Source organism: Miniopterus natalensis, chromosome 4 (genome assembly GCF_054644295.1).
Source record: "Miniopterus natalensis isolate mMinNat1 chromosome 4, mMinNat1.hap1, whole genome shotgun sequence".
NCBI lineage: Eukaryota > Metazoa > Chordata > Mammalia > Chiroptera > Miniopteridae > Miniopterus > Miniopterus natalensis.
The window spans coordinates 97,548,650-97,663,747 of NC_142084.1; the positions used below are offsets into that span (position 1 = coordinate 97,548,650).

The 115,098-nt window shown below is 58.7% G+C and overlaps 2 protein-coding genes across 4 annotated transcripts; one reads left to right on the forward strand and one right to left on the reverse strand.

The window, feature by feature from the left end:
• The first annotated feature begins 20,575 nt into the window (after positions 1 to 20,575).
• On the forward strand, positions 20,576 to 95,347 carry TNRC18 (trinucleotide repeat containing 18). Of its 2 annotated transcripts, XM_087817018.1 has the most exons (30): positions 21,727 to 21,774; positions 21,967 to 22,019; positions 41,740 to 41,895; positions 43,956 to 44,081; positions 44,547 to 46,304; positions 51,193 to 51,295; positions 51,643 to 51,848; positions 52,101 to 52,247; positions 52,717 to 52,907; positions 54,199 to 54,631; positions 55,820 to 56,818; positions 60,784 to 60,959; positions 61,497 to 61,633; positions 61,810 to 61,938; positions 63,624 to 63,795; positions 65,179 to 65,539; positions 69,764 to 70,039; positions 74,369 to 74,650; positions 79,078 to 79,514; positions 82,852 to 83,004; positions 83,428 to 83,569; positions 83,931 to 84,048; positions 84,532 to 84,607; positions 84,707 to 84,815; positions 87,925 to 88,041; positions 88,346 to 88,510; positions 88,844 to 90,123; positions 93,048 to 93,284; positions 93,378 to 93,452; positions 93,868 to 95,347. In XM_087817018.1, exons 2-30 carry the CDS (start codon positions 21,989 to 21,991, stop codon positions 94,072 to 94,074), a joined length of 8,799 nt encoding a protein of 2,932 aa, XP_087673144.1. In that variant the 5' UTR covers positions 21,727 to 21,774; positions 21,967 to 21,988; the 3' UTR covers positions 94,075 to 95,347. The 2 variants fall into 2 exon arrangements, with proteins under 2 accessions (XP_087673143.1, XP_087673144.1); XM_087817017.1 differs by having other exon boundaries at positions 20,576 to 22,019.
• A 1,341-nt stretch (positions 95,348 to 96,688) lies between these two features.
• On the reverse strand, positions 96,689 to 106,911 carry SLC29A4 (solute carrier family 29 member 4). 2 transcript variants are annotated; one of them, XM_087817020.1, is made up of 10 exons: positions 105,877 to 106,911; positions 103,814 to 103,939; positions 103,432 to 103,545; positions 102,798 to 102,926; positions 101,871 to 101,945; positions 101,111 to 101,358; positions 100,188 to 100,329; positions 99,906 to 100,093; positions 98,809 to 99,049; positions 96,689 to 97,845 (listed from the first exon to the last, which is right to left on the reverse strand). In XM_087817020.1, the coding sequence occupies exons 1-10, from the start codon at positions 106,049 to 106,051 to the stop codon at positions 97,703 to 97,705; spliced, it is 1,581 nt and encodes a 526-aa protein (XP_087673146.1). In that variant the 5' UTR covers positions 106,052 to 106,911; the 3' UTR covers positions 96,689 to 97,702. The 2 variants fall into 2 exon arrangements, with proteins under 2 accessions (XP_087673146.1, XP_087673145.1); XM_087817019.1 differs by having other exon boundaries at positions 103,814 to 103,942; positions 105,877 to 106,910.
• Between the last annotated feature and the right edge of the window lie 8,187 nt (positions 106,912 to 115,098).

Here is a 115,098-nt window from a genome sequence, read left to right on the forward strand (position 1 = left end):
GAAACCTGTGTCAAGCCCTGGAGCTGGAAGTCTGGAATCCGGCGCCAGCGGCTCCGTCCTGCCTCTCCCAGCGGCGGCCGTGGCTGGCCATCCTCGGTGTCCTTGTTTGCAGCTACACCACTCCAGCCTCTGCCTCCACCACCACGTGGCCTTCTCTTCTGCTTCTCATAAGGACACAGTCATATGGATTGGGGTTCACCCTGATCACCTCATCTTAACTTGATTCCTCTGCAAAGACCCTATTTCCAAATCAGGTCCCACCCACAGGCACCGGGGTTAGGACCTCAACATGTCTTTTTGGGGGGACACGATTCGACCCACAGCATTGGCTATGGGCTGCCGTGGCTCTGGGGTGGAGGGTAGGGCTGTGAGGCTGTGTGACCTTGGCCAAGGGCAGTGTTTGGAGAAGGGGCAGCTGTGAGGCGTTAGCTGTAAGACCCACAGAAGCAGGAGAGGGTTCAGCTGCGGGCGAGGGCTCCTGTCCTCACAGCAGGGGGCTGAGTTGGCTCATGTTGCTGAGACTCAGAGAGGGGACCTTCTGAGAGGAAGAACACAGGCTACACCTGCCAACGAGTCAAGAACGTGGGGTGCAGAGCGGTGAGCTGGGCCGGGGCGGAGACACTGGGTGGTGTCGGGTGGGCAGCTGTGTGGAGCCGGGTGGTCCAGGGAGGCCCCTGGGGCAGGGTTCCAGACAGGCCCACCCACGTCCTTCCCTGCGCAGTTTCCTCTTCAGCGAAGCGGAGGGGCCACAGGCCTCAGCTCCGGGGACCTTCAGAAAGGAGAGCTCTGGGCCAGCCCGTGCTGGGCAGGCTGGTGCTCTGGAAAGGGGGTTTGCTTTTGGAAACTGCCAGAGAAATGGGGCCCCCATGATGTTCCCAGAACTCTCTGGGGGTAGGGGGCCCACGGTAGCTCCCGGGGAGGCCCCTGCACACCCCTCCCAGCCAGGTCCCCGGTGGGGAAAGGGGCACGGTGAGGTCTGGGAGGGGGCCCTGGGAAGGCCCAGACTCAGGGCCCCTCCTCACCCGGCCCTCCAAGCCCGGGGAACCTGCCGCCTTCCCTCCCGCCCCCTACCCCATCTCAGCACCCCTGGGGGTAGAAACCCACTCGCAGAGCCCATTGGCCCAAGTTCATTAGAGGAAATCAGGGGGGTCAGGTAACACCAGGAAAAAAAGAAAAAACCCTCAGCAAACCACAAAAGCCTCTCCTCCCCCAACACCCTCCGCCCCAAGCCTGGGCATTTGTTTTCTTCCAGACTCTTTCCTTGGGTGAGAAAAATGAAATTCAGTTCAAAACAGTGTTTATGGAAAACAGACTCTGTGCCCAGTACTGGCTGAGCCGGAGCTTAGCCCTGGGGAGCCCTGGGCTGGGGTGGGAGGCGGCGCTGGGACCCCTTCCCCGTGTCCCCCAGCTAGGGTCCCGGGGGGGCACCTGGGTCAGGCTGGAGATATGTCCTCTGTCAGCATGGGGCCCAAAAGGACGGGACCAAGGAGAGGTTCCTTCTAGAGGGTCTGAGGCAGAATCCAGTGGCAACCCTTGGCATCGCTGCAATATTTGCCTCTGTCTTCACACACTGTGTGTGTGTCTGTGTGTTGTGTGCATGTCTGTTTGTGTGCACATGAGTACACATGCATGTGTGCATGCGTGTGCATGTATGCAGATACGCAGATGTGTGCATGCATGTGTGTGCACGCACGTGGATGTGTGTGCATGTGTGCATGTGCGTGTGTGCGTGTGTTTAAGGACACCCATCATTGAGTTTAAGGCCCACCCTAATCCAGGATGGTCACTTCTCAAGATCCATATCTTAATTACATCTGCAAAGACCCTATTTCCAAACAGGGTCACATTGTGAGGTTCCAGGTGGACGTATCTTTTGGGGGGACACAACTCAACCCACTACACCACTTGCCTGTGGGTTGCAGGGTAGGGCTGCGAAGTTGCCAGGATGAGAGGTGCTAGGTGATGGCAGTGGGACAGTCTTGGGCCAGCCGGACCCACGGCCACAGCAGCATTGAGTGGACGCCTGGGTTTGGGGTGTGTAATCGGTGGTGGGTTCCTGCTGCCCAGCAGCCCTTCCAGGAGCCCCATGCCGCTCAGCTGCAGGGCCCGAGGGCACCCCATGCCCCGCCCGTGGAACGGGAGCCCGTGGCGACGTGGAGGCACAGAGATGGGGGATGGGAGCCCTGGCATCTGTCCATCATTCCTGTGGGCACCTCCTGCCCAGGCTAAAAATGCCCTTAATTAAAATGGAAAGCTGGCATGGCCTCAGGCAGGAGCTGGCCTCCTCCTTGGCAGGTGGCAGGCTTTCATCCCCAGGAGGGACCAGGTCTCCAGGGACAACCTGGGTCCAGGAGGGAAAGAACCAACTTAAACCCCACGGTGCCTTCCCAGGCTGCCGGATTCTGCAGGACCCACACCTGCCCCATCTCTACCCTGTGGAGCAGACCGGGGTGAGGGGCTCCCGGGGACAAACACGGGCCACCTGTGGAAGCCCTGCCCCCTTCCTGGGCAGGAGGTAGCTCATGGGGAGCCCTCAAGGCACAGGGCGGGGTTCAGGCCTCTGTGACCTGCAGACTGTGGCCCCGTTCAGGGAGGGATGTGGGTGTGCGGGACCGACCTCGGGACTTCCTTTATTCCTGGGGGTCTTCCCCCTCATCTCCACTTTACAGACAGGGCCACTGAGGCCCAGAGATGGAGAGAGACCTGTCCTAGGGGAGCCCATGAATCGAGCAGGACCCTCGCCCCTGCAGCCTTGGCACCAGGTGGCTCTTCCTTTGGCCGGAGCTTAGGCCCCGGGGTGGGGCTGCGGGTGGAATTCCAGGCATGAGGGGCGGTGGGAAGGCATGTGGAGGAGGGGATGGAGGGGAGGCGGGAGGAGGGGGGAGGCTGGTGCTGCCCCGACAGTCAGGTCCCTCCTCCCCCCAGCCCATCGTCAGTGCCTCTGGCACCCCGCTTACTTCAGAGCGGTGCCGGCTGCCACTCCCCGCCTGCTCCTCTGGGGGGGGGGTTGTCACACAGACCTGGGCCTGGCCAGCAAGGTGCTTCCTCCCTGCAGCCCGGTCCTTCGCCCCAGAGCTGGGCGGCCATGCAGGCTGGCGGGGGCTGGGGGGTATTCGATGAGCTCACGGGGTACACAGCCTGCCAGAGCAGCAATGCAGGACGCGCCCAGTGTGTGTCTGTTTCCTTCCTAGATCCCCCCCTCTTAAATTCTCACTGCCCCCCAATTCCCAATACGCTCTCAGAGAGGAAGTGGGGGGAAGGAAGGACAGACCGCTGGCTCCTCGCACCCCCAGTCACTCCATTCTAGCCATATTTCCTGTGTGCTGCCCATGGGACATCACCTCCGACAGGTGGCATCTTCAGCCCGGTACAGGAATGGAAACCAAGCCCCGGGGCTCTGTGCAGGGCTGGGCTCATTCTCAGCGACAGCTGGGCCCCTGAGTTGTCCAAAGCCACAGCCACTGTCCAGTCAGGGGCTTAGCCAGGACCAGAGACTGTCATGAAGTCGCCTGTGCCGGGTGTACGGTAGCCCCGCCCCTTACACATTGTGGTCTGAGCTTGGGTTCCCCAGAGGCAGGCGCCCAGGTGACCACTGTGGGGAACCGGAGCTTAAGCCCACTGGGGCCCTCAGGGAGACAGGGAACTCTGCCACCCAAGGGCGACGCAGCGGGGGAACTGACCCACCCACGCCCGTGGGTTACAGGTGAGGGCTGCCCCTGGAGGGTGTTGATCCCCACCCACCTGGAGGGTGACATTCAGGCTCTGAGTGTAGAGAAGCCCTCAGATAAAGACGTGCCGATGCTGCCTGGCTGGCGCGGCTCAGCGGCTGAGCATCAGCCTAGGATCCAGGAGATTGGGGTTCGATTCCCGGTCAGAGCACATGCCCGGGTTGCAGGCTCCATCCCCAGTGGGGGCGTGTGGGAGGCAGCCGATCAATGACCCTCATCATTGATGTTTCTCTTCCTCCCCCTTCCTTGCTCTGAAATCCATAAAGACATTTAAAAAAATTAAAAGTGCTGATGCTGGCAGCTGGCAATTCAACTGGGCCAACGTACACTGAAATGAAGACAAAGGGATATGGGATGAAATGGCTGGAGCTTCAGCAGCAGTTTTATGACTGTGAGGCAGTGAAGAGTATTAAAGTCTGAAGTTCAGCCCTGGCTGGTGTGGCTCCGTGGTTAGAGCGTCAGCCCACAGACTGAAGGGTCCCGGGTTCGCTTTCGGCCAAGGGCACGTACGTGGGTGGCAGACACGATCCCCGGCCCCGGTCAGGATGCGTGGGGGAGGCAACCAATTGATGTGTCTCTCTCACATCTTGTTTCTAGCTCTCTCTCTCTCCCTTCCACTTTCTCTGGAAAAGCAATGGAAAAAAATACCGTGTGAGGGTTAAAATAAAGAAAAAGTCTGATGTTAATACGCTGCTGAGTTAACCTGCCTCAGTCCCTGACTTTGGCTTCTTGTCGTGTGAGGACATCAGTGCCTTTCTTGCTCAGGTCACTGTTAGTCGAGTTTTCTGTTACGTGGAGCTGAAAGCATCCCAAGGGATAAAGCAGCTCAGACAGAGCACGGCCCTGCTGTCACCTTGATCGCAGGCTTCTAGTCTCCAGACTGTGAGAGGACATGCCTGTTGTCTTAAGGCACCCAGTGTGTGGGACTTGGCTACAGCAGCCCCGGGACTCTAACCCAGGTGCGGCGGGTGGGTGTGGCCAGGGCCGGGGGCCACCTGTGCCGGCCTGGGGGAGGCAGGTGGGCGTGCGCACACGCAGGTGTGCAGGTGTGCAGGTGTGCGCTCCGGGGCTCTGCTGTGCTCTGGGAAGCTCAGGTCTTAGCACAGGCATTTAACTACCAACATCAGGGCAGCCTGAGAGGAGCCGGGGGCAGGGCTGCCCTGCAGACAAAATAAAGGCCTGGTGGCTGCTATTTTAAACCAGGGCCCCTGGCCAGCCTGTCTTGGCCCTTCCACCCTGCGTCTGAGACACTGTGGGCTGGGTGTGTATTTGGTGCAGCAGCAGTTGGCGTGGGTGTGGAGAGAGCCCAGAGGTGGGCACTTTGTCCACACTCCTCCCATCTCCACCTCCCATCTCTACCACTTCCACCAAGGCCCAGTGGGGGGTGTCTCCCCCAGAATCAGCAGCCACTGAGGCCCATGAGAGACGCTCCCAGGGGCTGTCAGCCTGAGGCTGGCTTTCTTTGCAGGGTGTCAGCAGGGTAGGAGCAAGTCAGATTGGCCTGGGTTTTCCCAGCTGGGTGGATGGGGGGTGAGGGGCACTCGGCCTGGCTTGGCGGCTGTCCACCCCGTTTTATGCATCCTCCCACGCTGGGCACAGTGGCCGTTTATAGTCAGATGTCCCCTGAGAGCTCCCAGGCCTGGGTCCAGGAAGCTCATGGGCTGCAGGTGATGCTGCAGCTTGTGGGGAGCTCACCAGGGCGCTGTCAGCCGGGCCAGCTCCTGTGGCCTCTTCACGTGGCTGGGCTGCCTCGCCGCGTGGTGGTCCCAGGCTACCTCGATTCCTCACCAGGGACCGGCCTGCCCCGAGCGAGTGAGGGGAGAACCCATGGAAGCTGGTTTTGAGAAATAGTCTAGGCCATTGGACATCTCCTGCGACATTTCCTTTCTCTGGGCCAAGCAGTCACAGGCTACCCTGGTCCAAAGGGAGGGGACTCAGATGCCACCTCTTGATGGGGGTGTGTAAAGAATGTGGGGGCACTTTTTAAAAACTGCTAGTGGCCAAGAAGGACGCCCACCCCATGTGTTGGTGGCCGTCTGTAACCCACCCGTCTCCGAGGGCCGTGTCCCCGCCTGCCTCCCGGCCAGACCCCGGACCCCTTCAGCGGGTGCTCCGTGGCCGAGGGAGGAGCGGCTGGGAACCTGGGACTAGGGGGCTGGTCCAGCTGGAGTCGTACAGCACTTGCTTCCCAGGGCGGCCTCGCAAACTCCCACAAAGTCGGTGGCTTAAGACAAGAGAAGTTTATTCTCTCCACAAGTTCGGAGGCCAGAAGTCTGAAATGGAGGCGCCGGCAGAGCCAGGCCCCTCCAAAGGGCCCAAGGGGGAATCTGTTCCAGGCCTCGCTCCCAGTTTGCAGCGGTGGCTGGCGATACTTGGCTTTTCCCGGCTCGCGGACCCGTCACTCCAGTCTCTGCCCCTGTCATCGCACGACTGTTGTCCTCAGCACGGGTGTCTGAGTGCAGATTTCCCAGTTCTGATGAGGACCCCGTCACTGGATCAAGGCCCACCCTAAAATGCGCTGTGACCTCATCTTAACTGCATCTTCACTGTAATCATCTTAGTGACAGCCACAGAGACCCTGCTTCAGAATAAAGTCACATTCTGGGGTTCCCAGACAGCAATTCTGGAGGGACACCACTCAGCCAAGGAGCGGAGGTGCCCCCGCCTCCGCTCCTTGGCCCCGGGACGCGGCCGAGCGGCCTCCCGAGCGGAGGTTTCGCGGGAGCCCCTGTCGCACCGGCATCTGGCCGGTCCCCGCCCCGCCCTCCCTGCCAAGTCAGCTCCCTCGAGAGTCCTGGGTTTCCTGGCTCCCGCCGGGGCCCCGGGAGATAAGTCTGGGGAGCACGTGAGAAGGTGATCAGGCCCCTGGACCTCTGCCCAGGCTGGGTCCTCGCCCAGGGCGCCCTCTGCCTGTCTTCTCTCTGCAGCCGCCTTCCAGTGCCCCTCACGCCCGGGTTCCAGGGATGTGACGGGCGGGGTGTGTCCCCTAAAGTGCACAGGCTGGAGCCCTAACCCCTGAGCCTCAGAATGTGACTGTACTGGGCCTTTAAAGAGGTGAGTAAAGTGAAATGAGAGCAATGGGGTGGTCCCCGATGCCACAGGCCTGGTGTCCCCATAAAAGAGCTTAGGACACAGGCACACAGAGGACAACCACATGAGGACACGGAGAAGACAGCCGTGGGCAAGCCAAGGAGAGAGGCCTCGGGAGAAACGCTTCTTCATCCCAAACTGGGAGAAAACACCCCAGCTGTTTAAGCCGCCTGGTCCGCGGTGGTGTTGCTGCAGCCCCAGCCGACTTGGGGTGCTGGGGAAGATGAGGGGCCCCTGCGCCTGCAGACCGGTAAACGGTCCTGCCGCTCTGGAGGCCCCACGGGTGTAGAACAAACCCACGGACAGTCCGTGGGTCGAGGCCAAGAGAAAGCAGCAAAGGGCCGCACTGTGGCCGGAGGAGCCCCGGGAGGCCCCCCCGTCCTGGCTCCTGCCCGAAGCTCTTACAGAAGCACGTTTGATGTCCCTAACTGAGGACAAACACAATTAAACACCCTCCATTCGCCTCCCCTCCGCTGGGACACTCTTGCTGTCCGCACCCAGGTTGTGTTTGGGGCCCCCCCTGACATCCCACAGACCGCTGGCCTCGGGTCCATCTCCCCCCAACCGGGGGCTCCCCCTGGGCAGGGACTAGGGTGTGCCCTGTGTCTCCAGTGGCCCTGGGCCAGGCATGTGGTCTGAGCTTGTCCGATCGAGGCTGGAGATGGGAAGGGCCAGGAGTGGCCCTGTCCTAGTCCCGGGTGAGGCAGCTGGGACCTTGAGACCCTCCACTCCCACATCCAAACAGGCAACAGCTGGGCCTTGGTCTTGGTGGCTCACAGAGGACCAGGCAGGGCTGGGCGAGGGCTCAGAAGCCCGGCAAAGCTCCTTGCCCTCCGGCAGCGGAGTCCCATGTCCCACGGCGCACCCTGGGAGCACTTGGCCTTGAGGAGGCTGGTGAGCAGGGCAGCTGGTGGAGGCCAACGCCGACGATGCGGGTGGCTGTCGGCAGGCACCAGGCCTAGAGGACAGTGCAGGGCCTGGCACATCCGGGAACGGAGAGCCCTGGAGAGCAGTCATGGGAGGGCAGCCTGGTGGGTGAGACACCAGTGGAAGGCGATGTGCGTGGTGCCCTGTGCTCAACACTCACATCAGCGCCCATTTCACAGATGAGAAGACCGAGCCTGAGCAGGTTCACAGAGGAGGAGAAAAGAACTGGGCTTTGTTTCCCAGTCACCCTCCTTGTATCCCAGTCCTGTCCCCTGTCCTTAGTGACTGTGGGGACCATGGCCCATTCAGGCCCCCGCCACCCCCAGCCAGGGGTGGCTTCAAGAGTATTCTGAGCCTCCGAGGCCGCCTCTGATTGACGGTGAATTGAGTCGACATGCAATTTGTACCTTGAGTACGAAGATACGGTCGCTGCCAGAAGAGAACCGAAACCAGCAATGAATAACTCCTGTGCTTTCAACAAAAACACCAATAAAATGAAAGTTTGAAAAAATACCACTCAACCCACCCAGGCGTGAAGGGGAGAAAGCATACCTACCGCAAGTTATCTGAGAGGGGCTCCTGCGGCAGAGGGGCTGGGCCTGCTCCTCGTGGGGCTGGGCCGGCGCCAGCTCACGGGTGGGAGACAGCAGGGCTGCAGTGGGTACACCAGGGGTGTCACCTGAGACAGGAGGCCTTGCCTGGCTCTCTCCCCTCCCTGGCCCAGCATGTCACCTATGAGCCAGGCAGGCCCTGCTGGGAGGCCTGCAGGCCCTCGCACAGGCTGTTCCTTTGGCTTGGAATGCCTGCCTCTGCCTTCCCTAGCAAACTTCTATTCATCCTTGAAAACCCCACCAAAGTGATGTCATTTCATTCATTCACCAGTGGACATTCCCTGAGGTCTGTTGGGCTGGGCCTGGTGGGGGGGACCTCAGGGTGGGCTGCATTACACAACTGAAGGTTTGTGTGCCCCCCCATTCATAGTCTGAGACCTTAGCCCGCAGTGTGATGGCATTAGGAGGTGGGCCTTTAGGAGGTGAGTAAGTCATGAGGTAGGAAGATCACGAATGGGATTAGTGTCCTGACAACAGAGATCCCAGGGGGCTCCCTCCTGCCTTCTGCTGTGAGGACACAGCCACACCAGAAGTGGGCCCGGCTGGTCACTGACTCTGCCTCAAGAGCCTTGACCTTGGACTCTGGCCTCCAGGACCGTGGGAAATAAATTTCTGATGTTTAAGCCACCCTGTCTTTGTTATGGTTGCCCGAGCTGACTGATACCCGTAGGAGACAATTCTAAGAGGGGCGATGGGGGCCACTGGGAGAGAGTAACAGCCAGAAGGATCTGAGTTCAAGTCCCTTCTCCATCACCACTCAGCTACGTGACCTTGGACAAGTCCCTTCCCCTGCCTGGGCCTCTGTTTCCACATCATAACAAGACCCCTCTCTTGGAGCCCCAGGTTCCAGCCACCCACTTGGAATGGAGAGGCAGCGACCTGGGCAGGGACGGAGAACTGAGTTCCAACCCCAGCTTGGCCACCCTGCGTGACCGGGGCTGTCACAGAGCCCGAGCCTCGCTCACGCAGCTGAGTGGGATCTTCTCTCTCCTGCACTCACGTGGCTGGCCTGGTGCTGGCTGAGGGCGGACCTCGCTGGGGCTGTCTGTCGGCTGGAACACCTGCAGTGGCCTGTGCAAGTGGCTGAGGGTCTTCAGAGCATGGTGTCCCCAGGCAGTCTGGCTTGTCAGCCAGGGGCTCAGGGTTCCTCATGTGAGGGTCCCAGTGTGTGGGGTGACGTCGTCTCCTTTCCTGACCCCGACTTGGAAGTCACAATGCCACTGCCCTGTGTCCGGTTATAAGATACAAGGTTCCAGCTCCAACGAGAGGAATGTCAAGGTCACATTGTAGAAGGGAAACGTTGTGTGGCCATCCTCAGAGGATACAATGTGTCATGACAACCGCTTGGGAGGCCAGGCCATGCCTACAATGTGGCAAGTTTATCTCCTGGAGTTGAAATTGTGACCTGGTGTGGGGGAGGCGGGGAGAGAGGGGGAGAGAGAGGAGGAGGGGGGAGGAGGGTTTGGAGAAGGTGCTCAAGGTCTGTGGCCGCCAGTCCTGAGTGGAGTTTTGCCTCTGGGGCAAGGCCGTGTGGTGAGGCTCGTCCCTCGGTCCCTCCTCAGGTCTGATGACCCTGCCCTTGGAGAAGCACTTGGGCAGAGCGCTCATCTGCGGTGCTTTCTGTCCAGCTTCGCCCCTTTTAGAGCCAGCTCTCCCCAGGGCCCTTTGGGGACCGGCCTCTATCTTGCTGCAGATCTGAGGTTGGCCATACCCCCCCCCCCCGAAAACTGATGTTCATTAGGAGAGGAAGGAAAATGAGAGGGAGGGGGAGGTGAGAGGGAGGGGGAGGGAGCCATGTCCTGTACCTGAAGGTGTCCACCTTTGGCTTCGTCCAGTGTTGTTGCTTAAGGCAGGTGAGTACCGACCACGGACATCTCCTTCCTCCTCTGGGTTGAGCCCTGTGCCGTCTGGCCCTCCCCTCGCTCCTGGCCCTGTCCTTACCCTGGGCGGTGTCCCCCTCACTTTGGTTCTTTGTTGATCCACTGTCCCACTGTCAGCTCCGGGGACAGGACTCTGGTCCCCTCTGTCACTTTTTCGTCAGGGCCTAGCACAGGGCCAGACCCAGTGGGTGTGTTAAACACGAGTGGGTGATGCAAGGAGGTGGGTGTGTGGCCTCAGGAAGACGCCACCACCAGGGGGTCTGAGCTGAGTGGGCAGCTGAGCAGAAGCTCCACGAGCTGCAAACTGGAGACCCGCGGGTGCCCTACCCAGGGGCTTTATTTTGGTCAGCATAGTGGGGATTTTAATCCTCAGCTGAGGATATTGTTTCCATTGTTTTTCAGAGAGTGGAAGGGGGGGGAGAGAGAGAGAGGGAATCGATTGGTTGCCTCCCACAGGCACTCAACGGCCTCCTGTATGCGCCCCAACCGGGACTGGGGATTGAGCCTGAAACCGAGGTACATGCCCTTGGCTGGAATCAAACCTGGGGCCCTTCAGTCCTCGGGCTGATGCTCTAACCACTGAGCCAAATTGGCTAGGGCTGTTTTTTTGTTTTGTTTTGTTTTTTAAATTGAGTTCAGAGAGAGGAAGGGAGAGGGAGAGAGGGAGAGAAACATCACTGATGAGAGAGTCATTGATCGGCTGCCTCCTGCACGCCCCCTACTGGGGACCTAGTGGGCAACCCGGGCAGGTGCCTTGACCAGGAATCGAACGGTGACCGCCTGGTTCATAGGTTGGTGTTCAACCACTGAGCCACGCTGGCTGGGCTGGCATAATTTTAAAAGTAGTGCCAAGGAGCCGCCACAGGAGGGTCGCCCAGGCTCAGAGCAGGCGTGCTGGAGAGAATACATTTTTATGTGTTGTGTGAGGGATTTTTGTCGCTGCAGCATCGCTTGGCTCATCCTGACTGATACACCAGCTTCCTATTAACAGCAGCAGACCCGGGCTTTCCTACTTCTGTTCATCTTCTTCCTGACTTTCGTGGGCGCTTAAGTTTGGGACAATGTGTTAATTTGCTAGGGTGGCCGTAACAAAGGACCACAGGGTGGGCGATGTAAACCGCAGACATGTATCGTCTAGCAGCTCTGAAGGCCAGGAGCTCAAGGTCAAGGTGTGGGCAGTGCTGGTTCCTTCTGGGCTGTGAGGGAGGGCCTGCTGGGGCCTCACCCTCTGCCTCGAAGATGGCTGTCTCCTTTCTGTCTTTCCACACGTCTTCCCTCAGTGTCTATGTCCCTTTTATTAAGGACACCAGTCACAGTGGCTTAGGGCCCACTCTACTCCAGGGTGACCTCGCCTTAACTAATTACACCTGCAATGACCCTATTTCCAAAGAAAGCGGTGCCCTGAGGTTCTGGGGGTTAGGACCCGAACATACCAATTCTGGGGGTACTCCATTCCTAACAGGTGACCCCCTAGAGGAGGGTGTGTGGGAGCTGGGCCAGGGGAGCAGGCTGGACAGGGGAGTATGAGGGAGAACTCAGACATTTCTTTTCCAGCAGGGCTGGTTCTAGAAGCTTCTTCAGAGACTCCGTGTGGCTACAGATGTGGGAGTGCATGTGTGCATGCGCTGGGGGTTGGGGGCTGCCTCCTGCTCATCTCCAAGTGGAGAAAGGGGGGGGGATGCGGGAAGGAGGTCTGTCAGGTTTGATCCTAGCCGGTTTGTTTGTGATTTGATGCCGTCTCTGGAAATGGATTGACGTGGGGGGAGGGGGCAAGAGAGGCAGAAAGGAGAGGGAAGCTTTCGAAGTTATAGCCATGGGAAATGTTTTTATTTTTTTATTTTCTGCTTGAAAGAAAATGCCAAAGAAACATTTTTTTTTTTTTTTTTTAAAGGGAAGGAGGTGAAGAGAGAGTGAGAAAGAGAGAAAGTGTGTATGTAAGAGAAAGTGAGAGAGAGACATCCTGGGAGCCTGTGGGTGTGGGATGCTTCCTGGAGATGCCACCATGGGCCATGGAGCACCAAAGGGGAGCATAGAGGTGGAGGTCTGGGCTTGCTTGCTGCCACCCCGGCCTGGTGACCTTAAGAGGGTCACCCACTTCTCTGGGTCCCAGGGACCATTTAGAGTAGTGTGTCTGCGACACGGGTGCAGATGCGTGGGATGGGCCGGTGTGCAAGTAACAGAAAGAATGCAGAAAGGGACACCTGGGGATTGTGTGTGTGTCAGAAACCAGGAGACCCCGGGAGATGGGAAATGGGAATCCCCAGGTGTGCCCTGAGGGGGCTGGAGCCCAGGAAGGGGAGCTCCTGAACTGACCACAGCCCCCTCAGGCCAGGGCCAGGAATGTGCCCTGGGTCGGCCTGACCTCACCCGGCCCCAGGCCAAATGGACTCCCACTAACCTCTGACCTGTCACCTCCCCCCCAGGCGAGGACAGGGGAGAGGCCCTAGTAGAAGGTAGAGGATTGATGGGAAAGGGCAGTAAAGGGGGTGGCAGGGTGGAGGGTGGGTTCTTGCCGGGCCATTTACCTTCTCTAAGCTAGTCTGGGGTGGGCCAGGGGCTCTCAGGGGTGCTGGGGTTCCAGGTCTGTATCCCCAGCCCCCCCACCTGGCCTAGCCGCTACTTCTGAGCTGTATGAATGTGTCACTTCTTTCTGCACCTCCGTTTCTCATCTGTGAAACTGCAGGACAGTATCAAAGTCAGAGGGTCGTCAAAGCCGGCTCAAAAGGGGCCAGTTTGCACAAAAGCAATTTTCAGACTATAAAAGAGGAAACGGGGAGGATTCTGCAGGGAGGGGGTGGAGCCGGCCTGGATTGGCAGGGGCCACGTGGGTCAGGGCAGTGGAAAGGGACCCGGCCCCTCTGGGAGCCAGGCTGGCGGTGGAATTTGCTCCAGAATTCTCAGCTTGCACAGGCCTGCCAGGGAGGGCTGCAGGGGCCCGGCCCCGCTGCGGCGGGAGGCCGCCCCTCCGGGGCCCCATCCCCACCTAGGTGCAGCGCCCCTCCCCCGCGGGCAGCGGCCCTTCCCCCACACACGTGCTGCCAAGCCCTCCATTAGTCACCCTGGCACCGACATAACATAAATCCCATTAGTCACACCCGCACAAACTCGCCTGCAGAACACACCCAGGCACACCCAGACAAAGGAGGCCCCCAAAGAGGCCTTGTTTGTCCCTCTGTCTTCCCTAGTGCCTAGAACAGTGCAGGCAGCCATGAGCACGTGGTCAGCCTCCCCCAAAGCAGCCAACTCCCACCATAAGTACCCCACAACCAGGCGCCCCGGGCTTGCCCAATAACAGCCCCCCCCCCCACTCCAAACCTCCCCCCACCCCGTCTAGGTACCACAACAGGCGCCCCCGAATGCCCTTGGCCATTCCCTCTCTGCCTCTTTCCGGAGGGGCGCGCCAGGCCTCGTGTCCCCCCCTCCCCACGCCTGTCCTCCCGACCGTCTAGCAGGAAAGCCATTCCCCAAGGTCAGCAGAGCGCTTCGGCAGGCGGCCGGGAGCTGATTTATTGGCGGTTTATTTGGAGAAATGCTATCGCTCTTGGATTCCGGGGGAGAAAATCGCACACGGTGGACTTTAACCTTGGGTTGAAACCGCAGCGCTTTGTTTTCGGAGGCGCTTCCTGGTGCGCAGCGGCGGGGCTGGGCCGAGGGGGGGCCGGCGGGAATGTGGCTCCGCAGCCTCTCCGCTCCCAGGCCGCGCGCGCGCCGCCCGCCGCCCTCAAATCTTCTGCGCCCAGGCTCCGTCCTTCCCAATGCGCTAGAAATTCTGAGCCGAAGCTCCCAGGGTGGGAGCCTTTGGAAGAGAGGTAACCCCCTGCCTCCGGCATCTGCCACCGACGGTTGGCAATTGTGTCACGCACGGGGAGGTCCTCAGGAGGCACCCAGGAGGTGGTGAATGCCTCCCTGTTGCGCGGCGGCCCCACCCGAAGCCCTGAGTGAGAGGTTGTTCCGAAGCGGCGGCCCCTGATCCGGGCATGGCCTGCTCCCCGGCTGCAGGTCACCACCGCTTGAGGGCTTGTTCCCGCCCCTCTGGCAAAGAGACAATGCTGGTGACATTAAGCATGGTTATTGCAAATGCACCCTCTCTGGGCACCCCTTGACTGTTGGGGTGGAAAGACTGCTTTCCCTACCAGGCTGCCACCAACGCCCCACGGATTCCTACTTTTTCGAAGGCTGGGCTATTTGCATCAAAGCGGGCGGCCGACACGGGCCCCCAAACCGAGTGGGCGGCGAAATGCCCAGGGTATACCGGGCATGGCGGGGAAGATGGGCTAGCGTGGGGTAGGGAACCGGATGAGCCCCCACCTCCAGGTGCAGCGCTGCAAACACCCTGCTTGGTCCACGCCGTGCAAAACAACAAAAACAAACCAACAAAAAGCCCTCTCTGTATGGCACGCACGCACGCACGCAGAGGGCTCTAAGGTCGAAACGATGGTGCGGGATTAAGCCAGGTCTTTGGAGAGGGGTGGCAAGCTGGGTTCTGGGAGGCCGCTCAGACCCTGGCCCGCCGTCACCCCTCTAGGGTGTGGGTGGCGTCAGAGTTGGGTGACCACGCGCCCATCCCGGCGTCACCGAGCCTTCATAGGAGTAAGAGCCCCGCCCGCGCGCCGCGACCCCAGGCAGCAATCCGGTGAGGCCCCAGCCGCCTAGAGGTCCGGCGACCGCGGGGACGGATGCAGTGGCGCCAAGTGGGCTAGGCCGTTCCCTCTATTTGGCGAAAAGGGAAGCTCCTGTCTTGACTCCCCTCGCAGTCTCGGTGTCCCCAGGCCGTGGCTGGGAAAGCTGGGCGCACGGCGCGGCCCGAGATGCGAGGCCGGCCGGGAGCCTCCGCGCGTGAGCAGCGAGGAGGAGGGCCCGCCGGAGATTTATGGCCACAGCCAGCCCCCTGCGCGCTGAGCGCGGCTCAGTCCTCTCGGAGCCAAACAGTGGAGTGGAAGATCCGACCCGGCCAGGGGGGAAAAAGCCAGGGCCGGAGGCGGAGCCGAGAGGCCCCGGGATCCGCTGGGGCCCGGCCTGGAACTTCAGCCCCCCCTCTGCCCTGGACCCGGCGGAGTGCGGGGCTCTGGCGCCGAGTCCCTGGCGTTCCTGGAGGACCGGGGTTGCTCTTGCTGAGCCTGGGGCCCCCGAGTCGTGGCTGGGCCACTAGCAGCACGGGGATGGCGAGCATGGCTTTCCGGGCGGGGCCTCTCCGGGTTTTAGCGGCGTCCGGGCCGGGAGCTCCCTGGTTGCTGGACCTGGGACCTGGACACTGACGGCCAGGTCTTCTCCGCCCGCAGCCTGGCAGAGCGCGGGGACTCCGGCCCCTACAGGGAAAGACAGCTCGGGGCTAAGGGTGGAGGTGGCTCGGCCGTCCTCGCCTGGGAAAGGATGATGTGGCTTTTTCTTTCTTTCCCCCTGGGGAAGGGATAAGGGAAGAACGTGTCCGCGCGGCCAGCAGTGCCGGGGTCCCGGGAAGTATCAGCTTCGGTCCTGAATAGGGGAGGGGGAGCGCCGAGCCGGCCCGACCCAGGCGCAGCCGGGGGAGAGCTGGGCGCAAGGCTGCCCGGTCCTTTGGCTTGAAAACAAAGGGGACACTTTGTCAGTCGGGTCGCCCCAGAGCCGATCCCGGCGGCCTGGGAATATACAAAAGGCCTCGGCTTCAGCGGCCCGTGGCGCAGGCCTGGGCGCGTTCTGCGGGAACTGAGGTTTGGGGTTGCAAGGCCCCCCCCTCCCCGCCCCCGCCCTCCAGCCGATTTTCCGCTCAGTCAGTACAAAACACACACATATACACACTGCGTCAACACTCTTTTTGGCCTTGGCTCCCTCCGGGTAGACAGAAATATGTGGGGGGAGGGGACAGAAGATGGCGGCCAGACTTCGGGCTGCGCGGCTGCCACCCCCGAAGGGCGCCCCGGCCTGATTTCTGCATTTCACTGTGGCCCACTGGCGCGGGAAGCGCGTCTCCCGACACTCGGAAGGCCAGTAAGGGGTGCCCCGGAGGCCCCCTGCACACGGCGAGGGTCCGCGGAGGAGCCCGGACAGCGCCCACTACCCGGCCGGGGACCGTCCCCCGCCCTAAGATGGCTCCCGGCCGCTGTTTATCCAGCGATTGCGGGGGCCGCCAGGACAGGGGGCCCAGGAGGGGGCAAAGATCTGGGCGCGCACGGGGCTGCCGGGGCGGGCGGCTCCTCCGCGGGGCACCTCGCGCCGGGACGCGCGCAGCAGCTCGGAGAACCGGCGCGGCCGGCGTCTGTCCTGCGGTCCCGCCCGGCGGCCGGGAATCGGGAGCCGCCCCCGCTTCCCCCAGGCCCTGCGCCCGAGCCGGGCTCCGCGGGCGCGCGTGGAAGTGTGTGCAGGGAGCGCGGCGCAAGGGGGCTGGGGTCCACAAAGGCCCAGGAAGAGGGGCTGGGGGAGGGGGCCTCGCCCGCCCCAACCACGGCCCTAATGAAATGCAGGCTCGGTTCGCCACGCCGACGAGGCGCACACTTGGAAAATGCAAACGCCATTGGCAAATCCAGGGCAAACAAGCAGAATTTTTATTAGCAACTAAATGATTTATGGCACACATACCCCGCCGTCACAATTACGGCGTCTTGGAGCATCCAGGGGTGAGAACATTAAACATTTATAAAAATAGGGTTTTGTTATTTTCCACCCTGCAAGCGCTTTGTATTCCCCACCCTAGCGCTCTCAAGATACATTTTTTTTTTTTCCTTGAGCTATATTAAAGGAAAACATTCCAGATCTAGGGCGGGGACACGAGGTGGGGGAAATCAGGGTCTGAGCTCCGAATATTGGAGGGCAACCAGGGGGGTGGGGAAGCGATGAGGGCCCCGGCGTGGGAGGGTTTACTAGGAACCCACAAAGGCCTCTGGCTAAGACTGGAGGGCGCTGGGCGCCCACCAGGGCTGCGCCCCCAGGCTCGGCCCCTTCCCCTGCCTTGGCTCCCAGCAGCCGCGCACAGCACAAGTGCGTTTATTTTATTTCTGCAGCCATCCCCCTTCCCCCAAGGAACACAGACACAATACCTCCTTTCTCTAACCCCCCCTCTCCTCTCCGTCTTTGCTCCTGGCTGTCCGGGGCTGCACCGGGAGCCTCCCGCTGCCGCAGCCGCCACTGAGACTTGTGCGCCCTGCTCCAAGCGCGGACACCGCCGCTGGTTCCCCTTGGATCCGGCTATTTTCGTTCCTTTCTTTCTTCTCCCTCCTCCCTCCTCCCCCCGCAGAGCTTCTGCTTCCAAAAGAGGGCAGCCTAGAAACCAGCGCTGGAGGCTTTGGGAAGGGCAACTTGAAACTGTCCTCAAGAGGCTGAACTTTTTTCCCCCAGATTTATTCTGGAATTAAATTAGACACCCCCAGTTATCTCTGGAAGTTTAACCTTTTTTTTTTCTTTCTTTCTAAAAATGGGTAAAAGAAAATAGAACGAATGGGGGCTAACTAGCTCATTTTTTCCCCTCCAGAAAAGTTGCCTTAAAAATGGATTTAAAAAAAGTAGAACGAGCGATGCCAAACGCTGAGTCCGCAGCGCGAGGCAAAAGAGCGGGCTCCTCTTGTTTTAATTAAAATCCAATAAAAAAATCCAATCACCGCGGTAGCTCTCCGAGGAAGGATCGGCAAGGATTTCTGCCCTTCCGAGCTTCCTATCGAGAGTACGTAATGCCTAGCAGGGCATGGGTCCCTGCCAGGCTGCGGAGAGGGTGCGGGCGGGGGGGGGGGGGGCTCCGACCGCGTCCCCACTCCTCTCGTCCGCAGCCAAGTAGGTTGCCTCGGGCAGCTCCGGGCGACTCAACCCAGAAAGGATTTTGCTGAAAGCGCAAAATAAAAGTACAAAGTCTGGGGGATTGAGTCTCCCCTCCCCCTCAGGCCACCCCGGCTAGCCAAGCACTTTTTGGGCTTGGCTGCTGCTTCCTCTGAGCTCAACAGATTTTTTTTCCCCCCGGTCTCGCCCTCCCTGGAGGGGACGCGGCGGATGGAAGGCGAGAGAGGCCCCCAGCCAAGAGGTTTTTAATATTACACTTTAATAGGTTTCAGAAGGCCCCGTGGAGAAATGCTAATAGGCTGAAATGTCAGAATCGAGAGGGAGTCAGTTAGCGCTCAGCCGATCTAATCCTTTTTTTCTGCTCTGATTTTTTTTTTTGGTGGGGGGAAGGGAAAGGGTGGGGAGTGCCCACGCAGAGAGGCTTTGGGGAGGGGCGCACCGTGCAAAGCACCGCAGCCCAGGCTGGGGCCGTGGGGGGGAGCGCGCCCGAGCCCGCGTTTCTATAGGAACCCCTTTTAGAAGATTAGAGACTCACCCGCTGCCGGCCGCCGCGGCCTCTCCAAAATATTAATCAGTAACCATCTGACACCGCATTTCAGGGAGGGACCCGCAGGCCGGGGCTAGGAAAACGGCCTTCTCGCCAGCCCATCCTACCCAACCGCGCTGCTGGGGGAGAGGGAATGAATCGCTGCTTTGTTTTAAAAGGGGGGGAAGGAGGAAAAAGCAGCTCTAGTCTGTTTTGGCGTCGCCACCGCGCGTTCTAGAAGGCGCGCCCCAGGGGAGATGGGGGGCCGGAGCCCGGGCACGGGGTGCAGCCAGCCGGGCCCCAGGCCCTTCCCGGCTCGCTCGGCTTGTCACCTCCTCCCGCGAGCAGGAAGCTGACAGGCGGCCCATTAAACCGCGCCTTGCAAAGCCCAGGATTGCGGCGACAACCATCTTCCTCTATTTTGATCACTAAGCCCAGACGCTGGGGGAGGGGGGAGGAAAAGGGAGGAGGAGGAGTAAGGGGGGGTGTCTGAGCTGGTGGAGGGGGAGGGCTGCCTAGAAACGGCCCGGAAAAATTCTCACCACCAGTTTTGATCATTCAGCCCCGCCGAGGGGAGCCTGGAAACTGCTGGAGCCCCTAGGTCCGTAATTGGTTTTATAGGAATGGCTGAGGGCCAATGTGTTTACATGCGCGTGATTGGCGGCGCGCGCGGCCAATGGGTGGCGGCCGGAGGCGGGCCTGCGGGGAGGCGGGCACCTGGGAACAATGCGTGTTTCTTCCGCGAAGAGTGCTCCCCTCCCCCCGCCGCCCCTTACCCCCCCCTTGTTTTTTTTTTTTTTTTTTTTTTTTAGATCCAGCGAGAGGAACTTGAAAGGGGGGTTGTGTAATGTACCTTTTCCAATCCCGGGCTGTATATGGAGATTTGGGATTCTTTAAACCGGCGCTACCTGGATTTTATTAAAAAGCGGGGAGCTCGGCGGGAGGAAAGCTGGCTTTTCCGGGGGCTGCGGGAGCCCGGCCGCGGGAGGGCGGAGGAGTTGGCGCGCCGAGCTCTCGGCCCGGGGAGCGGTTTTCAACCAAAAAAAGGAAAGGCGGGCAAAAAGTGTGAGGAGGCTGCGGGTGGCGAAGGGGAGCAGCGGCCGTGGGATGGCGGGCAGCACGGGCGCCTAGCCGCGCCGGGCAGCGGGGCCGCCAGCGGAGTCGCCGTCGCCAGACCCGGGAGCCGGGAGCCCCACCGCGCCAGGTACGCCGCCGGGTCGCACGCCTGCCCCTGGCCGGGCGCGATGGTCTCCAAACTTCTCCAGCTTGTCCTCCACCCCACCGCACCATCGGGGGGTGCCGAGGGATCCCCGCAGTTTTCCGGCCCCCGAGAATGGAATCGGGGACCGGGGCCGGCGAGGCGGGGGCGCCCCGGGAGGGGTGGGGATGGGGGTGAAGCCGCTTCTTCCCGAGCTCCCCACTTGAGCCCCCAGCCCGTCCAGCCGGGCCCAGGGGCGTCGGTTACCTTCTCGGTTCCCGGCGGGCGGCGGGGGAGCCGGGGACGCCGAGACGTTTTCTATTATAGGCTGTTTTTAATTAAAAGCCGGAATTCAGCCATTTTAACTACATTTAAGAGGGGGAGAAAGTAGGGAGAACGCAGCGCAGCCCGCAGATGGCCGAGCCAGCTTCTCTACCAGAGCGAGGGTGGTCCCGGGGGCTTCACCTCGACTTCCCCAAAGTGGGGCGCCGGGGCATCCCCTGAAGCGCTGGCTTTTAAGAGAAAGCTACACAAAGAACATTTAAAAAAAAAAAAAATCACGGGAAGCTCCTCGCCTCCTTAAGACATGTATCCTCGGATGTGGCGATCTTAGATTTTTCCAAAGTAAACGCGGATCTGGTAACCAGAGCCTGATGGGAGGGAGCGAGGGAGGGAAGGGGTTGGTTGTAACCTAAACCGGGTTAAAATAAGCACCTTTAGCGAAGTTGCGGAGGAAACCTGGAGGAGGTGGCCGGGGGCTTGGCGGACAAGGGGTCTGCAGCGCCCGGCCTGGGAGGGCACCCGGGAGCCGGTGGCTTTCGCGTGATCGGCGGCTCGAGGAGCGCCCGGGCCTCCGGGATCGGGAATCCGAGCTGCTGCGGGCAGAAGAGAGCCGAGGGCAGGATTGGCCCCGAGACCCCCCTCCCGCCCCCACGGGAATCGTCAACCGACAAATCTTTTAAACAAACAGCTTTAAACTGGAACTACAGGGGGATTTACCCAACGCCGGGGGAGACGCCCCTCGGTGCGAAGGCTTCCTTTGTAGGTTATTTTTGGGGGTAGGGGGAAGCTAGGGTAGGAGCGAGACCCTTGAGACCCTTCCATCCCCCCTGACGCCCCCCAAGTCCCCCGCGCCAGGCCACGTCCTCGGGCCGCAGGATTCCCAGGCCAGGGCGTTGGAAAATGAAACCAAAGCTTGTTTGGAAGGATTCTTTTCAGTCCTCGGGCAAGAATGCCACGTCTCGGGTCCTCGGACTCGGAGTCCGCAACCCACAGTGGCCCGAGGGGGGCGGCGAGTCTCTTTAAACATAATAAACCGGCTTTGCAACCTCTCTCCCTAAAAATCCACGAGTTCGGCGCCTGGGGACGAGCTCAGGGAAACCAAACTCAGAAAAGGAAGGCGAGGGCCTCCAAAGGTTAAATATTAAACTTTCCGGATCAGATAGTGACACAGTGTTAGACATTTCGAACTGCTCTTGGAAAGGTTTCACGGTTTGAAACCCCGGGAGCATGTGACGCCCAGGAATCAAACACTCCGGAGGTTTGTATTTGCGCGGCCGGGGCGCGGCGGAGGGACCTTCCCCGGTTTAGGGAGGACCCGGGAACCGCCGAGGCAGAGCCGGGCTGGTGCGCAGCGTGCCACCCGCTACTCTCCGAGTCGGGGGCCCCAGCAGCCCGAAGCTGCCCGAGGAAGGAGCATGGATTTTTACTTTTTATGCAGAAGGGGCTACTCCCGTTTTCATTTCTGGTTACTACATCGGCAGCCCCCGACCCCAAACGGCAAAACGACTTTCTGAAACTTGTTTTTGTGTTTTGTTTTTTTTCTTCCCTTTTTTTTCTTTTCTCCCTTCTGTTTCTTCCGTGGCCTGTCTCCTCTCCCCGCCAAGACGCCGAGTGCGCCGCCTCGCGCAGCTCTGCCTGGCCGCCGGGAGGGGCCCTACCGCCGGCTGCCCGTGCGCCCCGGGCCGCGGGCCCGCCGCTGAGCGCAAGCCCCGCGGGCCGCCGCCGCCATGCACTCCGCGGAGCCCCCGCCGCCCGAGGACTCTGGAACTACGCCGAGGCCGAACTTTTAGGTCCCGCTGAGCGAGGCCCGCGGGCCCGGTGGGGGGCTGGCTGCGGCACTCCCGCGGAGGATGGATGGCCGAGACTTCGGGCCCCCGCGGTCCGTGCACGGCCCCCCGCCGCCGCTGCTGTCCGGCCTGGCGATGGACAGCCACCGCGTGGGCGCGGCCACCGCAGGACGCTTGCCCGCTTCGGGCTTGCCGGGCCCGCTGCCGCCCGGGAAGTACATGGCCGGCCTCAACCTCCACCCGCACCCGGGTAAGTGCCTCGCGCCGCGCTCGCATTCGGGATCCAGGGGAGGGAGGCCCGGGGAATACTGTTGTGCTTTCCGTAGTTCCCGACGGGGGTGCCGCGCCTCCCTCTATCTCGGCGGGCCCGTGAGGGTGCGGGGAGACCCTGGGACCGGGGCAGAGGCCAGTCCGGAGGCGCCGGCGGAGAGGGGTGCGTGGCGCTGCTGCCGCCTCCGTGCCGGCACGCCGGGTTCTCCCAAGGCGCACTCCTCTGCCGAGATGGGAGCCACCAGGGACGATTCCAACTCCCGAGTCCCTGCGGCTGAGGCTGGGCTGGAGTTTTCAAAATCTGGGCGAGAAAAAGACAAACCAGCCCCACATCCTTTCGGACATCGGCTCCCAGAGCTCGCATGCATTTCTTGGCAAACGCCGTCACCGGCGCCCGTGGACCCCGGGTTCGGTTTCTAGCTCCTGCACTCGCGCGGTGCGGGGCCTCGGGCCAGCCCCAAGCACCTGGGGGTGCGGGGAGGATGCAGACCCCACTCCTGGGGCCTTAGCCTCCGGCGGGTGGGTGTCCGCCCTCGGGAGACCCCTCGCCCTCCAGAAGGAGAACGGCAGTTTTAGGACCCACACCCCGGTAGGAGAGCAGTGACCCCGGCTCCGTGGACCCTTGTACTCCGGTGGGGAGGCGCGCGCAGCGGGAACGCAGACACTGGGCGGCCGCCGCCCCGAAGCTGGGGCCAGGAAGCAGTGCGGGAGCGGATCGGGCCGGGCTCGAGCGCTGGAGGGAAAAGCCTTCGAATCTGACACTTAACTGCGGCAGGAGGTGGCCGAGAAGACCCGGCGGCCTTCGCCGGTCCCCGAGAGGGGCTGCCCGGGCTCGGTGGGGACGGTGCCGGGGAGGGAGCGTGTTGCCCTGGCGCGCCGCGGCCGCTCCAGCGGGGCGCGGCGGAGAGGGAGCCGCGGAGCCCTGCAGACCCGCCACCGGCCTCCGCATGGGACCGGGTCCCTCCTCCCGGGCTGCCTCCGGCCTCTGTGCCTGAAGTCCCACGGGCTTCGACTTATGGACCCCCTCCCCCACTTCAAAGTGTAGTCTAGGGCACTTGTGAATTCCCAGGGAGCCCCCGGCGCTCCCCCTCGGCCTTGGGGTCCTGGAGGGGACACCTCGGGCCGCCGCGCCGCCTTGGCCCTGCCCCGCTGACCCTGCCCGCGCCGCCGCGCTCGCCGTTTTCGCCTGTCTCTTCGGTGTTTCTCCTGGAACTTTTCAGGAACCGGAGTCCCGGGACTCGGCAGGACAAAGGGCCTTTGTGAAGCGCAGGGCGGGGGAGGGGCGGCGCGGGGGCCGGGGCGCGGAGATCCCGGCCAGCGGGGGTGCGAGCACCGCGTCGCGCCCCGGGCCACGAGTGTTCCCCCGAGAGTTGGGGGCTGCATTCTGCCTGGGGGACCGCAAGGATGACGAGGGGAGGGCCCAGAGACTTTAGAGGAAGGAGTGGGGGCAGCCCTGGGGTACAAAGGGCCGAGCGGGCCATCCTCTTTTGTGCCCCCGCAGAGGCCGCGGTCATTTGGGTTTGTGCGTCTTTAGAGCGCGTTAGGCTTCCTAGCCCAGCCCAGGGTGGTAGCAGGGGGAGGGGGGGCCCGAGGCCTGGGGATCGGACCCAGGGTCTCCCCGGCTGGCAGGGCCTTCGCAGGCTTTCCGAAAGTCAGGGAGCGAGAGGGCGCTGCGGACACCCCGTCTGGGATGGGGCCCGTGCGCGCAGAGGCCAAGAGCTCTAAGCCGAGGCACTGAAAACAGCCACCACTCCTGGGGCGCCCGGCCGGGTAACCACCGCCGTCAGCCGGCCCGGCGCCCGCCCATTAGGTAGATGGGGAGGTTGAGGCGGGAGAGGGGAAGCGGGCAGGACGAGGAAGTCCGGCGGGAGGTGGCCGCAGAGGCCTGTCCCGGCGCCTCCCGCCGGAGGAGCAGCCTTACTTCTGCGTGCTCGGAGGCTGAGGTCATGGAGGAAATCGCAGGCGGGCTTGGAACCGCTGCCAGGGCTCCGAGGCTGCCCCTTGGGCCCGAACTCACCCAGGAGGCAAGGGCAGGGGGCCGGCCGCCGCTGCCCCCACCTTGAATGGCCTCACTGAGACCTCCGACCCCAGGCCAAAACCTAGAGCGGCGCCCTGTGCTAATCCCATTAGCCTGGAGGTGGGGAGCTGCGCCCCCATTCACTGCTTGGGTGTGGCCGGATTACAAATTCTTCAATCCATCTCCCCTGCCCCCCCCTTTTTATTGGGTGCAGGTGCTAAATTTTCTCTTTCAACGCCCTCACCCTCTTGGCTGTCAGCTCCTTAGATCTGGCCAGCGTTATCAGCCCCATCTTTGTTTATTTTTGTACTGGGAAGCCCGGAGAGGCTGAGCCATTTGCCCGGGGTCACACAGCAAGGGAGTGAAAGGCCATCCCTGTTACCTCTGGACTCCAATCCACTCTGGACTCCAGCGTGGGTGGGGTCCCGGTTGATCCATGGAGCCTCCTAGGCAGAGGGAGCTGCCCTGGGAGCCAGTGCACCAAGCCTCAGGGGACCCTGGCTGCCAGGGTGCTGGCACCCCATCCTGGTGGGTATTGACAGGAGGGTTGCTGTGAGTGAGGGTCTCCAGGAAGATTTGCCTTCTGCATCGTGGGTTTCGGTCAAGGAATTTGGCTTTCTCCTCTGCGGAGGAAGGGGAGGTGAAATCCAGAATAAATGGGATTTGAGATGAAGGGTGGAGGTTACCTTTCCGGTATCCTTGAGTATTGATTTGTATGTGAGCCTTAAATGTTCACAGCCCTCGGTGAAATGGACAGGTACATGACAGTCACCCGGTAGGCTTGCCCCTCTGCCCTTCGGTTAGGAGGCTGGGACTCAGCCCTTCCAAGTTGCGGTTCAAGAGCTATTAGAGTTTTGTACTTGGATGTTGAGTCTCCCTGTCCCCAGGAGGCTATGTGAATGGGGGGTGGGAACCCGGGGTCAGGATGGGAGGCCTTGCACTTTGGACTGGGCGGTGGACAATAGGGGGCCACAGCCTTCTCCAGGGCCCACCAGCTCTATCTGTGGAATTCAGCCCCGCAGCCTGCTGGGATTGATTTAAAAAGGTTAATCAGTGTGGGCTGGCTGGTGGAGTGATGTGATCCCGAAGATAAGGGAGGTTTGCTGGGTGCTTCCTCCTCTGGCCTTGGGGGAGGCTCTGGAATCTGGAAGAGCCTCCTGGTTCTTTAGCACTTTCTCTCCTGGCTTGTTCATTTACTCAGCAAATCATTTCCAAGTGCCTCCTGCGTGCCAGGCACTGCTCTGGCCCTGGGAATCCAGCAACGACCAAACAGACAGAAATCTTTGCCTCCATTGGAGCTCAAGTCCTAGCGTGGGGCCAGGCAGTAAACACAGATGGGGGAAGGAAATAATTTTCAATAGAGATACAGGCTGTGAAGGACAGAGAAGACCAGGGTCTGTTTTGGCGGGAGTGGTGAGGGGCTGCAGGCTGGGGAATTGCTGGCTGGGGTGGGGTGGGGGGGCTGGGATGGAGCTGGGAGGAGGGTGGGACCTATAATGAGGTCTTGGAATTTCAAGCTGTGAGACATAAGGCAGTGGAGGGTTTTAAATGGAGTGACTCAGATTGAGGGACATTTTACAGAACTGGTCTGGACTCTTAAAAAATGTCAGTGGCATGCAAGACAAAGGAAGGCCAAGAACTGGTCCTGATTACAAGAGACTAAAAAAATGTGACAGCAAATGTCAATGTATGGCCCTCGATTGCATCTTGGATCAGGGAAAAAAAAATTGCTCTAAAGGATATCATTGGGGCATTTGATGAAATTGGAATATGGACTGTAGATTAGCCGATACGATCAAATCAATATTATGTTTGGTGAAGTTGATAACTGTACCGTGGTTATGTAAGGGAACGTCCTTGCTCTTAGGAAGTGAGAACATTGACATGTTTAGGGGCAGGGGATGTGATGTCTACAGCTTGCTCAGGAATGGCTCAGGAAGAGTAAAAAACAATAGCTATAATTCACGTACTCTATGGGAGACAATGAAACATCAGACGACATCAAGTAACACTCAGGGCGAGACAGCTGCTCACAATTGCCGGACCTGGGGAAGGTCATCTGGAAGTTCACTGTACTATTTCAAACTTTCCTCTGAGTTTGAAATTATTTCACAATGAGCATTTCACAAAATGAGTGTGGATTGCTGGCTAAAGACTTATCTGGTAGATGGGGAGAGAGGCAGGTGACCAGTCCGTGGCTCAGGGAGGTGACAGCACCAGGGAGGGAGGGTGCAGGTGGCTAGGGTTTGGTTCCTTGTTGGGGCTGTGTTGCTAAGAGATGTGGAAGGGCAGAGAAGGGGGACAACACCTGGATTTTTTTTTCGTTGTTTTTTAATTACCTGAGGATATTTTTTTCCATTGTTTTTTTTTTTAGAGAGAGTGGAGGGGGCGGGGAGGAAAACATCCATGTGAGAGAGATACATCGATTAGTTGCCTCCCTCAGGTGCCCCAACCGGGGCTGGATCGAGCCTGCAACCGAGGTACATGCCCTTGACAGGGAATCGAACCCGAGACCCTGGCCAGGGTAACACCTGGATTTTTGGGAAGTGCTACTTGTGGAGCAGTGGGGAGGGCCAGATTTGGAGAGAGGATGGTGATTGGGTGTTCTTGGTTTGGAGGTGGCCAGCTTGGGATGCTCTTGGCTTCTGGCATGGACCTGTCTGTGGTCTGATCTGATCTAACTCCCCCCTGGTCACGTGTGGCCCTGTCTTCCACCCAGACTGCAGCCCATCACTGTGACACTCCTGTCCTTTACGTCTCAGTCTGGCTTTTGAGAGGCCCGGTGGGAGCTGCTGTCAGGACAGGGCTTGGGGCTCCCCAGGGACTGCTGGGAGTCCTGGCCACCAGTCAGTCTTGGCCCCCAGGGCTAGGGTCCTTACCATACCAACTGTCCACAGAATCCTGGCTTCTAACTTTGGAGGAAGTCAGAGCCATGAGGTAGGAACCACTAGAGCTCCTTGCCACCTTTGCAGGCCACAGATGCACCCTCTGTCTGCATCTGAGCTTCCTTCCTGATGAACTTTGAAAGTGATGGATCCCCAGCCTGGAACAAAAACCCAGTTCACACACTCCACTCCAGCAATTTTGCACATTCTGGGCTTTCGTGAGTCAGCTGAGGTTCCCATCCCGCAGTCTCCAGATAAAGAACTTGACTTCTGACGAGGCAGGATGGCCTGAGGCTGAGGTCAGAATGCTGGGGTTTAGACCTGGCTCCTCCACTTCCTGGCTGTGTGATGGTTCTCTACACTTCGATGTTCTCATCTGTAAAATGGGTGCATGAGTGGTACGGAATTCATTTGATTGTTGTGAAGTTTGAATGAACGGGTGTGGGCCAGGTGCCTAACATAGTTAGAGCCTTCGCAGAAATTACGGCGAAAGTGGTTGCTGTTATTACAATGATCATTATTAACTCATGACTCAAGGATGCCTTACTTCCGTCCAGACCTTGCTCAGGGCCTCTAGAATTGGATGGTCCATGGGCCCCTTAGACTCCAGGGTCCCAACTTCAGTTCATTTTTATTTTTTTTTCTTCTTCTGCGATGTAGCAGCTATACTGTAAAATGCTTCAATCTTGAGTGTTTGGTTCATTGAATTTTTACAAAATGAACCCACCCATGTAACTACCAGCCAGCTCAAGATCGGGACGTTTCCAGCATCCAGAGGGCTCCCTGACTTTCTCCTCTAGTCACTGTCCACCCCACCCCCACCATCATCTTATTCCTGTTACCTTAGGTCAGGGGTGGGGAACTTTTTTCCTGCCAAAGGCCATTTGGATATTTATAACATCATTCGTAGGCCATACAGAATTGTCAACCTAAAAGTTAGCTATGAAAAAAAACTCCTGGATTTATTGAATTTCGAGTCTCGTCTGCAGTTGCCTTGGCAGGGCCAGACCAAATACGGCCCGCAGGCTGGACATTCCCCACCCCTGCCTTAGATGGTTTTGCTTGTCTGTGAACTCTCTGTAAGTGGAATCTACAGCATGCCCTCTTTTATTTCTGCTGCTTTCACGCAACATAATGTTTGTGAGATTGACCCACACTGCGGCGTGTGGCAGTGGGTTATCTCTTGTTGCTGTTTAGTATTTGACCTTGTGCATACAGCACATTTGTCCACTGCTGTGGATGGACATTTGGGCTGTTTCCAGTGTTTGCTACGTAGAGTGCTATGAACGTGGCCTTTCGGCGCACTCGTGCACACATTTCTCAGGGTATATGTCTGGTACCTGAGAGTGGAATTGCTCAGTCATAGGTTACGTGCAGGTGTTCAGCTTTACGACTGCAAGTTTTCCATGGTGGTACCTTCCTCCCCGCAGCATTCCAGTGGCTTCGCATCTTCACCAACACGTGATGTCGTCAGGTTCTTTAAATTCTGTTCACTCTCGCAGGTTTGTAGTAGTATCTAATTGTGTGTGCATTTTATTTATATTTTTATTTTTTTTAAACATACCTTTATTGATTTCAGAGAGAGGAAAGGAGGGGGAGAGAGAGAGATAGAAACGTCAATGATGAGAGAGTCATTGGTCGGCTGCCCAGCCCACAACCCGGGCATGTGCCCTGACCGGGACTCAAACCTCGATCTCCTGGATCCTAGGCCAATGCTCAACCACTGAGCCACGCCCAGCCGGGCTGTGTGTGCATTTTAAAACGTTTTCCACCATTTATTTTTTTAAGCTTTATTGAGGGATACTTTGCATACCATTAAATCCATCCATTGAAAGTGTACAGTTCTGCTTTGTGCTTAATATAAACTTTAGAAGAAAAATCACATATCATTTAAAAAGTCAAGTACTGTTAGAAGGGTTCTAAAGAAAACCAGCAATTCCCTGCTTCATGTCTCCAATTTCTGATTTCTACTTTTAAAAAGTTAGGAGAGGAAGGGAGAGAGAGAGAAACATGGAGGCACAGCCCCAGCTGGGGATTGAACCCACAAACTGGGTATGTGCCCTAATCAGGTTGGGAACCAATCCCATGATCCTTCGGTACACGGGATGATGCTCTAACCAACTGAGCTACACTGGCCAGGGCTGATTCCCACTTAAACTCTTTTTGGCTCTTTCTTTTGGATTTTTCATCCATATTTCTAAGGAATAACCTGCTTCTACTGTTACTGATGTTTCGGTTTTTGAGATTTTCTGTTGACTTTTGTGGAAGGTGAGAATTTTGCATGGACTGTCAGTCTGAATCGTGACTCTCCTGTTTATTAGTGGGAGACTGAGGGCAAGTTTCTTTACCTCTTGTACCTTGGTTTTCTCATCTGTAAAATGGGGATAAAATAGTACCTACTTCATGAGATTGTTGGGAGAGTTAAATATTTATACACGGAAAGCATTTAGAATAGTATTAAATATAGTAAATAGTACATGATTATTATTATTACACCTCCCCCCTTACCTTCCCCTGAGTTTACTTCCCCTGTCTTCTGAATATATGTGAAATATAGTGTAGTTTTACTTTTATAGCTCTAGCTTTGTGAATATCACTTACATTTGAGCCAAGCGGTACAATAAAGTTTATTTCCTGCAGTTATTAATTGCCTCTTTTTTTCCCCATTTGCTAGTATTTCTTAGAATCCCTTTCTTCCAATCTTGGTATACTTTTCATTTGGTCAAAGCTACCTCTCTCTTTTCTTGGAGATTTCTTTCCTGGAATTTTCCATCTTCCTGTTCTAGCCTGGTTTGCCTGGTGCTTGGGCCTGTGGTAGGGTCATCCTTCACACCCCCTTTGCCTCTGTGTTGTGTTAGATCTCCTGTTTCCCCCTTCCCATGCCTTCCTTTTTCCTGCCTTTTTTTGTTTTGTTTTGATGAAGCACATCCTGCAGTAGCTTTCTGTGAAAGAGTATACAGAAGTTCAGAATTTTTCAAGGCCTACGTAGTATGCATGAAATACCCTTATTCTACCGTCACACTTGACTGGCATTTTGGAAATAATTTCCCCCTACTGTTTTGAAAGACTTGCGACATCACCTTGTAAATTCCAGTGTAACTTTTGAGGAGTGTTGATGCTATTTTGATTCTTGATCTTTGTATGTGAACTTTCTTTTCACCTTTTCCAAGTGCTTAAAATCTTTTAGAACCATGTCATAGTTAAGAGCATGGGCTCTGAAATTTATATACAAATAATGCAAATATATGAGTAACCATGTGGCCTTGGACATGTCACCTAACCCTCTGTGCTCTGGTTTTCTCTTTTGTAAAATGAATAATGATAGGCCTTTCCTTTTATGGTTTGTGTGATGACTAAATGAGTTTACGTACATAAACGCCTAGAACATTGCTTGGCGCAAAGTAAGCCTCATGGATGTTATTACTGTTGTTACTCTTTTATTACTGGTGTTACAAAATTTCATGTTGACTGGTTCCCTCTGGTTCCTTCTGAATCTGGAAGTGAAACCTTCTGTGTCTGAAATGTTTTTGAATCACTATTAATTTTATGAGTGTATTTTATAATTTTCTTCCCAGCATTTTTGCCATTCTCTCTAGTGCTATTGGATATTGGCTCTCCTGAACTGATCATCTACTTTTCTTTCTTTCCATTTCTTTTTGCTTCTGCTTCCTAGGAGCTGTTCTCAACTGAATCTACCAACCCTTCAGGGTGATTTTTAGTTAGGTGTCATATTTTTAATTTCTAGGTGCTGTTTCTTATAGTCTGGGTGTTTCTCTTTTTCTTTTTTAACAGCATCCTGTTCTTGTTTCGTAGATACATTCTTGCTCATCACTTGGAGGATATTAATTGCATTTCCCCCCTGGAGTTTTCTTCTCATGCATTGTTTTTCTTCCTCTGGATCTTTTTCCTGTTTGTCACCTAGGAAACTCCCCGGGTGTCTGGTGATTGATTCTGTGCTGTCTCTTCATATTCAAGAAATGAATTAATTAGCAAGCTGATGGGACTCAGATACAGTGTTGGGACTTGGTGGCCATGCGGAGCTCCCTGAATGCATCTGTAGGTCTTTCCTTTCTGACTTTGTCCGTCTCCTGTCTCCTGGGCAGTTTAAACCTGGCTGCTCCTCTTCCAAGAGCTGAGTAAAGATGAAGATTTACACTCAGATCCTGTGTTCTTTTGGTCCCACCCCAGCCCTGAGAATCCAGCCTAAGACCCTCAGCATGTCCACTGGGCCCACAGTTTCCCTAACAAGGCTTGTGGGGCGGCTCTCCATTCACCCTCTTGCTCCCCGTTGCACCCTGGCGTTTAGGGGTGCGGGGTCTCAGGAATGCTTGTTTGTTGATGGCTCCCCCCTCCAAGCTAAGGTTTCACACCCCACCCTGCCAAGTTGAGCATTGCGCACCTCTTGTTACCCTGCTTTTCCAGCTTCCTAAATGTGGAGGTTGTCTCCTTTTCATTCTTCTTGTTTTGTTTACTTTTAAAATCCCATTACTGTCATTTTTGTGAGATTCTGGCTTCTGGGAAAGGATTTGTCCTGCTAGGGCTCTGGGCCACCTCTTCTGGGGTCAGCTCACTCTTCCTCCCGGGCCTGTGCCTGGGAGACCGACCTCCTCCGCTTGTCTTCCCCACTCGGTGGCCTCCTCACTTTACCTGGAGCTGGAGTTCCTAGAAGGCCTGCCCTCCATCCCAGCCTCTTCCTCTAGGCCCAGATCCCCACTAAGGGGAAAAAAAATCTATGGGGAAATCCTCCGTAATTGCTTTAGAATTGAGACCGTCTGGAGCCCTGGGGCGAGGCTGGGGTGGATCCATTTGCATATCACTGTCCGGGCGCTAAAGACGCCTGCTGGGTTCTGACTGCCTCGGGGGAGTCAGGGCGGGCTCCCAGCTGGAGGGGACAGCACTCAGCTGAGGGAGGGAGCTGGAGGAGCAGCCCAGTGCTGGGGCAGGGTGGGGTGGGGAGTTGGGCTGGCTTCCCACCTCCCTCAGGCCAGCCCCCAGACCTGGCCGGACCCCTCCCCTCCTGACAGGGTGCGGCCTGGCGGGTTGATGTGGCCTAGTGGCTCCGGTAGCTCCTGAAGCTCCTGGGCGTCTGCTTGTCTTAGAAGAGCCTCTGCTTTTCTGGCCGCTCAGCTACCTCTGCCGCACCGGTGGGACCGTGGGGACTGTGGCAGCAGCCATAGGTCCTGCAGCCAAATCACAGCACCAAGATTGTGCAGGGTAAGCACCCCCTCGCCCCCTCCTCCGCTACCCCAGCCCCCTCCTCAGCTGTGCTGCCCTCTGGGAGAAGGGATTGGCACGAAGCAGAGGGCACAGACATGACCCCAGTCTCAGCTTCTTTCCTTTCTTGCTGCCTTCGTTTTACTTCAAGGGAAAGTAAGGCACAGAGAGATTGTGTTATTTTCCCAAAGCCACACAGCGGGGAAGCGAAGGATCTAGGAGCATGCCTGAAAAAAAGCCAGGGGCCAGGGAGAGGTGGGGCATTGATAGGAATTTTTCTTTCTCTTTCCTTTTTCCTTTCTTGGCTCATTTTAATTTATTTACTAGTTTCTGTTTTTACAACTTTTGTCAATGGAGATTTCCATGAAAATTACTCTAAATGTAACATTTACTGTGCTTGTGTTTAGATCGACCCTCCCCCATCCATGATCTCTTTTTAAAGGATATTTTTCGGGAGGGTTTTAAGATACACAGGGAAATGAGCGCAGATCTTAAATGTGTACAACTCAATTATTTTTTTTTTCACCAACAAACCACCCATGTAACCATCAACCAGGTTAAAAAAGAAACCCAGACGCCCGTGGGTCACTTACTCGTCCCTGTCCCAAGGTGACCCCTGTCCCCACCTGTTTGCACACCTCACGTTGGTGGAAGCACGTGGCGTGTTCTTTTGTGCGGTCCTGAGATCGATCATGGTGTGTTCTGGGTGGTTGTAATCTTTCTTGCTGAAGGTGTTCCATTGCATGGTCATGTCCCGGTCTGTTTATCCAGCTGGTGATGGACATTTGGGTTGTTTTCCAATGTTGGCCATTATTGGTGGGAAGATTCTGCACATACCTGCGAGGGCGAGGCTGGGTCAGAGGGTTGGTGGATTCTGCAGCGCTCTGAGAGCGGTTGTCCTAATTTACGCTCCCTCTGGCCCTTCTCTCCTTTCTGGCATTTTAACCCTTCTGGTGGTGGGTGTGCAGTAGTTTTAATCCACATTTCCTCCATGGTTTAGGAGCCTGAGTACCTTGTGGTGGGTTTACTGGCCATTGGGGCATTTTGACTTGTGACCCTCCGTTTGCCATTTTTACACCGAGTTGTCTGTCGTTTTCTTATTGACTTGCAGGAATTCTTTATTTATTCTGGATACAAGCTGCAGAGGGGACATACTGGTGACATATCACAGAGGTCTTTTCCCAGGTGGCGGGTCACCTTTTCTCTCTCCTAATGGTGTCGTGTGATGAGTAGGAGTTTATTTTCATGGAACCCGGTGTGTCAGTCTTGTCTTCGTGGTTCGTGCGTTTGCATGGTCTTTAGGGACCTTCGGCTGCCTGCGCTCAGGCCCTGACGGTATTTTCCAGCGTCCCTTGCAGGAGCTTTCTCAGTTTGCCTCTCACACCAGCCCTGCTGCCCGCCTGCGGCCGATTTCTGTGTGTGCTGTGACGTAAGGGGTCAAGTTCACGGCTTCTCCCAGGTGGAGATCCAAGCTGACCAGCAGCGTTTATTACAGAAGCAGCCTGGCCCGCCGCGTGCACCTGCGGGCCTGTTTCAGGATGTGCCGCCCCACGTCCCAGTCTGCTCACGGCCCTGCCGGCGCCCAGCAGCTTCCTTTTTGGAGGTGCAGGCGGGGTGCTGTTTGATAGCGTGAGTCCTCACACCCTGTTCTTCACCTCCCAGGTTGTCTTGGCTGTTCTTTATTTTTTTAATTCTCACCTCATTTTTTCTTTTTTAAAAATATGTCTTTATTGATTTCAGAGAGAGGAAGGGAGGGGGAGAGAGAGAGAAACATCAATGATGAGAGTCATTGATCAGCTGCCTCCTGCATGCCCCCGGCTGGGGATCGAGCCCGCAACCTGGGCACGTGCCCTGACCGGGAATCGAACCGCGATCTCCTGTAATAAAGGTCGATGCTTAACTGCTGAGCCCCGCCTGGCCAGGCTATATAACTTTTTCTTAACTGGTAAAATACACATAACATAAATTTACTGTTTTAACTGTTTCTATAGGTGTACAATTCAGCCGCATGTAGTACATTCACATTGACATGTCATCATCACTGACATCCATCCTCAGGAGGGTTCCATCTTCCCAAGCTGAAACCCTGTCCCCATGAAATGACTACTCCCCACCCCCTCCTCCAGGCCCTGGCACTCCCCCCTTCTACTTTCTGTCTTCATGAACTTGAGTCCTCTAGGTCCTCATGTAAGAGGAATCTCACGGTGCCCATCCCTCTGGGGTCTGACTGGGATTGAATTAAATTTGCAGATGACTTTGGCTGCCCTGAGCATCCTAGTGAGTACATCTCTGCCCGCAAGCCTGGCGACTTCCTTGGGAAGGACCCCCCAGACGGGGGTCTGCGCCTTCCCGGGCCTTGATCAGCTCTGCTCATTTGCTTTCCAAAAGCTGCGGATGGGTTGGCCCTGCCCTGGTCCTCCCTGCCTCCCATCCTGCTCTCCTACAACCAAACTGCACATGTGCCAATTGGATGGATGCAAATGACATCACCCTGTTTTGACAGTTTCTTGTAATACTAACAGCGGTTAACTTTTTACTGAATTCAGCCATTTCCCATAGTTCTTTTTTTGTTTGTAACGTGGTTGGGAGTCTGGCTGAGTGATAAGATTCTTTATACAGTGAGGGCTTTAACTCATCCTCTGGCTTAGAGAGTACAGAAATCTCCAAATGGAATTGGATCATCGGGAGCCTGAAGGTCATTTTATTCAGAGGGTCCTCGCTGTTTGCAGCGGCTGCCATAGAAACGCCCGAGTCACATGCTCTGGGCTGGAATGAGCTCTTTTGTGGGTGATAACCCTGATTTGATCTTGCCGACCAGATGCTCTGATAGACATCTTAACAGATGTGGTCCCTTGCTTGCGAGGCCCGAATGTTTTAAAGGAGAAATGGAAGATATATTTGTTCTGTGTTTGGCTAGGGAGGGGTATTTGGGAGTGAAAATAAGAAAATAGGGTCTAGTGTCTGGGTGGTGTGACTGAGTGTGAAAGTGTAGATTTTGGAATCAGAGCCTCAGTTTCCTTATCTGTAAAAGGGACAGGAATCCTCCCTTCCAGAGTTGAGGGGAGATGGGAGATACTGAAGCAAAAGCTTAAAGCCCTTTTTTTAAAAAAAAATTAATCAAAAATTTGTAAAAATTAGCCCTAGCCAGTTAGAGCACTGGCCTGTGGAATGAAAGGGTCCCAGGTTCAATTCCAGCCAAAAGCACATACCTTGGTTGCAGGCTTAATTCCCGACCCTGGGAGGCAACTAATCAATGTGTGTCTCTCTCTCTCTGTCTCCCTCCCCACTCTCTCTGAAAAGCAATGGAAAAAATATCCTTGGCCCAGCTGGTCTGGCTCAGCAGCTGAGCATCAACCTAGGATCCAGGAGATCGCTGTTCAGTTCCCGGTCAGGGCACATGCCTGGGTTGCGGGCTCGATCCCCAGCAGGCGGTGTGCAGGAGGCAGCCGATCAATGACTCTCATCATGGATGTTTCTATCTCTCCCTCCCTCTCCCTTCTTCTCTCTGAAATCAATTAAAAAAAGAAAAGGAAAAAATGTCCTCAGATGTGTGACACCATATGTAGTTATTACATCACCGACTATATTCCCTGTGGAAGCCCTGAAGCCTTGAGCAAGCCCTGCGCTGGCTGGGAGGTAGGGCCCCACGAAAGGGCCCCCCTTCCTTAGCCCAGCTGATCCTGACCTTGCCCATCCCCCACCATAAATATGAATTGAGAACCTACTATGTACATTGTGTGGAGCACCAGGGATGGAGGAAACCCACATTGTAATGCAGGCGTCTGCAAACTAGGGCCCAATCTGACCCACCTCCCATTTTTGTAAATAAAGTTTTATTGGAACCAAGCCCAGTCGATTAAGTATTGTCTAGGGCTGCTTATGCCGCAGCAGGCAGAATAGGCCTGCAAAGCCTAAAGTATTTATTACCTGGCCCCTGCAAGACAAAGCTTGCCGCGGCCTGTTCCAGTGGGTGGAGAGGGACAATAAACACGGAAACACAATGAAGAAGGAACTAACGTGTGTGGTATCGTAAAGGGTGATAAGCACCGAGGAGAAAATAATCCCGGGAAGGAAGGGCGTGGGGGTGGGGTGGTTAGGGAGGCCACTTCATCCAGCGTCACCTGAGCTGCAAGAGAAGGGAGCGAGATGTTTACAGATCATCTGTGGGATCTGGAGGGAGGAACGGAGTCCAGGCCGTTCCATATTCCTGTCCAGCCCCTGGTCGTGATAAGGCCCTTGACTGTTGACCAAACCTTTGTACCCATCATCATCTCATCAAGTCCACCTCTCGCTCCCACCAGCCAGGACTTCAGGTGCCCATTGTATAGTTGGCTTCCAGAAAGGTCACCAGCGACTCCCTGCATTGCAGAGGCGAGTTTCCGCTGGCTGGCGAGGCGGCCTCACCGTCACCTTCTGTGGGGACCTGCCAGCAGATTGCATAGCATGCCCCTTATGGAGGGCACCTGGGTGGCTCGCACCCCCCAGCCTCTAACGGGCAGGAGCCCTGCGCAAGTGTTGAGGGAGGGCGGGCCCACCCGGGCGTGGCTCAGTGGTTGAGCATCGACCCAGGATCCAGAAGATCTCAGTTTGAGTCCCTGTCAGGGCACATGCCTGGATTGTGAGATCGATCCCCAGAGGGGTGCTTGCAGGAGGCAGCCGATCCATGACTCTCTCATCATTGAGGTTTCTCTCTCCCTTCCTCTCTCTGAAATCAATAAAAATATATTTTAAAAAGAAGGAAGGGAGGGGAAGGGCCTTTGGATTTCAGTTCTGCTTTCTGGCGACCCTGGCCATTGGCCAGCGTCCGAGTCTGCAGACCCCGTGTTCTGGATGTTGGTGAGGGGGGTGGCAATGGCACAGACAGGCTGGCCTGCAACTTCAAGCTCATGGTCCCTGCTGGTTTCCCAGGGAGCTTGCTCATGGCTGTTGGCATGTGAGATGGGAGGGGCTGGGATGTTGGTGGGTACCAGCCAGGGGAGGGCCTGTCAGCTCAGTGCAGAGGGGGTGGGGGGGTCTGACATGTCTTATCCCAGCTCCCTGCTGCTTATGCTCCAAGAGGGACCCTGGATCCCTCCTCCAGGCAATGGCAGGTGGGCGACACATTCCCCTCATAGCCGGCCTTGGTGTCTCCTTTCTTGCCCCTGGGTGACCATTCCCTCTCACTGGGCACCTAGGACCAGAGAAAGAGAAGACCATTCTCTAAGCACGTCCAAGGGCCAGGCCCTGTGCTGGGTGGGTGGGAGTGCGGCTTCCTTTGCTCAGGGTCCGAGGTACCATGCCCCACTGGACCAAAGTCCGGGCTCCGTGTGGCCAATCCCTTGTAGCGCTGGCTGAGCAACTTGGTCACCTTGGCTCAGTAATGTGGGCAGCCTCTCTGAGCCTCAGTTTTCTAGTGTGTAAAATGGAGTAACCAGACTCCTTCCCTCCCAGGACTGTGGGAGGGTGAGCCAGGGTGGGGAGGTGCCAGCCTGGGAACTGCTGTGCCTCTGGGACCTGCTTTGCCCTGGGGCCTGGGCAGTGCTGCCGGAGTTCTAGGTGAGAGCAGATCTGACGCGTTGCTTTTTATTTTTTCACTTATTTCCTAACCCTCACCTGAGGATATTTTTTCCATTGCTTCTCAGAGAGAGTGGAAGGGGGGGAGAGGGAGGGAAACACCGATGTGAGAGAGACACATCGATTGGTTGCCTCCCACACATGTTCCGATGGGCTGGGGTTCAAGCCCGCAACTGAGGTAGGTACCCGTGGCCAGAATCAAACCCGGGACCCTTCAGTCCTCAGGCTGATGCTCTAACCACTGAACCAAACTGGCTAGGGCTTACCTGTTGCTTTTTAAAAAAAAATCGAGGTGAAATTCACATAACGTGCATTAAGCATTTGAAAGCGGGCATTTCACTGGTATTTAGTGTACCCGTCATGGGTCACCACCAGCTCTCTGGTTTCAAAGCTAATGTTTTATTTTAAGGCAGGAACTGGGGTAGAGGAAGTGGTCCCGCTCGGACCCTGACCTTGAGCATTTGAGCAGTGGCTCGGCTTCTCGAACCCCAGGGTTTGTAACTATAAATAGTGAGAACGACAGTAATAGCGGCAGCCGGCCTTGCATGGCACTTCATGAAAGCCTTTTAGAAATATGAAGACGGCCACCTGCAGGGGCAGATGTCACTGTGTCGTCCATTCCCCGCAGCCTGGGGAAATCAAGGCACTTGCCCAAAGTCACAGAACCAGTGGGCATCAGAGCCAGGGTTTGTGTCTTTGTTTCCCCCCAGGACCCTTCTGTCCAATCCTGCCCCACGGTGGCTGACTGGCCTGTTAGAGGCCCGGGCCCTGGCCCCACGCCCGTTTCCGACAGGGAGGAGCTTTCAGCCCAGACTGTGGCTAAATTAAGTCTGAATTAATGAAAATTTAATACAACTTGAGATGTGGTTCCTTGGTCTCACCAGCCACATTTCGAGTTGCCACAGTGGCCAGCGCCTGCTGCAGTGTCCAGGGCAGACGTAGCACAGGTGTTGGGCACCGCTGGTTATGGGGCCGGTGGGTGTCATTTGGCTGGACCCTGATCTGATGGGGATGGCGGGCAGGACAGCAGGAATGCTCTCCCGGGCCTTCTCCTGGTGTCCCGAGCATGACTGCCCCTGGGAGGGGTGCAGTGCTGGATTGCTGGGCGCCGGGGCTCACCCCAGCCGTGCCCTGAGCCCTGTGACTTGTGGCTGTCTGTGGTTGTCCATGGTCCTCTGTGCCCCTCGAAGGGCGGCGAGACTACCTGTGAGGTGGAGGTTGAGCGTGCACAGCGTGGGGACCGCTGTGGGCTGGGTTTCCCGTTATTACGATGAAGGGTGATAGTTGGTTACGGTTGCCCTCGCGTTTTAGGTTTCCGGTCACTGGTCTTTGCTTTGTTGAGTGAGTTACTTAGGTGGGTGAGCTGAGGGGCCTGTGGTCACCAAGGGGTGGCCTGGGACCCAGGGTGGGGGCCAGGCCTTCAGCTCAGCCAGTGGTGGGAGGAAGGAAATCCCTTCCACCCCAGGCTGTGCTGGAGGATTTGACACTGTCCCTGGAGCCTGGGAAGCCCACACCCTTCTTGGTGAACCCAGGTGGCCAGTGCTGGGTCCTTGGGGGTGGGGGTGAGGAGCTGGGGGGGTAAGGGGGCACACCTAGACCATGAGAAGAGTGCCAGGTATGCTGGTGGGGCTCAGAAAGCAGTCTGGAAATGCTGGTGACATGGGGTGGGGTCAGCTGTCTGTGCCCCACCCCAGGGAGACCAGCCAGGAGGGCCCCAGGGTGGCATGCGGTGTCCTTGGGGGTCGGGCTGGGCTTGCCTTCTCTCCTAATGCTGCCACCTGCTCTCGTCCTGTAACACTCAAATGCTCGGTCCAGAGCTGGCACCACCTGTGCCAGGACGTGGCTGGGAGTGAGGGCCCCCACCCTCACCCACATGGAGGGCTCCGCTGCCCGCTGGGACACAGATCCATACTTCCACTTGTCCTAGGTGGGGACAGTGATTGGGGCTGGGATCCCGTGGCCCGAGGACACAGGGAAGGCCCAAGCAGATTGAGCGAGGAGGGGACTTAGAAGGAGGCCTGGGGACTGGCACCAGAGGGCCAGGTGGAAGGGAGGTGGGCACCCGGCTTCCTGCAACCCCAGGTTTATCTAGTGTGTGCCTGAGGTCCGTCACTTGGCCATTTGCGGGGAGGGTAGTGTGGGGAGGGGGGAGGGCAGTGGGTTTGTGCAAATAGATGCCTCTGTCGTGCTTGCTGTTCGGGGGCGGGAGCTTGGGCACCGTTGAGCCCCAAACTGTGGTGGGCTTGAGCCGTTGGCAGCATCCGGGCCTGGGGTGCTGCTGGGCGGGTTTCACAAGCCTGGGCAGGGGCAGGTCCGGGCCACTGGGCTTCCGCGGCCCGGGGCAGGAAGAGCTGGCGGCTGATGTAAGCCCCGCGCAGACTTCTGGCTGCCGGCTTCCGGAGCCTTCCACCCCTGCCTGCCAAGGAGGAAGCCTGGGGCTTGGCAGGGCCTATAGGCCCCGATGCCAGGCCTGGACCACATGGGTGGACTGACTGGCCACCATGGCCCTGGGTCCCGAGGCCTCGGCGCTGGAGTCTGGTGAGGGGCCTGCACAGGGCTGGACTACAGGCTGGGGGCCCGGATGTGTGTGTGGGGGGTGACAGCGCCAGTGTCCTCCTGTCGTTCAGCCTGCTGCCGTCACCACCCCAGGGGACCGAGGCGGAGGCCCTGCTCCTTGCAGTCTCAGTTTCCCTATGAGTACCCGAAAGGACCGGGTGGATGTTTTGTGATCTTGGGACCCGAGGGGTGGTGAATAAGTACCTGTTGGAGGCAGGGCCTGCCTGTGGGGCTGCTGGGGACCCACAGGTTGGGTGGGGCTCTGGGAGCCAACGAGGGCCAGGTTGGGGCCTCCTGGGCCCCAGAATCACATGTCCTCTGCATGCCCCCTGCAGTTACTTTCCTCTGGGCCGTCACAGACAGTACCTGCCTCACAGGGACTTGGACAGGTCACCCCAGGGACACATGGGAAGCACAGCTAGGGGGGCTGGAGCTGGCCCCGCTGGGTGCTGGTGACAGCTCTGCATGGAGGCCTCTGTCCCTCCTGAGGGTGTTTCTGGAGGACTGACTCCCCCCCCCAGTGCTTCCAGTGGGGCATTGTCTCCATTTTGCTAATGAGCAAATTGAGGCCAGGGAAGGAAGCCCCTTGCCTAAGTCTTGCAGGCTCCCCTGGCCTGTGACTGAAGGCCTGCCAGGGTCTTCCCCTGGAAGGTGGGGTGCATGGGTCTTGAGGGGCAGCGCCCTGGGTGGTGGAAGTGAGGAGGCATCTCTTCAGGTGTGAGCCTGGCCAAATGGGGCGTGGCAGGAGCATGTGCGGTTTCCACCCTGGTCCCAGCCGACTGTCCTGACAAGCAGCGGTCACTACACCCCCATTTGGGGGGCCCTGGGTGGGGGATTCTGCTCTTTGGGCAGGGCTTCCTGGCACAGGCATAGGCTCTCATGCTTACGACTCTCATTCGTTCACTGATTTCATTCACTAAATCACCGTAGTTTGGGGACCCAGTGAGTTACTGCTCACTGGCTGTGGGATCAGGTACTTTCCATACCTGAGCCTCAGCTTGCTCATCTGTTAAATGGGTGCATGGGGCCTGCTGAGGACTTAGGGGATCTGGGCCTGTCCAGGGCTGCTGTGGGGTCCTTGGGGAGGTCATTCTCTGACTCGTGGTTGTCTTCCTGGTCCTGGAGCCCAGAACAGGGAGTAGGGGTTCAGGCCATGAGCCCCCCGCCACCTCCTTACTCAATGGCCTTGGGAGGTCGCTGCTCACCAGAGCCTCAGCGTGCCTCGTCTGTAGATAGGGAGAACTGTACTCCACCTTTGGGCCAAGAGCGCTGGGGCACTGCCCTTGGGGTGAGGGTCTGCTGCGATGATTTCCTTGCTCTGTCTGCTTGAGTTGACCCAGGCCCATCCTGAAGCCAAGGGGCAGGGGTGAGGCGGCCAATGTCAGCCTCGCAGTGGGGAGAGACAGGGATCCTGGGGCAGTGGGCCAGGCAGCGGTGGCCTGGTGGCTGCCTGACAGCCCCCCTTCTCTCTGCAGGCGAGGCCTTCTTGGGCAGCTTTGTGGCCAGCGGGATGGGGCCCTCGGCCTCGTCCCATGGGAGCCCGGTGCCCCTGCCCTCTGACCTCTCCTTCCGCTCCCCCACCCCCAGCAACCTGCCCATGGTGCAGCTGTGGGCCACCCATGCCCATGAAGGTAAGGAGTGTCCCGTGGGCGGGGTGAGGGCTGCTGTCCCCAGCACTTTCCAAGTCTGCCCACTCCCCTCCCTTTCCAGGGTCACCCCTCTGGGCTGTGGTGGGCTCAGCTTTGTCACTGGGCACCCCTGCTGTTTTTCAGTGCTCAGTGCTTCCTCTTGTTGCTGTCACAGGACCTTTGCATGAACTGTTTCCTTGCTTGCAGCCCCTCACCCCACCCCATCCCACTGGCTGTCTCCTGTTCATCCTTTAGGCCCCCCCTCCTGCCCCCCCATCACCTCTCACTGGGTCTGCGGATTTATCTGTGTGTTTATTTGTGAAATATCCATTTTGCTACCAGAGTGAGCTCTGAGGGCAGGGCCTGGTTTGTTCAGCTTGCCTGTCTCCCTGGCGCAGTCAGGTCGTTAATCATGGGAGCAGTGGGACCAGGGTCCACTGGGCTCTCCTGTTGCAGTTCTGCAGTGATGCCCCTAAATGTGGGGGGTCCATGGGTCTGGCTTCCTGCCGGCGCTGAGCAAATCTGGATCTCCCTGGAGCCTCAGTTTCCCCTGTCAGTGAAGGGATGGGTCAAGGGGGGTCTCTGCGTTCCTTCCCCACCTTTGGCTCTGGTGCATTTTGGATGCTGCGTGCTAGCTCCCTCCTCCTGCCTCCTGGGTGTCCCGTGGTACTCCCGGTGCTGGAAGATTAGGGTACTGAGAGCACCCACTGCAGGCCTAGACCACAGTTGCCCCATTTCCTCTGTGTGTCAGAGCCTCAGCAAGTGCTCCTGCCATTGCCCCCCATTGTGTGTGCCCTGCACAGTAGTTCTAACTCTAGGCGTGGGATGCTGGGCAGTCCGTCTGGGTGGGGTCCCATCTGAGCCCACATTAGCCCCCCAGGGGCTACTTCTGGTGCCTGTGTGCCATCAGCCCCTCTGCCCTCCCTGACACTCCCATTTTCCCCTTTGCCAAAAATTACTAGTAATAATGATAGCAAACATAGGGTGCTGTGTGCCAGGCGCTGCATACTTAAACCCACTTTATCCTCAGAACAAGCCGGGAGGTGAAAACATTATACCCATTTTACAGATTAGAAAACATAGGAGTGGTTTCAATGATTAAATGAGGTAACATGTATCTGGGGGTCTTGATTATTTAATGTCATTATCAGATGGCCCTGTGGGGGAAGCCCTGGGCCCAGTGTGGCCAGGGACAGCCCTGCATCCCAGGAACGGGGGCCCCAATCCCTCAGGGATGTCCAATGGGCCTGTGGTCCTATAGGACCCATAGCCGGGGCAGAGCATCAGGACCCTTCCTATGCCCAGCACCCACCTGACTGGCCTTCTGGGCCCTCCCGAGCTGATCTTGAGCGTCCATCCCGTGTGCCCACTTAGGCGTCTTGTTTCTCCGCGGCCTTTCCCGTCTTCTCTGTCCCGCAAGGCCCTGATTCTGGGATCATTGGTAGGGAGGCTGGGAGGACCCTCAGCAGGAAGAATTCTTGGTGTCCAGAGATGTTGGGTGAGCTGAGGTTCAGAGAAGGCCAGTGATCTGCTTGGGGTCCCACAGCAGGGAAGGGGCCAATGAACCAATTATGCCATGTCTGTGTTGGGTTGAGATTAGGAATCCTGGTGACCTTGGTTCAAAACCAGGCTCCTCTGCTGTGTGACCTTGGCCAAGTGGTCCTCTCTGAGTCTCAATTTTCTCATCTATAAAATGGGGGTATTAAGAGTATCACAGTTTTTGGTTTTTGTTTGTTTGTTAGAGTTTAAGTGGGAATAATAAAGGCAAAGCAGCGATTGGTCTGATGAGACCTGCCACACTCCTCATCACCCTCTGAGGTGGACCCATCTGATTCTCCTGGTGGATTTCAGAGCCAGAGCCCCCGAAGGCTGCCAGGACTATACGGGAGGGAGGCCCAAAAAGCCCCTGGGTTGGGAGAGTGGCAAGCCTCACCCCGGGCAGCTGGTGTGAAACCTCAGGCTCCTTGCACTGGGGGCCAACAGCCAAGGGAAAGAGGCCAGAGGGGACGCTCCTTGTGGGAGGCACGAGGTGGTCCAGTCCACTTTTCTTCTCTCTCTTCCAGGCTTCTCCCACCTGCCCAGTGGGCTGTACCCATCCTACCTCCACCTGAACCACCTGGAGCCCCCCAGCAGCGGGAGCCCCCTCCTCAGCCAGCTGGGTCAGCCCAGCATTTTTGATACCCAGAAAGGTGAGGAGGCAGGAGAGGGAGACAGGGTTGTGGGGTGGGAAGACCTTCCGAAGGGTTTCTCTGGGGCCCCCACCACTGCACAGTCAGTATTCCAGGCAGCCCCCATCCCCTAAGGCCCCCACAGTTTTGCTGGGCAGCCCCCCCCTTCCCCAGCCTTCTGGAGCTTTCTAGTTGTGCTCTGCTAGGCGACCTTCTTAGGCGCTCTGAGCTGCTCTTAACACAACACCAGCCTCTCTCCCCCTTTCACAGATGGGAAAACCGAGGCCCAGAACCGTTAGTAGAGCGAGATTTAAATTTGGTTGTGTCCATCTCCAGATGCTGGCCTCTAAAGGGCTGCTGTGTGCGACGCCCTCCTTCCTGACCCTGGGGTCTCAGGGCACCCTTTTGCACCCTTGGGGGGGGCTCCTTCAGCTCTGGCCGCCAGAGGGGGCGCGCGCTCACCCCCGTGCGCTCTCTTCTCCGCAGACGGCTTCTACCTGCCTGCCCCAGGGGCTCCGGGCGCCCTGCACTCTCAGGCGCCCTCCTCCAGGACCCCAGGCGGCCACTCCTCGGGCGCCTCGGCCAAAGGCTCCTCGCGGGAAGGTGCAGCCAAGGAGCGCGCGGGCCGCGGCGGGGAGCCTCCGCCGCTGTTCGGCAAGAAGGACGCGCGGGCCCGGGAGGAGGCCCCCGGGGCGCGCGGCGTGGTGGACCTGACCCAGGAGGCGCGCGCCGAGGGCCGCCAGGACCGTGGGCACCCGCGCCTGGCGGAGCGCCTGTCGCCCTTCCTGGCCGAGCCAGGGCCACCTCGGGCACCAGGCATGGCCACCGCCGAGTCCAAGAGCAAGAACCCACCGCCACCGTCCCCTCTGAGCCTCTGCAACGGCGCGGGGGACGCGGCGCTCCCCGCGCTGATGGCGGACGCGGCGCGCGGTGCCAAGGACGCTCCGCGCCAGGACGAGTGCGCGCGGCTGCGGCGCGCGGAGGGCCTGCTGCCCGGGCCGTGCCCCTGCCCCTCCCCGCTGCCGCCGCTGCCGCCGCCGGGCAAGGGCCCGCCCGCGCCCCCTGCCGCCTCCAGCGGCGCCTTCGCCTCGCAGCCCGGCCCCGCCGGCGTCTACACCATCTTCCCCACGGCGGCCGCGCGCGAGCCGGGCCGCGAGCACCGCGTGGTGGCGCCCACCTTCGTGCCTTCCGTGGAGGCCTTCGACGAGCGCCCGGGGCCCATCCAGATCGCATCGCAGGCGCGCGACGCGCGAGCCCGGGAGCGCGAGGCGGGCCGGCCCGGCGTCCTGCAGGCGCCGCCCGGGTCCCCGCGGCCGCCCCCGGACCGGCCCGAGGCGCTGCGCGAGAAGAGCTCGGTCATCCGCTCGCTCAAGCGCCCGCCGCCCCCCGAAGCCCCGCCGTCCCGGGCCGCGCGCGGGGCCTCCCCGGACCCCCGGGCCTACCTCCCCGCCAAGGAGCTGCTCAAGCCCGAGGCGGAGCCGCGGCCCTGCGAGCGCAACCCCCGCGCGCCCGCCGCCGCCTCCTCCCAGCAGGCCGCCAAGCTCTTCGGCCTGGAGCCTGCGCGCCCGCCCCCGCCGCCGCCCCCGCCGCCGCCGGCCGGCCCCGAGCCCAAGTGGAAGCCTTTCGAGCTGGGCAACTTCGCCACCACGCAGATGGCCGTGCTGGCGGCGCAGCACCACCACGCCAGCCGCGCCGAGGAGGAGGCGGCCGCCGTCTCCAAGAAGGCCTACCTGGACCCCGGCGGCGCGCTGCCCCGCGCCCGGCCCGGCGCCGACCTGCACCCCGGGGCGCACTGCCCCGCCGAGGCCTCGGCCATGCAGAGCCTCATCAAGTACAGCGGCAGCTTCGCGCGCGAGGCGGGCACCGTGCGCCCCGGCGCCTGCGGCAAGAAGAGCCCCTTTGGAGGCCTGGGCACCATGAAGCCCGAGCCTGCCCTCACCGGCACCACCGCCTCCACCGCCACCACCACCACCACGGGTGCCCCACGTGCCCAGGCTCGCCTCCCTCACCCTGGGGGCCCTGCCCCGGCTGGGGGCCGGCAGCTGAAGCGGGATCCGGAGAGGCCCGAGAGCGCCAAGGCCTTTGGTCGTGAGGGCTCCGGTGCCCAGGGCGAGGTCGAGGTGCGACACCCGCCGGTGGGCATCGCGGTGGCTGTGGCCCGGCAGAAGGACAGTGGCGGCGGCGGCCGGCTGGGGACTGGCCTGGCGGACCAGGAGCGCTCCCTGTCCCTGAGCAACGTCAAAGGTGGGTCCTTGCCTCCCCCAGCCTGTACCTCTCCCACCTTCCTTTCCCCAGCCTCCTTGCACCCCCTACTCTCCCCGCCTCCCTCCTACTATTTACCCTTTATCAAAGCCCTTGGGGCTGCAGCTGCTATTTAAAGTTTATTGCTTTTTCCATGGTGCACATAGAAAAATGTGTGAAACGCAGACGGAGGAAGAAGAAAAAGGACCATTATATCTTCCAAAACCCTGAACACTTTAGGTGTTTCCCCGGGTTCATTTTCCCGTGTGACGCGCATCTTCCTGCAGCGGCCCCAGCGCGTGCAGGATCTTGGGCCCCTGCGTTTCTCACCTGTTAAGGGTGTGGGTTGACCCCTCGCCGGTACAACCTCGTATTTATAAGGTTCACTTCTTTACTGGCCTTTACTGCTCCATGGGGCACCCACCGCAGTTCAGCTAGCCCACGCCCCTGGTAGGCATTGCAGTTTTCCCTCCGACCTTGTCTGTGTTTAGAACGTTGTATTGAATATTGTGCGTGGCGTCTTCCCGACGTCTCCGGTCATCTTCTGAGACAGCGGTGGGGAACGTTTTTTTCTGCCGAGGGCCATTTGGCTATTTATAACATCATGCGCAGGCCATACAGAATTATCAACTTAAAAATTAGCTGTGAAAAAAAAGCTGCTAGATTTATTGAATCTCGAGTCCCGCCTGCGGTTGCCTTGGCGGGGGCCAGACCCAATGATTTCTCGGGCTGGAGTTCCCCGCCCCTGTTCTAAGAATAGGTGCCTAGGAATAGACTCGCTTTAAAGTCTTCCTTTCGAAGTCCTTGAGGGAGGTAACCGTGCCTTCGCTAGTTCAGTGTGCCCAGTACCAAGCATGGGGCCTGGCGCGTAGTAGGTGTTTGATAAGTGAGTGAATGGGTGACTGAGTGTGACAGGTGGAAACTAGTTAGGGCCCCGGCGTCCTGGTGGGTCTTGGATGCAGTACCTTAGTGACTTCTTAGGTAGGTAGTTACGTGCCTGTTAGCAGTGTGTGTCCATTTCATTTCAGGCTCCTCAAAATTGTGTTTTAATGTTACTAGAAAACTGTTGCTAAGTTAGGTTGAGATGAATGGTGCATTTTTTTTTTTTTAAGTCCTTACCTTAGGAATGAGAATATTTTTTCCATTGTTTTTTTTTGAGAGAGAGAGTGGAATGGAGGGAGGAAGGAAGGAGGGAGAGAGAGAAACATCCCTGTGGGAGAGACATATCGATCAGTTGCATCCCACCCCTACCGGAGGGGAGGGTCAAACCTCCAACCCAGGTACATGCCCTTGTCCCGGCGTCAAACCCGTGACCCTCCGGTGCACAGGCCGACCCTCTACCCACTGAGCAACACCGGCCAGGGTGAATAGTGCATTCCTTTTAATTACTAGTGAAGCTGAATATTTTCCTAGAATTGGGTGGGTTGCTTCCATGTCCTTTGGTCCCTCGCATGTTTCACTGTTGGAGTCCTTCCTAGGATTTTGGAGAGCTGATATTTGTGGCGTTTTTGTTGGGACCCTGGGTTTGCTCAGGCTGTGCCCACATCCGTGGTCCCTGTCCATGGCGCCCACACGGCCGCCTTCCCTGCACCTTCCAGACTTCTGTAGGCTGCGTAGGCATCTTGGGTGCACGTCTCCTGGGCCTCCCTCCTCCCCTCCCTCGTCCTGGCCCTCCTGTGCCCACCCTAGCTGACTGCAGGGCTTCATGCTCGGTCCATGGTGAGCGGCCACTGCTGTGTGCTGTCATAGCTGCCTCCTGGACCCACTGCCTCAGCTCCGCTCTCCCAGAGGAACCCTGTAAGGCATGGGCCACCCTGGGCCTCACATCAGCCCCGGCCCCTCTGCACACACACACTGTGGCTGCAGAGGATCAGCATCTGGCCTGGATGCGTCAGAGTGAGCCATCTTAGGGAATGTTTGTTGAATGACTGAGTGAGCCCATTGTTCTGTGTGGAGCCCCTCCCCCTCCCCTCTGGCCAGGGAACTCCCATCCACTGACCCTGAGGGGCCTCACACCAGGGCCTGACTTAGTCTGGGATTGAAGGGGAGTGGGCAGTAGCCCTTGGCTTGGAGGTGGCTGGCTCAGTGGTGGACAAGTCCTCCCACTAGGGTCAGAGGTTTCGGGCTGTGGACACCTCTGGGAGGCAGAGAATCTCTTTGGGTCCTTTCCCTTAAAGAATGCTCATGTGACACAGTGTAGCACCCCTGTTGGGGGCACACGGTCGCCAGGACTCACCCTGGAGCCCAGAGTACCTGCCCTTGCCCAAGGGACCTGTGTCTATGGGATGGTGAGTGTGCGTGAGAGAGACTGAGAGAGGGAGGGTGTGTGTGAGAGAGAATGTGCTTACCAGTGTGTGTGACAAGGAGTGTGTGAGTGCGTGAGAGGGAGCATGTGGCAGGTGTGGGATGAGACCTCCAGGGATTAGTCTGAAGCTGCCTTTCTCTGTTGCTGCTGACAGTTGAAAGTAGGTGGCTGAGTTCTTCCTCTCCTTAAAATAAACTCTCATAAGAAGTAGAGGTTTCTCCCCAGTCTGGGCCTTTGAGGGAGAGGAGGAGTCGGGGTACCCCGGCCAGGTAGTCGGTCACCCACCCCAAGTCTCTTGGCCTCTTCCCCTCTCCTACTTTGTGGAGTAAGCCCTTTGCCTGTCGGGGGTTCGAATCCAGGCTCTGCCTCTTACAGCTGTGTGACCTTGAACAAGAGGCCTAAGCCCCTTTTCCCACGTGGCGGGAGCAAGGGCCACCTCCTTCCTTGACACCAGGTGGGCTGATAGGCACAGAGTAGGTGCTTCATAAACAGGTCTGCCTTTTCCATTCACATTCAAGGTGTTAGGATCTTAAATGTTCTACAATGTCTGTGAGCCCTAGATCCTTCCGGAGAAAGGCCCCCCGAGTCCTCAGGGCCTGGTCTGGTTTCAGGGGGGTTTTACCCTGAGGTAGACTAAGATGATCTACACCTGAGAGTCCCAGACAACAGCGCCTGCGCCCAGCAGACAAGCTCAGTCAGCCCCGTGAGCAGGCGGCCCTGCGGGAACACTGTCCTTACCCCGTTAGGTCGCTGTTTTCACACAGAACTCGTCACCATATCCCCCCAGCAGCCCTGGGAGGGAGCGCCTGTCGCTTCCAGCTTCGCAGATGGGATGGGAACCACAGTGATGTTGGAGGCTGGGGGCACCTACCTGGGCTGCATCGCCCTCCCACCGCCAGCCTCTGCTTTGCTCCCTGCCCTGCCTGCCACGTGCTGGGGACAGTGTGGTGACTTCACTCCAGTGTGGATGGAGTGTCTGCCCAGTGTCTTTGCCGACCTCAGCCTGTGTGAAATGACATAGTGGGTGGCCAGGGATGCTCCTTTGTGTCCCATGAGGGCAGGGCAGGAAGCTGGGAAGACAGGACAGCTCTTCCCCTTGCCTCCCCCGCTCCTGCCCCAACGCGCTGGCTTTTCCCTGCTTGAACTTGCTCTGTGCTTCCCTGTCGTGGGCCTGGAACTCCCCAGAACTTCCAGAACATTCAGGCCAGCTCCCCAGGTGGCCCACTGCCTCGAGGGACACGCCTTCTTCCCAGTGCTCGGCTACCTGCCTGTCCCTTGGCATCCTTGGTCTGTCGGGCATGTCACTGTGCCCTCTCCCAGCTCCTCGCCTTTGACTGGGGCTGGCGGGCTCCCACCTTCCTGAACCTCTCTTGGGGCTCTGTTCTTTGTCAGCTCCTGGTTTGGGGGCTGCAGAAAGGGAGAAATGAGGGGAAGAGGTGCAGTGGCAGCATTGTAAATGGGATCCTTGCCCACGAGGGTCGGGCTTCCAGTGGACCCCGGTGGGGACCTCGTCTCCAGCAGAGCAGTGACATCTGTGTGCCAGGGGCTGGGGCAGGCTCTTCCTTGAGCGCACCTCCCGAGAGGGCCGTGTCTTAGGGGCCAAGGCTGCCTGAGGTTCACAGGATCCTGAGGATGGGTGGGTGTGCCCTGTGGGTGGGGTCCTGGGCTAGTGCCCACCTGCTTACCCATAGCAGCCCTGGGTGGGTCGGAGGACACCAGCCCCAGAGACCGACTCTGAGTTGAGCTTCACTGGGCTCTCCTTCACGACAAGTCTCAGCCAGTTGCTGCGTGGACTCTGCCACCAGCGACCGCCGTCTGCCATGCCCTGGGCTGCCAAGGGCTGCTGCAGGGCACCAATTTCTGGCTCAGGATGTGGAGAATACCCAAGACGAGGGGGCTGGGGCAGGGGATGGTGGACCGTGCAGGCAGGGGGGGTTCCGGCCCCCCTCCGCGCATGTGCCAGGCTGGACTTGGGGACCCACCTTCTCTGCTCTGGGGGAGCAGGGAGCTCACAGAAGATGAAGCTGAACCAGCCACGGGTAGAGGGGCACCTGCTGTGCCCCGGGGCAGGACGGGGAAGTGGGTGGCAGCTCCCACATCTCTCACCCTGCGTGGACAGCGTTCTCTGGTTTTACTTTCTGTCTTGATTGTTAAAAGATTAGCCACATGCCTGTAACGAAAGAACTGTGGCAGGACCTCAGGGTGGCAGCTGATTGCCCGTGACCTGCGTCTGGCTGTGCGTCTGACCGCCGGCCTCGTTTCTGGGTTGTGGTTTCCCCTCTACCTTGACTGCCCCGTGGCCCCCCCGCCTGCCTTGCTGACATTAGAGTAGTAGGTAGTGCAGCGAACCCCCGCGGTCTCCCGGCAGGTTATCACGTGACCGGTTTTCTGATGCTTTCCCACGGCGCCCAGCTACCTGTGCGAGCTACAGAGAGGCTCTCCGGGGCGATGGAGGGTCCCTCCCTGGCACAGAGGATGCCTGGCGGGGTTTGGGGGGGCAGGCCTTCCAGGGGGAAGGAGCCAGTCAGACGTGGAGGACTTTGGGGGCCCCTGGACTGGGGCTCACTGCCTGCCGACTCCCTGCAGGACATGGCCGGGCCGATGAGGACTGTGGGGATGAGCGGGCCCGGCACCGGGAGGAGAGGCTGCTGGGGGCGCGGCTGGACCGGGACCAGGAGAAGCTGCTCAGGTGAGGGCTTGGGGACAGCAGGGCCCGGCGTCTGGGAGGCTCCCCCATCTTGGAGGGGGTGGCTGGGGTGACCTTAGATGGGCATGGCCCCTTGACCACAGGGCCCATGGTGCTGAGCTGCGTGGGAGCTTCCCTAACCTAGGACCCTGACCCTGGGCCGGGGGACTCTGCTGGACCCCACAGCCCCTTTCCAGGGGAGGGCCCTGGGGACCCTTTTCTGAGTCTGAGCACATGCTCTATAGTGTGGGTGCGGTGTTGTCCTAACAGTGGCCTGGTTGTCCACCGCTTACTTGGAACGATGTCCCTGGGGCCGTCGGGCTGTTGCTGATGACTCTGTTTCCTTCTAGAGAAAGTAAGGAGCTGGCCGACCTGGCCCGGCTACACCCCACCAGCTGTGCTGCTAATGGCTTGAACCCCAACCTCATGGTGACAGGGGGCCCAGCATTGGCAGGCTCAGGTCGCTGGTCCGCCGACCCCGCAGCCCACCTGGCCACTCACCCCTGGCTGCCCCGTTCAGGCAGCACCTCCATGTGGCTTGCTGGACACCCCTATGGTGAGTGGGGTTATTTCTCCCTTATCTGGTGGGAGGGGTGGGGCAGTCGATGGGGACAGAGTAGCCCCATGTGATTCTTGCTGGAGCTGGTGCAGGGATGGGACCGTGGGTGGGAGAGCCGGGACCCGTGCTCAGACAATGAGCCAGCCTCACCCCCCAGGGAGGCCCCAAGAGGTGAGGGCCTGAGGAGTGGGCAGGGTAGGGGCTGGGCCTAGGGTTACCAGCACTGACTTGGGCCTGGGTCTCTCCTAGGCTTGGGTCCCCCGTCTCTGCATCAGGGCATGGCGCCTGCCTTCCCACCTGGCCTGGGGGGCTCCCTGCCATCAGCCTACCAGTTTGTCAGGGACCCCCAGTCAGGTCAGCTGGTGGTCATTCCCAGCGATCACCTGCCTCACTTTGGTAAGTGGTGGCCTCACCCAGAGGGAGACTGTCCTAAATGCCAGGGCCTCCTGCTGGGAGGGGGTCTCCCCGGCAGAACAGGTGGTAGGCAGACGGGCTCAGAAAGGACTTTCTGACGTCCGTCCATGGTTTCCACGTGTGATAAACCACAGAGGTCCTTGTGATAAGCTCCTGCCCAGAAACCATGTGGAGAGCCAAAGCAGGGCCACCTGGTGGGGCATGGACACCCCCCCCCCCCCACCTCAGTGCTCCTCTTCCTTGTAACCCACTTGGCAGGCTCCTGGGTGTAATGGGGGAAGGAGTTGAGAGTCCTCATCTGGCACGCTCCAGATGCAAGGCCTCCGGGATGTCCTGGGTGGGGTGTGGACAGGGCCCTGTGTGAAGGTCCCCTCTCTGGCTCAGCTTCTCCACCTGTACAGTGGGGCGATGGTGTCAGGTGGGTGCAGTCTCACTGTCTGTCTCCCTCCAGCGGAGCTGATGGAGCGGGCTGCGGTGCCACCCCTTTGGCCAGCCCTGTACCCTCCGGGCCGCAGCTCCCTGCACCATGCCCAGCAGCTGCAGCTCTTCTCCCAGCAGCACTTTCTGCGGCAGCAGGAATTCCTGTACCTGCAGCAGCAGGCTGCCCAGGCCCTGGAGCTGCAGAGGAGTGCCCAGCTGGTGGTGAGTTGGGGTGGGGCAGTCACAGGGGTCTGTGGGGACAGGGAAGACCCCTCTCCCTATTGGAGTCAACCAGCAGGAACTCCAAACGATTATAGACTCTCGGAGAGAAAAAGGGAGGGAGGCTGGTGGTCAGGGAGGGCCTCCTGGAGGAGGTGACTTTTACGTAGAAACTTGAAGGAGTAAATTGTGGAGAGGGCACAGGGCACAGTAGTGTGAGCAAGGCCCAGAGGTGGACAGAGCTTGGCAGGGTCGGTGCAGGGAACAATGGGGAAACTGAGGCAGGAGAGGTGGCTTTGTGAACTGCGGAAGTTTGGATGGGACAGTGAAGGGATCCCAGTGGGCTTCTCTGTGTCCTAAGCCCAGCCTGGCCTGGCTGCCCACTTGATGGTCCAGGGCTCTCGTGGAGCCGCGGCTGGCCTCTGACATCCATGTTAGCTAATCCCATAAAATTGGCTCCCCAAAGCCCGCTGCCTTCCTGCCTCCTTGATGGCATTCTGGGATGTCTGTCCTGCTTGGTCTTGTCCCTTCTCCCTTGTGCAGCAGCCACTGAGGAGGAGTTGGCTAGGTGGCACATGCAGCAGACCAGCGCTCTGGGTTTGACCCTTAGCTCTGTCACATCTGGCTGTGTGCCCTTGGACAAGTGGCTGCACCTCTCTGGGCTTCAAGTTTCCTCCTCTGGGAAAGGGAGCTGCTAGCCATCCCTGTGTCATTGGGGTTGTTCAGGGAGATTGAATACTCGTGAGTGGCTGGCTCCTGGAGCATTTCTTCCCAGTGTGTATGTGTGTGGGTTGCCAGGCCCCGTGAACGCTGGATGCCCTTGAGCCAGATCCCTCCCATTTCCTCAAAAGCCATCAAACACAGGAGAAGGCCTGCCCTGCCTACTTTTCTGTTTCAAGATCAGAATGCGGTAAGGCAGGAGAGTGCTCGTCAGTTAGTGAGTTGTCTGTAGTTCTCGGTGTCTGTAACTAGATGCCATGGAGGTGCTGGGAGCAGGGTGGCTCCTTCATCCTTGGGAGCCTCACCTCTGCCCTGGCTCCCGTCGCCCCTCCCTGTGAGGATCCCAGCAGGGCCAGGGTCCGGGCTGGAGGCCCCCAGCTCTGTCGCCTGGGGTTCTATAAGGAATACTGTGCTTGTTACACGCGTGCTGCAACAGAATGTCCACCCTGGGCTGGCGGCGGGGTGGGTGGCCTGCTCCCCGGACCCTGCCTGAGGTTCTCCGTGGGCTGGGGGCCCTCGGGAGCAGGGTGATGGGCCCTGCTGTGCTGACCCGGCCTGCCGGCCACCTCCCCAGCAGGAGCGGCTGAAGGCCCAGGAGCACCGGGTGGAGATGGAGGAGAGAGTCAGCAAGCGGAGCCTGGAGGCCTCGGGCAAGGCCGGCCTGGCCACCGCTGGCCCTGGGCTGTTACCTCGGAAGCCCCCTGGCCTGGCCACGGGCCCCTCGGGCACCTATGGCAAGGCCATGAGCCCACCGCCATCTCCCCGCGCTTCCCCTGTGGCCGCCCTGAAGGCCAAAGTCATCCAGAAGCTGGAGGACGTGGCCAAGCCTCCGGCCGCCTACGCCTACCCCGCCACGCCGAGCTCCCACCCCAGCAGCCCGCCGCCCGCCTCCCCGCCGCCCACGCCTGGCATCACCCGCAAGGAGGAGGCGCCTGAGAATGTGGTAGAGAAGAAGGACTTGGAGCTGGAGAAGGAAGCTTCCAGCCCCTTCCAGGCCCTGTTCCCAGGTAGGAGCATGGCTGAGACCCGGGGCTGTGTGCTGCCTGTGAAGTTTCTCCCGTCTATTCATTTAGTCTTTCATGTCTTCATCCCTTCATTTCTCTGTCTCTGCTGAGCCCTTGCTGTGTGCTCTGGAGTGAACCCAGGAGCACAGTCAGACGCTCTCCCCACAGCCCCTCCTCTGTGGTAGTGTCAGGGAAATGGGCATGATTGTAGAACCTGCCTCAGGAGGACGCATGCTGGGCATTGAGCAAAGTGAGATGGTGGGACATTCAACACCGTGCCTGGCACGTAGCGGGTGCCAAGTTGTCATGTCGATAGCAGTATAGGGACACCCATCCTGGGCTGTACCCCCACCCCGTGTGCTGCGGGCGCACACATGGTCTTCCCCTGTCCTGCATCAGTGGGGACATACAGTAGGTGGCCTGCAGGGAGCCCGAGGCTTACATTCCCCTCCCTGGTGGCTAAGAGTGTGGGCTTGTTTGTGCATGGGACCACTTGAGTTTGAATTCAGGTTCTGCCACTAGGATGCCGTGTGATCTTGGGCAAGTGGCTGCCCTTCTCTGGGGAGATGTGATGCAATGTTGGTGTCCAGCACTGAGCACATGCCTGGCTCTGGGGGCTGCTCTGTGCTCTGTCTCCCCCCTCCCCGTTGGATCCCTGTTAGCACCTGCCACTTGCCCAGCTCTGGGCAGGGCCTGGGAGCACTGTGCAGATTCCCACTCCCACCATCCTGCTCTTAGGGAGATTTCGCTTGAGGGTGGGAATTCAGAGTGAAAAAGTGGGGCAGCAGCGCTGTATTACTGTAATTTTTTGAACAACTTGGATGCCCCATCTCTGCTTTAATGGCGTGGGGCAGTGATTCTTGTGGAGTGGAGGCCAGAGATGCACAGGCTGGGTGGGACTATTTGGGCTTTTGTTAGGCGTTTCCTTCTGGACCAGCCTTGCGCTGGGTGCTGGGGGCAGGGGCTAGAGGAAGTGCTGACTCTGGTTTCTGCCTCTGAGTCTGAAGACCCCTGGGGGCAGGATGGTGGCTGATTTTCCCCCGGGGTTCCTCTGATGCCGCCTGGATGAGATCCCAGCGGGCAGAGGGGGCTGCGGGCCTGTCCTGGCTGGGGGGGGGATGTGGGGGGGCACAGGGCTGGCAGACATGGCAGGAGGAGGAGGGCCCCGCTGACCCTCCGTGTCCTCGGCAGATATCCCGCCCAGGTACCCGTTTCCCGCCCTGCCGCCGCACTATGGGCGGCCCTACCCCTTCCTGCTGCAGCCCACGGCGGCTGCCGACGCTGACGGCCTGGCCCCTGACGTGCCGCTCCCGGCGGATGGGCCCGAGCGCCTGGCCCTCTCGCCCGAGGACAAGCCCCTCCGCTTGTCCCCCTCCAAGATCCCCGAGCCGCTGCAGGAGGGCCCGGATGAAGAGCCCCTGGCAGAGCGGGAGGTGAAGGCAGAGGTGGAGGACATGGACGAAGGCCCTGCGGAGCTGCCTTCCCTGGAGTCCCCTCTGACCCTGCGCCCCGAGGAAGCCATGGCAGCCCCGAGCCCCGCTGGCAGCTGTGGAGGTGGCCTGCTGGAGGCCCAGGCACTGGGCACCAGCGGGCAGGGGGCCACGGAGCCCTCCGGGTGCCTGGACTTTGCTGAGGGGGCCGAAGCGCCTGTTGACTCTCCGGGTCGGACAGTATCCTGCACAGCTGTCCCTGACTTGGGGGGGCGGCTGACCCCCGAGACTCTGGTTGAGGCTAAGGAGGAGCCTGTGGAGGTACCCGTGGACGTGCCTGTGGCTGTGGCCATGGCAGAGGCAGGGCCCGAGGAAGGCCTGGCCCAGGCGGCCCCAAGTGAGCCCCGGCCCAGCTTGGAATTGGAAGACTGTGACCTGCCCACTGGGGAGGGACAGTGTCTGAGTCTGGAGGCCCAGGAAGCCACACCTGTGCCTGGCAGTGCCTGCTTCCTGGAGGAGGAGGGCTCTGACCAGTTCCCACCTGGCCTGGAGGACCCGCTGGCCGGCATGAACGCCCTGGCGGCGGCTGCAGAGCTGCCCCAGGCCAGGCCTCTGCCCTCCCCGGGCGCCGGCCCCCAGGCCGTGGAGAAGCTGGAGGCTGCGCAGAGCCTGGTGCTGGAGCAGAGCTTCCTGCACGGAATCACCCTGCTGAGCGAGATCGCGGAGCTGGAGCTGGAGAAGAGGAGCCAGGAGGTGGCAGGTGAGCCATGCTGGGCTCTGGGCTTATGTGGGTTTGGTTTTTCTAAAAAAAATCTTTATAAGATTTAAAAATTTTGGAAACACCCAGGGTATGGTTTATTCATATTTGCTTCTTAAAAATTTTGGTAAAAAACACATAACAAAATGTGTCACCTTGACTGTTTTTAAGTGTTCAGTAGGTCGTGGACATTCACGTTCAGCCAATCTATAGGTGTTTTGTTTTTTTTAAAATATACCTTTATTGATTTCAGAGTGAGGAAGGGAGAGGGGGAGAGAGAAACATCAATGACGAGAGTCGTTGATTGGCTGCCTCCTGCATGTCCCCTGCTGGGGGTCGAGCCCGCAGCTGGGGCATGTGCCCTGACTGGGAATCGAACCACAATCTCCTGGATCCTAGGTTGAGATGCTCAACCACTGAGACACACCGGCCGGGCTATAGGTTTCTTAGTGGTGAAGTTTCTCCTTGTTCTGTCAATGGTGAGTTTTGTATTAGAGGATTCTTTGAGTTGCAAAGGACAGAGACTCATTTTAACCGGCTTAGAAAAAAGTGGGAAGTTTATTGGCTCGTGGAACCAAAGTACAGCAGCAGTTAGGTAATAGCTTCAGGTATAGCTGGATCCAGGCGCTCAAACCAAGTCATCAGGAGTTTCTTTTCCTACCCACCCTCTTCCCTGTCCCTCTCTCTCCCCTTACTCCACTTTTCCTCTCTGTTGGCTTCATTCATGGCAGGCCCACTGTTCTCATGGGGGGGGTCCTCAATACTTATCCCAGGCCCATGGGCCGGCTCACCTCAGCAGACTCCCAAAAGAGGCCACCTCTGTCCTGGTAGCTCTGGCAAAGATGCCACAATTCATTCTCATTGGCTCTCTGGGGTTCACGCTTTTGGCAGAAGGGAACCCTGTGGCCCAGGAGATGGGAAGGACCAGACTGCTCATGCTTCACCCCTGATAGAGTGTCGCTTCGGGGAGGGGTGGGCCTCCGAAGGAAGTGGGGTGCCCTCAGCAGAAGGAGTGGTGAAATCTGGGCTGTGCACAAAAACCCCTGATGCTCAGCATAAAAAATTGGGGCACTCCAAGACATGCGTGAAGGAGGGGTTGTGGGTCAGACACCCCACGCTCGGCCTAGCACAGAGGAGTGTGTGTGTGTGTCTGTGTGTGTGTGTGTGTGTGTGTGTGTCTGTGTGTGTGTGTGTGTGTGTGTGTGTGTGTGTGTGTGTGGGGCGGCAACAGCTGCCAAGGAGTTAATAATAGCAGTGCCAGTGCTCTGGTGTGTTTCCTCTAGAACTGTTTCCACACACATTTCTAAAATTAAGACCGTTGGGTAAACAGTGTTCTGTAACCTGCCCCTTTCACTTAGAGTATTCTTTACTAGCCAGTTTTCAGATTTTCTTAAAACATTGTACATGTTTCTGATTTAAGACATTTGTGTCTTTTAACATGTGTTTTTAGGGATTACCCAGTTTTCTGCCCATCGAGGCCCCAGCCTCCATGACCCACTCCTGGACTGTCAGGCATTTTCCTTTGCCTTTTCTTCTCTTTTTTTTTTCTTTTGTAAATAATGTGGTGTTTTCCCTTGAAGAAAAACCTTTGCCCACACTGCTGATTTTGCTGGGGATCTAGTCCCGGGTGTAGAATGGCTGGGCCAGAGCAAGGCCATGTTTTCGAGGCTTTGTTGTGTTGTGGTCAATGGCCCCCAGGAAGCTGGGACAGTGACACCCTCTCCCCCGTGGCCGTGTGTTATGTTTTTGTTTTTATAAAGTAAAGTTCATCGCTGCTTTTCTTTCGTTTAAATGGTTTGGTATAAAAAAGTTATTTTTTTTCAGAGGAAAATGAAAACCCCCTTGATCCTACCAGTTGGTGGTGGTTTTTTGGTGGGGGCTCCAGAGGGCCAGGGGCTCCTGGGTGGAGGGGGCTGAGGAAGGGTCCCTAGTTTGAAGGCTGCTGCCCACCCTGGTCCCTTTTTGTACTCCTGACTCATTTTCTGTTTGAAGCCCTGCATGCCCTCATTCAGTGAATGCTTATTAGGTATCTACTGTGTTCCTGGCACAGTTTTGCTGCTGGGGCCCAGCACTGCCTAGTGGTGACAGGTGGTGGGTGCAAACACTGGGAGAAGGGGAAAGGCAGAGGTGGGAAGGGTGGTCTCATAGGGAACAGCCAGGGAAGCCCCTCGTGATAAGGGGACCTGAGGAAGGTGAGAGAGGAAGGCTCTTCTGGCACACCAAAGTAACAGCAGGTGCAGAGGCCCTGAGGTGGCAGTGTCTGGCACGTTGGAACCAGGGATAAGGCGGCTAGGGGCTAGAGTGGTGTGTGCGGGGGAGTGGTGGCATGGTCGGGGGGGAGGGAGGGCAGTCCCAGGGCTTTCACTTTGAGTGAAATGGAATCATTGGAAGATGGTTTTGAGCTGGAGTTATAGGATCAGGCTTAAGTAGGGTGGTTGTGGGGAGGTGGGAGACCCGGGGGAGGCTCCTGGATTGAGACGGGATCCCATCGAGGCCTGATCTAGGCCCGGGGTGTGGGTGACTCAGAGGTGAAGAGCAGGAGGGTTTTGGGGGGAGTTCAAGTGGGGCCAGGAGGCTCTGCTGATGGACTGGATGGGGATGTGGAGGGACAGACCATCCAAGGGTGTGGCCTGCTTCTGAGCTTAGGAAGCGGGGTGGGGGACAGGTTTGGAACTGACCTCCAAGATGCCCTTTAGTGCTGTGCATGGGCATGGATCTGCAGCTCCGGGGCTGGGGCGGAGCTGAGGCTGGCAAGTGCACTCTGAGGCAGGGGTGGGGGTGCAGGGGTCCTGGCGGCCCTCTCTTCCCCGCAGTTGCTGATGGAACTGAGCATCAGTCCCCTCTGGTTTCCCTGCAGAGCTGGGCAGTGGATCGCCCTGCGGGTAAGCAGGTGAAACTCTTTCCACGTCCTATGCCACTTCCTAGAGCCGCCAGCCAGGTCACCCTCACCTTAGTAAAGGGGTGTCTCCAGTCCTGGAAGCTGGAAGTCTGAGATCCAGGTGTCGGCAGGGTTGGCTCCTGAGGCCGGCCTCCTTGGTGTGTAGATGGACGTCTCCTCTCTGTGTCTTTACATGGTTGTCCCTCTGTGTGTGTGTCCTAATCTCTTCTTAAAAGGATGTAGTCATATTGGATTAGGGCCACCCCGATGACTTCACTATAACTTGATCACATTTTTTAGGACTATCTCCAAATAAGGTTACATTCTAGGTACCAGGGTTCAGACTTCAACATGGGAGGACACAAGTCACCCATAGCAGCTGGCACTGGGGTCACCAAGGCTGTGCTGCGCTGTCAGTCCTGAGAGCCCAGTAAGACTGGTTCATTGGAGGGTGATGATGGTGACAGAGCCCTGCTTGGTCCCCTCCTCTGTCCTAGAGCATACTTACCCAACTAAGGATCTTATGAGGGCCTTAAAGAGTGTCACCTCAGGGTGGGCCACAGGTTTTCCTCTGATACCCCTCACGAGAGCTGATGGGAGTCACCACTTGGCGGCCTCGGTTTCCGTCCGGACAGAGAAGAGCAAAAACCAGTGATTCTCCGCGGCATTGACAGGGCTGGTGCCACAGCTCACGGGGAGCACTGCTGACACCTAGTGGCTAAAGGCCAGGATGCAGCTAGACGTCCTGCAAGCGGCCAGGGACCGCGCCCCGCAGCAGAGGGGCCCCCTGGAGAGGACCTAGCCCCAGGGTTGAGAGCCCTCACCTGGTGCCATGATTACTGGCGGCTTCGTGGAACTGTACACATTGGCAGGAAAGAAGCACACAGAGGGCGTTCACAAAAAGGGTCATGTGTTACATCACAGAAAACAATCATGTTAACACTCATGTTCATTTGGTAGCAGTCTAATAGGTGATCAGTTTGGGCTTCTTCCCCCGTGGGGAGTCCAAGGGGGGTTGGCTGCAGTGCCCGACAGCCCTGTCCGCAGGAGCAGAGGCGAGGCGGGCAGCTCACCTGCCTCCTGTGTGCAGGTGCCGAGCGGGGCCTGGCCGTGCGGCCCTCGCTGGAGAGCCTGCTGGCGGCCAGCAGCCACATGCTGAAGGAGGTGCTGGACGGCCCCTTCGTGGACCCGCTCAAGAGCCTGCGGCTCCCGCGGGAGCTGAACCCCAACAAGAAGTACAGCTGGATGCAGAAAAAGGAGGAGCGGGTGAGGGGTTCATGCCCACGGTTCCTGCCGTGGCCTGTGCGGGGGGCAGATGCCAGCTTGCCTGGGGCGTGGCCGGCTTTGGAGTCGGGAGGGCTGATCAGTGCAGCGTCCGCCGCCGACTCGCTGGCTGTGCGGACTGGGCGGGCAGTTTCCCTCTCTGGGCCTGTTTGCCTGTTTGATAAGGCTTCAAGGGCGCCCCGTGGGCGACAGCCTGATGGATGGGGGCAGTAGAGCTGGCTGTGCCCTTTGCTTCCTGTGGGCCGTGGCAGTGGCTTCGTGTCTGAGCCCCCACCTGTGTCAGACACTGTGGCAGTCGCACTGTTCGGGCCGTTGCTAAGGGCCAGGTGGCCTTCACCGGCTGGCAGAGTTGGTCTCTTCGTCCCTGTTGTGCAGATGAGGTGTCTGCGTTTTGCGCAGGGCCACAGCTAGTTGGTGGCAGAAGTGGGGTTGGAGTTGGGCGTCTGGCCTTGGCTGCGGAGCCTCGCCACCCCCCACCGGGTGCCTGACGAGGCGGCCTCACGCCACCTCTCCCCCCAGATGTTCGCCATGAAGTCCTCGCTGGAGCACATGGACGCCCTGGAGCTGGACTTCCGCATGCGGCTGGCCGAGGTGCAGCGTCAGTACAAGGAGAAGCAGCGGGAGCTGGGGAAGCTGCAGCGGCGCCGCGAGGCCGAGTGAGTGCCCCCCGCCCTCCCGGCCCGCCCGCCGGGCTCCGTGCAGGCTGGCGCTCAGTAGGTCCTGGCGCTCAGTAGGTCCACTGTGGTAGGCCGGCAGAGTGTGTGTGGACCCGAGTGAGGTGGGTGCATCGTCTGCCCCCCAGTTCACAGCCAAGCGTGTGATTCTTTTTAAGGGACAGGCGCGAGGAACCCCATAGAAGCTTGGCACGCAGAGGCCCTGGCAGGCCGCGGAAACGGACCCACGCCCTGAGCGCCCTGTCGCCCCCCCGCAAGAGAGGGAAGAGCCGCAACAGTAGCGGAAAGTAAGGCTGGCCCCTCGGTGGGTCGGGAACTGGCACAGAGCTCGGAGGGGAGGAGTGCGGGCCCAAGTAGGGCCTGCGGCTGGGCGCCGGGGACCCCGAGTCCCTTGGGCGCTAACCCACCCGGTTTGGTAGCTCTCAGGGAGCACGGAGGGTGAGCCAGGCGAGTGGCGGATCGGACAGGCAGACCCATCCAGCCAGGACTGAGTGGGCGGGTGACCCAGTGAGAGAGGTTTCCAGGCTGTCACCCAAGCGCTTCTTTCACCCGTTGTCCTGCCACGCCTGCTTCCTCCGTGGCTTGGCACCAACTCATGCTCTTCTCCACGCCCCCCTCCCTGTGGAGGGCCAGCTGAGCTTCCAGTCCTATGGGGTGGGCTCCAGCTCACGCCGTCACTTGGTTCCCTGTGTGCTGGACAGTGTCATTTCCGCCCTCCTGGCCTGACCTGCTGGCTCATCGTTTCTGAGCCTGCTCCGAGACCTGGGCCACCTCCTTCGTGCATCCTGGGGACAAGCTCCTTGAGCGGCAGCAGAAGTTACGTGGGCCCCCTCCGAAGGGCTTCTTGAATGCCGGCCAGAGCGAGAGCTTTTCCTCCCGGCCGGGCGTGGATAGGAAAGAAGCTGTGGTCTCACTGGGTGTCGGGAGCAGCACGAGGTGAATGAGGCCCATCAAAGGAAGGGGTGCAGTGTGCCTCAGCCTGCAATGTCAGTGCAGGTGACGCTGGGCACCCAGTGCTTGGCTTGAGGAAGTGGGGCCACAGGATGCCTTCAAAAGGCACGGAGTCGGTGGGTCTGCCACAGGTCTCCTCAGGAGAAGGCAGCCCCAGGGCCCCCGGGGATTGCATTGAACATCCCTGGGTGTTCTTGACTGAGGGGAGGATGGGGAGGAAGAAACACCCATCACCAGCCCCGGGGTAAGGAGAGCAGCTCCTGGGGAAGGGGACTGGGGCCAGTGGCACGTGGGCCCACTGGTTAGGAGTGTGCACCCCGGAGGTGGCTGCACCTCCTGCTTCTGAGTTCCACCTCCAACCCTTGTTGTGACATCAGCCAGGTGCTGTGACCTCGGGCCAGGTGTTGGCTTTTCTGAGCCTTAGGCTCATCTATGAAAAATAGTACATATAGCAAAGCATTATTTTGGGGCTAAAATATAAAGCACTAACGTGGAAGGAGACAAATAGTAAGCACCAGGTAAAAATTAGCTGCTTTTATTACTACTTGTGAGGGTTTAGCTTAGAGCAGCCAAGAGAAGCCTTAAACGGGACCACGTCCCGGCTGCTTACACTCCCAGGAGTAAGGAGACTGGCCAGGGGCTCTTCCTTCATGTTAAGCTCTTGATCTTAGTCACCCGCTCATGCTGGCAGACTTCCTTGGCTTTTCTGATCTTTGTTCTTGGCACGTTTTGGTAAAGAGGCATTTGACCGTGCAGAGTTGTGTGTGTGAGCGTGTGTGAAGGGAAAAGGGAGAGAAGAGGCCAGCAGAGGATGCCGCCTTGGGAGTTTTTCTTCTTTCCCATTCACAAATATCCCAGAATCCCAGCACTGTAGTTTTACAGGATCTGTGTCCCCAGACTCGTCAATGTCATCACTGTCTGTGCTTCAACATCCAGAGCCCACCCTTCAGGGCCACGAGGGCGGACCCCAGCCCGAGTGCTGCCTGGACGTGGTGCTGACCAGTGGTGCCTCTGGTTGCAGGCTGAGCAGCAAGCCCCTGCTGGTGTCAGATGCCTACGAGCTGGGAGCCGGGATCAGGAAGAGGCACAAGGGGCCTGAGGAGGAACACGATGCCCTCGCTGCAACGGGGAAGGCCAGGGGGAGGAGCCAGCCTTGGGACGAGCAGGAAGCCCCGTCAGACTTCATGAGTCAGGTCAGTAACCCCAACTTCCAGATGTGCTGCCATCTCAGCCAGCAGGTCTGGAGGGGATGTGGAGTTCACACTCCCTTTGCGGGTCTGTCTTCCCTGGTGCTGCACAGAAACTGTAGAAATGGTTGCCTCAGTGCCGCCAACCTGCCCTGCTGGACAGAGGAGGAAATTAATGGCTCAGAGACTTACCAAAGTGGCACAGCCTCAGGCAAAGCTGAGACTGAAACTTACAGCCCGTGTGTGTGCTCCATGACCCTTTGCTGAAGCCAAGAAGGGAGACTGCAGGTTTTTAACCAGATAATGCAATTACGCTGTTGTTTAACAGTATAATTGTTTAATGAGGAGCTTCTCCATTCTGTAGTTCTAAGAAACAAGGGCTTGATGCCATTGTAATTTCCTCTGTGAACTCTCCAGAGGTAATGGGGTGAGCGCCAGCTCCTTGATTTGTCTTATTTCTGCAGAGCATTGAAATCATCCACTTAAAGCCCTCGCCTCTAAATACTAACGTACCTTGTCATCCTGTAAAGCCCTGTGTGAGGGGCTGTTTTGGTTGGGTTGGCCCTCAGAGGGAAGTCCTCAAGTCAGGGATCTAGGGGTAGAGAAGAGAGCCAGTTTGTACACCAGATCCTTTATACTCTCAGGTTGTGAAGGATACTTTTGTTGTTTAAATGACACTATCCCAACTTTTTTTTCCTGATGAAATGTTATCTGATGAAAGAAAATCAAGGTAAAATATTCAAATGAGGCGCATTAATGGCTTCGAAACTGCACGTTTCAGCTCAACAACCAATGACTACAGCTGATGAGAAAAAGGAAAGCAGGAATTTAATCTTTGAAATCTCTAATCTCTTTGCTTCAGGCATCCAAGGCACGCTCCAGGCATTTTCTTGGCAGCTTCGGCCCCTTAGTTGGATGGGCTGATTAGGCTTCTCTGTCAGCTGCTTTAGGTGGCTGAGATAAGCAGATCGGCTGTGCTACGATCTGGGTGTCGATCTTGGTTGCCGACCTCTCTCAATCCAGCTGGTTTCTCCAGCTCCTTGGCAGTGCCCGTTACTTACAGTGCTTCCCGAGGAGGCACCACACAGCACCGGAGGGCCAGAGTGGAAACGCCGGTGCCAGCAATCTTTGTCGCTGGCTGTTTGCTGAAGCACTCCCTGTGCCTTATTGCGGTTCTTCATCTTCAGAGCAAGCTTGTGGTGCCTGTCCACAATTATCCCCGTTTTACAGAGCAGGATAACTGACGCTAAGAGGAGTTAAGCAGTTTGTCAGAAGCCACAGAGGCAGGGGGAAGACGTGCAGTCCGGTCCCTCAGGGCTCGTGCGCTGAGCCCCCACTCCCCTGTTGGGTCATATGTCTTAACGCTGGACTCCCACCTTCCCTCTGCAGCTAAAGATTAAGAAGAAGAAGATGGCCAGCGACCAGGAGCAGTTGGCCAGCAAGCTGGACAAGGCCCTCTCCCTCACAAAGCAGGACAAGCTGAAGTCCCCCTTCAAGTTCTCGGACAGCTCGGGGGGGAAATCCAAACCGAGCGGGGGCTGCAGCAGGTACTTGACGCCTTACGACAGCCTGCTGGGCAAGGACAGGAAGGCGCTGGCCAAAGGCCTCGGCCTGTCTCTGAAGGCGTCCAGAGAAGGTAAACACAAAAGGGCCGCCAAGGCCAGGAAGATGGAGGTGGGCTTCAAGGCCAGGGGCCAGCCCAAGTCGGCCCACTCCCCGTTCGCCTCGGAAGTGAGCAGCTACTCCTACAGTAAGTAGAGGACGCCGCGCCGCCTCCACGCTGCTCTTTCTTTCGCTCGCGTCTCCTCTTTTCTGTCTGTCTCCGGTGTTGCCTGCTCTTCTGTCTGCCTCTGCCCCGGCTCCGGGTCGGAAGTGGGCCCCCGGAAGCGGAAGTGTCCTTATTGGCCGGCGCCATATTGGGCGGGTGCCTGCGATTGGCTGTGGGAGCGGAAGTCTTCCTTTTCGCCAAACAGTCTTCCGCTGTGGGCCATAAAGCGGGCCTGGCGGAGGCTTTGTGCCACAGAGTTTCGGCTGCTCTGCCTAGAGCGGCCGCTCGTGACCATAGAGAGGACCCCGCCTCCCCAGCCCGGCCCGGCCGGCCCTCAGGCGGCGCTCCGCCCTCCCGCCAGGGGTTGGTAAGAGCGGCGTCGAAGGGGTGCGCACCTGCTGGGCAGCATTTCGCTTTATCTCCGTGACAGCCCTCGAGGCGGTTCCCCGGATAGAAACTGAGGCGGGGGGCGGTTGACCGCGCCTGGCGGGGAGTCAGCCCGGGGCAGGCTCGGAGCTGGCGGCCGCGGTGGGCGAGGCCTGTGTCGCCGCCGGCCGCAGGTGTCTGCGGAGCCCCGGCACACTGCTGGGGGGCGGGGACTGAGCTTTATTTTACTGACGGGATCTCCATCGCCGGGAGCTCGGGGCCAGGCACTCGGGGCGAGGCACTCGGGGCGAGGTCTCCTCAGCCGGGCAGCCCCGGTCATCCCCGGTCGGCCCCCGTTAACCCCAGTCGCCCCCGTCAGCCCCGGGCCGCCCCGGTCACCCCCGTCAGCCCCGGTCGGCCCTGGTCGGCCCGGGTCAGCCCCGGCGGCGGTCGGCGGCCTCCCGGGACCCGGTCCACCGTGCGGCGTGTAACGGGCGTAGGTGTCCGAGGACAGGACGCCTCGCGCCCAGGGCGGGCGGGGACTGAGTGTGGGGCCGCTGCGGGGCGGCCAGGAGGGGCTCCCTCCGCCTGGCCCCGTCGGCGGGGTTTACTCCGGAGTCTCGGGCTGTGCTCGGGGTGGAGACGGCGTTTTCACGGGGGCAGCGTGGATCTGTGTGTCGGCGCTTCCGATGGGCTCCGCCTGGGTCAGCCGGGGAGGTGGGGGAGTGTCAACGTCCGGTGCGAAAATGGATGCCTTTAATGTTATAATACAGTGTATTTTTTTTTTTTTTTTTTACCTGTCATTGGGCCTCATATTCTTATGGAGCCCCCTAACAAACGTAGGTAACTAAGTTTGGTTATTTTCTTCTGTTCGTCTGTCTCGTGTCAATTTAATTCTTTGACCTGACCAAAAAAAAAAAAACTAGAAGAGTAAAGGATAGTTTCTTCCTCTTTGACAATGTCATCCATCCAGCTTCATTGCACTGAACAAAGGCTGGTCATTGTAAGAATGCACCTCTCCATATAGAAAAGGGAATCCGTGATGAGACATTTGTTTCATTATCATTTATCCCATATAGAAAATGACTATAAATAGAAAAGTGTCTTATAATTTTATTAAGCCAAGCTCCAAAATATGCAAAATAATAATAATAGTCCAGGCATGAAAATAACCTTAGTGACTAATTTGTTTTCTAATTTGTCCATTGCCCACCATGGCTACACTGGATAAAGTCAGATAATCGGATCTGAAATTCTCAAAATAGTTATGAGAGTGAGTGTCATTAACGTTCACTGGGAGTCATGACATTTAATGAAAAGCCCAAAGGAGAAAGTGGAAACTGAGATGATTTTCAAGGACATCAACCTTTATAGAATGTTCAGAGAAAGAGAAGAGCGTGTCATCAGGGACCGAGGAAAAGGCAACAAAAAACGTAAAACCTGAAAACCATTGTGTCCTGAGAACCACAGGGCCAGGCTCCTTACAGGAAATTGTTACCTGGCAAAGCCTGAAGACAGGTCAAGTAAAATAAGGATTAAAATGTTCCATTTTTACGGAGTATAAGATAGTTTTGCCTGGTAGCTTGGCGCAGCACTGTCAGCGGAGTAGTGGGTAAAGAAGCTAGACTTTAAAGCTTTTTGATAGAGAATGGAGAGAGAAAATTCGAAGACAAGTAAAGTGTATTTTCTTAAGGAAGGAAAAGTCATGTGGTTGCGGACTTGGGAGTTAAGGTCGCCTGCCTTGGGGGGGCTGTCGTGAGCGTCAAGTGAGCTCATGTTGGTAAAGAGCCTGACATGGCACCTTGCAAAGATTAAATTGCTGCTGTTTTACTTATTTTATTTTTTTAAAGTGTGCTTTTGGTTACCTGGGTCTAGTGGGTTTCCAGGGCTGATTCTCAGATGGGCGTGGGGCAAAGCAGGTGCTTTGTGTTTTCTGTGCTGTGGCCGAGCACGCATCCCTCGGTTTGGGTGGGTGTGATCCCAACAGCCTGCGAGGCCCCTGCCACTTTCAGAGGTGCATAGCTCTGAGGAGGACAGAAGGGCTTTCACCCCTGCTCTTTCCGCCTCTCCTGGTTCTGGAATAGTGACGAGGGTGTGCGGCGGGTTGCTGCTCCTCTGATCTTTCAAGGCACAGTGGTCAGTGGATGTGGCCTGGTTGGTTGCCTGAAGAATGCCCCCTTCCCCCGCTTTCGTGTGGATGTATAACATACAGTTAGAGGCCAGAGGTGAGCTTGGCCCCTGAGATACTGGGGTGCTTCAAGCTGGTGAGTCCGCTGTAGCCGATGTGTACGTGGGCACAAAGCCATGGTCAAGTTGCATGGTCAGTACATGGTCAGTCTAACTCTGTTACATCTTCATCTACAACTCTGCTGTTGGGGGAGGGGGGTGGGTCAGCATTGCAACAAGGAGGTCCAAAAGCCCGTCTCCAGCTAGGTGATGCAGTGTGCAACTGGCTGTGGAGAGAGCTACTCTGTTTTCTATACTGGCTCTTCTGCGGTTTTAGGTAAATAAGGGGGAAGTCACAAAAAGGCCATGGGTGTGTCCTAGCAGAGCCATGCTGTGCGGCAGGAGAGGGGAAGGGAGAGCATTGCCCTCATCTCATGCTTTTTCATTTTGGATGGTAGGTTGGGGGACAGGCCTGGTGGCTTTTGGTGGGAAGCCAGGTTGGTCATTGTCACCCACAGGCATCTCCAGTTTGGGATGGGGCACACGGGAGGAAGAGCTGTAGCTAGAAGACAGACAGGCAGGGACTTGTCCGGGCTTGTCCTTGTCATTGTCCTCCTCAGAATTGCCACGCCATCCTGCACTGGGGTCATGGCGGGAGTGGAAACCATAGATGTTGGAGAAGGCAGCCAGAGGACCCCCCCCCTCCTTCCTGCCCACAGTTTCTTTTGGACTTGGAGATGGCAGGCATTGCCAGAGCTGTAGCCGTGTTTGTTAACATCCCTCACGTTCCAAGCAGATTTTATCAGATCAGGAGATTAGACTTTGGCTGCAGAGCCCTTTCTTGCCGTGAAGTCTCCCTTGACAGCCCCATATGTAAAACGGATCAAAACAGTGTATGTTCTGGGTGGGTTAGAAGGGGTCAGAGCTGTGCCCATGAGACAGCCCCCGTCCCCAAAGTCTGGTGGTCCTCCCCTATGAAAGCTGGAGAGCCTTGGCCTCGCTGTGTTTAGTGAGACCAAGACTATGGGAAGCTAGCCCTGGTGCTCTGGTGACCGGCCCTCTGGTAGGAAAACAGGCGAGTTGTAACATCATTTGCCAGTTTCTTTGGCGTGACTTCTCTGCTGTTGCCTGTTTCAGGCTGCCTTTGTGACATTGCTGGATGTGGAGTTGGATAGAGGTGTGCACGGTTGAGTGTGCCCTTGCCCACCCAGCGCCACTGGAAGTGGGTATTTTGGGGAGAAGAGCTTTAGCTGAGCCCTTTCCTTCCTGGGCCTTGTCCTTCCCCTGGGCTGGGTGCAGTCCTGTGGGATAGGCCGGGCCCAGTGGTGAGCTCCATGGCCTGGGAGAGACCTTCCTGAGAGCAGACTCCTCCCTCCCCAGAGCCTGGAAGGGCTGTGTGCCCAGGTGGCTCTGTTGTGGGTAATGCTGGCAGCAGCAAACCTGGAGGGGGCCTGAGTCCCAGCCCAGGAAAGGTACACCGTGTAGTGCTTGCGGCTCGGGGGCCTCCCGGGTAAAGAGGTGGGAGGCCTGCCGCTTGTTCCACGGCCAGTAGGTGTTGGGGCCTCTCCGTTCTGGCAGCACCGGGTGCTCTCATAACCACTAAGTAACCAAAGAAAGACACCAGCCCCCTCTCCCACCCCCAACTTATCTTATCACAAACTGCCTTGACTGCAGATACGGACTCGGAGGAGGAGGAAGAGTTCCTGAAGGACGAGTGGTCTGCCCAAGGCCCCTCCGGCTCCAAACTGACATCTTCCCTCCTGTGTGGCATGGTGGCAAAGAACAGCAAGCAGGCCGGAGGCCCCAAGCTGCCCAAGAGGGGCCTGGCGGCCGCCCGGACTCTGAAGCCCCAGCCAGCCGCGGGCAGGAAGCAGCCGTTCTGCTTGCTGCTCCAGGAGGTCGACGCCCGGTCCTCCTTCAGTGATTCTTCGGAGGACTCATTTGACCAAGGTTACTAGCTCCAAACACAACCCCTTCCATGTTTTATAGCGAGAGTGCGTGAGAGTGAGCGAGCGAGCGAGCCGGGTGCGAGCGATGGCGCTGCTGGGCGGCCGTCTCGGTCTTGGCAGCGTAGCCTGCCGTATGAGCCTCTTATGCGGGTGTACTTGTACCTGTATCGTTGCGATAATACCACGGCTGGCTCTTTTTGAGCTTTTATACGGACTGATCTTAGTCTCCACCTTCCTCCACTCTCCCCTCCGCCCCACCCCATTCTGGCCTCCTCTGTCCCCTGGACCGCAGGCCGGGGTGGGGGTCTGGCAGGGGCCTCCCCAGGGATGTTTTGTAAATGGAACTTTGTCGTGTGGGCGTGTGACTTGATGTTTGTACTGCGATTTTGGCAAAACCAAGCTTTATTAAATATATCGAGTTCATTTTTAACTAAACCCGTGTGCCTTGTCTCTCTTGCTGTGTCCTGACTTAGACGGTTAGGTTGCCGCTTCCCTCATTCCGTTCCTCCTCCCCTCCCCACCCTCCCTGGAAGGGGTAGAGACGGAGTAACGCAGTCGCTGCTTTCCTCTGTTATTCAAATATCCCTGGGAGCTACTGGCATGCACTCCATGTTTCAGGTTTAAAGTCAACTGCTTTCACCTTCAGCACCATCTTTTTTTTTTTAGCTGCTTGTCTGTCTTTTGTTTTCTTAAAGCTCTGTTCCTATGCACAGTGCTTTAGAATGTTTGCAAACATTAGTTTCTAACACACATTTCTGTCCTGAGGGGTGTGTAGGCAGCACAGGGTCAAGATCACGTCAAGGTTGAGGGGTACAGCGCAGTGGCCTGTGAGTGCAGAGGCTGGCTGCTCAGCCTAGCTGGGGCCTCCTCCGCCTCACAAAAACAAGGTCCGAGTCAGCGACCTCTGGCCAGCAGACTCCAAATCGCGTCTTGTGTCTTGCCTCAGGTTAGGACTTGCTTCAGGGTGAACCCCTACAAGGACCCCCTGGGCGCCAGAGCCAAGACTCCGATGTCCCTGAGTGAGGCCTGGGCATGTCAGGTCCACTCAGATAGGAACTGACTCAGCCCCAGGATCTGAGTGCTGCCCGAGTCCAGCCTCTTTTGCTCTCACACTCCCTGTCTGCCTTCTCCTTCCCACACCTCCCCTCCAGATGGCCCAGATCCATTTTGGGGTGACCAGCAGATGGCACAGCAGGGAGCCAGGTGCCCTTGGGGCTCACACTGTCCTGGGCAACTTGCCAGTCATCCTGGTTTCCCGAGGCCGCTGGTTTGCCACCTCCTCCCTCTTGTCCCTTGGGCTAGACCCCCATGCCTCCTTCCACATACTTTCTCCCTTCCCCCTTAAAGCCAGGTGCCAGTTTCCAAATTTTGGGGCTCTCCTGCTTTAGCTCAGACCCAGTAGAGAAGCAGGTGGTCCCCTGGAACTAGCAAGGGGCTGTTTGCCCCAGGGCCCTCAGACCAGGGCTGGATACAGCAGTGGACAGAGCCCAGATAGGGGAGTGTAGGGGGAGAGGAGAGGGCCCCACCACACACAGACCCATTAGTCAGGTCTCCAAAGGGATATTTGGGTAATAGGGCGTTACTGACACCTGATACTAAAACACCTAATCGGCTTGGCTTTCCAGTGTGTCTGCTTTCTCCCCCAGCAGCTTGACCATACCTTCACCCTTGACCCCTACCCATGATGCTTTGAATGTCTGTTTTGGTCTCTTGCATTCGCTCTCACGCTGCACTTGGACGCAAAGCGAAGGCTGGGAGTAGGGCAGACGGCGCCGCGGGTCACTGAGCTGGGGTCGAGCCTGGCTTGTGGGTCCGTAGGTAGGCACACCCTTTTCTTCATGTCCCCCCTGCACCTCCCTCCTCGGGGCTGCCCCCATCGGCTATGGCAGCAGCGGGTCGCTTTGGCATATGGATCAGGTTTTGGAAAACCAAACCAAGTCACAGCAGCCAACCCCACGCACTGAGCCAGGAGGATTTTTTGTTTTCATCTTTTTTTAAATAGAAAATAGTTTCTCTGCGTTTCCCTGGGTTTCTTTGTTGGGAGTTTTTCTCCCTTTGCCCTGGGCAAGCTGTGGCCTCAGGTGTGGACAACTTCAGAAAGGCTCTCTTGATCCTCAGAACCCCCTGCTCCCCCTGCCCTTTAGCCTCTAGCCACGAGGGAGGCAGCCAGGTGCACTTGCCAGGCTTGGAGCAGGAGTGGGAGGGCCCTGGGAGACCAAGATCACCTGTGGTCCATTTTGTGGTGGGCTCACCCCCTTTTTTTGGCTTTTGCCTTTCAAACACTCCTGCATCTCATGGTGCTAGTGTGGGGCCGCTGCTGGCTTTCTGGGATCTGATGCAGACACTCGGATATCCAGAAACCCAGAGTGAGCCTCCCCTGCCAGACCCTGCGGTGGAGACTCCTCCTGGGTGGAGGGTTCTGGAGCCTCCACACCTGAGCAGCTCTGGGAAGGCTTCTGTAGAAGGGAAAGCTGGCCACCTGTCCAACCCTGAGCCCCAGCCCAGCCAGCCACCACTACCATCCCCAGGGGGCCTGATGTGGGGGACCCAGGCGCTGTCGAAAGTCTGCCTACACTTAGCCTGCTTTGCCGCTGTGGCCCACGGGGCGGAGACAGACCGTGACGTCTGCACTGTGAAGGGACCGCAAGTGTGCACTGCCTGCCTGCCTGCCGCCCGCCTGCCCGCTGCCTTCATCCGCTTCATCCATCGCTCGCGGAGCCGCCTCCTTTCACCCCTAACAAACTCCCTCTCTCTGCCTCTTTCCTCTCCTGACTCCCTTTAGAGATTCCTTAAGTTTATTACTGCTTCCCTCACCCAGGGGTCACTCAGCAGAAATGGGGCTCCCTCCGATCAGCGGGCGGACAGCAAGCCTCTGCCCCGATCAGCACTCCAGGGCCGCCACACTTGGCCACTGGTGGCACTCGGGCAGGCAGGCAGCCTGGGGGCTTGTCAGGAGAATGTGGAGTTGGCTGAGCCCAGACTGCCCCCACCCTAGACACCATGTCCACCTCCAGCCTCCCCTGGCCCAGCCTTGGCCAGCGGCCCCCAGAAACCCTCACCCTCCCAGTGCTCTGGGCAGACAGGCACCCTTGGGCAGGTGTCCCTCGGGGGGCTCATGGGCAGGCAGCCCCTGCTGCTGTATGCCTGCCTGCCCTTGGGTTAGCCTGGGAAGGGCAGAGCAAGCTTGTACCTCTTAACCATCTCGGTGGAGGTTCCTGTGTGGGAGCGTGCCCCTTTCTGCCCGCCCGCCTGCCCCATGGCCTGCCCCACCTCTGTCCCCATGACTGGAGTGACAGGGCCAGGTCCTGGAGAGAGGCACATCTAGCCAGCAGCTGGAGACATGGGCAGGGCTTCTATAGAGTTCCACTAGACTGGGAGACAGGACAGCCAGCCAGCCCTGGTTTGAGTCCTGCTCTCTACCTGAGCATTTGAGCCCCTGGGCTCCGGTCTCCAGGTGCAGAGTGGGCCGCCCTGTGCCCTTCCTCACTCCCCGTGGTCCAGAGGTGTAGACAGCCTGTGGCTCCCTTGGTGGTGGGGACAGCAGTTTCTTCTAACAGGACAGGGTGGCCCTGTGTGTGTTTAATTCTCCCTGTACCTGCAAAGCGCTTTCTGCTATAAATGTGTGGTCCTGTTTGGATCCTCCCCTAGCTGGGGTGGGCTGAGAGGGTTACCCCATGCCACAGATGGGAAAATAGGGCTCCTGGAGGGCCAGGGGCTTGCCCCAGATGTCCCAGCGTCGGGGTGGTGCTAGGAGCTAGTTTTGGACCCCAGAGCCTGCTCAGGGCTTCCACCGTGGATGTCCACCCCTCCCCCCAAGAAAAGACCAAACTCCACCTTCTCCTGCAGACAGCCTACAGGCCTCCAGCTGCCAAAACCATGCCAGGCACCGTGCCTAGAGCCCCGGCTTGAGCCCCCAGCCCCCTCCCGTCCCTCTGCTCCCTTCACGGCTTCCTCTTTCCTCTCCTCTCCTGCCTCCTTCCTCAGCTCCACGTTGTACGTCGGGGTGTGTGTGCGTGTGAGACCCTGGGGAGAGCCGTCTCCAGTCCTGTCTGTGTGTCCCCCGCCCCACAGGACACGTGCATGTGCTGGTCCCCTGACAGACACCCACTCCGGTTCCCAAAGCCGCTGCTCGGGGCCGTCGGGACCCCAGGGCTTGGGCTCGCTTTGGTGGGGCTCTGGGTCATCGGGGGGCTCATGGGCTGGCTCTGGACCCACCCCCGGCTGTCAAGGCGTGAGGAGCCTGACGGGTGCTCCTGCCGAGTGGGGGCGGGTGGCCCAGGCCCAGGCCCAGGCCCAGGCGAGGCCCTGACTCCTGTTTTCTGCACCCCAGATGAGCGTTCTGAGGACGAGATTGAGGATGAGATGGAGGACGGCGACGGAGAGGAGGAGGACCAGCTGGAGGCCGAGGCCGAGGCCCACGGCAGCCATAGGCTGGGGGCGCGGGAACCCGCCCTGTCGCCCGGCCTGGAGGAGAGCGGGCTGGGCCTGCTGGCCCGCTTTGCAGCCAGCGCCCTTCCCAGCCCCACGGTGGGGCCTCCGCCGCCCCTGTCGGTGGTGCAGCTGGAGGCCAAGCAGAAGGCCCGAAAGAAGGAGGAGCGGCAGAGCCTGATGGGTAAGTTCAGCAGACATGCTGCCCGAGGGGCTCCGCTGCCCTGCCTGCAGGCGAGGAGACCGAAGCTCCGGGAAGGGAAGGGGCAGAACTGGGTGCCCTGCCCTGAGCAGAGGCTGGTGATGGGCCTCCCTCCCCCGGCCTGCAGCTCCCAAGGAGGGGTCTCTAGAGCTGTGCGTTGACCTTCAATCCAATATAGCCTGACCCACCCCCTTCAGGTACCTGATGTCAGGCAGGTGTGGGAAACAGAGAGGCCTCAGATCTGCCCCTAAGGGGAGGGGGCTGTATGAGGTCCCTGACCCAGCTGGGGAGTTCAGGAGACCACACCTGACCCATGAGAGAGCCGTGGGAACAGAGAGGGAATAGAGGTGTGGACAGGAGGAGTAGGCCATGCAGAGTGCGCCGCCCAGGGCCGGGGCTGAAGTGGGCATTGTTGGGCTGCGTCGCTCTGTGTGCCAGGCTCACCGTCGCATGCTTCATGGCTCCAGAGCTCATTTCTCTCTGGTGCTCAGTAATATTCCACTGTCTGGACGTACAGTTTATTTATCTATTTGCCCACTGAAGGACACCTAGGACATCTTTTTTTTAATGGTTCCACAGCTTGTGGTTTTTAAAAATTTTTTAAAAATCTTTATTGATTTCAGAGAGAGGAAGGGAGAGGGGGAGAGAGAGAGAAACATCAATGATGAGAGAGTCATTGATCAGCTGCCTCCTGCATGCCCCGACTAGGGATCGAGCCCACAACCTGGGCATGTACCCTGACTGGGAATTGAACCCCGATCGCCTGGATCTCCTAGGTCGACGCTCAACCACTGAGCCACACCTGGCCGGGCCACCTAGGATATCTTGATGACATCCAAGTTGTGGCCGTTGTGAATAAAGCTGCTATAAACATCCCTGCACAGATTTTGTGTGGATAATAGGTTTTAGCTCCTCTGGGTGAATACTGAGGAGTATGGTTGCTGGACCAAACGGCGAGGGTATGTTTAGTTTTCTAAGAAGCCATCAAACTGTCTTACAAAGTGGCTGCACCATGTTGATTCCCGCCAGCAGTGACGGAGAGTTCTCGCTGTTCCATGTCCTCACCAGCATTCTATGTTAGTGCTTTGGGTTTTGGCCATTCTCCTAGGCATGTTGCAGTATTTCATTGTGATGACAGATGTGGGACATCTTTTCGTGCACTTACCTGCCATCTGAATATCTTCCCTGAAGTGTCTGTGAAGGTTTTGGGCCCATTTTTTGATCAGGTTATTTGTTTTCTTTATGTCTAGTTTTTTTTTTTTTTTAAATGTTTATATTGATTTCAGAGAGAGGAAGTGAGAGGGAGAGGGAGCCACTGATCAGCTGCCTCCTGCACGCCCCTGACTGGGGATCAAGCCCGCAACCTGGGCATGTGCCCTGACCGGGAATTGAATCGTGACCTTCTGGTTCATAGATTGACGCTCAACCACTGAGCCATGCTAGCTGGGCTTCATGTTGAGTTTTAAGAGTTCTTTATACATTTTGGATAACAGCCCTTTATCAGTTGTACCTTTTGCAGATATTTTCTCCCACTCTTGTCTTTTCATTCTCTTGAAGGTATTTTTTGTGGAGCCAAAATTTTTAATTTTAATGGGGTCCAGTTTATCAGTTCTTTCTTTCGTGGATTATGCCTTTGGTTTTGTTTCTAAAAGTTCCCTGTCAAACCCAAGGTCACCCAGATTTCCTCCGACGTTATCTTCTAGTTTTGTAGTTCTGTGTTTTACATTTAGGTCTGTGATCCATTTTGAGTTAACTTTTGTGAAGGGAGTAAGGTCTGTGTCTGGGTATTTTTTGTTTTGTTGTTTTTTTGGCATGTGGATGTCCACCGCCATTTGTTGAAAAGACTGTCTTTGCTCCATTGTGTTGCCTTTGCTCCTTTGTCAAAGCTCTTTGACTATATTTTTGGGTCTATTTCTGGGCTCTCTGTTATGTTCCATCGATCTGCCTGTCTGTTCTTTTGCCGATCCTGCACTGTCTCGATCACTGTAGCTTTGTAGTAAGTCTCAAAGTTGGGTAGCATCAGTCCTCTGACTTTGTTCCTCTCCTTCAATATTGAGTTGGCTCCTCTGGGTCTTTTGCCTCCATATAAACTTTAGAATTAGGATGTCACTTTCCACAAACTGACCCGCTGGTTATTTTAATTGGAATGCACTGAACTCTGTAGCTTAAGTTAGGAAGAACTGACACCGTGACAATGTCAAGTCTTTGTATCCATGAACATAGGCTGTCTTCCTGCCTTTTCTGTGTCTGTTGAGACATTCACATCGCTTTTGTCCTTTATTCTATTAATATGGTTCTTTACGTTGGATTGTTGTTTTTTGTTATGTTGAACCAACCTTGCATTCCTGGGATAAATCCCATGTGGTCAAGATTCATAATCTGTTTTAATGTTCCTGGATTATACTCATGTTGTTTATAATTGTTATGTCTCCCTGATGGATTGACCATATATATTACCATTTCAAAATGTCCTTCTTTGTCTAACGTAACAACTTTTGTCTTAAAGTTTCGTCTCTTGTTTGGTATGAGCATCAGACAAGCTGGCCACCCCAGTTCTCTTTTGGTTACTCTTTGCAGTTTGTCTTCCCCATCCTTTGCCTTTCAATCTCTTTGTGTCTTACCCTTTTGATTTTTATTTTCCTGCTCCCCTCTCCCTCCTTTACTGCCTTATTTTTGGGAGAGCAGGCAGGAGCCCAGGACGCTGGGTGGGAGTTACTGTGTGGCAGTGAGACCTTGGCACACCCTTCCCTGTCTCCCCACAGCACCCTTGCAGAGACCGGTTCCTCTCTCCCAGGCCATTCATGCTGCTCCCCTGGCCTCATAGGTGTTTGTCCTCTGACCCATCCCCACCTGTGGGGCTCTAGTCTCCCCCTCCTCCAGATGTGTTTCACTTCTCGTCACTGCCTGTCCCTCCACAGTGACTGCAGAGGTTTCTTTGCATCTGGATTTTCTGGTGGCTTCCAGCAGGGGGCTGTCAGCAGGTGGGGTCTCATTCTCTCATCCCCGCAGCAGAAGTCCAAAGCCTGTGTTTTACGGGCCACACTCTAATCAGCCATGAAAGCCCCCAGCTGCCTCCCTGTGCAGCGGGAGGTCTGTTAACAAAAGATTAATTAACGGGATCATTAAGCTTTGCAAGTGGCTCCTTCCCATGAGTGTGCTCCCTCCCCTGCCCCATCCCTCTGCTGCACCTGCATCTGTCCAGGCCATGGCGCCTGGCCTCTCACAGGAGCCCTTGTGGGCAGGCTGCCGGTGGCCTGGGGGTCAGGAGGCCTGGGTTTTAGCACTGGCTTCTCAGCTCATTTGCTGTGGGACTCGGGCAAATCCTCCTCTGGGTGATGTCAGCTCTGGGGCTGTCACAGACAGCTCATCCCCAGGACCTGCCTGGAGGAGGAACACACCTTACAGCTCCTGACCCCAGGGAGCTGTCCCGGCCACCACTTCGGGGCCAGGCTCTGAGCTGCACATTGTGGGGTGCTCCAGGAGAACTCGGGGATCCACTTTTTGGGGGGGAAGCAGGATGGGCTGGGCAGACATGGATGGGAACCCCAGAGCATGACATGTGCCTGGGCTAATGGAGGTGTGGACAGAGGCCCCCAGAGTGACGAGTGGATGTCCTCAGAAAGGAGGTGCAGTCTCCAGGCAGGGGTAGGAGAGACGTGGTGCTCAGGCAGAGGAACCAGCAGAAGCGAGGGCCAGGAGGTGTGAAAGGATGGAGGGTGGCCGTGCAGTCAGCAGTTGTGTGTTCAGGACTGGCCTTGTGGGTTTGGCTCAGGGGTGTACCTCGGCTGTGGGAAGAAAAGGGAAGGGGGGCAGACCTCTAGGTGAGAAGAGGAGCTGGGCCCCAGGGTGGCTGGGGTTCAGGTGAGACCCACCCATGTAAAGGGGATTGGGTGCCAGGGACCTCCCAGCTCTGAGACATGGCACCAGTGGAGGCGAGGCCCTGCCGGGCTCGGGGATTTCGCTTGGGTTTTCCCATCTGCTTCCCTGAAATTGCTGTCTGCAGGCGTGGGGCCCTCCCTGCTCACCTGTCCTCCCTGCTCACCTCTCTGGGCTCTGGGGTTCCCATGGGGCACAGGAGGCAGAGGAGCTGTTCCCACGGGTCCAGGCAGGAATGTCCACGTTCCAAATCTGATGCTTTTGGGGAGAGGGGGAGGGAGCAGAGGCTGGGCAGCCGAGGAGGGTTGGGGGTCAAGAGTGGGTCTGGCAGGACCTGCTACTCACAGGCATGAGTTTCCCTCTGGACCTCAGGCTCCTCCCCTGGGAGCAGAGAGAACGCTCCCACAGGCAGAGAGGTCCCTTGGAGAACGAATGGGGCTGTGGCCTTGTGCTGGTGGCTAGGGCAGCGGGGTGGGTGGGAAGTGGGGTCCCCGAGCCCCACTCTACAGCCCCCTCCCTCATTCCACATCCAGGCACTGAGTTTGAGTACACCGACTCTGAGAGTGAGGTCAAGGTGCGGAAGCGGTCACCTGCCGGGCTGCTGAGGCCCAAGAAGGGACTGGGGGAGCCAGGCCCCTCCCTGGCCACACCTGTGCCTGGAGCCCGTGGCCCTGGCCCCACCCCCACCAGCCCAGACAAGGTGAAGCTGACTGCGGAGAAGGGACGCAAGGCCCGCAGGCTGCGGGGCCCCAAGGAGCCTGGCTTCGAGGCGGGGCCCGAGGCCAGTGATGATGACCTGTGGACGAGGCGGCGCAGTGAGCGCATCTTCCTGCACGACGCCTCAGCTGCGGCCCCAGCACCCAGCAGTACGGCGCCCGTTGTTGCCAAGCCTGGCCGCTGTGGCAAGGGTGGCCCCCTGAGCCCACGCAAGGACACAGGCCGCACCAAGGACAGGAAGGACCCCAGGAAGGTAGGAGCTCAGCCCAGGGAAGAAGGGGTCCCAAACACCAGCTTTTACTCTCCAGCCTTGGGAGGTGGCTCTGGTGTCCCCTGACTCTCCAGTCCTGGGAGGTGGCTAGGAGCATTATTAGACCTGGCAGTGGGGAGAGGCGGCCTCCCTCCCTCACACAGGCCCTCTTGCCTCAGTAACATTCCAACCATGTGTGAGGGGCACGGAGCCCATAGAAAACTGCAGTTACCAAAACGCCAGACCTCCCTTTGTGATGCCACACCTGGCTCATTTACCAGAGGCTCTGAGAAGGAGCCCGGTAGCAGCTGAGCAAGGCCAGTGCGAGTGTAGTTGATATTTTAAGGTCTCTGCAGTAACTGTCATGCTCTTTATGGTGGTGATTTCTGTTGGTGACAAAGTCACAGGCACGGCCAGTCTTATTATGAGTTGTGGCCTCTACTCCCACCTGAGGGAACGTATTTCCTCAGAGGTCAGTGAACTTAGAGATGGGTTTCTTTTTTCCATCCAATTGCACAGGCTTTGGAATTCTCTGGACACCAGGGCGAGAATGCTTACTCTTTAAGGACTCAGTGGCGGTTAGACCTATTACCTTTTTGCATGGGCTGCTAGGAAACTAGTGGCTGGTGGTTCCCCCCGTGGGTGGTTGCATTGAAACCTAACAGCCAGCTCCTAACAGTGGTCTCTGCCTCAGCCTCTCCACCTCGCGTCCCTGAGGGAGGGTACACTTACACGACAGTGACCTAGAGAAAGTGGCAAAAGGGGATGAGACTCTACACCAATTTCCTGCTATCAGTGATCGTGAGGAAGGGGCTGCGTTGGAGTGTCCTTCACCTCCATTTGTGCTCACTCTTCATTTCTTTATGGCTAAAGCTGCCACTGAGGGTTCCTGTGAGTCTTGGAGAGAAGGTGCCCCCCTTCAGGTGCCAGTTGCAAGTCCAAGGCCGCATGTACTTCTGACTGACTGGCTAGAAATCGGGGGTTCCCATGACCTCAGGTTTGATAATTCACTAGAATGACTCACAGACTCGGGGAAACACCGTACTTAACGTTTACTGGTTTGTTATAAAGGACACAACTCAGGAACAGCCCATGGAAGACGTACAGGGAAGGGTCTGGGGGACAAGGCCAGAGCTGCCACACCTTCCCTGGGCTTGCCACCCTCTAGGCACCTCCTGGTATTCACAGGAAGCTCTCTAAACTCCATCATTCAGGGCTTTATGGAGGTTTCGTCACAGGCATGCGATGGATTATTACTCAGTCTTAGCCCCTCTCATGTCCCTAAGGGACCGAGTCTCTCACTGGAACAAAAGAGGCTCCAAGACCCAGGAAGTTCCAAGGGACTTAGGAGCTTGGTGTCAGGAACTGTGGGCGGAGACCAAATGTGAATTTCTTACATCACCTGAGAGCTCACAAAACCATGTGCGCAGGTTACTCGTGGCAATTGCACCTCACAGGTGGCCTGTACCTGCCTGGGGTCACAGCAGCTAATGATTGTCAGAGCTGAGCTTGGACACAGTACAGCCCAGAGCCTGGGCCTTCACCCCTGTGCCACGTGACCTCATCGGGTCTTTCCCTCGGTGGGACCTCTGTTGTGGAAAGGACCAGGGTCACCCAGTCCCAGCTTCTTGGGGATACAGTAACAGTCCAGAACAGAACAGGTTAATAGTCAACAAAAGGAGAAATCAGACACCATATCCCGTCTCCCCAGGAATGGCCACTGCTTGTACTTTTTTGAGATATACTTTGATTCCTGTTTTTTAGACTTGGCATTATATCTCATGCGTTCCCATGTGCTGAGCTTTTATTTTACTCTTTTAAAATCAGTATTTCTAAGGGGATGCATAACATCCCACTGGGTGGCCAGCCCACAGTTTTCGTACCCCAACCCCCACGCAAAGATGTGCTAAGACAAGCTATTTAATTGCAGACATTAGAGGGGAGAGGAAACAAAACCACCTTAGAAACGGTCCTTTGACCCCCCAAGATGCCTCCTGATGTTAGTTAGAAATGTGAACAGGATTAAAACGTGCATCGGACACAAAAAAGACGTAACGTGTATATGTCTATATTTCCCCCCAAAATGGGCATGAAATCGAACACCTCTCATTCCTGAAACGGTTCCTGTTTGGTGCCTTTTAACGCTGTTTGCCCTGCATCTCACTCGCCTGCTGTTGTCAGGGTAACGTTTGCCCAGGATCATCCCTTTTCTGTTTCTTCGTTTTCTGGGCCCGTGATTTGGTTGTGTCGTTGTAAGCACTTTGTGCTTAAAAAGCACAAAGTGACCCTCGCCCCCTCATCCCCGCCGCCCACTGCTGTCCCCGGGGTCCCTCCTGTACACGTGCCATCGCTTCTGATTCCCAATGGTACATCTCCTCGGAACAAGGCTCTGCCACCGTGACAAAGCTGGGGCTGCGTCTCTGGATGCACCAGCGTTTCTGGAACTGGCTAGATGTCAGGTTGCTCCCAGTTCTTGGCTCTGAGAGGCAGGCCTTACGCAGTCCGCCTGCACTTGCACCATCTCCACTCCACCTCCAGGGGGGTGCCACCCGTTTTACCAGCTGGGGGGCATTGAGCTGGGCTGGTGTGGCACCCCCCTCTCCAGGGTGAGTGGAAAGCAGCACGCGCCTCCTGGAGGTGACCTGGACAGCAGCTGCTCTTTCCAGGAACAGGCCTGGAGAACTAGCCGGCCCTGTCTCTCCTCTGGCACCACTAGGAAGGGTGAAAAAACGGAGGCACCATTGGGGTGGTTGAGTTGTGGATCCCCACACTGTGGCATGTTGGGCAGCTGTTAAAATAGAAAGCAGCTCCCTTAGCGTTTATCAGGCATACTGATGGGGGTGTTGCAAAATGGGACTTTTGGTAAATTCCCATCTGTGTTTATAAAAACCACTGTGTTTAAAAAAAGACTGTCTGCACAGCCCTTGTGTTCACATGGGTGCCTGTGCTTGTGCAAGGTTCTGGAAGAGCTCACCAGGCTGCTGCTCCCAGTGGGCGCTGGTGACCTCCACTTTAACAGGATCACTGGAGGGGCTCGTACACACAGACGTGCCGTATATACACCTCAGTGCTGTCATCTCTCTACACAAGTAATATGCAGGGTGGGGCAAAAGTAGGCTTATAGTTCACTTGGGAAATAATACAGTGATTAGTAAACTATTTCACGTAGTCACAGCTGTAAACCCACTTTCATGTGGCCCCCCCCCCCCCCGGTCTCATAGTCCTAAGACAGTTAGGACGGAAACTGAAAGTCCTGCGGTGAGGAGGGGTGAGGAGCGAGCCTGCGGTTCCTCTCGGGCCTTCCCCGCCTCCGACAGTGCCTCTGTTGCTTCCTCCCCAGAAGAAGAAGGGGAAGGAGGCAGGGTCAGGAGTGGCGCTGCCTCCACCCCGCACACCGGCCCTGCCCACCGAGGCCCGGGCCCCTCACACCAGCTCCCCTGCCTCTGCCAAGAGGAGCAAGGCCAAGGCCAAAGGGAAGGAGGTGAGGAAGGAGGTGAGGCTCTCTGTGCCCAGCGGGTCGGTCCCCAGGGGTTCCCCCAGGCTTGGGTGCATTTCTTTACCCAGTAGACAGATGGGTTGTGCCAGGGTACGCCCGCCCCAGATTCCAGCCAGCCCCAGCCAGGCTTTTTCTCCTCAAATCCGTTGCACGTGGCTGCAGAGGCTGCCTCAGTTTCTCCAAGAAGGGCACTGAGCGCCTGCCTTGGTGATGAGCACGGGTACAGTGCTGAGTACTAAGCATCAGCACTGAGCCACGTGCAGGCCCTGGCCTCTAGGGTGAGCCCATGTGGGACCCATACTGCATACCTGGCAGACGCCACTGTGGCCTGCCTGACCCTGCGTTTCCGGGGAGGGTCCCTGGCCGGGCAGGGTGTGCGAGCCGTGTCCTAAGCCGTTGTCTGCCGTGCTCTTTCCCCAGAACCGGGGGAAAGGGGGAGCTGTGAGCAAGCTGATGGAGAGCATGGCTGCTGAGGAGGACTTTGAACCCAACCAGGACTCGAGCTTCTCCGAGGATGAGCACTTGCCTCGTGGTGGGGCTGTGGAGCGGCCACTAACTCCGGGTGAGTACCCGCGATGCTGTGTGGGCTCAGGCCTGGAACATGGGGATGCAGGAGGGTCACCTGGGGAAGTGCCTGTGGCCTCAGAGGGTGGTGGTTTTTGGGATGGGGGAAGGGCAGCATGTGTAGGCTGTCACCTGGTTTGCACCCACCTGGGACCTTTCCAGACGTGATCCCCACATGTGCATGTGAGTGCACTCATGCCTGTCCCTGCACTAGGCCTGTCTGGGTACATGGATGTGATGTGCGTGCCCCGCAGCCTCCCCCAGGCACCTGTTCTGGAGGGCGCTGGGCAGGCCTGGGAGAAGGGAGGCCCAGGAGAGAGGGAGGGTCCCCAGCCCTGCCTCATTGCCCCCTCCTGCAGCCCCACGCTCCTGCATCATCGACAAGGATGAGCTGAAGGATGGCCTGCGTGTGCTCATCCCCATGGACGACAAGCTGCTGTACGCCGGTCATGTGCAGACCGTGCACTCGCCAGATATGTGAGTGGGGCCTGGGGGCTGGGGGCTGGGGAGCACAGGGCTCAGAGCCTGAAGACCCTCACTCAGTATCGTATCCGGGCATCTGCTGGGCCTTGGGTGGCTTCCCCTCTCTGAGCAGCTTCCCCCATAGAACCAGGCCGATGGAATAGTGCCTGCCTGGCACTGGGAGGACAGTGCTCTCTGAGGGGTCACTGGGGTTCAGCAGGGAGGGGCAGGAGAGAGTGTGCTGGCCTCTCTTGGGTCTGAACTCCTAGTTGTACATTGTACAAATGAGGAAACTGAGGCCGACAGGGGAGAGACTTGGCCCCAAGTTTATACAGCAAGTCAGCAAACCCTTCAGCTCTGATGTCCTGTCTCGGTGACCTGGGAGGTGGCGCTGGTGCTGGCAGGGCCAGGAGGCTGGGGTGCAGGGGTCCATGTGGGGAGTCCTCTGAGGGGATCCCAGCCTCTGCCAGCCCATCCACTCTTGCCCTGGCCTTGCAGATACCGAGTGGTGGTGGAGGGGGAACGCGGGAACCGGCCCCATATCTACTGCCTAGAACAGCTGCTGCAGGAGGCGGTGAGGGGCTGGGGAGGGGAGGGGAAGGAGGGTGGTAGGGTGCGGGGCTGGGCTGGTCCTGGTCACTGCCTGGTGCTTAATCCTTGGCCTTCTCATCAGATCATCGACGTGAGGCCGGCCTCCACGCGCTTCTTGCCGCAAGGGACCAGGATCGCAGCATACTGGAGCCAGCAGTACCGATGCCTCTACCCAGGCACTGTGGTCCGAGGTGGGATGCTCCCCTCTCTGGGTACCCTCCCTGGCACCCCCTTCTCATTTCTTAATGTATCAGCATGGATTCCTTTGGTCCCTAAAATCCAACTCTGGTGGCTTGAGCATAAACTATTTATTGGCTCGTATAACTGAAAATGACAGAGCCTTTAGGTGGGCTGGTGCCAGGTCCTGTTCACTGGGTGCCATCAGGACTCTGGCTTTAGGGGTCTGTCTGCTGTTCTCTCCTCTCTGTGCCAGTGTCACACCCAGCTCCTTGGGTACTATATTTCACCATCTTAAATCCTGTCATCAGAGAACACATCACTTTTCCCATATAAGTCCTAGGGTGGAGTCCTGCCGAACTGGCTTAGGTCATGTGTGAGTCTGATCCGTGGGGCTGGGTCCTGCGCTCTTCCCTGAAGCTAATGGGTGAGGTTGGCTTCCTAATTTTACACGGGGCCAGAGGAAGATGGGAAGGCGGCTTCCCCAAGAAATCTGTAATGTTGTTAGCAGGATAAGAGAGAGAGCAAACTAGGCAGACAAAAATAACAGGTGCCCTGGCCGGTTTGGCTCAGTGGTTAGAGTGTTGGCCCGTGGACTGAAGGGTACCGGGTTCGATTCTGGCCAAGGGCACGTACCTCAGTTGCAGGCTTGATCCCCAGCCCCAGTCAGGGCTAGTGAGGAAGGCAACTGATCGATGTGGCTCTCTTGCATTGATGTTTCCCTTTTCTCTCTCTCTCCTTTCCACTCTCTCTGAAAAGCAATGGAAAAAATGTCCTCCGGTGAGGGTTAAAAATATTAATAACAAGTATGCCAGAAGGCGTAGGTATGGATGGCAGACCCTAAAAGGGTGTACCCCTTGGCTCTTGCAAAACTCACACACCAGGAGATGGGGATATAGGTGTTTGTTAACATTAAAAGCAAACAAACAAACATGGCAGATGCAGTCCACCCCTTGGCTAGCTGACACCCATACACTCCCAAGATGGAAAAGGGTGCTGGGCAGGAAGTCCTCTTATTCTGGTGAACATTCATCTTGAGTCAGATCTCCTGGAGCTTTCTGTCCCCTGAATCGTGCGGGCAGCTGCTTTCCTAGCCTCAGGGGTGTCGCTCCTGGGATTTCTCGCCATTGTCCTGAGAGCTCCGTTCCTCGCTCTCTTGTGCTGCATCCTGTCTTTCCCTTCCTCGTCTCTTCAAGTCCGTACATGTCTGAAATCTCTCTTTTGCCCTAGTCTGTAGAGATAGTTGAGCTGGGTATACATTTTAGGTTGGAAATAATTTTCAAAGTCATCGTTCCACTTTTACGTGGCTCCCAGTGTTGTCTGAGAAGTTCAGTGCTGTGATTATTCCCAGATCTCTGTAGACCTGTTTTTCCTTTCTGGACACTTTTAGGGTCTTTCTATTGTTCCTAGATTTGGAATTTCTTGTGGAGTATGTGTGTGCTGTGTTTATATGACTTGTGTGTGGTGTATAGTATGTGTGTTATGTGTGTGGTGTATGTTATATATGTTGTGTTGTGATGTGTGTTGTGTTTGTGGTCTGTGTGTGTTGTGTGTGTTGTGTTTGTGGTGTGTGTTTATGTGTGTGGTGTAATGAATGTTGTGTCTATGTGGTATGTGTTGTGTGTGCTGTGTGTGTTTGTGTGGTGTGTGTGTGCTGTGTGTGTTGTGTCTGTGTATGTGTTGTGTGTTGTGTATGTGCAGTGTGTGTGTATGTGTGTGGTGTGTGTGGTCTGTGTGCTGTGTGTGTTGTGTATGTGTTGTGTATGTGCTGTGTGTGTGTATGTGCTGTGTGCTGTGTGTGTTGTGTCTGTGTATGTGTTGTGTGTTGTGTATGTGCTGTGTATGTGCTGTGTGTTGTGTGTATGTGTTGTGCGTGTGCGCGCACGCTCTCACATGCAGGGGGTCTTTGACTTGGGAGCACATGTCCTCTGCCCCTGGCAGCTCCCTGAACTGCTTCTCTGAGTTTTCTCTCCTCTCCCCTCTTTCCTGAGGCTCCCCTTCTGCTGGCCCTCGAGGCTTCTGCCTTTTCTTCTATTATTGTCTCTTTATCTTTCTGCTCAACTTTTGGGGAAATCTCCTCAACTGTACCTTCTGGCCCTTCCGTCCTGTTGAAATTTTGGAACATCTACCATTTTTAAAACCCCTAGGAATTCTTTCTTATTCTGCGCATATTTCATTTTTTAACCAACGCTTTGTTTGGCAGATACGTTACCGCTTTTGGTTTCTCCAAGGACACCTTGATTTTGTTTTCATTTTCTTCAGCTTCCTTTCCTCCGGAGTTTCCTTCCCCTCTCTGGGCTCTGAGTTTGTTCTCCGGGTTCCCGCCTCAGCCCCGTATCTGTCTGTCTGACGTTAGGGGCTGACCCTTTGATCCTCAGCAGGTGGATTGGAAGATCTGTGGTAGGGAGGACTCGTGACAGTGGCAGGCAGGGCTGTTTTCCGGGGACCCAGGTACCAGCACCTGCTGCTCTTCTTCCATCAGCCTGGGGGCCTGGGCTGAGCGTCTGGCACTGGGAATGGGGCTGGAGGCTACTGTGCAGTGTGCACACTTCCGGCCACCTACTGGTGTAGCACCCAACTGCCCTCCTCCTCTGTGCCCGTCCTTCAGAGTCTCTCAGTTCCAGGTGTGAACTCCCAACTCCTGCTGCCATGTGACCCTCAGCCTGTCCAGTTGTGGTCCCCTGCACTCCTCCCCCAGGTGTCCTAGGCGCCTCTAGGGCCTGAGTCTTTGTGGTTCCCTTGTGAAAGCTGGTGACCTTGGTGGCATCACTTCCTTACAGGCCCCTGACAGAGCAGAGAAAGCCAAGACCAAAGTCTGCTCCCTCTCGTGCACGCAGATGTCATCTTCTGAAATGGTGGCATTGTCACGTGTCCCCGTCCACTTGCCTACCCCCTCTGTCCTTGCAGTTTCTTTGTGTTCCTTTGGAGGCGTCTCGGGAATGAGTGGGCAGAGGCCCACACCCCTGGAAGTCGAGACATGCTCTGCTGGGATGGCTGGCACTGTGGCTCTGAGCCCGCATTCTGCACCACCTGCCCTCAGACCCCTGAGCTGGCTGCTTCTGCCCCTTTGTCTTCCTGCCATCTCAGTCTGCAGGCTCCCCTGACCTGCCCCTCCTCCAACAGGCTTGCTGGGCCTCGAGGACGACGGAGACCTCATCACTGTGGAGTTCGATGATGGAGACACAGGGAGGATTCCCCTCTCACACATCCGCCTCCTGCCCCCCGACTACAAGATCCAGTGTGAGTGGTCCCATGCCCCTACCGGCTGCCCCCAGGCTGCCCTCCCGGCTGCCCTCAGAGCCTGGCTGACCTCCAGGCTCTCACCCAGTTGCCCCCCGAGCCTGGTTGACCCCCAAAACTGGCCGCTCCCCAAGCCTGGCTGACCCCCCAGGCCCTTGCAACCACACAGCCATCCAGGCAGGCTGAGGAGGGTCAGCTCCATGGTGTCGTCACTTCCTCCCCATCCCTGCTCTCATGACAGGTGGCCCTCCAGAGGCCAGGAGGGTGGGGGTCCAGGCCTGACCACTGTCTGTCCTGCCTGCAGGTGCCGAGCCATCCCCGGCCCTCCTGGTGCCAAGCGCCAAGCGCCGCAGCCGGAAGACCAGCAAAGACACTGGGGATGGCAAAGATGGAGCCGCGCCGGGGTCTGAGGAGCCCGGTGCCAAGGCGCGAGGGCGCGGGCGGAAACCCAGCACCAAAGCCAAGGGTGGTATGTTGTCAAGAGGGGCATGGGGGGCCTGCTGCATTCATGGGTTTCTGCACAGAGACTGCTCTCCACTGTGACAGATCAGGAAACAGGCTCACGAGGCACGTTTGTCAGAGGCAGGGCTAGGACTCAGCCAGGGTGTTTGTTCCAGAGTCTGGAGAAAGTGCTTGGAGTTGAGTCCAGGCTCCCCAGGACTACCTTGGGGCCACGTCTGTGGGACAGGCCCAGAGGGTGCTGTGCACAGCCGCCTCAGGAGCTGCCAGAGCCGGTTCCAGGCGCTCTCAGGTTGGGAGGCAGGCCCCCCCTTCACCTGTGCTCCCTCCTCCTCTCTTCCAGACAGAGCCACCGTCTTGGAAGAGGGGGGCCCAACGGAAGAGGTCCCCAATGCCCCGCTGACCCTGGAGCCAGTCAACACCCCAAGTTCTAAGAAGAGCCCTCCAGAACCCGTGGACAAGCGGGCCAAAGCCCCCAAAGCTCGCCCAGCACTGCCCCAGCCCAGCCCAGCACCGCCCACCTTCACCAGCTGCCCGGCCCCTGAGACCTTTGGGGAGCTGCCAGCCCCCACCCCAGCCCTGGCCCCCACGCCCCTCGTTGCCGTGCCCGTCACCATGCCTGCCACCCGCCCCAAGCCCAAGAAGGCACGGGCTGCGGAGGAGTCGGCCAGTAAGGGTGCCCGCAGGCCCGGGGAGGAGGCCGAGCTGCTTGTCAAGCTGGACCACGAGGGAGTCACGTCTCCCAAAAGCAAGAAGGCCAAAGAGGCCCTGCTGCTGCGGGAGGAGCCCGGGGCCGGGGGCTGGCCTGAGCCCAAGAGCCTCCTGGGGCTGGGCAGCTACGCCCAGGCCGCGGGTGGCAGCGAACCCAAGGCCGCCCGGCCCAAGGCTGGGGACGGGGACCTGGCCCAGGAGCCGGGGGCCGTGCTCACGTTCGAGGACTCGGGGATCCCTAAGAGCCCGGACAAGGGCCAGGCCGAGCAGGACGGGGCTGAGGAGTCGGAGAGCAGCAGCAGCAGTGACAGCGGCAGTGGGAGCAGTTCAGAGACCGAGGGGGAGGAGGAAGGCCAGGGCGGCGGGGGCCGGGACTGCACCGCCTCCAGCTCCAGGGCCTCCTCCTCCTCCTCCTCCTCCTCCTCGTCATCGTCATCATCATCATCGTCGTCGTCATCGTCATCATCGTCGTCGTCGTCGTCGTCGTCATCGTCGTCGTCATCGTCGTCGTCGTCATCGTCGTCGTCATCATCCACCACAGACGATTCTTCCTGCAGCTCAGATGACGAGGCCGCCCCTGCCCCTGTGGCCAGCCCCTCGGCGCCCCCAGCCCTCCCCAGTAAGGCGCCCAAGCAGGCGGGCAAGGCGCGGTCCTCGGCTCACTCTCCCAGCAAGAAGGCACCTGCTCCCCAGCCCCAGGCCCCCCCACCACAGCCCCCGCAGCCCCTGCAGCCCAAGGCTCAGGCCGGGGCTGGGGCCAAGAGCCGACCCAAGAAGAGAGAAGGCGTCCACCTCCCCACCACCAAGGAGCTGGCCAAGCGGCAGCGCCTGCCGTCAGTGGAGAACCGGCCCAAGATCGCCGCCTTCCTGCCTGCTCGGCAGCTCTGGAAGTGGTTCGGCAAGCCAACCCAGGTAGTCAGGCCCTGGGGTCTGGAGATGCCTTTATCTGCGCCCTGCTGGCCCTTCCCTCCCCCTCCCGTCCTCCCAGCAACCCCACAGCTGAGGGTTGGGGTGAGCGGCAGGGGTGCCCCGTTTTGTAGATGGGTACACTGAGTCTCAGCGCCCGACTATAGAGCCTTCCAGAGCAGCGCTGCCCCCAGTTTCTGGGACCCAGGTCATCCCTCTGTGAACCTAGTCGAGCAAACGTGCAGAGACCACACGGATCCTGTAACCACAGGGTCTCTCAGAGTCTCTTGGCCAGACTCCTGATTTCTCTGCATGATCTAGTTCTCAGCTGCTCGCCAACTCTAGGTGGTGGAGTCTAGGCCAGCTTAGCAACACCGGCAGAGGGCTCGTCTTTCCCTTTATTTGCCAGGAGACATCCTGGGTGGAGTCTCCTGAGCCTGGCTGGATCATGTGCCCACCCCTGAGCTAATCAGTGTGGCTTAAAAGGCAGAACCAGGCCTGGATCAAGTGGCCAGCCCTATAGCAGAGGACAGTTGGTTCTCCAGAAGGAGCCCTCCCAGCCCAGTTTTTGCCTGCCTGCCATCTGCACACACAGGCACACAGCACACACGTACACATGCATGCACAGGTATACAGGTACATACACGTATGGCTATACATATGCTCACACATACATGCACATACCCTTGCACACATACATGCACACACTTGCAAACACACACACATATGAAGCTTCCGTGTGCAGAAGGGGAACAGCCCCCGTGGTCACCAGCCCATCCTGGGCCCCTGGACAGGAAGAGCTGCCCCGTGTCCATGGTTTCATGTCCATGGCTCCATATCCGTGGCTCTGTGTCTGTGGCTCCATGTCCAAACCTTGTGGCCAACTTGGTTTGCCCACAGCATCTGTCTCCCTGGTCCAGGATCCTCAGGTTACACCTGAGGTGGGCTGGGAGGAGACCCTGCTGGGTCTGTACCTTTCCAAAGTTGGGTCCTGCCGGGGCAGATGGGCAGGTTGAGGGGTTGGGGTTGACATTGATGAGCTGGCAGTCAACCTCTTAGGAGCTTGGGAACTTCTGGCACATTTGCAATGTCTGTTTCCTGGGGCGTATGTACCAGGCTGGAGGAGCTGGGCTGTTCTGAATCAGGATGCCAGCCTGGGGACCTCTGTCTTAGCTGTAGCCTGTTAGCCCCCCCACGCCTCCCCACACACCCGCCACCACCTAGGGGTGGTTAGAACCCCAGAATGGAGAAGACAGCTCCACTGCCCCAGGCCACACCTGCAGAGCTCTTTAGAATGGTGCAAAGGGTGCAAAGCAGAAAGTCGGGGGGTCCCCCACCCCCTTCAGCTCCTGATGTCCTTGTGGCCTCTGGTCGTCGAGGCACTAACGAGTCGGGCAGCTAATGTGCCCATCTGACTCACAGGGCACCGGTAATCTACCTGCAGGCTGGCTCCCGGCTGAAAGAGCCTCCGTTTGCCAGGCCCCCACTTGAGCACAGAGATTCTCATAGCCACTCTCAGACACTCCAGACCAGGCTCCTGAAGCTCTGGGCCCACAGGCACTTTATCCTGGGGACAGTTAAGGAGTGGCAGCTTCTGAGCCACAGACGGACACGCCTTCGCTGTCCTGCTTCACTGAAACTGGCCTGTTCCTTATTTTAGCATCTGCCATTTTCAGGCTCCATTGTTAGTGCCCTGAGTGCTCTCACTGCCACAGAGCACAGGGCCAAGCTTGTTGGCCTCTCTAACAAAGTCAAGGGGTGTGTGGCTTCAGGTACGGCTGGATCCAGGGACTTGAAGGATGTCTTCATCCATGCTCAGGCTTCAGTTTCTTTCCCCTTCCTTTGTCCTGGTCTCTTTCTCCAGTAGCCCCGGCCCTCTTGGGTCAGGCAGCCCCGGTAGCTTTCAGCCCACATTCTACCAGCTTAAAAGTGATGGGAGGAAGGGTCTTTCTCCTAGGGGCTCAAGCTAAAGTTGGTGGAATGTCTTTGGCTTGGGCTCTGATCCCAGCTCTGAGCTCATCACAGTGGCCAGGAGGGGGAGGGGTATTAGGATTGGCCAGACTGAGGCTTGTGCCCACTGCAGGGGTGGGATTGATCCCATAGGGGAGCCTCATGGACCAAGGTGGGCAGGGGAGTTGTGGGAAGGGGCATCATAGCTTCTTGATGCCGAAAACAACTGCTGTCAATCAAAGATGAGTTGGTTTAGCAATCTTAGTGTTAGTCTTGGCCGGAATTGGCTCACACTGTGCCTTGGACTGAAGAGAATTACAGTCATTTCTAGAATAAGAAATTGGTGACAAGGACAGTGCCCATCACTGGCAGGGATCCAGGGAATTAAAGGTAGAAAGGCGACCGCTGTACAAGGGAGGAAATTAGCATGTAGGTTTCTCAGATTTAGGCAAAAAATACTCACTTTGAGGTGCCTGGGAGGAATAGGTCTTGCCTGGGGTTTGATATCAGTCTCGCTCTGTGACCTCCTGTGTCGCAAGTTCTGGGTCTCAGTCCTCACGGGTGTACTTTGTGGCCCCTGCCTGTGAGAGCCATGGGGGCTCTGTCAGACTCCTAGCTGGACCCCTCCCCGTCATCACCCGCCTCTGCTCCCTGCACCTCATTGTCTGGAAATTGGGGGTCGGCGCAGGGTGGTGTCACAACTCTGCTGGGTCCACAGTGTGCAGGAGGTTTTCGGCATCTTTGCCAGCACTACTCTGGAACAGAGCCACCAGTCCCACTGGGATTTATTTAAACTGACACTTATAAATAAATCCCTGTTGGAGGGATGAGGGGGTGTCCCCATTAGAGCCAGGGAGGGCAGGGCTTGCTCCCCTTCCCCCCCCCCCGAATCCCCAGGTTTGAGGAGGGGCTGCAGGCAGCAGAGCTGGCAGAGGCCTGGGGGCTGTGCCCTCACCCACGTGCCCGCCCGTGTCCCCCAGCGCCGCGGCATGAAGGGCAAGGCCCGCAAGCTCTTCTACAAGGCCATCGTGCGCGGCAAGGAGATGATCCGCATCGGGGACTGCGCCGTTTTCCTGTCGGCCGGCCGCCCCAACCTGCCCTACATTGGCCGCATCCAGAGCATGTGGGAGTCCTGGGGCAGCAACATGGTGGTCCGGGTGAAGTGGTTCTATCACCCGGAGGAGACCAGCCCGGGCAAGCGCCTCCACGAGGGCCAGGTGGGTGCCACAGGGGGCGAGGCCGGGAAGCCCCCTGGGGCCTGGGGGTGGGTGAGGCGCCCAGACTCATCGCTGCCTGTCGTCTGCCAACAGCACTGGGACCAGAAGTCCGGCCGCAGCCTCCCAGCTGCCCTGCGGGCCTCCAGCCAGAGGAAGGACTTCATGGAGGTAGGAGGGCAGGGGCAGGTGGCCCGGGCACTTATCAGGCCCTCCCGCGGCCCGGATGGGCCCCACTGTTGTCCCAGCCTCAGCTGCTGTTCCCGGGTCTCAGTTTCTCCCGTCTGTGTCTCTGTTGCTTTCGTCTCTTGCGCCTCAGGTCTCTGTCTCTTTGTCTGTCTCCCTGTCTCTGCCTCTCTTGGTCCGTGTCTGTTTCTTTCTATCTCAATCTCTGTCTCTTCATCTTTTGTGTTCCCTGGGTCCGTTTGTCTGTCTCCCAGTCTTGTCTCTGCCTCTATCGCAGGTTCTGGGCTTAGTCCCGCCCTGCCTTGTCCTCGGTCGTGTCCCCCCCCCCCCCCCCGTCCCTCTGTCCCTGGGTTCCTGCCCCGCCCTGGGGCCCTGCCTGACACTGCCCCCCGCCCCGCAGCGCGCCCTGTACCAGTCCTCCCACGTGGACGAGAATGACGTGCAGACCGTGTCGCACAAGTGCCTGGTGGTCGGGCTGGAGCAGTACGAGCAGATGCTCAAGACCAAGAAGCACCAGGACAGCGAGGGCCTGTACTACCTCGCGGGCACCTACGAGCCTACCACAGGCATGATCTTCTCCACGGACGGTGTGCCCGTGCTCTGCTGAGTGCCCACGGCGGGGGGCCGCTGCGCACTGCCACGCTTGGGCCACTCGCGCCGGCGTGTGCATGCACATGTGCCCTGGATACCCTGGCACCTGAGTGTGTACGTGTGCGTGCCCGTATGCATGCACGTGTGTGCTCACATGTGCACACGCCTCCAGCCCCCTTTCCGAACCCCTCGGTGCCTCTGAAGAGGGGGCCTCTCCGCTATCAGGGTGTGGCTCTGCCCAGCCTCAGGGCCTCGCCTCCAGCACCTCGTAAGCACTTGGCCAGGCCGTGCCCAGGACCCCAGAGTGCAGCTGACATGGACTGAGAGGGCGTTTCCGAGGAACCAAACTGAGGCTCTCTCTGGGGTTCCTGCTGCTTGTGGGTCCTCCCGAGGATCCCATTGCTTGGCCCCCCCTCAGCATGGTGCCCACCCTAAGCCTCCCACCACGGGCCGGCCCGTCTGACACCCACCAGCCTCACTGACCAGGCCAGGCGTGCTCTGGGCACTTGCCAGGGGCCCAGCCTCCACCCTCTCAGGATGCCCTGGACTTGGGGAACAGAGCCAGGTGAGGGGGTGCCGGCAGCGTAAGCCAGGTCCTGGGAGGAAGGCTGTGCACCTGAAGCCCCGGCCAGGGCCCGCCCGCTGGTGCAGACCCTCACACTACAGACAACCCCAATGGTGCTGACACCCTGGTTCTGGCCAGCCTGGGGGAGGCTCAGTTCTCACCTGTACAGTTTTATTGTACCGAGACTCTTCCCCTGTACATACACCCTTAAATGGAGTCGACTTTTTAATTATATATATAAAGATAAATATATATAAATATATATAAATATAAACTTTTTAAAACTGTGAAAAATAGCTATGAAATTATAAAAAAAAGCGAACACATTCTGACGTGCAGAATATTATTTTTTATTTCCTGTTAGATTGTGAGTGTCTAGCACCCAGCTTCACGGGCCCCCCTTGTCCCAAGCACACCCCGCCCCGCCTGGCCCAAGTGTACTGTACCCGCCCCCAGATGAGGAGCTAGAGAGAGCAGAGGCCGAGGGACGAGGGGCTGAGCCCCGGGGGGCCCACAAAGCACTTAGCAGCCCAGCCCTCCAGGGAGACCGGCCTCGTCCAGACAATCTTAAGGGAAGGAAAAGCCAGACTTCGGTTTTATTTTTTGGGGGAATTACTGTTTTCCTTTTTTTTTTAAGTTTCTTTTGGAATTTTGTTTGTTGGCGAATTCTGTGTGATCTTTTTCATAAAAAGAAAAAAGAAAAGAAAAAGCTATAATTGGAAAAGTGCCGTTGTCCGGAGTGGTTCATTTCAGGCGCCGGGGGCTCGGTGTCAGGCTGCGGCTGGGGGCGGCTGGCGTTTCGGGGCACCGAGCTGGTGCCGCCCAGTGCAGGGCCCACCGGCCACCGGTGACTGTTTAAATGTGAGTTAATTTAAATGAAAGGAAGTTTCTGGGTTGCACCAGCCACGATTCCTCAAGTAAACGCCAGACGTTGCTAGCGGTCCCTCCCTGCAGAAGGCTCTCAGGGCCAGGGCAGGGCAGGGCCCGCATCTCCCTTTCATTTACCCTTCAAGCCAAGCGCAGCCCTGGCCCGTGTGCTCAGTGGTTAGAGTGTGGCCCGCACACCTGAGTCTTGGGTTCGACTCCTTGTCAAGGGCACGCACCTGGCTGCAGGTTCGCTCCCCACCGCCTGTCCGGGTGCCAATCAGTTTCTTTCTCCCCCCTCCCTCCTTCCCTTCCACTCTCCCTAAAAATGAATGGAAAAAATATCCTCAGGTGTTAAAAAGACAATTCCTGCTGAGCGTGTCCAGCGAGGCCCACGCGCTGCTGGTCCCAGTGGCCCTGAGCCGGGCGCAGCTGGAGGGGCGGGTCCCCTGCAGGGCCAGGGGGCGTGGCCAGGGGCAGGCCCGGCCCTGGCGCTGCCACCTGCCCCCAGGTCAGCTCCCAGCCCGACCCCTCGGCTAACCGCCCCCAGCCCCGAGCTCGGAAGGACGGATGACGTCGTGGGCTCTGCGGCCGCGCGGGATCCCTAACTGGTGACCAGCCGGGTCCTTTAGGGACACTGAGTCACGGCCCCCCAGGCGCGGGAGCAGCGGCGCGCCGGCGCCACCTGGTGGCTCCTGTCGGCATCGCCCACGTGGCTGCCCGGGTGCCCGCCTGAGTGCCCCGTGGGTGGGGCCCCGAGGCTGCAGGCCTGGACCGCTAGCCCACCAACCCAATCCAAGGGACCCACATCCATGGGGAAACTGAGGCACAGAATCCAGTGGGAATTTGTTCAAATCACACGGATCAGCAACAGAGCCTGGTTTGCACCCAAATCGCCCAGCCTGATGTGGGTCTGGCTCTAAGTCCCAGGGGGCAGGGGGCAAGCTGCCCCTCCTCCTCCTTCTGCCCCTTCAAGTGGGTGGGATGCAGTGCAGCCACTCCCCCTGACCTGAAGGCCTTCAAACCCCAAATGCTTCCAGCTCGCACCCCCTCCCCACAAACCTGCCCGGGCTGCCAGGTGTGTGGTGACCCTCCCCTGATCTATCCCCACCCACCCCCTAGAAACTTCCCCCAGGCCCAGTGGCTGAGAAGGCAGCAGCCCCCACCTGCACAGACGCTACTCAGAAGCAGCCACGGCCAGTTCGTCTGCCTTCATCTTTAATGGCCAGTGCGGTACAGTTAGTGGACAGACAGGGATGACCGGACACAGAGGGATGGGGTGGTCACAGCTGTGCCGTGGGTGTGGAAGGGCAGGGCATCCTCCCCCTGGAAAAGCCAGTCTTTGGCAGGACACTCCAGGAGTCCCCTTAACGTGGCACTGAGCCATCCTGGAGGGTCCACGCTGGGGTGGGACCCCCACCCCTCCTTACTTGCCAGGGCCTCAGGCCCCTCCTTGGGCTTTGCTGGATGGGGATCAGGGTCCAGAGTTAGTTAACTTCAGCCAGGGTGCGGGGCCCTGCTTTGCGGCCCCCAAGCCATCCTGCGTCACAGACAGGTGGTGGAGCTGGAGAAGCCAACTGGACACTGAGTCAGGCAGAGTGGGTGCCGGGGTGTGTGAGAGGGTCCCGGGGTGTCCAGGCCGGCACAGACTCGCCTGACACCATTCAGACCCAGGGCTCCAGTTCCTCCATCGTAAACCCGATGTCTGGGAGAACCGGGGTTAAGGCTGGGGGAGAGGAGAGGCCTCTGGGTGACGACAGTCCCCTTCTGCTCCTGAGGACTTCCTCAGGTGAAGACGGGCTGGGTCCGGTGCCATGGAGGGTGTGACTGGGGCCACGGGGCCCTCAGAGCTGGCCTGGGGGTAGGGTTGCCAGGAGGGACACTGGCTGGTGGTCCACTCTCCTGGGTGGGGATGGCTGTGAGTGGCCTCACGGAGCACTGGACACAGACGGAGGCAAGGGGTGGGCGTGAGATGGGACACAGAGCACAGTGCTGGGCAGAGTCCCGGGGTCGGCAACACGTCCGAGGCCTCCGAGAACTTGGCAGGATCCTGGGGCCGCAGTGACGGGCAGCTGGACCCAGAGAGGGTGGCGTTATTGGCACGGGAGGAGGCCAGGGCCCCGCAGGCACGGCAGGTAGGGGTGGGTAGGGGGCCTCAGGCCTCAGGCCCTAGTGAGGATCCCACAGCCCTCCCAGGGCAGGGCTGGCCCGTGGCTCAGAGGCCGGTGGGGAGGGAGGCGTTGGTGGTGGGGGTCTGGAAGCAGCTCCGGTGGGCATCCCGGGTGAGGCTGTAGGTGCAGTAGGCCACGGCCGAGCCCAGCGTCAGCCCCGTCATGTAGGACACGGTCATAGTGTTCCCTGCGGACGAGACCAGACCTGAGCAGCGGGCGGTGGCAGCAAGCAGCCCTCCGGGCCCACAGCCGCTGTAAACACTCGGACAAGCCCGAGTCCCGGTGCACCAACCGCAGCCCCTGGGCAAAGGGCAGGAGCCGAAGCCGTGGCATCCCGCGGGAGGCAGGCGACCAGGGCCAGCTCCCGGGAGGGGCCGGCCGGGACTGTTACGCTTGGGGCCCAGGCCTGGCTGACTTCTCTTTATCTTCAACTGCTTCCTGGTGGACAATCTGGGACATCTAAGGGGCTTTTAGAATGTACTGTGTCCAGAACCCAGCTCTGGCACCTTCCTGCCAAAGCTCCCTCCCATCTCAGCTGATGGCAACCCAACCCCTTGCCCTGAGCATCAGGCCCAAAACTTGAGAGTCCTCCTTCACCCCATGTCCCTCTCTTACCCCCATCTCCCAATCCATCAGCTGGCTCTGTGGGCTCTACCGTCACAACAGAATCCAGCACCTCCTTCCAGGCCCCTTCCCAGCTCCCCAGCCCCAGCATACATGGCTCTTCTGCCCCAGGGCCGTTACATGTGCTCTTCCCTTGAGCTGTCACGTGGCTGGCCCCCTCACTGCTTGCTCCAGGTCTCTGCTCAAAAGTCACCTCCTCAGGGAAGCCCCTGAGACTGCTCTGCTTGCATTGTGAATCCCCCGCCCTGACTCACCCATCCCACGTCTCTGCTTTAGTTTTCCCTGTCCTTTGTTATTTGTCTGTCTGTCTCTGGGCTGTCAGCCCCAGAAGCACACTGTGTCGCCACTGTGTCCCCAGCACCCGAAACAGTGACTGAAGAACGTCCCCACACCTATGAGCTCCCCTAGGTTGGCTTAACCCCTGGAACCCAAATGCGCCCTCCGGCTGTGCAGCCTGGGCGTCTCTGGGCCCCGGGCTCCCTGCCTGGCAGGTCTGCGGCGTCAGGCTGGCCGAGTGGGGCCTTACCTGCCAGCTCCCGCTGCCTGGGGCCCACCTTGCCGGCTGCCAGGATCATGGGCACGCTGCCGAAGTAGCCGTTGCTAATGCCCATGAGCAGGGAGAAGACGCAGGGCCAGGCGGGGTGGCGGAGGGCGGGCGAGCCACTGGGGTAGACGCACAGGATGAAGAGGGGAATGAAGACCACGCGCAGGCAGGAGCAGGCCAGCAGGTGCGTGCCCCGCCAGTCCATGGGCAGGGCCGCCAGGATCTGCGGGAACGAGCCAGGCATGTGGGCGCCACCTCTCCCGAGCCCTCTGCAGCCTCTGGGCGCCCCCCTGCCCCAGACAGTCCCAGCTTAGTCCAGCCTTGTCCACGAACTCCCCCCCCCCCAGCTCCTCATTACAGCACAACAGTCCTTGCTGGGTGCCTGGCACCCATCAAACATTGCACATGACCTGTTCAGTCCTACAGGACTCTCATGGGGTGGGGCTGCTGACCCTGTTTGAGAAATGAGGACACCAAGCCCAGAGGGTCGGCCCCGTCGAACAGCAGGAAGTAGCAGGATCGGGAGTTGAACTCACTTGCTCCCTCTCAAAGCACAGATTCATGTTTCTCAGACCTCTCAGCTGTGTGACCTCAGGCAAATGACTTCCCCTCTCTGAGCCCTCGGATTCTCCATTCATCTGGACAAGGCCCACAGCAGACCTGCCCAGAACTGGCAGCTTTGACACTCCAGCCCTGACCCCCAACCACCCGCACTTACAGCACATGATGCTCTGGCTCCTTGAGCCACTTCTGGGGGCCTCACCCTTCTTGGGTTCTCCTCGGGCTGTCAGAGACCTGGTAACTAGGAGGCGGGGAGCCAGCACCGGCCTCTGGGACACAGATGACACTCCAGGGCTGGCCTGGGGGTCCCCCGAGGCTATCTTTACCAGCCATGGTCTGGGACAGTGCCACTACTCAGATCCTACCCTCCACACCCAGGAGCCACACACATCCTCTGCTCAGGGCCTGCCCCTCGCCGGGGACACCCCCATGGCTCTCTTAGTGGCCTTGGTGGTCTGCTGCCCCCACCTGTGACACCCTCTCCCTGATCCCCAGGGCGGGAGCGGGATGGCGCCCACCTTGCCCACGAAGTCGGAGAGGTTGAACACGGCCATGATGAGGATGGGCAGCCACTCGCCCAGGACGCAGTGTCGGATCTCGGACTCAAGACCCGGGAACAGGCACAGGGTGATAAAGTAGGTCACAGCAATGGACAGCATGTCGGCCCAGATGACACGGGCCACCACGTACCGGTGCAGCAGCAGGGCTGTGGGAGGGGGCGGGGGTCAGGGTCAGCACCCCGCCCAGCCCTGGCCTGAGCGCCACCCACACGTGCGGCTGCTGCTGGGCCACCCGCCCACCTCTGAAGGAGGGCCAGCTCCGCTGCGCTCTCAGCGGCGGCACGTCGAAGCGCGTGTAGGCGCCCCTGCCGCCGCCGATCGCCTCGTGGGCCGGGCTGTCCTTCGGGGACCCGCTGCTGGCCAGGGCTGGGCCTTGGTTCTCCTGGAGGACAGAGGGGGCAGGGTTTAGGTGGGGGCCCCTCGCGGTCTCCTGCCTGCCCTTGCTTCCTCACTGTCCCCCAAACACACTGAGCTCCTCCCAGCCTCTGAGCCTCTGCCGCTTTTCCCTCTGTTCCCAATGCCCTTCCAGGGGCTCGTCACACCTCCCCCTCTCCCTGCACACAGATCGGGTCTCAGGCCTGAAGCCACTCCACAGGAACCTCCCTGCCCATGAAGGGGACCCCCAGTCTCTGCCCTTTGCCAGCATGGGTCTTGTCCCAGCACTGCCCTTTGCCTGTCCCGGGGTCTCTGGGCTCCAAGGGGAACAGTGTCTCTGGCTCACTGCTGTGTCCCCAGCTGAAGGCCCGGGTGACTTGCTGGATGAACATCTGTGAGAACATCCTGGCTCTCCCTGCCCTGCCCTGCCCTCCACGCGGCCCGGCTCTCCCGAGCCTCACCCCGCAGGTGCCACGGGGCCTCCACACCTGTCGTCCTGGGCCCTCCAGGGGCCGTGCAGCCCTGTCGCCACCAGAGGGCGCCTCAGCTCCCCAGGACAGCACAGGGAGGGCCGGGTGGGGCTCAGGCCACAGCCTGGTGGTGCTATGAGGGGTGAAACCTTGGTCCACGTGAGAAAGGAGGCCCCGTGGGAGGGAGCCGGAGACCACAGCACAGAGAGGCCACACGGGGGACCGCGGCTGGGACGGGGTGGAGGCCGCGCCCGGGCCTCTGGGCTCTTTCCCGAGGTCACAGCGGGGACACAGGTGGCAGCAGGGGCTGGGACTTACGAAGCAGACGTCCCCAGCAGCCACGTCGTGGTGCACGCGGTAGCCCGCCCTGCGGCCCGGGCGGCTGTCGCGAGGCCGCACAGTGTGGTGCCGCACGAAGCGGCTGCGCCGGACCAGCAGGTGCAGCAGGAAGCAGAGCAGCTCGAGGCCCGCGGACACCAGGAAGAAGATGAGGGTGCTGGCCCGCTCGTCGGGCAGCAGCAGCTTGGTGAGGATCCGGCTCAGGGAGACCATCACGCCCGCCGTGCCTGCGGGTGGGGCCGCGGCTGGGCTCCCCCTCGGCTCCCTGCACCCCGCCCCTCGGCCCCCTGCACCCCGCCCCTCGGCCCCCTGCACCCCGCCCCTCGGCTCCCTGCACCCCGCCCCTCGGCCCCCTGCACCCCCACCCCTTGGCACCCCTGCACCCCCACCCCTTGGCATCCCTGCACCCCCGCCCCTCGGCCCCCTGCACCCCCACCCCTTGGCACCCCTGCACCCCCACCCCTTGGCATCCCTGCACCCCCCGCCCCTCGGCCCCCTGCACCCCCACCCCTTGGCACCCCTGCACCCCCACCCCTTGGCATCCCTGCACCCCCACCCCTTAGCACCCCTGCACAGCTATACTCCCTGGGCCCACATCACAGAGGTCTCCATCCCCTGCCAGGCAGGCCCTGGGCCTGTGAGCCAGGCTGGGTCCAGGCACATCGTGTGGGTTCCCTAGGAGGCGGCTCCGGAAGCCCAGGCAGCCCAGCGCCCCCTCCTGGGCGCTGCGGGTACTCACTCTCGCCGGTCATCACCCCCTGGGTGTAGCGCTTGGGCAGCATCCCCGTGTACCCATAGAAGCTGGATTGCTGCACTTAAGAGAGGGAAAGAGGAGCAACTGTGAGACACCACTTATCACCGGCGTGAGAACCTGTGCTGGCGACCGTGCAGAGGAACAGACGCTGACATTGCCAGTGGCAGAGGCCTTGGGTCCAGCCACCTTGCAGGGCATTGTAGAAATAGCTCTGTCCACCAGACAGGCATGTCCTGCCCCCCCACGCCCACCCTGGGGCAGCCGGGCTCCCTGACTTGTCTGCCCAGTGAAACATGAGCAGAAGTGACACACGTTGCAGAAAAGCCCACAGGGACTTCTAGAGGCCCTGTGTCACAGATGGGGCCGCTGTCAGCCCTGGTTGCTGAGTGACTGAGTGCCATCCACGTGTTGGACATGGAGCAAGAGCCAGAAATAAGTTGAGTTTTTAAGCCACTGAGATTTCTGGGCTCATTTGTTACTGCAGCAGAAGCTCACTCATCCTAACCAACACAGCCGGCATCCTGGGAAATGGGCCAAGCAAGGCCCCGCCTAGATCACCCCCGAGCAGAGCTGGCAAATGGGGATTTCCTGGTCCCTCCAGCACTTGTGTGTTTTTTTTGGTGTTTTTTTTTTTTTTTAACACAGCAGACCTGAGTATCCTGCCTGGATTGAGGACATCAGTTCAGGAAGCCTTGGTTTCATTTACACCAAATGGCTTCCTGGAGGAGGCGCCATTAGAGCTGGGCCTGAAACTGGACATCGCCATGAGAAGAGTGGGAGAGGGAAAGGACGAGCCGCTCACCTCGTCTCACAGACCCCAGGACACTAACAGAGCTGGGGTGGGGTGGGCACAATGGGCACTAAGCGGCTCAGCCCCCCCCACCTGCCCCCGCCCCCTCCCCCAGTCCCTACCTGTGCAGCCGAAGGCCACGGTGCCCACAGCGGCCAGGTTGATGGCATAAGCCTGGTCCCGAGAGAAGAGCTGCAGCCACACATCGCAGATGCTGATAAAAAGGAGGGGGCCCAAGGCCAAGAGGTAGCCTTTGGGGGGAGAGACAAGAGTGGGTCAGAGAGTGGTGGGCCGGGGGCTCCCACTTACCCACCTCTCTTGTGGTGCCAGGTCTGGGGTGCCCCTCTCTGCCATTGCCCTTAATACTCGGAGAGCTGAGAACATCTTAGGGGCCTGAGAGGGGTACCCTGAAGGCTTCCTGGAGGAGGTGCTGTTTGAGCTGACCCTTGAAGCTGGATGTCAATATAGAGACGAGTGGGAAAGGGAAGCAGACTAGGCAGAGGGAAGAGCTTGGTTCTTGGGACAACGTGGGGTGCACACAAACCCCCCCAGAGGCAGATAACATGTGGTCTGACAGTGTGTGGTGCACCCACCATGGGCCTGACCTCACTTTCATACAGTGAACCTCATAACATTCCAAGAGAGGTGCCCATGTTAGACAAGGGGAGTTAGGTGCAGGGAAAACGGGGGGGGGGAGTGGTGGGCAGGGGTGCGAGAGCCGGAGCCCGGGGCAGTGGTGGGGAGCAGGGCGCATACCCGCGGTGATCCGGGTGTGCAGGCTCAGTCTCTCTACCAGCGCGTTGTTCAGGAGCACGGCCACCAGCGCCACCAGGATGTAGGTGAGGCTCATGTCGAACACAATCGAGGTTCCTGCGGGGGGGGCGGCCAGCAGCAGGTGCTCGGGGGGAGCCCCCAGCCCCTATACCTACCCCGCCGGGTGCTGCCTCCTCACTAGGATGGCCCAGAGGGGAGTGGCTGCCCGGAGGTCCCTCAGCAACTGGGAGCTGAGCCAGGGTCTGAATAAAACGGGCTCCCCAGCAGGGTCCTGCCCGTGGGGTTTCTGGAGGGTGGTGGCCAGAGCTGAGTGTGCCGGGCAACCTCTGACGGCAGGATGCAGCCGTGGGAGCCAGGGGCCCACCTGGGAACTTGTGGTGCAGGTAGTCCACATCAGTGATGAAGCTGTTGTACGGCAGCAGGAAGCCCACTCCTGCCAGCAGCATCGCAAAGTAGATGGCGTGGTAGCGGTCGTCGGGTGCCGGCCCCTCTGCTGGGAAACCCAGAGACAGTGGGTGAGGTGCGGACAAGCCACCATGGCCACAGCCACCGTTCCGGGGCTGCAGCCCACCATCGCAGCCACTCATGGCCACAGCCACCGTTCCGGGGCGGCAGCCCACCATCGCAGCCACCGTGGCCACAGCCACCGTTCCGGGGCGGCAGCCCGCCATCGCAGCCACCATGGCCACAGCCACCATTCCAGGGCGGCAGCCCGCCATCGCAGCCACTCATGGCCACAGCCACCATGAGCCACAGCTACTGCCACCATTCATCTATCCCAACCGCAAAAACCACTGCCACCTTGGCCACCACGACCACTGTCGCTGTGGTCATAGCCACCATAACCAAACCACCAAAACCATCATCGAAAGTCATAACACGCCATCATCGCTGTCGCCACAGCACCCACCATTACCATACCCATGGTCCACTGTCACCATGGCCACTGCCACCATATCCACGAGCACCACGGCTGCCATCACTCTGGCTTCCATCCCTCCCCACGGCCATGGTTGCCAATACCCCTGCATCACGGCCATTATCATCACTGTCATAGCCACACCCTCACCTCCACAGCCACTGTAACCATGGAGACGGTCACTATAGCCACACTATCACCATGGCCACCAGTACCATGGCCACCGTCCCCCTTCACAGCCACGGTTGCCCTAGTCATCAGAATCATGCTCTTGGGGTTCCAGCCTATTTGTGACCTTCCTGGCCACCTGCCTTACGAACTTCAGACTCGGGGCCTAACCAGCCTCCGCCCTGGTGAGCCAGCTCCCTATGCTACGCCCACGTGTGTGCGCACAGTCACACCTGCACCACGTCTACAGCTCTCTCTGCGTCTGTCTACTGCCGGTCTATGTGTGTCCTACTGGCTGTTTCTCCGGTTGAACCTGGACTGATCCGGCCACTGTCACCAAGGCCACTACAGTTAAAATACCATGGCCACAATCCCCTTCTCTGGCCATGGCTGCCAGGGCCACCACCCCATGCTCTCGGCTGCTGCTCGTCCAGGAGGAGCCTGGCGCCGTGAAAGCGGGCCCTACGCTGGCTCCGTCCATGCACCTGGGCACAGGGAGGTTTCCCGACCACCATGGGCTTGGCCAGCAGACCCTCCACTCCATCTGCAGAGAGATGGGCACGACCTGAGAAGAAGACCCCATTTCTGAGCCTGAAGTATAAACCAGAGCCACCCCAAAATGACCTATCACCCATGGGGGGCCGCCGAGTGCCGGGGACGGGCCTCAGTGACATTTTGTGGGTTTTGTGTACGTTGAGGGTGGCACCAGGACTGCTGCCCTCTTACGGAGGAAGTAACCAAGGGCCAGAGAAGAGTGAATTGTGTGGGGTCCCCGAGCGAGCAAAGGAATTGGAACTGGGGTTGAAGCCAGACCTGCCCGACGTCAGCCCCGCACGCTGCCCACTCTGGGAGTCGCATCTCACGGGCGACAGGCCTGTTTCCTCAAGGCTCAGAGAGGCTGAGGCCCTTGACCAAGGTCACAGGCCCGGCCAAAACCAGGCCTCTGAACCTCAAATCCACCCTTCGTTTGGGCACTTTCCCATCACCACTGAAGCAAGGCACGGCTTGCTGTGGCCAATGAATGTGACCAAAGCGACCTGTGTCACTTCAGATAGACGTTTTATGCACGGGTCAGCGCAGGAGTTGCGGTGCGCCCCCACCGGGAGCAGGGGTCACAGGAGCCCATGTTCAGAGGGGTCCCCAGCCTGGCTCCATGGCCTGCCCTGGAGACGCGGCCCCGCCCGGGGGCGAAGGCGCTGAGACCGGGGCCTGTTTGTTACCGCAGCGGGCCTGATGCGTCCTGATGCTCGGTGACCCATGTGACGCCCTCCCCGAGGGCTCCCCTGGCCATCTCTGGGCCAGACAGATACCTCCCCCACCTCCCCCACCCCCTCACTCACCGGAGTCCGTGAGAATCAGGGCACCCCTGGCCCCATCGCCCTGGCCCTGAGCTGCGCCTGCGGCCGCCGCCTCCTCCAGCTGGCAGCTGTCGAAGCTGAAGCTCGTCACCACGCTCCTGTCCGGGGTGCCTGCCACGCTGGGCTCCTTGAGGCGCTGGCTGCCCACGGAGCCCATGGCAGCCCGAGCTGCAGAGAGAGGGGGGGCTGAGGGACCAGGCGGGGAACCCCTGCTGCTGTCGAGTCACCAAGCCTGCACCCCGGGGCCATCCTTGCTTTGAAACAGCTCAATGGACACACAGACCTAAGCAGGAGGTGATGTTGTGAGATTTGTGTCTTAAGAAGCACGCAGTACCAGAGGCCTGCGTGAGGGTGGTGGCAATGGGCATGGAGAGACACAGATGGAGGGAGAAGTGTTTGGAGGTGGGGTGCCAGGACTTGCAAGCAGTTGGAACAGCAGACGACACTTCTGAACACTGCTCACGGTGGCCACCATGTCCCTCTGGGAGGAGGGGCCCATATTCACTCATTTTACAGCCGAGGAGGGTGAGGATTAGAGGGTGAACATGCCCCCCGCTGGGCAACCCAGTCTCACAGGCAGTAAGGGGGGGAGCCTCACCCAAACCTAGGCCTGTGAACACTGAGCCACCACGGCCCCATTCAAGAGCCAACCACTTTCACTTGCAGAAAGTCCTTCCTTTGGTCTTGCCTCAGTTTCTCGTGCTTCTGTTCAAATCTGCCAGCCTTTCTCTTTGAAGGAAAGGAAGGAGCTAATTGATCCGAGTTGGAGACACACCCCCACTGCGTATATAACCCGATGTGTGTGGGGGGTAATTTTTTACCTAAAACATTTATCAATTTGTTTTTAACAACCTTATCACTTATCTGATTGCAAAAAGGTTACATGCTCACTGGAGAGAATCTGAGACAGAGACATCTGAGACAGAGACGGGACACCATGGCACTGGGCACTGAGTGTGGCACCTCTGTGCCTGGGACCCCCACATGCCCAGAGCTACCACAGAGGTGGGACCACAGCTATGCTCCCCCCTTTCTGCCTGCTCATTTCCTCCAGCTCTCCTGCCTTAGTTTACCCACTCTCCAGCCTCTAGACAGGTTACCGAGCGCTTCCCCCAGCCCCCTGGCTCCCCACAGACTTTTTATCGGTGCTGGGAGCCTGGAGCTGGCCCTGCTTCCAGGTTGGTCCTGGGGGAGGGGGAAATTCTGCCCCCCCCCCAGCTGGGGCTGACTGGCTGATGGGCACCATGGGCAGTGAGGACAGGGGCTTCTCCTTCTGGGGGGTGGGGTTGGGAAGCCAGACACAACCCGCCTCAGGAACCCCCTCTTCCTGAGCCCCAGCCCTGGGCCTCCTGCAACATCTGGAGCTGGGGACCAAGCAGGACTTTGGACAGAGCTTGGCCTGGATTTGAATGACTATGGCCTTGGGCAGGGTCTCCCACTGGAGGCTTGGAGATCCTCAGACCATCCCCTCAGCTTCCCCCAGACCCTCATTCCCCCCAAACCCTCCCCCCCCAGCAAATACGAGGGGCTGGGAAAGGGCCAGGGGCAGAGCGGCATCTACAACAATGGACTGCTGCTCCTTGCGATCTGCCCAGGACTGAGAGGGGCAGAGCCCGGGAGGGCCCCGCACCCGACTCCCAGGGCCTGTTCGGCAGCGCCCGGACACGCCTGGCCTCCGTGTGTGGTTTCCACCCAGCTGGGAGGCCACACACCCGCCACCCGGGAAGGCAGACGTGCTCAGCATCCAACCAGGAGGTGGCCCCACCGCTGCCTCCGGCTCAGCAGTGAAGCTGGCAGCTGCCACCCACACCAGCGGGCCCAGCCACTGTCCCTACATGCTCCTCCAGGCCCCCTCCTGGAGTTGGGGGACTCTGGTTCTCCTGCCTTGGTCCCATGGTCCCTAACATGACATCAGGGCCTGGGTGGTGGGGCAGGGGGCCGCACTGAGGAGGTGCCCCCACCTCTCCTGGCCTGCAGACTTCCAATTCACCGCCCCCAGACCCCTCATGCTCCACACCAGCAGCTCAGAGCCTCAGATGGCCCCCAGACCACTCCTCCTCTCATGTCCCCCTTTAATTAAAATTTAGAACATGCACCGGGCTCTCCTCTGCCCCCCACCCTGCTGGGCCCTCCAATGCCCGCCCCTGGGAGCAGTTCAGAAGACCCACAGGTCATCCCTGGGCCTCAGTTTCCCCACCTCCCTGTTGTGAATGAGGAGACGGTTCATAGGGAAGACTGTGTGCAGGAGGTGCTCAGCTGTCACATGTGCCACCACGTCAGGGCACTGCTGGAGCCCGAGAAGGCTTCCGACCCCAACAGTCCCCAAAACCTGGCTCATGTAGCCACTTTTTGAAAGGGCAACTGAGGCACAGAGGCACATCCAGAGGTCACACAGCGGGTTGACCACCTGGCTCCCCAGCTTCAGCTGTTACTGAGTGGACAACGGTCCAGAATGTGCCCCAGGGTGCTGCGGAGGCACCGGGCATCTGGACCCCAAGGCCAGGCTGACCCTCTCGGGCTGTGCTCCACCTATAGAGTATGTCCCCACAGAGGGGGACCCTGAATTCTGCATGGACAGCCTGCCTGCTGGTTGTCCTCAGGCCTCACACTCCTCACGGCCACAGCCCTGGGCAGCTGGATGCCCTTGGGCCGCCCAGCTCCCATGCCCAGGCCGGCTGACCAGCTCTCTGCGGCTCCTGACACAGCCAACCCCTCCAGACGCCCCAACGCCCCGGGTCGGTTTGCCCACAGGAAACGCGTTTAGATCCTCTGATCAGGCCCTTTCTGGAACCACCCCCTCCCCGGACAGCGGAGTGCACTGGCCACAGGCGCTGGGCAGCCAGGACAACCCTCTCTCCAGCTGGTTCCTGCGTTTTCCAGACACTCGCTCACAGCAGCCCCTCTGTCTGCCCGGTTCCCTGAGTAACAAAGTGGGTTCCCAGGCCTGCGACCCTAGGCAAAGGGCAGACACCCCCAGCGCCGACGAGGTGACCCCTGGGCGCAGGCCCCACCTCTTCCCGCGGCTTTTCCAAGAGCTGGGAGAGGGCGCCGGTGGAAGGGGTGAGATGGCAGCGGGGTCCAGGGAAGAACTTCGGGCGACGGGCCCTTGGCCCTGCCCGGGGAGCGGGGCACCGAGACCCGAGCGCCTGGGGCCACCGGCCCTCGGGCCCTTCCCGGGGTGGCCCTGCGCTCGCACTGGGGGGGCTGGGGGGGCTGCCCGGCCCGAATCCTGGACGCGACGGGGGTGGGAACCCCTCTCCCCGGGACAAGGGGTGGGGTGGGGGCTTAGGGTCCCCGGGGTCACGCGCCCGCGCCCCTGAACTCGGCGGCCCGAGCGGAGCGCAGTGGGGCCGCGCGCGCCGCAGACAAAGGCTCCGACAGGTCCCCGCCGGTCCCCGCCCCCGCCCGCCCCTCCGCGGTGACCCGCTTACCTCCGCGCGCCCCGGCCTCGGGTCCTCGGCGCGCCCGCCCCCCGCCTGCGCCCGCCGCCCCCGCGCCGGGACCCCTGGGCGCCCCCCCCACCCCGCACCCCGCCTCGGGCCGGGCGCAGCCGGCGTCCTCCGTGGGCCCCGGTCGGCCGGCCCGGGTCGGCGAGCGCGCGCTGGGGGCTCAGGGGCGGCGGCGAGCGCAGCTGGGGCCCCCGCGCTCCGCCCCCTCGCGGAGCCCCGCCCCCGGCCCCCCGCCTCCCGGTGTCCCCCCCCTCGCGGAGCCCCGCCCCCGCCCCCCCGCCCCGCCCCCCGCCCCCCCCGCCCCCCCCCCCGCCTCCCGCTCCCCGTCCCCTGACCCCCGGTCACCCGCTTCCCCGACCCCCCCAGCTCCCCGACCCCCCCCCCGCTCCCCGCCTCTCCCCCCCCTCTCCCCCCCCCCCCCCCCCCCCCCCCCCGCTCCGCAGAGCTGCGGGCGGGGCTGAGGCTGAGGTCTCTCCCGACGCCAACACCCCGCGGGGAGACCCTCTGTGGACCGAGCCCGACACCCCACATTCGCTGACCCTCCCGGGCTTGGCACCAGGCCTCGCCCCCCCGCCCCGCCCCGCCCCCAGCCAGGCCCGCGGGGCGGAGGTGGGACAGGCCTCCCCAGTGACCGCCCTGAAGTTTTGAAGGATGCGTAGGAGCCTGGGGCTGGAGACCCTGCGGACTCCGGCCGCGTTCGGGGCTGCGCCGCCCCCCCCCCCCCCCCCCCTCCCGCGCGCTCCCTCGCCTGGTCCCCGCCCCGGGCGCGGTCCCGCGTCCCGGCCTCTCCGTGGGGACCAGGCGAGTCTCCCCTCCACCCGGCACCGAGTCGCCTGGGCGGGATCAGCACAGGGTCCCCCAGGGCGCTGCGGCGTCCACCCGGGTGCCCTCCCCCCGCTTCCCACCGGACGAGCTCCTCCTGCCCGAGGCCCACCCCCGGCGTCACCCAGGAGGCCCCGGAGGCACCTGTTCTCCAGGCTGTGCCCCAAACTCCCGCAGCCTGGGCCCGGAGAGCAAAGGCCGCTCTGTGTCTCCCGGAGCCGCGGGCTCCGTGGGGTGCCTGGCATACAGCAGGAGCCAGCTGTTCGCAGCTGGGTGATGACTGAGGCTGTGCTGGGCGAAGTGCATCACCCAAACCCTCGGGAAGAGAGAGCCGGTGCGGCTTAAATACCCCAGAGCAGAGGAAGGGGAGAGAGCCTCGCAGCCCAGCAGAGGCCTCTCGGGAGGCAGCAGGCCCGGCTCCGCTGTGCCCAGCCCGGGGCGCCCTGAGTGAGGCACCGGCAGGACCCGCAGCCCATCAGACCAGAACGTCCCGCAACACTCCGGGGAAAACCATACGGTCACCTCCACAGGTACTGAAAAAGGCACTTGGTAAGAGGCAACGTCCCTTCTTGATGTTGACCAAACCTTAAGGAAACGGGCGTCGGTGCAGTTCTGGGCATTCTGATCGCAGCACCTGGACGTGGGCGCTGGGCTCTGTCATTACCCGCCTCCCCCTTCCCAGTCCTGGCTGACACCATGAGACCTATAAAAACTGGGAGAGAGGCTCTGGCCGGTGTGCTCGGCGGTTAGAACGTCGGCCGCCCAGCTAAGGGTCCAGGGTTCGTTTCCGGTCAAGGGCACAACGCGCCTGGGTGGCCGGTTCACTTCCCCGCCCAGCCTCCCGTGGGCCATGTGGGAGGCAGCCGATCCATGTGTCTCTCCACTGACATTTGTCCCCCCCTCCCTGCCTCCCTTCCTTCCACTCTCTGAAAAGCATTGGAAAAAGTATCCTCAGGTACGGATTAACATAAAAATAAAAAGTAAATAAAATAAAAGCTGGGAAAGAGGAGTCGAGCTGTTATTTGTAGGCCACAGGATCATTTCGCTGCAAGAGCCAATGGACTGAAACGGAAACCTTTCAGGAGATTTCCACAGCCTTCTTCCTTAGCAGGGCCGTTAGAAAGCCAAGGTGAGAGAAGAGATTCATTTAGAAAGGCAACAACATAGATGAAGTGCCCTGGGATAATCTGAATTAGAAACATTCAGCGTCTATATGAAAATGTTTTAAAGGGATGGTTTTAAAGAGCCTTGGCGGGGGGGCCCCCAATGGATAGACGGGCGTCGTTTCTTACCGAAAGTGTGCGCAAGATGTCATTTCTTACTAAATCGGTTCACTTTTCGAGCAGCATCCCAGTGAGAACACCAGCAAGACGTCCTGCCTTTGGAAGCAGAGGAACCGATCCTGAAATTCATACGGGACCGTGAACTTGCAAGAATGGGCCCGGAAATTCTGAAAAGCCAGGGTCCCGCGGCGGGGCCGGCTTGCCAGACGCGGAGCAGGGCACAGCTCCGGCCTAGGGCGCCGGCTCGGCTCCGTGGGGTGAGCCCAGGGCGCAGGACGCGCCTCCAGGAGCCAACCCAAATGCGTGCTCCGGCCATAGGGCTTTTCTTTCTTTTTAAAAAACCGTGGTAGGTTTTCATATCAGTGGGAGAAAGATGGGTTATTCTGTAAATGGTGTTTGCACCATTAGGTGACAATCTGAAAATAAAATGAAATTAGATCTCTACCATCTTCCTTATACCAAAATGGAAACCAAAACAGTAGCAAAAATAGCAAGAACAAAAAAATCCAGATTTTTAGGGTGTTTTTGTTTTAAATTCTCACCTGAGGATATCTTTTCCATTGCTTTTTAGAAAGAATGGAAGGAAGAGAGACATCGACGTGAGAGAGACACATCGATTGGTTGCCTCCTGCATGTGTCCCGACTGGGGCCAGAGATCGAGCCTGCAACCGAGGTACGTGCCCTTGGCAGGAATCGAACCCCGGACCCTTCAGTTCTCGGGCTGACATTCTAACCACTGCGCCACACTGGCCAGGGCAGGTTTTAGTTTTTAATAATCTTGCAGGAAGTTTTTCCGAATCAAGACACAGAACTCAGAAGCCATAGGTGAACACGACGCTACATTGGATATAGTATTAAAAATATAAAATGCGTGCACGGAAAAACCCGTCATAAAAAAAGGAAAGAGATGATGCCAAAGCAGGGAAAATGTTTGCAACACACACAACAGGTGGCGGGCTTCCTTCCTTCCTTAATATATAAAGAACACCTACGAATCATAAAGAAAAAGGAAACACAATGGCTTCAACATATAAAAAATTACCCAGCTCTACACCTAATTTAAAAGGACACTCCCCTGGCCTGGCTCCTGACGGCACCGGGTCATGTGGGCCCTTGTGGGTGAAGGACCTCCGAGTCTGGAAGATGCCTGCTCAGATGCGGGAGAAAGCCAGGGTTTGGATTAGGGCCAGGACTGGGTTTTGTTTTTTGTCTGGGAGTGTGATTGATGGTGCTGTGTCCAAAGGACCTAGGCAGGGGCTCATGCTGAGTGGTGGGGGGTCAGGGCTGGGTTGTGGGGGCTCCAAGGGGGAAAGGGTGCCTTTGAGGAGGGCTCAGAGCTGAGAGGAGCAGGCCACCCCCACCGCCGGCTGTGTCAGGAGCCTTCCTCGGGGGCTGCCGGGGTGGGAAGGAGCCTGGGTGTGGCGGGCGCGGTGGGAAGAGGCGCCCTGGGTCAGCCCACGGCCAGCCAACCCCAGCCGAGAGCAAGCCGGTCAAGATCAGCGGAGCCTCCTAGCCCACCACCCAAGATTCCAGCGCCACAAGCGCTGTCGTAGGCTGCTGACGTTTTCTTGGTGTTTGTTACGCAGTGGTGGTGTGGCCGCGGGTAGCTGGTAAACTGATTGACTTTAGCAGTGGCTCACGGGCCATGTTGTCCTGTGCCCTGGGGTTGGACGTCGACGCCTTGCCTTGCACCATGCCGTGGTCTCATGCACAGACCTCGCTTCACCCCTGTAGGTAGATCTCATACCTGTGTCTCCCCCCAGGAACCTCAGCCCTCAGGAAGCTCAGCAGACCTGCTGTGTGACCCCAGGTCTCTCCCCTCCCCTCTCTGTGTCTTACCTGGAAAGGGGGCTAAAAGGACTATTGGGAGGACTAGAAGATATAGCATGCCTCACACGGGGTCTGGCACTTAGTAGACACTTTGCCTGCGTCTCCATTTAATTCTCCCAGCTGCCCTGTAACGTGGGACTGTTACCATCCTTTTTACCTGTGAGCAAATTGAGACCCAGAAAGGTCAGAGCTGAGTCTTGTGACTCTGCACCCTGTGTGCCTCTGTGGGGGTGAGCGGCAGACCCAGGAACGGGTTCTCTGTGGGGGTGCCAGGGTGGGCTAGGCTCAGGGCTAGGCTTGGGGCTAAGCTTAGGGCCAGGCCTGGCATCTCTGATGGAGCCACCTGGGCCTCGCTTGTACAGCAAGGGCTTTGCTCATCAATGTGTCTTCCCACTCCTGCTAGCAAGCCTCTGTTGAGAAAAGCCATCTGCCAGGATTAAAAAATGCAGCCAATTAAGGCCCATTGAATGAGCAGGTGACGGACTGTGTCGGGGACAGAGGGAGGGCCCGAAGCCATGCTGCTCTGTCAGCCAGGGTGGTGCTGGGGGAGGTGGCGTGGGGCCTGCAATGAGCAGGGGACTGACACCACCAGGGACCATGGCACCCGCTCTGTCCTCACGTGGCAAGTGCTGAGTACTGTTCTGAATGGTTTCAGACGCCCTCTCCCAAAGTCACCTTTTGGTAGGAGAGCCACCAGGGCCTCCTCCTTGGTCTCTTGGCTTCCCTCACTATGCCCTCCAACCCGCCTCCCAAGGCAGACAGACCGAGCTTCCTGGAAGGTGTCCCTATCCCGCTAACTCTCTCCTGTGATGCCTCAGTGCCTGCAGGGCTGAAACACAAAGCCCAAGTGCTCTGATCCCAGCTGACCTCTCCCTTGTCTCCTTCCACATATTCATTTTTGAGAAATGGGCAGTAAGGGTGGTTGGGCCTTAGGCCCCACCAACAGGGCTGAGCTCAGCTCTGCTCAGTCCAAGCTGATATAATTCCTTTAAAAGCTTTGTGGGCTTCCTGTGTATCCGATTATCTGCACCCACACATCCCTTTGAGACCCTCTCTCTGTTTTGGGCTGTGGGACAAGGCCCTTAAATTTTTTTAAAGCGCTCTAGTCTAGCCAAGACAGTTAAGGATGCAAGCTTTTAAGATTCTTAGACGCTTTTTCATCTAGCTGAGAGTGTTTTAATCGCTGCCTCAAATGTCTCTTAACCAGGCCTTTTGCTCCTGATGGTGGCATCTTGAGATTTTGCTTGACCCGAGACCATGTTTTACCGGCAATACTATGTTTGCTCTTTGCCTCAGGGTGAATCCTTTCCTGGGGGCTCTCAGGTTTGGTATTCCCAGTGGCCTGTCCAACCAGCCGTCTGGGTCTGGGCCCTTCTGCCTGAATCTCAAGGGCTCCAGCTGAATTTTCTAGAATAACTCCCAGCACTGCAGCAACAGCAGCCACCAGCTGCCCACCCATGGTCCATCCTTTCCCAGGAGCAGGAGCCACCCCAGAGCACCCTGTCTCACCATGACACACAAGGTGACTCAGTCTGGGGAGATGGGCTCACCCAAAGACAGTGGGTGTATTGAGGCATTTTCCTGTCCCTCCAGCTATAGTATGGGCTCATTTTGTTTTATTTGGGGGGTAGGGACTCAAGATAAACTTAAAAAGAAGCTAAATATCCACAAAAAGACATATAGACATTTTGTTCATAGCAATAAAAACCTGGAAACAGCCCAGGTGTCCATCAAGAGGAGATGGGTAACCGGACTGTGGTCCACCCACACCATGGAGCACTACTCAGCACTGAAGAGGAACATGCCATGGACTCCCAGCC

What these genes read in the sequence shown, in the direction of transcription:
- TNRC18 (XM_087817017.1), top strand. Translation starts at nt 21,833, where the DNA reads ATGGATGGCCGAGACTTCGGGCCCCCGCGGTCCGTGCACGGCCCCCCG. An exon ending in GACCAGGAGAAGCTGCTCAG is followed by an intron (nt 51,296 to 51,642) that starts GTGAGGGCTTGG and finishes GTTTCCTTCTAG; the next exon opens with AGAAAGTAAGGAGCTGGCCG. An exon ending in GGAGGACTCATTTGACCAAG is followed by an intron (nt 70,040 to 74,368) that starts GTTACTAGCTCC and finishes TCTGCACCCCAG; the next exon opens with ATGAGCGTTCTGAGGACGAG.
- SLC29A4 (XM_087817019.1), bottom strand. Translation starts at nt 106,051, where the DNA reads ATGGGCTCCGTGGGCAGCCAGCGCCTCAAGGAGCCCAGCGTGGCAGGC. An exon ending in GAGCTGGCCCTCCTTCAGAG is followed by an intron (nt 100,094 to 100,187) that starts GTGGGCGGGTGG and finishes CCCCTCCCACAG; the next exon opens with CCCTGCTGCTGCACCGGTAC. An exon ending in TCTCCGACTTCGTGGGCAAG is followed by an intron (nt 99,050 to 99,905) that starts GTGGGCGCCATC and finishes TCGTTCCCGCAG; the next exon opens with ATCCTGGCGGCCCTGCCCAT.